Here is a 124,480-nt window from a genome sequence, read left to right as displayed (position 1 = left end):
CCCGGCCGTGGCTCGGCGCGGCGCGGCCGCAGAGAGGGTGCCGGGCGGCCCCGGCTCCGCCCTCGCTCCGCGGCGGCGGCCCCGCGCGGCGCCATGCGCTGCCCGCTCGCCGCCTGAGGGAACCGCCGCTGCCCTATGGCCTCCCCGGCGGCGGCGGGGCCCGGCGCCGCTCTGCCCCCGGGCCCGGCGCGCCGCGACTTCTACTGGCTGCGCTCCTTCATCGCCGGAGGTGGGTGCGGGCCCTCCGCAGCGCGGCGTCCCGGCCGCCTCTGCTCGGCGCTGGGCCCGTCCTGCGAGCCGGCTGGGGCAGGGCCGCTTCTGCGTCGGGGTTCCGTGACGCTCCTGCCGGAGCAGAGCGACCTCGGGAAGCGTGGGCTTTTTAAAATTTATTGTTATTTTCGCCCCTAATGCACTTGACTTCGTATAGGCGGGTGGCTTGCGTGCGTTTCGGTGTCGGTGAGAGGCCCAGCGTAGCTGCCGGCTGAGCGTGCCAAGGCCCCGTGCCGCCGTTGTGATTCCGGGGCAACCCGCTTATCGGTGCACCGAGAGCTGCCGGCCGTCGGGCTGCGGTGGTGCGAAGGAAGTCAAGCCAACGCCAAACCGCGCCGCCGGCTCCTTGCAGCAGAAGCACGTCGTGTTCTCCCTGCGGGGTGTTGTCACAGTTGTCTTGTAACGTGGCAAGGAGGCGTGAGGTTTATTTCAGGTTTTCTCGTGCTCTCGCTGCGGTTCTTGCTTTCAGCCTGGAGCCCCGGAGGAACGTGTGCGGACGCAGGCTGCCGCTCTGGGGAGCTGCTCTGCCCACACACGGCTCGGGCTGGTACAGAGGAAGCAGGCGTTGCTCTGCGGCAGCTTTCTCTGGAATTTATTGCCGGGACCTGAGTGGCCAGCCTCGGCTTTGTGGTTGAGCAGAAGCAGGTTGTGCTGATTTTCAGTCGAGCTTGAAGAGTTGTGTAGCATACTTTTAATAGGAGCCTTTTGCTCCTAATTGGGGCTTTCTCAACTTACTGAGTTTCTCATTACCTACTCCATTTGAAAATAGCTTATAAAAATCCATTATTTATCTGCTGAGTCAAAGGGCTTTGGCATCCCATTGGTTTTTCTCTCCCTTTGGAAAGGTGTTGCGGGATGCTGTGCCAAAACAACCACTGCACCACTTGATCGAGTGAAGATCTTGCTGCAGGCTCATAACCACCATTACAAACATCTAGGTAAGATGGATGCTGCCTGCGTCATCAGCATTTTTAAAGTGTGGTATGTATCATTTAGGTTTGCTGATTTATTACGTGATCCAACTGTGGTAAAGTGCTGATCAGACAGTAGGTTGTTTCTGGCTGGCTCGTCCCTTTGCCATATATTGTGTTAAAAAACACAACAGTGTTTGAAGAACACCCTTAAATAAGAGGCATTGAGCATGTACAAGTGGTACTGGTTGACAGGTTAGAGATGTTAGAATAATCCTTGATACTGCGTAAGAGCTGTAGCTTGATCCTCTTCTTACTGAAGTCAGCAGGAGATTGGTAATCAGAGGTTCAAGCTCGAGACTGTGTATCTAAAAGCTGCCACCAGTGGTAACTGCTATCCTTATAGGTGGTACTAGTGTGCAGGGCTTGTGGGAACAGGTGCTTTCCAGAGCCTGGAAGTCCTTGCAGAGGGGCTCGTGTTTACAGAGCCATGAGTGCTGAGACCTGCAAGACTCCTGCACTTACTGCTGCAGACAGAAGTGTGATCGATCCAAGTTGAAAAGAAAAGCGGACTTGTGCTTTGCATGGGCTGATGTGTTCAGCATCTGTGCTGCATCATGGTGAGAGAATAAACTCAGAACTGGCAGCATGTTCAGAACTAGTCTCTGTGGGGCTGTAACAGTGCCCTCTTGTGCGGAATATGGAGATATTTTATGTCATACGTTCTTCAAATGTGTTATAACTTACATTCAGAAAGTCAAGCGTGTATCAAGAAGAAATGTTTCTGATTTAGTTAATTTCTTACATGTCATGAAATTTAGAAGTTTTTAATTTAAAGATCATGTTTTAAAGGCTGGAGAAATAAATATTGAAATGAAATACAAGGGTGGTACGTTAATGGAAGGAAGACGAGGCATATGACAGCTCGGTAACACAGTCACTTAAGTATGCATTCAAATGTGCAGCCTGACAACTGAAGGCTGAAGTAATTGGTTTGACTAATATTTTAAATAATTATTTTCTGTTTAGTTTGTTTAGTGCCATAGCTGGCAAGCTAAGTCTCAGATTTGTTCCTACATACAGTGCTATGTGTGATTTTGATCATTAGAAATGCATTTGACTTGAATTAATGTTCCTGTTACGTGTAGGCAAAGAAGAAAATTATGTGGATGACATACCTGTTTAGTGCAGAGAGAGTAGGTTGGTTCATCATGGCCTCAATAAATCTGTTTCCTGCCCTTTCTCTGTGGAGTTCATGGCATTGTGGATCTCAGAGCATTTGCTGTAAGAAATAAAAACAGTATCTCATCAATTCTAGTCATGGCATAAGCATTTTTAGAGGCATGTAATAAGTGTAAAATATTGAAGATAGATTTAATACTGTATTCTTGGAACCCCTGAAACTAACATTTGCTTGATTTAATTTTTAAATGGAAGCTTATCATCAGCCTTCCTTGTCTTTTTTGCCTGAAAAGAAATGTGTAAGCTTTTTTCAGGTTCAGCTCTACTGTTATTAAGTAGCTGTGTATGAATGTGAAAACAGATCTACTATTATATTTTTTTCCTTTACTTGAGAGAAAAAAGGCAAAAAAAACCCCAGACATGTCAATTTGATAGCATTTGTGTATAATTAAAAATGGGTTCAACATAAAACTGTAGGTTTTGCCCTAACTTTGTGTGATCTTGCATTAACACCTGTTAAGAGGGAGTAGGATTGCTTCTTCTTACAATGTCTCTGGGACAGGAAGTGTAAAATGCCTAAGTTGTAAATAATGATAGTCTCAAACTTGTTTAATTAATTTCCTCAGTGATGGCATTTGCTTTCTAGTTTGGCATGTAACAACAGTTGAATGTTTGCCCATTATTTTAGATATTTATTTTTATTTTAAATTGATTTTTGATTTAACTGAAATGCAACTCAGCTTGCTTCCTTCTGTTGCTGATTGTAGCTTTCGTGTGTGAATATTATCATCTGCAGTGGGATTGCTGGTAGTCAAGTAAACATGGGACTTGAAATGCAGGAATTCAGAAAGCTCACTGAATCTGGGAGGTGGGAAAGTTGGTAATAACCTTAAACCTCTTCCTTCTGTCAATGGCTGGGCATGGAAAAGTGCTTTTTCCACTCTCCATCGTTACATGAGCAATGAGGTTGGGCTGTATTACTGTGCATACTTTCCTGTTGTCAGTAATACTCGCTTGACTTTTTCTTCCCCAATGTAATTGTTAAATACCTCTTTTTGCATTGCTAACAGGAGTGTTTTCTACGCTGTGTGCTGTCCCCAAAAAGGAAGGTTACCTTGGGCTGTATAAAGGAAATGGGGCCATGATGATTAGAATCTTTCCATATGGTGCAATTCAGTTTATGGCGTTTGATCAATACAAAAAGGTAGTGGAATTTATTTTGTTTTCTTTTTTTCCCCTGGTTACAGTGAATACTGATATTTTTTAAGTGATAAAAACTAACACTGAAACTTCTGTGTCTTCTTATTACTTTGTACATCTTCCACAAGGTTGCTTGATTTTATCTGAATCTAACCCTTAAAAATGTCAGGGCAGCAGTGAAACAGCTTGCAGTGTTTAAGGAAAGCAAAATTCCCAACAGTTTTTATAGCTTTGTATTGTATATTGTATGTGTGCCTATGCGTGTACAAGTATATATATATATTAAGTCTGCTGTTGTGTTACTAAAAAACAGTGCTTTGTAAATGAAATAGGAACAAAATAGAAAATGTAAGCTCTTTAATGTTTATTATACTGTGTTGGAGTTTCTGAGTACCTGATGGGTAGAATAACTTCAACTTGCAAATCTGTCTGGCTGAATGACTGTTATGTTTTACCTGAGAAATGACTGTCAGTGTAGATAAAAATGAGCTGGAAGAAAAGATATGCTTATTTCAATGGCCTGCAAAATGTGCATGTTCCTTTCTATTCTCATGCATTTACTCTTTCCTAATGCATTCATAATAAATTCATCAACATCATTTGTGAAATGTCAGACGTTAGATGACTGTTCTTAAGCTCCTACATGGTGAAACATGCAATGTTACATTAGTTGTGAGAAATTTCATATTGAAAGCACAAATTTAGTACCACTGAAGTAAATAGTAGAACCTTCACTAGAGAGTAAGTTTCAGATTGGGATTCCTTTTCCAAAAGAGCAAATTCCAGCAGGGTGATACAAAGAGCTAACTGCAGTGAGCTTGGTATGTTCTTTTATGTGGTAATTATAAATGCTCTTGATCAAAACACTATGCTTGTTTTATGCTGTGTTGAACAAAAGAGTATGTGGTATGTTTTATAAGGAGGTGGTTTAATAATCCACAAATTTCAAGAAAACATTTAATTTCATAGCACTTTCTCTTATCTATTAACAACAGACATTAAAGATGCTTTGCAGGAGAGTTTGAAAGGCAAAAACAAAACCAACAAAACAGTTCTTAAAGAGAGAACATGTGAAATAATCCTATGAATGATTCGTCATAAGATTAACCACTTCTTAATATTTCTGAGTTACTTGATGTAAGTCTGAAAGCTAGTTTCTTGCAAGACTTAATGTAGTTTAGGAAGTTCTTGTTCTCAATACTTGCTCAGTTTCCCTTTTTTTTTTTTAATGCAGTTGAATTCATAAAAGTTTCCTTATTAGAGTAAGTTTCACATGCTGTGCACGAGAAAACAGTTTTTCTTATTAAATGTGTAAGTCTTCAACTTTGCTCAGTGTTCTTTGCACCCTATAATGTGAAAGAGATAGTATTCAGTTTGCCTTGGTTGAACCAGGTTAATAACTCAAAAAGCAGTCAATAAGCTTCTGAAGTACAAATAATTTCAACTGATCATTCTGCCTAGCTAGAGGAATGTTGGTCCTTTGGTGTCCTTAGTAGGAAATTGGTACCAACCTAAATTTTCAAAAAAGTTTTTAGCAGTGATTAAGTGCTCTGGTTTGAGTTTGCAGAGTTGTAAACTTGTTATAGGAGCCACAGAGTTTGCATTCATGTGCTGGTAAAACGTTGTGATGCATTTCCCTGTATTTACTCCTATAAAACTGTCACAAATGTTCCATATTTTGTAGGTAATAAAGAAGCACCTTGGGATTTCAGGGCATGTGCATCGATTGATGGCTGGATCCATGGCAGGTATAGCTTTGGACTTACATTTCAGACATCCTTTTCACTGAAAAGTCAATGTTTATTCAGAGGGTGATTTAATAAGTTTTCAGGTCTAACTTTTGCAAATTTGTATTGAGTAAAAATACCTGTAAATGGTTAATGTAACAGGTACCTAATTGAAAAATGTATATTCTTTGAAATTGTTCAAACACTGAATTCCCTGCTGAAATGTAAAGCGTGATATTTGTGCTGTTCATTGTGGCTTCTGAAAAATGAACAATCCAAGTGCCATCAGGATGAAGAATAAAGATGGAGGTTTTAGCAGAATTGGCTCATCAGCCAGTCAGCCATTGCTGTTAAGTTGAACGTAAACCCAGAGAAGTTGAGAGATTCTTTTGGTTTCCCAGAAATGTTTATATTTTTGACGTGCGATGTAGGAATTTGTGCAGTAGCAATAGGAAAAAATGATTGTAAGCTGCCAGTATATAAAGTAATTGTATGTGTCTGTTCTTCTCCTGCTGGTCATTTCTCAGCCAAAGTAGCTCAGAGTAAACAGAGGAAGTTAAACAGTAGTGAGCAAATTTTTGGTCAGCATGGTTCTTTGTATGTGTTTTGACATTGTAAAGCAGTGTTTATACTGTCCATTGACAGTCCTTCATTAGCTGTGATGTGTGAAAATGTAGCTTCTTTTTGAGGGGGAGAAAAGGAAAAAACAAATGCAACTATTAGTTAAACTAGAAAGAAGCATGAAAGCATTTTGTTTTGCATGCCATCTGAGAAAAGGGTAAGAGAATGAAGAGAGGCAATTCAGAGATCTTAAAATCTAGGAAAACTTGGAAACCTGTCAGTTAACCCTGTCAGTGTTGACGTGCAGGAATTCATAGATAATTCATAGATAAATTTCTAGGATCTGATGTAGCTTTGAGTAATTTTCTAGTTAAGTCAGTTTTGTGTGGTTAGAGTGACAGAAGTAAAATCAATATACATTGCTGTCTGGTAACCTTGATCAGATGACATGAGTAATGTGGTACATTCTACCAGTAGTATGAGCTAGACATAGGTGTGCAGTGAAAACGAATAGAGCACACAGGTAGAGTAATATCATGACATTGCTGAGTATAAGTAAGGCATTTGCTTACCAGGTAGCATTGGCATTAGATAAGGAGGGTTTGTATGCCAGCAAAATACAGGGGAGGAAAATGTTACCAAGAAGAGCACAGCCCAGAATTTTAGATGTACGAGTTCTCTGGAACTGCAAGCGAGATGAGAAGACTTTTAAAAGCAGCTAGAGATATTTCTTGTTTTAACTCCCACGACTCAGGGCGCCTGTAAGGGGATGTTATTTTGCTTCATCCGTATTTAAATAACTAAAGGAGAGTGTGCTTCATGCACCTTAGTGTTGGTGGAGATAAGTCTTTACAGTTTCACAAGGGGTAAGGCTATGCAGCTGAAAATAGCTAGGTATTTCTTTTTGTCCCTGTTGTGCCCAGCTGCCTGCATTCACATGAGTGCATGATACAGTTACTTAAATCTTGCTTGTGTCAGTGTTTCCAACATTGCTAACAATCATCAGACCCGAATCAGCTTCAAAATGGTGGGAAACTTTTTAGTATCTTTTGTAACTGATAAACGGGATCAAAGGCTTATCCACAGGGAAAGGCAAGGCGGAGGTAGTGGAATGAGAGTCAAGAAGAAGCTATTGTAATGCATACGTTTAAGGAGGCCGAGCTAAAGTTACTGGGGAAACTTCAACTCTGAATTTCCTGAGTCTTGTGTGATTCAAATTTCAGCTGTAACACCTCATTAACAGATAAATTACTTATAACTGCTTTTAAGTAAAAGCAGAGCTGAGGAGAAGACAGAGAAATCATAGATGTTAGTAGGGTCTAGGAAACGAAGTAGTCAGCTAATGCCTGTATTACAGAAAGGCTTTGCAACTCTGAATCTTTCAATTTTCCTACAGAAAAAAAAGTGAAGTAAAATACAGAAATGCCTGTTTTTCTCCCCTGCACTTGATTAACCAGGGAGGAAAAAAAAAAAAGCCGAAAAACCAAACCACACAAACGAACTGACAAAGACCCTAATACAGGAAGCCTGGTGGTTGTTGTTTGATTTTGTTTTACTTAATAAATGCAATTGGAAAATGCTGTGGATTAGGAGAATAATGCGATGTCAATTTTAAATGGGATGTAAATAAGTCATTTAGTCGAGTCAACATTTTAAAACAAACTGAGTCTACTTTTTCAGGTGCAATTTAGCAAGAAATACAAGCAGGTGCTAAGTGTCTAGACATACCTGGACTTGTAAATCATGCAGTTCTTTGACCTGTCTGATGCATGTTCTTTGTCATCAGCTTTTTCTGTCTTCATATAGTTCATGAAGCTTTGCTTTTTACGAACATGCTTTCTTGATAAATTAATCTTTTATACTTGTGAAGGAATATGTCTCCTGCAGTTGAAGGCTTTGACTTCTGTTTGTAGTTTTTGAAACTGTACACCTTAGAATAACTTGGTAGTACTAATTTGGTCTATGCAGAGTGTGATGTAGAATTCAGAAAAACACGTGCATCAAATATATTTGCGATACCTGATCTTTGTAAGCCTGTTTCACTTGTTATTTCTTCACCCTGGGTGTTTTATTTTTTATTTCAAGGAAAGAAAATGAGGAATAGTAGGGAAAATGTGAGACAGCTATTTGCCTATACAGCTACTCTCATTGTCAACTTCCAAAGCATGGACCGTCTAATACCTGTTGTGCTTCATTTCAGTAGAAGTACTCAGTAGAAGTTTGTGTAACCCAGTATCTTGTCCCCAAGAGTGGTCAGAGGTGCTTGAAGAAGTGATTCAGTAAAATGTTCTCTCTGTGACAATTTTTTTACTTCAGCGGGGTAGGTACTTCTGAGTCAACATTTGCAATGAAAAAGTTGCTGTATTTGAAGAAAGTAGTACCTTAGAGGAGGAGGAATGGTATTTGTCCTATTAGGATTACTTCAAATAAGATTTCAGATAAGATATCTTCAGATAAGATAAAATGGGATTTGCTGTACCTGACTCTGAACTGGGCAGAGACTTCCAATTCTGTCCTGTTAAACCAACCATGGGAGAGATTTCTGGATAGACTTACATTAGTTGAAAAGCATTGCTTCCTCGGGAGAGAGAATCAGCCTTAAGGTGTTCTGGTCTGTCTTCTGTTAAGTCATAGTCTTTAGGGAGCAGAGATGAGATTAGTGTTTTTGCTTCTCCAAACCTGACTACTGTTCCTCACAAAGAGATGATGTCTCTCCTGAGCCTCAAAGGAAGTGTGGATCCTTCCTGGACATAACATTCAGCTCTTATGAACAGTAAGCAGTAACATGCCACTTTGAGTTGCTTCAGGAAAGCATATTTTGTAGCTTTTTCAAACTGCAAAGGTTAGAAATCCTTTTTTTTTTTTTTTTTTTTCCTCTCCAGAGTCCATCTCTACACAATTTTAAAATAAAGGGAAAAAATGAGTCCTATTTATAGGTCCTGTTTAGTGGATATGACTTCTTTCAGTCCAGTCTGATTTTTTTCTTCTGACTTGTGCTGTTTTTGGACTTAGCGTTGAGTATTAGTACTTCTTCTAACTCTTGGTTGGTCTGTTTGCTTGTCTTTGTACAGAGAATATTCCTGGATGCTTATCAGTGCATGACATGAAAAAAGAAGGGGGATAAGTTTGTGTTTTGTATTAGGATAACTTTCCTGTGAATTCTTGAAGCTCCATAAAAGCCTTTTCTTTTTTTCCACTCTTTTATTGAAATTGCTTGAATTGTCAATTTTACAGTATTTCTGGACATCTTGGAAAATTCCTTGTGAAAAGGGTGCAGGGATTGAATTTAATAATGTAGGTCAGTGGAAAGAGTCCTAAGATTGCTCTGGTGTTTTGCAGCTTCCAGCTTTTGAATCCTGTGGGTGAGACTGTATCAAAAATCAGCTGCAGTTGCCTGCTTTTTTTTGTGTGGAGGAACGGTCCAAAATATCTAAAAAGATGTTTTTTGTCTTCTAGAACAAATGTTACTGGTAGGAAACTCCAGAAAGACACAAACTCAGTTGATGGTTGACAAGTATCAGCTTTTTCCATAGCCTCTTCATAGTGTTCTTTTTTTTTTCCTAACCCCCATTTGATGCTGATGTTTTATGTCAAGATCCTCCTGCCACTACTCAGCGGTTGTTCTCTCTCTGGATATGAAAGTTAGCACACTTTGCTGAAACAGCTGTTTTTTTAAATCTTTCTTTCAATTTCATCTCTTTCCTGTTGTGGCTTTCTCTTGACCTTATGCAGGAGGTGGGAAATTGTGCACATACAAAAAGAGATATGATTAACAGACTATTAAAGCTTGAGAGGAAGTGCAATTACCTACCAGTGCTCAAAAGATGCTCATCTTCTGTAGGGTCAATTTTAAGGGTGTTCTTTAGATACAGAAGAGCAGCTGCTAGAAAGCAGAATGTAAATCACAAACTCTTTTGCTTTATTTCTCTCTTTTTTTCAGTTATTTTATTTTTATCAGTGCCAGTGTTAGAACACCAGAAAATAATCTGTTTTTAATAATCTGTTTTAACCATTCCCTCCGTATAATTTGACAGTAACTGAGTGGCTTAACTCAAAGACTAGCAGTAGCAAGGACTTGGTGTTCAGGTAACTGTTAGAGGAGTTATTCTTTGTACTAGAGGTCTGTTTACAAAATGATAAGTTGACTCCTAAGATTTGATTTTATTTGATTTTATTTTTTTTTTAGCATCTTGTTAAGTCTAGAAATAGCTGTTTTAGTTAAAGCTTGAAAAACAGGTAGTGTAATGTGAACTATAAAAATACAGCAATGCAGTGCAGTTCAGTACTCTTCATGACTAGGCTCCTGAATGGACTTAAATACTGTATTTTCAGGTGCAATAAATAAATACATCCAGTAATCACATATTTGAATTTTGACACAAGTTTTTGGAAATTAAACATATTAATGGTGCTTCGTTTATTTACTAGATAATGTAGGATTAGATTTTGTGATTGCAGTCCAGTAAAGGCTGATGCACTTGACTAGCCATATGTTTGTGAGCTATGAAGAAGACTCCTTATGTGAAACAGTTAAGTCTGTAATCAAGGCATAAATGTGCAGCTTCAGTGAACACCAAGTATAAACATAAATCCTTTGTGTGTTGCTGAGGTTCCTGTTTGATAAGTGGGTTTTCAAGTATTTTTTCAACAAAATAATCTTGTGTATGCTATTACATTCACTGCCACAAAAGGAAATTCTGATTTTCAAAATAATCCTAGAAACAGATAAGGTGTAGGTGAGTTTTGTTTGCTTGTTTTGTTTTTGTTTTTAATAAAGGTATTACAGCAGTGATTTGTACTTACCCTCTTGATATGGTTAGAGTTCGTCTGGCATTCCAAGTAAAAGGGGAACACAAGTACATGGGAATTATCCATGCATTCAAGATGATTTACACAAAGGTATTTTTTCTTTTAATCTTCAGTCCTATGAAAGCAAAATATACTCTTTAAATGATGTTGCGCTGCACTGAAATTAATTACCTTGTGGAAAATGAGTTCACTGCGTGCGCACATTGAACTTAATGTAAAAAATTATCTGGATGCTTCCTTCTACTTAGGCTGCTAAGATGGAGCTAAGACTTATATAAGTGGGAGATGAAAACAAAGAAAAGTTGTTTTTCAGTAGCACATAGAACTGTTACCAAAATATTTGGGGAGGAGGGATATGTGTAATGCCAAAATGTCTCGGAGGTTATGATGCTGGATGCAGATTTTTTTTCATTTTCCCTTCTGTACCTCCTGTGGAGCTAGGTAGTTGTCCCATCAATTCTTCAGACACAAGAAATGCAACTTGGTTTTAGCTCCTTGTTGCTACATGATGCTAGTCAGATTGCTGTTGTGAATCTGTACAAACAGATGTGTAGTTTAAGACATTTGTTGTATTTCTTGCCACAAATGTGAATGTATTTTTCTTTCAAAGGAAGGTGGTTTTAGTGGGTTCTACAGAGGACTGATGCCAACTGTGGTAGGAATGGCTCCATATGCGGGTAAGTTAAAAACAGAACACAGAAATCCCTCAGCATTTATGTGCACTACTAAATTTGCTTAATATATTTGCACATCAAATTAAGTAGCTTACATTAAAATGAAGGCTTTTGTATTTTACTGAAAGGAGAGCTAGAAGCATTTGTGGATGTTCAGTCTTTACCTAAATTGATCAGTGTGTGTTGAAGTCCCTTCAGTAGGCAAAATTTAGGTTTTCTTGAAATCAGGAGTGAAAGAGAGAAAGTAGTGGTTCTTTTGTCTGCTTCCCAGTTTTACCCCCCAAAAGGTGTGCAGGTTGTCTCTCCCACATAGATCCATAAGAGGGCAGAGCCCTGTAGATAGTCGAGTCTTAGAGGCTCTCTATTGGCTCCATCTCCTGGTGACTTCTGTATAAATACTTAGCCAAGCTAAAGCAGTGGATGACGTGGGATGGAGGAACATCAGAAATGACTGCTGAAACTGCACTCATCTTTAGATGATGAGACTTGTTTTTTGGTTAAACAGATCTTAGGGGCTACTTTTAACAGCAAACCAGTAATTTGAAAGCCACAGTTGAGTTATTTAAAGCACTCTTAATGCTAATTATAACCAGTAACTAATTTGAACAGAAATTATGGTAAAGCTCTAAGTATTATTTATCTGTTTCTCTTACTTAAGAAAAACTTCTAATAGGATTGGAAAATAACTTACTTTTGTAATTGCAGCTTTTTGTTTATGATGATGATAAGTACATCAACAAATATTTTGCTCTTTTATGAAAGTACATAAAATTAAATTTCCTTTTAGGTTTTTCTTTTTTTACCTTTGGTACCTTAAAGAGCATTGGACTTGCTCAAGCACCTAACTTGCTTGGACGGCCTTCCTTAGATAATCCCGATGTCTTAGTTTTGAAAACACATATAAATCTGCTGTGTGGTGGCATAGCTGGAGCAATAGCTCAGACGATATCGTAAGTTTGGGTATTGATTGTTATTTTTTTTTAATATAGATGTTTGTTCTAGAAAAAAGTGTTTTGTCTGAGAATATGATTTTTTAAAAATAAGTCTAGTGTCAATAAGGTTTTTTTTTCAGTCAGACTGTGATTCAGTTATTTCATATCGTTTCACTTAATAAATATCTAATCCTCAGCAGCTGTAAAGATAAATGCACTGAGTCAATTAAAACAAACAGACAAAACTAAAATCAGCTGGAATCTTGTTTGGGATGCTATGAAATTTGGACCATTAACGTCATTTGCGTAACTGTATTATTCCAGTTTATTTTAAGATGGTATAACCTGCAAAGTCTAAGAATTGAAAAAAGAAAGCCTAAGATATTGTGCTTGGCATTACTTTCTTATTACTTTGCCTGTTTCCTTCATTCTCATACTGTCCTTGCCATGTTTTCTTTTGGCCACAAATCAAATCGATCTGGTAGACTTCTATGGCATCAGTTTTTCACTGAATCACTCACTGCATTACATTACATATGTAACATGCATTTTCTGTTAATCTTTAAACTGTTTATTTTATTTTTGCTTCAGGCATCTTTTCCCTCCAGTGTTTTACAGACTGTTTTATACTCTCATCTGATCTTCATGTGTCTTCCTTACTCGTGCCAAATGGAATATATTAAGAGATCTGGTTTTGGTTGTATAGAGGGAGTCTCCCTTTTTGGAGAACTTTCAGCTGTGTTGAGAATCTAAGCCGAATTCGTGACTCATTGAAAAGGGAGCTTGCAGTTTGCAGATGGACTTTTTATATATATTTTTTTTTTAAATTAAAAACAAACAAACAACACAACAGTATTCGTATAGTCATCACACATCTAGTTGAACTGCTGTTCAAATATCTCCTGTGTAGATATCCCCTTGATGTAACTCGCAGGCGAATGCAGTTAGGAGCAGTTCTCCCGGACTCTGAAAAGTGCCTGTAAGTATTTTCTTTTCACCTTCAGTAACTGAATTCTTTGATATCTGAGTGATGTTGCATTCTTGGTTTAAAAGGTTTTTTTCTTTTTTTTTTTTTTAAAAAAAAAACCAACAAAAAACGTTCCTGTGCTGTTGATTTCTTCATGCTTTTAGTGAGATGTGTTACGTTTCCACACAATTGGACAAAAGCCGAGGTTCAAAAAGAAACACCAAAATTGAAGTACACTTTTGTGTTGCTACTAATACTGTATATGAAAAGATGTTATGTGCATTTTTACTCAACTAACTGATCCTTAGCATCACTAGGATTCCTGAGGGACAAACTACCTGCTTCTACTGAAACGATGTGTTGTTTCAAGGTATACTTTTAATGGTGCAGAATCTATTCTCAATATTATTTTATGTAATACTGCTTTATTTAACCTGCTTGATTAACCTCAATTACAGTAACATTGCACACATGGATTGTAGTTGGAGTTCCTACACGTTTTTAGTTACATGCGTGAGTTCAGTAGAGGATGAAGTATCATAATATTCTTAAAATCATAGTATTAAATTAGGCATCATGGTAGAAAACATTCTGAGCTTCAAACTGTTTTTCATTGCCAGAGTAAGGTTTTCCCCTTGACTGCTTTCTAGTCCAGGTGCTTCTAAACTAAGAATGTGCTAATTGTCCTTGGATTTTGCTTCCTGCATTTGTGAGAACTCACGCTTTTACAATTAGACTTTCCCACTTAACAATTCTGTTATGATTGTTTGGAGAGAGTAGGATAGTAGCCATTTATCTTTAGAGGATGGTAGATTAATAGAAGAAGGAAACCTTCAAGTTTTGAAGCATATTGAAGATGTTTTCAAGGAGTAATAATTTTAATAGCTTGGAAATGTTGAGCATCTTACAGATTTTTACTCAAAGGCTTTGCATTTTAATGACTACTTGTTCAGTTTCAGTACAGGTATGTGAGGAAAATCTTCCTGCTTGCATAACTACTGCAAATTGTATTTCAAATAAGGTCAAATATCATATTTAACACAAGTTGTTGCCTTTATCTCAAGAAGAAACAGTTTTTGCTTGGAGCAGGGAGGCTTACACATGCGAGTTATAGAATACAGGGCTAAACAGAAACTTTATCTGCAGAAATTTAATGTGTGATCCTGTGCTCAAACAAACAAACAAAAAGAATGGGATGTAAAACCTGAATACTGATGATTAATGTAAGAAGTGTGCACTGCAGTGGGCAAATTTGTTTTTGTTAGTCCATATTACAAAGGAGTAATATTAAACTATTGTCATCTTCTGTAAGACAAAAATGGTGCTTCTCAACTTCTTCCTGACGGATAGAGAATAATGTGTAGTCACCATTCTGGTATAAAATTTCTGATTATGTCTTTTAGAGCAGATTATTTTTAGGCTGAAGCTTCTTTAGATGGAATTGCACCATCCTCTTTCCAGTTTCCAGCCTTTGAGCCCAGATTTCTGGCAGAAACTCAGTCTGTTTTATGAGTCCTAAAAGGATTGTCGTGCTCTGCTATATGGAGTGTCATGTTTTTCCATATGTCGCTTTTAAGAACCAAGTAAAAGAACGCCTTATATTTAAGAAAGTGACTCTAACTATCGAATGTGTATATTCAATAATGATCCAAGTTCCTGTTTTTCCAGTACAATGGTGCAGACACTGAAATACGTGTATCAACAACATGGAATACGAAGAGGACTGTACCGTGGTCTGTCACTGAATTACATTCGTTGTATCCCTTCCCAGGCTGTGGCTTTTACCACGTATGAACTTATGAAACAATTCTTGCGCCTCAACTGAACTTTTTTAAGCTTTAATGTAAAAGTTACGCTGGTGAATAAACTACTTGAAGTTAAATATATATTGTGGCACTGCTGTTGTCGGACAACTTAATTTTAATTGCCAAGATTTAATTAAATTGGAGTCAAACTAGGAGACAGATCATAATAAGCATTAGTTAGCGAGAAACATTTTTTGCACTTAATCTTACAGGCTTCATTAGATAAACCTTAAGAACTGCACAGTTTTAAAATTACACCCACATTTTATACAGGTTTCAAGCTGTTAGTTGTTTAGCTTTATCACCATTCCAGGAGTTAAACACATGATTATATTGCTTTCTGAGCTACTCGTTAGACATCTGTTCTTCCTTAACATTTTAATTGATTAAATTTATTTGAATAAAATGGAACAGTTTTCTTATTCAACTACTTGCCAACTCTGTTGAAGCTGAACTCGGTAGACCACAACTTAACCATTTTTTCTTTTTGCCTTTTGTACAAGTTTTCTGTATGTTAAGAACAAAGCATGTATCTTCGTGTGGGTATATATGGGAGTTTTTTCAGCCTCTTCAATAACAAATGATGAGATGTATTTAAAATCATTGGTAATCCTGTGATTTAGAAACCAGTTTCGTTGCATGCATTCTGTTCTTAAAAAAAAAAAAAAAAAAAAAATCTACACAAATAACAATGGGAAACTTGTACAGTGGTAAGTGGTAGAAAAGATCTTAAGGCAGTTAGCATGTAATCTTACAAGGCATTTCTGTACCTTTTCTGTAGAGCTTAATGTTTTCAATTCAGTTTATTGAAGGCTTTGAGTACATGAAGGACTGGCTCTTGTAAACAGGTCTGCCCCTACCTTAAAACGTGGGACAAACAGGACTGCATGCTGCTGCACTTATGTATTTAGGCGTATGGACCATTTAGGCACATGGAGAAGAAAATGAAGATTATATTAGAGTCTGTATATGTGTGTATGTGTTATTTCTAAAGTATGGTATGCAATACATTATTATACTTCTTCTCCCTCAATTCCTTGTAGAGAAGTTATTGTTCGGACTCATTTATACAAAATTTGCATTGGTACTCCTGATTTTATTCACTTGAGTTGGGAAGCTGTAAAGCATTTACTTATGTGATATAAGTTATTTATTTATTGCAATATTTTTAGCAGTGTCCTTTAAGAGTTGGTAATGGTTGTATTAAATAAACTGGTGGATTATGTGATCAATTTACTTAATTTTGAAAAATTAGACTGGATTTTGAGTTATGTATCTCAAACCAACTGTTATTACTTTTTTTTTTTTCTGGTTTCTTAAAAGTATCTATTTCTTTTATATTTAACAATACAGTTATGGGCAGAGAACAAGATATATTTGAATTTATTTTATTAAAAATTTTGAATGAATATATTTGTGTGATTTGTGTGTGTGTAAAGCAGAGTCCAGCATACTCACGCTTGAGAAGAAAGCAGCAGTAGAATGTGTCAGCAAAACAACTGAGTAGGATACTGAATGTGAAAAACAGCCCTACAGTGCTGTATCTTCAGCATTACTTTTTCAAAACAGAGCTTACAAGTGTGTTAATAATTCTACTTGAAAGTACTAGAATACTTCAGAAAGGTGTATGAAGGGAAAAATGGAGCTGGAAGGGAGGAGACTTGTTTCTAATTTTTTTGGTAGATATTTCTAACCTTTTTTGAAAAGATTATTATTAAATATATTTCTTAATCAGCACACTATTTTGAGTATCTGACTAATGTGTTCCATATATCTGACTGGCTGTGTTCCCTGGTAGTCCATTTTTCTATGACTTTGAAGTGTCTATTTTCTGCTTTTAAAATACTAATGAATACACACATAATTTAAATATATTCTATATATGTAAGCTGTGAGAAGTTTTTCATTGCTATTGAAGAACATTTTCATTAGTCAATATGCTGGATTTGAGTTCATCTTCCATTTAAATTGTCTCTCCTTGAGAAGGTGAGCTTACTTCTTTTGAACCACTCTGTCACCACACTGAAGTTATCAGAATGTCAGCAATTAAATGTTAGGGAAGCTGGTGGTCATTAGTTCATGGTTTTATTTTCGATCTAGTTCTAGTTTTTTAGATTTCACAGCACAGCAATTGAACAGGTTTGTACACATCCTTTCTAGGAACTTTAGAAGTTATTATAAATTGATACAATTGCTTCAAAATCAATTTTAAAAGCTTTCTCTGTGTGGGGAAAAAAACCCACAAAACAACCATGTTAGAAAACATTTTTTGCAACTTCAAGATGTTTTTAGTGTAGTTTTTATTTGCAAGTGTAGATGATTATCCCAAATGTCAACTTTATTATACAGAGAGGCTTGAATGGAAGTGGATATAATTATTATTGCCATATTTCCTGAAAACCTGTTTCCTAGGAGTCTTGTAACTTTAGTTCTACCCAGTGAAACAGTTCCTTCTGTGAAGAATTGGTAATGCAGCCTTGGGTACTACTTTTTATTTTCTGTTCCAGCCATTCCAATATTATATATTCTGTTCTCAGCTATTTCCAATATCCTTAGATATAGAAGTGGAAAAGGTCTCTCCATTTCAGAACTCCTTCAGGTCAGAATCTCTTATCCATACTACCTCCTGAAAATCTCAGTTGATGGTTTGTTTCCAGTTATTAAACACTGTCTTTAAAATAGAGTTCAATTCCTTATCCTTACAATGGAAATTTCTGCTTGCTGTAATGGAGGCATTTGTTTATGCATTACGTATGTAGTTTGCAGTTACTTCACACAAAAACTTGTATTTGAATCTTCTTTTTAGACTGCTAAATTCCAGTGTCTGTATTGTTTTGTCTTATTCCCTCTGCATAGGAATGTAGAGATAACCTTGCATTCTGCAGCCTCTATCACATGTACAAAGCAAAAAGCTCCTGTACAATAATCTGTTTTAATACTGTACTAAATTGTGTGCCTGTGTGTTTAAAAAGAACAAATTATTCCATTATGAATATTAGCAGTTCTGCAAGGGAAAGCTTATAAACATAGGCTATGTGTACTTGAGGGTTACCCCTAAGAAAAGGGGCTCATTTAAGTGCCATCTTACCCTTCAAACGTCAAGCTGGATCCTCCTTCTGGGTACCTGACCCCTGCTCATGTTGTCTTCCCAGGGCTGGAGCACAGTCCTGTTTCTCAGTGTCTGGCTACATTAGGAATACAAGGCCAAACTCCAATTACTCCATTGTTATTTTTCCTAGCAGTTTAAGTGCAGAATACTGATATATCGAGAGTAAACTTAATACCTGCGTTCTTTAGTCCTAGCTCGACTTGACAGGAGCAAAAACGGTTTCCTCAAGTAGTGCTCTTGTGACCAAAAAGAAGCAAAGGGGGCAACCGTGCACGTCTGAGACTGCTGCATCGCCTCAGAGAGCTGCTGCTTGGTTGCATCGGCTCGTGTTTGTCATAAGGAAAGCTCAACTCCTGGGCTGAGGTTCACCCACAAGCATTTGAGAGAGAAAAGCGCCTTTAATTCTGCTTTTTCCCGCAGACCCGTTGTGAGGAGCGCTGACCGCAGCCTGTTAGGCTTCCTCACAGCACAGGCCGCCCGCACAGCTTCTGCTTTTCATCCCGCGCGCGGGAAGCTCGCGCCGCCCTCCGGCAAACTCCCATTGGTTGCTCTGCCTTCGTCCCCACCAATGATCGAGCTGGGGGTGGAGTCTCTGGGCAGGCGAGAGGGGCGGGCTGTGCTGCGCCTGCGCGGAGGTTGGCGCGGCGCGCGGGATTCGGTTGGGGTGCGCTGCGGGGCTGAGGTGAGGCTGGCTGCTGTGTAGCGGAGGGACTGCGGTGCTGGGCGGCGGGAGGGAGAAGGGAAAAGGCCTGCGTGCAATTTAAAAAGCACGCTGTAGTCCTCTATTTATCCGCGCTGACACGCGTTCTAGCAGTGGAGGTGGGTTTGTGCCGGTCTATTTCTTCATCAAGCACTGCGGTGGGTTTGGCAGCGTTAATTGTGCTTTCAGAAGACGATGACCGAGCCCTGTAATGCGGCGCTCAGGAGCGGGCTGAACAACAGGTACCGCGTGTTGGAGGTCCGCCTGGTGCGGCGGGACGGACGCGACCCTGAGAAGCACCTGGCAGTCAGCGCTTCCACATCGCCGGGAGATACGGAGCTGTGCGTCCTTCAGAACAGCTGGTGAGCGGTGCTTTGAGATTCTGCTGAGCTTCTGAAGCAGTTTATGCCCTTAAATATGAGGAGATATTATAAGCATCAAGTATAGCATGTCGGTGTAAAATATATCGGTTCTAAAATGGCTGAAAGGATAAATCTGTGATGACGAATCTGGAATGATTTGTAGTCATCAGGATTTCTCTTCATGTGGATTTGATCCGTGACCTAGTGCTCAGAATTAAAGTTTTGTCAGTAAAAAGCTCATAGTAACCTCAGGTTTTGAAGTATGTTGAATCTGTTAATTTCTTACATGTGGTATCCTGCGCTTGCAAATTGTTGTTGTTGAAATGTTTTGCTTTACAGGGAGTCTGTTCCAGTTGTTCCAGGAGACATTGTTCATTTAGAAGGGGACTGTAGCTCTGGTACCTGGATAATAAGTGAGCAGTCTGGATATCTCATTCTTTACCCAGATTTGCTGCTCTCTGGCACTACAATATCCAGTAGCATTCGATGTATGAGAAAAGCGGTGCTGAGTGAAAGGTTTAGGGTAAGTGTTAAAACACCTGATGTTGTAGCATTAATAAGTTAATGTTTCAGCTGAGAATGGTGGCTTAGCTCAATACTAAAACTGTTTGAAATGTGATATTGTAAAATGTCAGTAGCTAGTCATAATGTTTACAGAAAAAGAGCAATTCAGAGGGAAAACTTGCTTTTTGGACTACTTTTTTTTCCTTTTTTTGTTATGTTTGTTTTTCAGAATTTCAATTGAAATTATTCTGAGTTGTTAATACAGAAAATGGGGACAAAAATATGCTTCTCACTCTAGTTTTCTGGCAACTTCTTTTATACTCTACTTGTTCCTAGCCATGTTTTCTTGTGCGTAAGAAGTTTTTGCTAGATGTGCACCTCTTGTTGGCTATGTGAAAATGTAGTCTCATTTGGCTACTAAAAAGCTTCTGAAACATCAGCCATTTCAGCAAAGGCTTTTCTGGTACCCCATGAGAAGCATGTGTTAGCTCCAGATCTAGCTACTGTATGCCTGTACTGTAGTCAGGGTTGGTGTGGGCTAATTCTGGAATCTGTGCTGGAACTCAAAGAGAGAAAAGGTTTCTTGTGTTTGACCTTGCTGATACGTGAGCGGTAGAGTAGCAATGGCTGCCAGTTCCAGCTGAGGAAAACTAGACATGAGGAGCATGTAAATCCAGATGGGCAAGGGAAGTAGTAAACAGGCTGGCTGGGGAACTGTGACCAGAGCAAGAAATCGAAGTGCAGGATGTTCAGACTGAAAAGAGATGTCAACAGGAGGCCTTAATTAGAGAAATAACGGGAATAGGTTAATTGTTGGGAAGGGACACATATAGTCAGTGAATATAAAGATGTTATAATTATGAAATAAGCAAGAGAATTTGGCAGAGCAGATTATAATAACAAAAAGAAAATAGATAGAAAACTTACCCATGTCCTGGGCTTGCTGCAAAATGCCAGAGGAGGGATCTCCAGAAGAGATCTTTCCCCACTGGCAATCAGCTCTTAAACGGGTCTAGGAGAGATGGAGCCAGGATCCACCCTTCTGGCAGCACAGGAGAATTGCCTTCACCTATGCTCGCATGGCTGATTCACTGCTCACTTCAGGTGATCAATCAGAGGTTCAGGCTGTGATTCAGCAGTTCCCATACAGGACAACACAAAGGGTCCTGACTCTGATAACGCCACTCTTTGAGTTGTGTTCAGGTTCCACACCGCTGGTTCTGTGAAAGATACCATTAACTTCCAAACAAACTGATTATCTTTCCAGCTGTTTGGTAGGGGCTTATGCAAAAGTCATAATTTATCCATTCCTGGCAGTGAACTAGGTGGGTTTCTGAGCCACTCTGATGTTGGAATAATTTTATGTGAGTTCATAAAATGCAGGAAATTGCTTCAAATATGGATAATGTAAACATAGTATTTCTAGGATAGTAAAGATTGTTGCATTAGGAAATGCTGCTGTTAATGCTGTTCACAAGGAAAACCTTCTTGAAATACACTTTAAAATGTGAATTTGTTCCTTCTTTAATTGCTTAGGGATTGTATCCTAACAGTGGATTTGGAATAAAAATGGGAGGTAAAGCAATAGAAGAGACTCACTGCAGTTTGTCTGTATTTGCAGTCACATTTGAATCCATATTAATAAGTGAGATAAAAGATATAATAATTTTGCTATTAAAACAATTGAGATGTGTCACATGCAACAAATAAGCCCAGAAATTCTGTGGAAAATCTGCATGAAGTGAATATGAATCTTAAACCTTTTGTACTGTGCAATTGTATTGCAGGGCTCTGAGTGTGGTTCACGGCAAACACTCATTGGTACAATTCTTCATGAAATTTTCCAGCAATCCGTAACAAATAATTTGTCACCTGAAAAAGTGGAGGAACTAGCAAATAAAATTGTTTTTGGGCAGAAGTATCTCAGAGAAATGTAAGTACGTTGCAAGGATCTGGTTTTATATTTGGGAGATTAGATGCTTTAACAAATGGTTACTGTTATTAGGAGAGCATCTTACCAAACAATCTTAATGAAATTTTGGTATCTCTTATTTCCCTGCTCTATAATGTAATTTAATATGCCTGCCCTGCTGGAGTTAAATGGGAAATGTAGTTTATTTCTCTTAATGGGTGCTCAGCTGTAGTTTTATGAATTAATAGGGTGATGTGAATGTGTTGCTATCTGTGTTTTAAAGATGGTTCTTTAAACTTGGCAATTATTTCCATGAATGTGAAGTACTTTGGTACCAAAGGTGAAGCTAATTTTGCTATTGCCCTAATGTAAATGGCTTTGTTTTGTAGGTATCACTTAAAGCTGAAACAAACAGAGGTAATGCAGGAGATAGAAGAATATTTGCCTTCATTTTTTAAGTGGACAGAAGAGTTCATGCGCAATCCAGCTAACCAAAATCAAATGCAACTGAAACTGTAAGAATCCAAAATTAGAAATGATTCTAATTTGTGTATCTTATTTGGGACACTTTCAGTTTTTAGAAGAGAGCTTTTTATACTAATCTCTTAACTGACATGGAGCAATTAATTGCCTCGATACCTAAATAGCTAACACTGAGCTCCATATTTAGTTGCAATTATGAGTAGTGGGAAAGACATCAAGAATGATTATTACAAGGCTGAGGGAGGACTAACATAAAAATCACAGTGATGTTAAAATCATTGTGAGCAATGTGGTAGAGAGTAGATGCGTTAGTACTTAAACATCCTTGTTCTTTTAATCACCTGGCTAAGGTAGAAGTTGCTGTAAATATGACTAAAAACTGGAATATTAAACTACTATTCAGATGTAATAGTTTGTCAGCACACACATACTACAATGTGTTTTAATCTTGAAATATTAAGGAAAATCATTAACTTCCCCCTTCCTTTTGTTTCTTCCTAGGCCGAGTGAAGACAAAACAGCAGATTGCTCTTCTAAGGTAGAAATTGTAGATATCTTAGACGTTGAAGAGAACATTTGGTCTCCCAGGTTTGGATTGAAGGGAAAGATTGATGTTACAGCCAGGGTGAAAATCCATCGTCGGTGCGGCGTACAGTCCAGGATAATGCCATTAGAGCTCAAATCTGGCAAGGAATCAAACTCTATTGAGCACAGGAGTCAGGTACAAAAAGAAGTGTAATTTGACTACTGGTGGCTATAAGCAATCTGTCTTATTAGAATGACTGACTTTGTCTCAAGAATATGAAACATTTGGTTTGTATGTGATGTAATCTGGATTTATGGATGAGCAACCCTGGCATGCTCAAAGCTGATGATTTAAAAATTAGCTGAGGTGTTGGATATATGCTTATTTAAGTCTTTCAAACAGCTTTATGGCTTTTATCCTGAAAAACTGTTGATTAGTCTCTTCTTACTAAACATTTGAGTATTAGCTCGAGGCAAAGAGCTTGAAGAACTATAATTGTGCATCTTGACAGATAGCTGGTCTGAATGAGGGGCAGTCATGTACAGACTTTTGTTAAGGAAGATGCCTTTTAAGTCAAATGCTTGGTTAGGTGCTTATTAGTTATGCTTTCTAAATTATTTGTAATAGTAATGGCTACATAAATTATCTTATGAAGCTGTTTAAGTATTTACATGTACATGACACGCAGTATGTTTCATATAAAATGTTTGCAGGTTATCCTGTATACGTTGTTGAATTTAGAAAGGAGAATGGATCCTGAAGCTGGATTTCTTCTTTATCTTAAAACTGGTACTATGTATCCTGTTACTGGAACTCGCATGGATAGAAGAGGTGACGTTATCCTCCCGCCCTTGAAACCTACTTGATTTGTTTAATCATAATGAAGCATTTCAGTAATAGTTGAACTAGCAGGATTTTCTCTCATGGAGCAAGTTATACTTGGCTGTATCATTTGTTGTAATTTTATTTATTCTATGAAGTTGATGTTCAAAACTGAAATATGTTTTATTAATACTTCATTAGGACTTTGCTATATGAGTATCTACTTCTTAGCTGACTGAAGTGTGATGCCTGGTTTCTTTTGGACTAAGAATGATTAAAAGCTACACTTAAAGTATCAGCTTAGTTTGTTCTTTTCTTGACAGAATTAATAAAGCTAAGAAACCAGGTGGCCTTCTACTTAATGCACAGTATGTATAAATCTGCTGTGGGAAGACAGCAGTCACAGCTTGCTGCTTTGCCTCCTGTAATTGATGACAGTCAAACCTGTAAATACTGTTCCCAAATACACAATTGCTTTCTATATAGCAGGTAAGAAAAAAATCCCACCACCCTGGTTTGATACTTGTTTTTTAAATAAGAATAACTTCAGCCTTTGATACTATTATTTGACCTTTGTGATTTGATGGCTTATTATTTCTTCATGACAACTCTTGCACTCCCAAACAATGTTCCATAAACTCCAGCATAATAACTCTTACATTTTCTTTGATCTGACCATTTGTTTTTTCAGGTTGTAGGAATGAAATTTTGAGGGAATTGGCTTTGTGCATAAGTGTAATATGGTTTAGTAATTGCTTCATAAATCATTATAACATTCAGGTACTGCGGCATTATGTTATTCCTAAGTCACCAGCTGTTTGAACAACTTTTGAACTAACTTTTTTTTCACTTGGTTTGCATTTTTAAATGCACGATTATGTATAAATGCCTATTGATGCTTAATTCCAAGGTGAGTTGACTTGAAGTCTGCTTTTTTATTAACTGTTAAATCCCATTTGCTTAAGTAAGCACCACCATGGTATTCATATCTTACTAAAAAAGAAATAGAAGATGAAATGCTTAAATGTTTGCAGAATTATTCTTGGGAGGTTTTCAATTGGTCTTCTACTTATCTTTCCTAATTCAAAGTCATACAGATGATGTGAAGCTATTAAATGAGATTGTAGGAACAAAGGACATGTAATCAACTTTATTTCAGTGATGATAAGTGCTATATTTTTCAGTGTTTCAGTATAAACTTAAATTGGTCTCATGTACAAACTGACTTGCAGGAAATGTGGTGGAAGTTGATTCTTTCCTGTGCTTGGTTCTATTCCTAGAGCTGTAGAAGAAAGGATGGCTGGGGTGTCTTTTCCTCCTGCTATGATACCCATTATTGAAAAAGAGACACAGCACCTGAAACCTTCCCACTTAGAGTATTTCAGTCAGTGGTATCTGATGTTAACCTTGGAGATGCAAAGTGGAGACAGTAAAAAGGGGTATAAAAATATATGGATGATACCTTCTTTGGAAAGGTAAGATGAATTTCTAACCTGGTACAAATGAGTGCTTGGAAGCGAGGCATTGTTTTCCTCACAAGGGAACCTAGATGTTTTCTACTACATGTAGAAATAATCAGATGTACTTCTTGTAAAGTAGAGTTTGAGATGTGAGCTGATGAAATCATTAGCTTGCTACACTTACAGGTTATATATTTTTGATATATGTTTTTCTGTTGCTGTTAAGTCAGGCGTGGGAAGCAGTAAGTTAATTGCAGTCTCAGCCTTCAGAAGTAGAAATTGTATCATTTTGTTTCAGTTCCTGAAGGCTGACACAGGATGCTGGCTGTGAGTCCAGCTCACTGCACTGGTTTTCTGAGGGCTTTATTGACAAATAATGATGTATTTTGGGCTCTGCTCCTATGCTTGCCTGAGAATGTGGATAAACACTAAGGGTTTACACTCTTGCTGGCTGAAGTATTTTCTGTCTTATATCCCTGGACATAGTAGCTATGCAAAAATTAATGGGTGGTTTGTGGATCCATTTAAATGAGTTTGTTTATGTGGTGTTTTAGGTGAAACGAGCAATTTATTAAGCAAATATCAAACGTTTCAGTGAAGTGTATCCATATATTTTAGTGTTCAGTTTTTAACAAAGTTATCTGTAATTTTATTTTAGGTATCAGCTGAAGCAAGTATAAAGTGTTTGTATATCTTTACAATTCTTCTCTGGTCATAGAGGCTATTGAAAACTGACTAAATTTTTTTATTTCTTGCTTACATATATAAAATATTTGTCTTACTGTGGGGATCTTACACTGAAAAATTAATTTTTCTGTAATAACTTCACAGAGAGAAGGCTGGAGACTGTGTTGGAAACATGATCAGAATTGATCAAGTTCAGGAAGTTTCCGAAGGACAATATCTGCATTCTTTCCAACGTAAAAATGGTGTTGTACCTGGAGCAAACCTCTTGGTTGGTGATAGAATCGTTGTGAGTGGAGAAGAAAATGGTTTGCTTGGCTTGGCTACTGGCTACGTGAGAGAAATCAGTGCAACAACAATCTCCTGTTTGTTGGGCAGGTAATAGAATAAAAGGAAAAACATCTGCTTGGCAGCACTGTGATATGGGCTTCAAGAAAGGCACTCCCAGGCCTGAAAAAAGCTCTGAAATGGTCTGACTCTTCTTGCTTGGCTCATGGAGGCATATTCTAAAAATCACGACTGAAGGTGGCAGATCGGTGTCCCTATGCCTATGTTGACTGATTAAAAAACATACCTGCAAAGTGTATCTCCAACATAAGTTTCCATGGATACTCTGGTTGTTTTTGTCATTAGTAACTTTAATTATTCAGACTGTACTGCCTTGAAATGTGCCCTTATTAATGAGACTTTTATCATCAACTTACTGCTTGTAAGCAGAATTAATTTGTGCATCTTACTGTCATCCTTCAGGAATTTATCAAAGCTCCCTGAGAGTACCACTTTTAGGTTGGATCATGAAGAAGGAGACTGTGGTATAGGAGTTCCCTTTGAAAACCTCTCTAAACTGATGAAAGATTCCCCAGTCAGGTATGAAGAATCAAATTAATTTCACACTTTGAGTATTTTTAGGTATTTTCTCAATGAGAAACTCACGATTCTTGTATTTTTGCATCTGCAGTGAAAAGCTCCGCAACTTGATCATTGACTTCCACAAACCTCGTTTTATTCAGCATTTGAGCTCAGTCCTTCCTCCAGAAGCAAAGGAAGCTGTTGCAAGTATTTTAAAGGGTATTAAGGCTTTGTTTTTTTCCTCCTAAAGTCTTATGATTAATGGTATATTTCTATTGCCAAAGCATTTATCACAGTTGATACAAGCTCTCTTTTTCTACATCAGGGTCTAGTAGCAGTTTTTTGTTTAAAAATAAATTCTGGCATTACATGACTTTCTGTGACATTTCTTTCGTTACATTACATGTCTTTCTGTGATCAGTCGAACTACTTGGAAGATGTGACCAGATGTCTGCTTAGAATTTTGTTTTACTTTAATAGTTCCTGTAGCTTGCAGTTTTAGCATTCTCTAATTGTTACAAAATTGGAAACAAGGAAGACTTGGGATAGAGGAAGTGGACTTTGAGGCAGTGGAAGAAAGGAGATGGGCTTTGATGTAAACATTCACTTCTATAGGCTCTTCTATTGACTTGTTGACTACTCTGCAATATATGAAGCTTTGTGGCACTCCTGGTTTTGTTTTGTTTTGTTTTTGAACAGAGGATGTATATGATAGTGTCATAGTCAGTGAAAATAGCACTACTGCTGACTGAGATGTCTTTGAAAACATAACTCACTTGTCTTAAAACAAATAACTTCATATAAAAACTTTCTGAAAACTAGAAGATGCACCTTGTTGCTTGGAGGTCTGCTTCAAATAAGAATTTTGCCCAGCCTTCTAGCAAACCACTGAAAGGGGAAGGAAATGAGAGGAAGGTGTATGTGCTAGAACTGAAGAATGATGGATTAACAAATACTGGAAGACAGGGAGTAACAGTTCCTTCCCATACTTGCAAACAAAACCTGGCTTTCAGTAAGACACCAATAATTCTCCATGCTCCTTGATTGTTTGTTTGTTTGCTTTTGCTTGAGCTTTGCCTAATCCAAATAACCAGACTGTACTGCTCATCTGCATCAGACTGGGGAAACACAGCTCTGGTTTCTTCCTGTGGTGTTTTTTTTTTTTCTGAGCAAGATGATGCTGTCTGTGCAATTCAGTTTGCATGTTTGAATATGAAAATGGGTATGATGAAAAGAAAAATGGAAAATAGCAACAAGATATCAATCACATTTAGGCTATCAGAAAAAATAAACTGCAAAAGGTCACAAAACATCTTCAATGATGTGTTTCTGAGATAGCAGTACAGACCCTGTACTACTTGTCTGCATATTGCAAAGTTGAACATTATTGCTCTAGCAAGTATAATTATGAAGTGTAGACATTTTCTTGTTATTTTTTCTGCTTTAAAGGTCTGAATAAGCCTCAGAAACAGGCAATGAAACAAGTGTTGCTTTCAAAAGACTACACGCTTATTGTGGGTATGCCAGGAACAGGAAAAACAACTACAATATGCGCTCTGGTAAGATCCTGTGCTTTGATTTTGAAAAGATTTGTAAGATTTGGAGAGCATTAAACACGTTTTATGCTCTTCTCAAGTAATGGCCCTAACTTAGTGTACTGCTATTGGTGTAATTTCAAAGAAGGAAACTTTTTGTTTCAATTTAAGAACTTTTATTTGGTAGAACTGAAAATTTGCTCTGTGGAATAGGATTGTCTTTTGCTTCTATGGGAATATGTGAGAGGGAAAAAATTGAAGTAATACTTAATCACTTTGTGACATTTTAATGATACAGTTTTTGTCCCCAAATGCCAACAAGTCCTCAAGCCTTGAATTGCAGCTCAAAAAAAGGACTCTTTGGGGAAGTCTACAATTTGCCCAATGGGAGCTGTATAAACCCAAGGTGCTGAAGCTGTGTGGTCCAGTCACTGACCCTTCTGGCGAGTGGTTTTCTCTCCCCAGAAATGGGCTGCAGGAACTTACTGGGTTCAGGCCGTGGGCTGAGCTGTTCCTGAAAGAAGTGATATTTCACATCCAGTTGTTATCTTTCCTGAACGGGTGTTTTGTCTTCTGCCTCCTTTCATTTCCCTGCTGCATGAGAACTGGTGGGGCAAGAGGAAGATGAAGAGTGAGCAAGCTGCTGCTATTACTGGATCAGCTCATTCCACTGAATTTGATGTTAAACTCTCATGGGGAAAATTATTTCTAGAATTGGTCTGGAAGGCTTCTGCATACAGTATTGATATTCTTTGGCACACTGCCTTTTTAATGTAGTTTGCAAGCATGTGTAGATGTCCTTCTCTTACTCTTCTGTATCACGTGTAGTAAGCCTGCTGTCTAGGAGATGCGTCAGTTCTATTGCTCATATTCCCTTGATAATAGCACACTAGCTGATTTGGCTGGGAAGAATTATATTAATGAAGTCATACTTGCTGTTGGCTCCATCTGAAAACTTAGTGTTCCACCCCAGCCTTGGTCACGCTAAGTCTTTCTGTAAGCTAAATGCAATTTTTTTTTCCTCTTCTCCACTCACTAGGTGAGAATTCTCTCTGCTTGTGGCTTCAGTGTTCTTCTGACTAGTTTTACACACACTGCTGTGGACAATATCCTGCTGAAGCTAGCTAAATTCAAAGTAGGCTTCTTGCGTTTGGGAAGAGCTCAGAAGGTTCATCCAGATATACGGAAATTTACAGAAGAAGAAATTTGCAGGTCCAAATCAATTAAATCTGTAATGGATTTGGAAGAGCTCTACAACAGTCAGGTGAGAGAAGTGTTTCTGCAAGGCCTGCAGTGCATATTATGTTAGTATTCTGGTTGGTCAGATGCTGTAGAGTTAGGAACCCATCTCAAGAGTGTGTTACTGGCAGGAGAAATCTGTGCTGAAACAGATGCTCAATTCCTGCATCATTGCAATTTCATTACAGCCAAGAATGACTAATTCTAGTAGTCTAAAAGCTGAAAAGCATTTTTTATGTTTACACAAAATAACTGATAATTACATTTAATAATTCCCAAAGAGTTGGAGAAACAGGTGGTGGCAACTTCAAAGTAAATTAATTGAAAGAGTGAGATTTCAAGATTGCTAGACTTTAAGAATACAAGGTCAATATGTCTGCAGTGTGAATGGCATTGATTTAAAGGGCTAAAATTTATTGGTTTTATCTTTAGTTAATTTAAATGTTTTTGTTTTTTTTTTTTTTTTAACCAGAAAAATGTTCTGTGCAGGGATTGAAGCTTTCTCTTATTAGTGTGTCTTGATTTTTCAGCCAGTGGTAGCAACAGCCTGCATGGGCATAAATCACCCCATCTTTGTTCAGAAGCAGTTTGATTTCTGTATAGTTGATGAAGCTTCCCAGATAAGCCAGCCCATCTGTCTGGGGCCACTGTTCTGTTCCAAAAGGTTTGTGCTGGTGGGGGACCATCAGCAGCTGCCTCCACTTGTACAGAATTCAGAAGCAAGGTGAGATTTGCTGGACAAGTACCAGTAATATGAATTTTGGGAGGGCTTTTGCAGTATGTTGTCTGACATGCTTTTGTGAATTGTTTACTTTGTACTAGAGATCTTGGTATGAGTGAAAGTTTATTTAAAAGGCTGGAGCAAAACCAAAATGCTGTTGTCCAGTTGACTGTGCAATACAGAATGAACAGGTATGTTGGTATGTTAAACTTATTTGTTACAGTAGTTTTCCTTTGTTTTTTTTTTTAAACATGAGATTGAAATTACAAGATTTGATACCACTTCTTTCTTCTTCATCCTTAGTAAAATTATGTCACTGAGTAACAAGCTAGTGTATGAAGGCAAACTGGAATGTGGATCAGAGAAGGTGTCAAATGCCACTGCTAATTTGCCAAATCTAAAAATGCTGAAACTGGAGCTTGCAGATGCTTCAAAAATATGGTTGAAAGAAGTACTTGAGCCAGACAAACCTGTATGTTTTCTGAACACTGAAAAGGTCAAGTTCATTTATTTCTCTTCCATTTAAATTTTGTTATATGCTAGAAAATCCATCTCAAACGTAGAAGTCTGTCTTCAATATAAGATTCATGTATTACAGCAGTCAAGCAAAATGAAAAGAATCCTCACCACAAAAAGTCTATTTTTATTATATGTATTGTATAGATGTAAAATCAGATGATGGAGCCTTGACAGTTTCTTGAGGTGACTTGCTCTTACTAGAAATTTGGAGTTATGAAATGGCTGTTACTGGAAACAAATTCTGTCTAATTGTTTCAGCATGCTTTGTAAATGCTCTGAGGTTAATTTCTGATACAGGTACTCTGTAGAATTTAGCATTTACCCCTACCTTAAAATAAAAAGTAGCATAAACAGTGTATGATAGAGTGAGTTAAGGATGAGAATACAGTGCACCTTCAGAGATGCTCATTATTTCCCATTTATATTTTTAAAGGTCCCAGCACCAGAACACACAGAAAAAGGTGGTGTATGTAATGTGACAGAAGCCAAACTAGTGTTCTTCCTCACAACTTTATTCATTAAGGTATCTTTTACTTGAATGTTGCTTAAGAGGGAGTGTTCTGTAATTAATCTTACGTTGCTGTGGAAATTCTGACTATGTGTGTGTGGTTATTCTTGGTGGGATAACTGTGAGGGTAAATTCATGGTTGGCTTTGTGCTGCTACATAAGGGGTCTGAAGTCTGCATTCAATTCCCTGTCACATGCCTGGTTGGAGTTTGGGGTGAAATAAAAGCTGAGTGCTAAATTCTTTAAGAGATGAGGATGGGCTTTCTTGTGAGGGGGAGGGGAAGGGATTTGCCTTTCTCCCTTATTTCATAGAATCACAGAGTTGCACAGGTTGGAAAAGACCTAAAAAGATCACCAAGTCCAACTGCAACCTAACCACACTACCCTAACTCTAACCACCCACCGCTAAATTATGTCCCTGAGCACCACATCCAAACAGATTTTAATCACATTCAAGGATGGTGACTCAACCACCTCCCTGGGGAGCCTATTCCACTGCTTAACAACCCTTTCTGTAAAGAAGTTTTTCCTGATATCCAACCTAAACCTCCCCTAGAGCAACTTGAGGCCATAATCTAGTCAACTTGAGGAGTGCTGCAGACTAATGAATAGTTCTGCATATTGACTTCCCAGTCTGAAGAAGAAAGAAGAATGAGGATTTTGAGAATGCCTGTCTATGCTAGGTGAAGACAAAGCTTGGGATCTTGCAGTAATTAATATTTTCCTTGATTTATACCAATCTCATTTAGAGTTCCATTGATTTCTTACTTCAGAGATGATAGCTTGCAACACTATTTAAAAAAAAAATAATAATCCTACAGGCTTCTTCAGCTGGGGAAAAAAAAGAAAAACAAGTTAACTACAGTGACTGTTTTCTGTTTTTGCTTCACTTAGGCTGGCTGTAAGCCTTCAGACATTGGTATTATATCGCCATACAGACATCAGTTGAAAATAATCACTGATTTGATGGCAAGACTGAAGGAGAGCAGAGTGGAAGTCAACACTATAGACAAATACCAAGGAAGAGACAAAAGTATCATAATTGTGTCTTTTGTTAGGAACAGTAACGATGAAAATGTGAGTTGTTCATCCTAACCTGACTTTCATTCCACTTTAAAAACTATCCTGAACCTTAAACTTAGATACATTTTGAAAATTATCCACCTCTAATTCTGCAACTTACATGGGAAAAATAAAAGCAGATTGTTTATTTATCAGCTTGGTGCCCTCCTGAAGGATTGGAGACGACTCAATGTTGCTATCACAAGAGCCAAGCACAAACTCATCATGGTGGGCTGCGTTCCATCACTCCGCCGCTACCCTCCTTTGGAGAAGCTGCTCTGCCATCTGCAGTCTGAGGCAATGATATCCTTTTTCAATACTGTTTTGTGAAAGGGGGAAGGTAAGACTACTTTGGATAGGAGGTAAGAATGGGAAGACCTTTGATCGTTTAGATTATATTTGTAATGCTAATTGTCAGCATGGTATGCATGCATGCATGCATGGTCTGCGTGTGCCAGGAGCAGGCTTTGATGACAAGCTAATAGGCAGATCTAGGACTTCCATTCTGTCTTGAAAAGTAGAAATAAAACTCCATGGTGATTTGCAAATCAACTTTGATATAGCTTTTTATTTAAAATTTGATGAGTACATTTTTAATGCTTTTGCTTTCTGCATTTTCTTTTTCCTGATTGTCTTGGTTTCAGGGCATCTGATGACTATTTTTGGAAGAGCCATTTATTTAAATACCTATTGAGAGAATGCTTCAGGATTAAGGTTCCTAACTTAGAAAATTGTTTAACCTGTGACCTGTTCATCTTTTTCTTCATTCTCTCTGGCACTGTATCAAGTCTGTTCTTGTTTCAGCTCCTTACATCTCCTATTTAAATAGGAAAGTTAGCTGTTTTCTTTACAGATGACATCTGTACATACTCGTACACTTCCTGTTTGTTTTGTTTCTGAAAGCAGCACATCCCTAAGATGCTTACGAGCTACTTCCTTAACTTCCTACATCTTCAATCTTCCCGCAGGGGCTCATGAAGGTATCCACAAATGTAACATTTTATAATTGTGAAGACTGACTGTTTTAGAAGATATTTCTCATATATCTTGTTCTGGTGCTGCTGAATGTAAATTATTGCTTAGTGGAATGTGAGTGCTGACATGCACAGTTCAGTTTTGGCTTCATTCAGATTGAAATTATTTTCAATGATTTTAAATGTTTCTTTCAGTAAAAGTAACGATACACATTTCTTTAATAAACTGATTGTTGAGTTGGTCCTTTTAGAACCAGGGGACGTGTAACAAACCAGGAATGTAAAGTATTTTGTTCCTTCAGGTACTGTTTAGCTGTTTCTATGCTCATTTTTTATTTTGGTAAACACATTTCTGCTTATCCCCCCATCCATATAAGTTTGAGGAGGAGGCCTGGGCAGAGTTCAGTGCTGTACTGAGCCACTACTGAGTTCTCTGCGCTCAGTTTGATTTTACACATTAAAATGTAGGTCACATCCACTAATCCCATTTATTAACATTCCTAATTAAAATGCTGTGTTGTGTGGTTTGGGGAAAAAAGCCTCATGGTCTTTGATTTTTGTTTTTAAGTACAGAACATTTTAATTTTTATATATATAATGTAATGAATCTCTCAGCTGAAGCTCCCTTGCTTATTTCTGTAATCCCTTGGTTTTTCCATGCAAGTGGGACAAGGGTGATACGGATGTACTGAACTCCTTTTTCTGAGCAGGTCGAGGGAAAGAAAGGAACTGGACCAGCTCTCCCTAGCTGCAGCTCTGCCTAGGGCTCGTAGTTGTTTCAATCCACCAAACGAGGAACCAAGTGGTTCGTATTCCTTTGACCTGTGTCACTTCTGAAACTTTCTCGTACAGGCACAGTCCGTGATGCCAGGTTTTGAGCAATCCTCCGTGCTCTGCTCTTTCCTGGGCTAATTCTAAAAGTAAAAACGAGCGTGACCAGAAACAGCATGTTTCCGTCCTGAAATGCCCGCGCCTTCCTTCCCCCACAGCCAGGCTCGCTAACATCCCGCGCAGGGCTGGAGTATCGCGATAACTGCGAGCTGCAGTGGGGGGCGGTTTTCCCGCCGCAGGGGGCGCACTTGGGGCCGGGCTCCGGCAGCAGCGGGTGGGGTGGGGCGGGAGGAGGTGCAGGGAGCGGCCGGGGCGGTGGCGGCGGCTCCTCCTCCTCCTTTCCAGCCATGGGTGAGCGGCGCCGGGCCGGGGGCTGCGGGGCATTGGGGGCGCGAGCAGAAAATGTCCTCTGTCAGGCTTCGAGGGGCGGCATCGCGGCCAGGGCCGTGGCGGCGGGCGATTGTTGCGCGGGAGCCGAGGGCTTTCCGCCGTCTCAGAGGAGGGCGGAGCGGCGGTGGGAGGCGCGGGCGGGACCCCGCCGCATCCGTGGTGCGGAGACCGCTCGATATCCGCGGCGCGGCTCGTCCCGTATGCGGGGCGGGGGGCCCTCCGCGGTGTTTCTGGAGCGGCCGCCGGCGGCCCGTGCAGCCCGCGCGTTGCGTCTCAGCAGCCACGTGAAAGCAAAGAGCGCCGTGCGGGTGGGTCGGGCTGGCGCTGAGCCGGGGGCTGCGTGCTCTCGCAGGGCTGGGGCTGCTCAGCACCTTGCCGGCTGTTCGTGCTGCCAGCTGTGTGACTGTTTTCTATTGAAGTGCCTGTAAATTGAGGCTACGTGGAAGTAATCGTTAAGGTCGTCTTAGGTGCGTTACCTCAGCAATGCTGCTTTTCTAGAAGAAGTGAGGTAGGCTGGGTTGTGTGCTACTTTGGTGTTTGATGGGCAGTTAGGAATAGAGAACATTAAGAAGGTATTTTTCTAAGCTTCTGATGTCTAAAAGCCTAAAGTGGTGCTATTAAAGAAGTCAGACAAGTGATTTGATTGCTTTTGGAGTAACCCAGTGAGAAACTGGCTATTATAAAGAAAATGCACACACACATATATAATATTTAATTGCAAACAGCAGAAAGCAATAAATCATAAACTTCTTTTCCTTCTTTCCAATCCTTTTGATCCTGGTGAATGAACAGTGTGGCTTTGCCTCATGTTTCCATTTGGTAAAATAGATGGCAGCCTGAGTGTTTGAGATGCTTCATTATGAGTGAAAATGAAGTAGGAATCTCCCGAATACTGCTCTCATTAGCTGCAGCTCTAAAGAGAGGAACCTTGTCTGTTCTGTCTGATTAGAGTGACTTTGAAAAGCTGTGGGAATCTTACTGATAAGGTTTAATCCCTAAACATAAATTTTTTCGTGTACATTCTGGACAGTGTGTTTTTAATTAGAACTATTGGCAAAAGCTTTATTTCCTACACTTAGATTTTTTTTCTGCCTAGGAAATATTTTGTATCTATAACAAGGATCTTGGGTCTTCATTTTTACTTATTTTTGTTGTTGTAAAGAAAAAAACAAGTGTGCATACATTATGTTTTCATGAAACCACTCTAGATTTACTCACTAAGAGTAGCTCCAGCCTCAAACGGAAAACATATCCTTTAATCAGGTAAAGGATAGTAGAGCCACTATGGAGAATAATCCTATAGAGGAGAGAACTGTTGCGAGCCTATTATGCTACAATATACCAAGCAGGAATGCTTCCTAGATGCGGTGGTAAGGGCACTGATTGCTCCTAAGCAGCTGAGCGTTTTAGCACAGCATTGATGATCATGCTACCTTGTTTCTGACTGCTACCGAGAGGTGCAAGGACAACAAGGTAACTGAGAACTGATGTTTTTGGCCTCCATTTTTGATTCGCCTGTTACAACAGCATAGGATCTGTGAAGGTGTTTGTTCTGGACCATCCACCTCTCTATGACGTGGTGGCCTGTAGCACTTACTGAATTATTCCTTTGAATTTACCTAGTTTAAGGTAAGCTTTCTTTGAGCAAGGCAGCTATGAATCATTTCATCGTTTTGCATCCTTCTAAAACTTGAACCATGACATTTTTTTCTTTCTTGCCTTAGCTGTAAAAGATCCAACAGCTGTAGAAAGAGCAAATTTACTGAACATGGCCAAACTGAGTATCAAAGGACTCATTGAATCAGCTTTGAGCTTTGGCCGTACTCTGGATTCTGACTACCCTCCTCTGCAGCAGTTCTTTGTTGTCATGGAGCACTGTCTGAAGCATGGCCTTAAAGGTGTGGTGGTTATTCTAGATGCATGTTTCTCATCCCAAACATGCAGTCTTTCTTCCTTTCTCTGTTGAATAAGATCTCAGTGTGTGCCTATTTCTTTAAGAAGAGAGTAAAGTATGTAAATTCTCTCCTTCTGTAATCGATGCTGTCACTAGTACTTCACAACTTGCATTTCTGCATCTGCCAACTTTTTGCTTTGTAAACTGTTTATTGTGAGTGATCCAGGAATTCAACATCTGTATGTGTGTAGCATGTAACTAGACATTTTTTTTTTTTATTGTCTTGTTCTAGCAGCAGCAGTTTAATGTTCACAGCAAAGTAATTTGTAAGATGACTGGGCACTGGCGAACTGGTCAGCTATTTTTGAAGGAAACTGCTCCACCATTTCAATTAACTCAGTGATGTTTTTTGTTTTCTAGTAAGAAAATCCTTTTTAAGTTACAATAAAACTATCTGGGGTCCTTTGGAACTTGTGGAGAAATTATATCCAGAAGCTGAGGAAATAGCAGCGAGTGTCAGAGATTTGCCCGGCCTCAAGTAAGTTGTGTTGGTAAAATATACTGCAAGAAATACAGGATCTGAATGAGAATCTACAGTTGTCATTATTTAATTTGACTTTAATCAAGCCTTTGAACAGCTATCACCAGATACTGGGGGAGTGCACAGGGGGATCTTGTTGCTACTTATGTTCCACATGAAAGACCTACGAAAGTGGGAATTCTGTGTGCTTTTCTGATATTTCTGGGAGAAAACTTCTCTAAGCCGCGGACAAAACCAGTACAAAAAGAAATAGGTTCTGTATCACAGTCTACAGTCTAGAACTGTAGCAAATACGTACTCTGAACGAAAAGAAAAAGTACCATACTGAAGTGAAAAGAATGGGACGGCTCTTTGGATTCTCATAGAAATATCCTCCAGCACAGGATCCTTCTGGAATATGAATTTATGCTGTAGGCTACAGTCTCTTTCCATCCCTCTGCACTCTGCTTTTGCATCTAGCTGTATAGCTGACTGCATATTCAATTCTGAAAGGGCTCGTTTACATTGAGAGTGATTATGTGGTTAGCATTAAGATTGTAAGCTTTAGCTTTAGACCTCATCTAAAGTATATGGGTATACTAATTATTATTTACTCTTGTATCAAGCTTGATGATCAACCTTTGGTTATGTTTGTTGTACTTTCCATCTTGATATAGCATATCAATGTGGGTTTTGACTTTTTTTTTTTTTTCCCTTTTCCACTTCTGTGCACATCACTTTGTAAGTGCATACCTACAGGAAAACGTTCAGGTTTAATTTGTTAGATATTAATGTTTACTAGCTAAATTTGCCATCATTTTCTTTGAATTATCTTATTAAGGTACCACAATTTTTGAAGATACACAACTTGAAGTTAGAACATGGTGTGTGTTGTGTAGAGTTGTACTGTGTTGTTCAGTAGTTTAAAAACTATTTCTGAAACCAGAATAGTTTCAGAGATGTTAATTGCTCTATCGGTAGACTGATAAGATAATCAAGACAGTAAATTAATCAATATATTGTTGATTTTGGACTGTTTGTTTTCTCCATCCCCTTTTTCCAGAACACCACTGGGCCGTGCCCGGGCCTGGTTACGGTTGGCACTAATGCAGAAGAAAATGGCTGACTATCTTCGCTGTTTAATCATTCAGAGAGAGCTTCTCAGGTAAATAGATTTTGTTTAGAATTTATTTTTATACATGTAGTCTCCTGAAAAATAGTGTTTCCTATTTGCTGCTTTTTAATATATCCTTAAAAAAAAAAAAAAAACAAAAAACAAAAAAAACAAGACATGGCTTCTGGCATCTGGGCTGATTTCCTCCAGTCCTTGTGATCAAGAGACCAAACCCTGTTGTCTCATGAAGACTGAGGGCCAGCTGATGGATGAAGAGATGTCTCCCTCCATCATCTGCAGCGTGCCTCACTGCTCTTTCATTGATGAGGTGATGGGGAAGGGCTCCTGCTGTGTTCCTCAGCCATGCAGAATGTGGATTGGAAGCATGTGGAGAGAAGATTAATTTACCCTTACCATGTGCATGGTTTCCTCCTAATCAGCCATTGTGTGGAGGATTACTGACTTGAATTTGCCCTTCCTTTCACAGTTCTAAATCTGACGCTGCTTTCTTCTAGTATAATTTCTCCTTTGTGATGAGCTGAGTGAAGCACAAAGGAAAGAAGGACTTACCATCTTATTTTCAGTTCTGTCACTTGTGAATATTTTGAAGAATTGTTGTTTACCTCAGATAATGCTGATGCGTCAGGATGACATTGATGGTCAACAGTGGTGGACTTCTCCACTGAATGAGCAGTTTGTTTCATAGGGTCTAAAGTTTATTTAGAGAATGCAAGGAGGATATTGATATTCTGTGGCTTGGAGTGTTTTTCTTTTAAAAACCTTTACATAATTTCATTTCTTCCTGTTTTTCTTAAACCCTTTAATCTCTTACATTGCTTATTTAATTTCAAGTATGTCTTCATTGATGTCCAGACTGTTTTATCACAAGAGTTCTGTCAGAGTGGCTACTACAAGCATACAGGGAAGACCCTTATTTAAAAGCAAGAGAAGTCTTCCTGCCAAAACTTTCCAGTCCTCCACCAGCTTGTGGGTTACATTTCTGTATCCAAAGGGTCTGTCTGTATTTTTGGATAGCTTCTGAGGCAAACTGTGCTTCCTAGTTTTAAACGTTCATGGAAGCAAAATGTGCGCAGTGTTTAAGAGTGCTGGAGGAGGATGAGAATCAAAGAAAGTTCAGATTCAAGAGTCACTTATACATATTATATAATTATATATAATTATTATATATTATATAAAATATAATTATATTTTATTACACGTAGGTATACAGAGTGTACTAATTTAGATTGTGTTGTTATGTAACAGTGAATTTTATGAGTATCATGCACTGATGATGGAAGAAGAAGGAGCAGTTATTGTTGGACTGCTGGTTGGGCTAAATGTAATAGATGCTAACCTCTGTGTAAAGGGTGAAGACCTGGATTCACAAGTAAGTCATTACAGGTAAAGTAACGTGCGTGCAGTCAACGAGCATTTTGTGTGCAGAGAATTTAGAAATCTGACCAGACTGCTCAGGGCATGATCCTAGGTCAGATGGGATGTTGTGTTAGCCTCAGTATCAGTTGGATCAGACCTTTGGATGGTGGTAATCACCAGAGTGCAAAGGTTTCATTGTCAAATGGATGCAGTAGTAGCAATGGGAGAGTTGTTCCTGTTCTAGTTGTGCTCATCCTTTTCTTTGGGCATTGTTCCACGTTCAGTTTATCCTGTTTGATCCATTTATTGTTGGAACACAATGGGAATGTGAATAAAAGAAAAACTAGCATGCTTCACTTAGTGTAATAAAAGACCTTACAAGAGGGGGAGACTGCTGACAAAGCAGTATCAGTAGCGTATCAGTAGAGCTCTGTGTGCTTTGCAGGCTGTTTTGAATTCCAACTCCCATTTTTTTCTAAGTGAATCTTGATGGAATCTTTTTAAAGGCATACATGCAAGTATTTATAAACATGTGTTAGTTGTGTTCAGCCCTGATTGTTTTTTTGCCAGATAATTGGGAGAATTTCTGAGTAGTTTAAATGGTAATTGTTTATTTCAAGTGTTTGATTGAAAAAGCAATTTTTCTGTCAAAGAAAAGTTCTAGCTAATAGGTTTTGTGTACTTTGAATCATAGGGTTAACAGAGTTCGTGCTAGTAACTCTCTAAGGTTTTAAGTACTGATATTACCTACCAGAAGGCACAATACAGAAAAGCATGTGACTGTAGAAGCCTTATCAGTGTGCTTTCCTCAGTACTGAGAATTACTGTGTGTTATAAACTACAAAGTAGCTATTGCTAGCTGCATCTGTGCTATCTAGGTCACTCAGTTCCATGAGGGGAGAGAAAACTCATTTTGGGAAGGCAATAGTGGATGTCATGGTGAGGTTTTATAGGAATTTCCTTTGTGAAGAGTAGCATAAATAAGACATTTTCTTCAGAGAAACCAGAAGTGGTAAGCTGAATTAAGAAGAAAGAGACTTCTAAAGGATGGTTAGAATCACATCTGGGAGTATGTTTCTGGTGTATTGGAAGATTCCTGTTCAATGGAGAAATGTGTGTTCACATTGAGGATTAAAGGAAAACTTAGGTAATATTTTGCTAAATATGTTTAAATAAAAGTTTTTGGAGGAGAGACTATAGAAAAGATGTGGAAAGAACAGACAGAAGACTATGATAGGAAATGCATGGGAGAACGATGTACAATCCAAGGAAATGTAGTGAGTTATTTGTATGCAAAAGCTAAATGGAGCTGAAGAAAGAAGCAGTAGATCAGAGAAATGGAAATATGATTGTAATGATGGTGCTAGAGATAAGAAAGGAATACTTTTGGTAAAGCAAATGAGTTACATACAGAACTGTGAATAGATTTGGAAGCGGAGCTCAAGGTGATAATATTTATGATATATATGACTGAATTACAGTTGAATAGAAAGTAAAGATTAAGATTTAGCAAAGTTTAAAAGTAGAAATGGAAAGTTGTGTGTGCATACCTGGAAGTCAGCAAGTGCAGAGAGGTAGTGCTATTGGGCATGGAATTTTGAGAAGTTAAGCATGGGAGAAACATCATGGGTGGTGTGCTGTGAAAGATTGTTATGTGAAATACCGCAGACTAATTATCTCAAGCCTCCTCAGTCACCTATAAGGTTCAGCAGTACTGGAAATTTTCCTATAAGCTCTTGGCTAAGCTCATTCAGGTTTGAGAAGTCATCATTTCTTCATACTGAGAAGGATTTGGTTCATGGTTTGTTTTTGTTTCCAAGGAAACATTTTGAACAGATCAATGAGACTGGGCCTGTTGGTTCAAAATGTTGCTGTTCAGTTCTTCTGAACTTCACTTAAATAAACTGAAACCATTTGAAAAGCTGATGTAACCGAGGTTTTGGGAAATGGATACAAAACCCTGAATGTGGACAACAGTTACTTTCACCATATGAAACTGTATACATTTGTTCGCTCCTAGGTTGGTGTGATCGATTTCTCTATGTATTTAAAGAGTGACGATGACATTGGAGGAAAGGAAAGGTATGTCCTCCGTAAATCTCTCAGATTTGGGATATTAACAAATAATTTCTTGATTGATGTGCTGTCCTTTGTAGAACCAAAGTTTCCTAAAAGCAGAATGTTATAATCTCACAGTCTTGAGGAGAATGGCACACTACACTGTTCCCTATTACTGGTTTGTTATCAGAATGTGTGTGGTCTGGATCAAGCTAAGCAACTTCACCTACTGCACTGACCTTGATGGACAGTACTGAAGGATTGCAAGGTAGCTGAGTAAAGGAGCATATTTCAAAGAACCAGAGTTATGATTGAGTAAACAGAAGTTATTTGCAATTAAAGCAGTGGGGTTTTTTTTGTCTCTCACTGTTGTCACAACATGTAAGTTACTCACTTCAAGACTGTGAGATGAAATTGCTTTTTATTATTATTATTTTAAAGTACAAAATGTGAACATTTGCATTTGAAGTTTTCAGAACATAATTCACTATGTCGTTTTGTTAAAGCTCTATTTATGGTTTTCTTGCTTTAGAAATGAACAGATTGCTGCAATTTTGGACCAAAAGAATTACGTTGAAGAACTAAACAGACAACTGAAGTAAGTATTACTTTGAAGTATGCATGTCTGTTCAGGCTTACGGGTAAAATGCCTCTACCTCCTTTTCTACCACAGCTTTGTGAGAGAGAACTTCAGGGAAATGGGTGAATATTTTTCATGTTTAAACTGAGGATGTAGAGAGGCTGAAAGAAGTCTCTCTTTTGGAAGACTGAGGGAGGAAATTGTTTTCGTGCTTTATTTTTGATAGTCAGAACCTTCTGAGAGAGAAATAGCAGGGCAAAATTGATTGTGGTGTTCAGGATTTATAACTTCAAATGAAAGAAAAACTTGATCTGGGTGCATTGTCAGAAATACCATTTTAACTGCAGTCTGTTTAACAATTGTCAGTTTATTATTGTGTGTTGTGGATGAATCTTCGTTTTGCATCTTGCCTTGGCAAAAAAAAAAACCAAACTGCTCAGATCTCCCTCTGTAGAATCTGTAGTGTAGTTGATCTTGGTCCCTTTTTGACATGCAATTATATTTATTCATGTAATGCTGATGATCTCAAGTGTTGGTCACTATGTGGCTGCAGTTGGGGTGTGGATGTTTTGATTTGAAACAGTGTCAGTCTCTGAGCAGAACCGTCCTAAAGGACACAGAATCTTTGGGCATCCAATACAAGCAAAATTATACTGTATTGAGGAGAAAAGAACTGTCACAGTTAAGCATGGGGGTGGTTGCTTAGTAATAGCTGTCATCATTCAGGTGAGAGCTGCTGTATGTTACTGTACACTGGTTTATGCACAAAGTTACTTGCAAACCAATGCTTCAACAGCTCTCTTCGTTTTTAAGGTTGGTTATTTCTTTTCACACATCATGAAATGTGTCAATTTCCTCTACCTTGCCATTCTTCATACACTGATGGCTTTTGTAGACCCCACCACAGAAATAGGTGGGAAAGTCAGTGGTGTTTCAGGATAGGTGTTTTTTTCAGTGCAGAAAGGGCAGCATAAAATTATGCTTAGAGCAGAGATGGGCTGTCAGGTGATGGAGAAGTTCTGGTTAAAGGATGTCTTTTTTTTTTTTTTTTTTTTTTTTTTGACAAGTGTTGTGAATTAAGGCGAGAAGCAGCAAGAAGGAGGGACTCTGAGAATAGTATCAGAAACTGTGGAGAAACAGATGGTTTTATAAAAGACGAATGAATTTATAAAGGAAAATGAATTTTTGGAGAAAGAGAATCCAGAGCATGATTTTCATTATATATGGGCTGGGGGGCTGGGAAAACAAGATTGCAAAGCCATTTTTAAGCAAACTCCTTAAACATTTGGGTACAACATGATCCAAAAACTGGTTCAAGTGACCAGGATGACATTGAGCACTGGGCAGAAGTATATAAACATTTGTCAGAGGAGCGTGATTTCCTTCTGTTTAAGAAAATCTCAAATAATGGGAGAAGATCTTTTGGCTCTTATTAATGGTTAATGACTGTATGTCACAAGAAAGCTTTTGAGCTTGGTTAAGTGGGTTTTGATAGAATTCTGAGTAATGGTTTCTTTCTTTCTCTCTCTCAGTAGCACAGTTAGCAGCCTACATGCAAGAGTTGATTCGTTAGAGAAGTCAAACACTAAACTGATTGAAGAGGTATTATTTTTTAGTAACATACAATACATGTGCTTTGATATCACACTTCTTTAATAAAGATGTTTAAATTATTTTAGTCTAGAATATGTTCAGATGTTTTTAATTTATCTTGAAGAAAAGGTGCAGTAGCTGCAGGAGTTTGCAGTCAGCTTGCTTAGGTAGCATGCAGCATCAGTAAATGATTTCTACAGAGCATAACAACTTCCCACTTGGGTCAGCAACAGAAAGTAAGCATTTCTTCAGGCCAGCTGTCAGGCTGATTTTGTGCAGCCAATTAGTGCTTGATGGATGACACCAGTTGATACACAGACAGAAAGTGGTTCAGTAAGCAATTTCTCTTACGGTTCTCAGCATTAGCTGAATAACTGCTTGCTTATTTACCATATGCAGTCTTTACATTTGTCTGGATCTGGTATTGCATTTATTTCTTATATTTTCGGTTACCTTTGATACTTCACTAGATTCTAAATTCTTTAGCTTTATAAGAGTGAGAGCCTTTCTTTTTAACACAAGCTGACTGAGAAATAGTGAATGAGGTGGAAACTGTGAATGTCTGAATTCAGTTGTGGAAGGAATAGCTAGCTTACGGTGGGTGCTCATGCGTTCAGAGAGAGGAAAACTTTTTGTCCTGAGTGTTAATTCTCTGAGTTTTCAGTCTCCTTTACAAACCATCATCTTTAGCCATCCATCTGTTCTGATCAGCTGGCTTGTAGGCCCAATGTTAAGGGTATATAATAAAGGGTCCAGTTATAATGTTTTCTGTATATATGTTTTCTCTACGTCTGGGAGAGCCTTTCTTATTTAAATTGCTTCATATGATATATTAAGTTGTCCAGAAAGAACAAAATTGGATATATTTCAATTCAAACAGAAAGAGAAAAATATAGGATGAGAAAAGGGGATTGAGGCTCGTTGAATCATAATGAAACTATGAAAAGAAAGCATATTTTCTTTGTCAGACATAAAGTAATGAAGTATCTTGGATATGCATGCTGTTAAGAATTAAACCTTTCTTTGTTAGGCTGCAGGAACAGGGCAGAGCATTCTTGGTCTCACATTCATCAGAATGCTTTGATTTTTTTCCCCGCTTATAACAGTGCTCACTTTCTATTTGTTATTTTTCATCATTATTACAGTTAGCAATAGCCAAAAACAATATAATTAAACTTCAGGAAGAAAATCATCAATTAAGAAGTGAAAATACTCTGATCTTAATGAAGACACAGCATCATCTAGAGGTATGGCAGTTTTACTTTAATATAGTGTGGTTCGTTGTCATTTGACTTTCCTTCCTTTGCAGCTTGAAGAAACCGTTAGTTGGCCAAATTTAAAACAGCTCTTTTTTTTTTAATGGGAAGAACCTGTTAGATTTGGGAAGCTTTATAATAGTTTAAATAAGTTGAAGGTACAGGATTCTAGGTTGTTTTATAAATATATATGTATTTAAAAAAAAAAAATATATATATATATATGTATATTTAATTTAAGCTGCATCTTAAGGGCATCTAGGAGTATTATCTGAGAATCTTGTCAAAATAGAGTGTATTGGCTGGTGAACTGTGTTGTGACCTTTCTTATTAAAAGAATGATACATCATTTAGAATAAATGTGTGTACAATTGCTTTTTAAGCTGTAATTTGTATCTCCTTCTGTAAATCCCTGTACAGGATAAGAGGTGAACACCCTTTACAGGTAAAAGTACAGATTTGTTGTGTGTTTGGATTGCTGAATATTGAAACAGCAGCGTTTTGGATTGACTGAAGGATAAGGCATACTGTAGTACAGTTTATTTTGCTAGTTTACTCAGTTCTCATAAAACTGATGACCACTAAGCAGAAACAGAAGCTATTTTCCTGTTTGTACCATGATTGGAGTTTATGGCATTAGTGGCTAAACTTGTAATGAACAAAGATTCTGCATATCCTCCTAGGTAACTAAAGTGGATGTTGAAGCAGAACTTCAGACGTACAAACACTCCAGGCAGGGATTAGATGAGATGTACAATGAAGCACGGAGGCAGCTTCGAGAGGAGTCACAGCTCCGCCAGGTGAGTGCTCCTTCATTGAAGGACCCAGCATTTCTAGGAAGGATGATACTCGAGTCAGTGTATAATTATTTCTAGTTTTGGTTTGGCTCAGGTTAAGCTCTGCCTTTAATGCAGTGTTGTTTTCATAACAGCAGACAAGGAGAGGTTTTCTAAAAAAGCAGTCAGTGCCTTAGTATTTCTGTAACAATGTTGCTAAAACATAGTAAGGAAAATAGAATTTCTTTGAGAATGTTTTAGATAGGGAGCACTGCATGTTCTGTACGTATGTTAAGTTTTTCTTGCAAAAATAGAAATCCTGTAGCTCTATTTTTGAAATTAATACTTAGCTCTGCATCTACGAGAAATGATGTGGTATTGTGTACTGCGAGTTCTCTTATCCAAAAGTGTTTTATTTCTTTTCTTTTTTTTTCAAGCATAAGTCTCTAAGTACAGGAGCGTAATGCTCTTGTAGTAGATCATTGCTTTGCACAGTTACAGAGAGTTTTGTGTTGGAATGATGTTGCTGCAGCTCTGTTAGCTTTTGTCTTTCTAAAACGTAGATAAAACATTGCATAATTGGTGAAGGATTTTGTGTTGTGTTGTCTGTGTGTTTTGTAGGATATGGAGAATGAGCTGGTAGTTCAAGTTAGCATGAAGCATGAGATAGAGCTTGCTATGAAGTTACTGGAGAAGGACATCCACGAGAAGCAGGACACGCTCATAGGCCTTCGGCAGCAGCTTGATGAAGTTAAAGCAATTAACATGGAAATGTACCAAAAGCTGCAGGTAAGGTCTGCTGTTAATGTGATGAAACGACAGCAGTAAGAGAGATGCATTTCCATTATAGATACTGCCATTTGTCTAATTACTGCTTTCTTTCGGCTTCCTAGGTCAACGTGTTTGTTTGGAACATTACTGATGCTGGTGTGATTTAACACAAGGTGTTGTTAAAGGCAGTCACTTCATCACTTCATTTTCTTGAGATTATGGGAAAGCAAATCATAAAAATAAGAGCATGGCCTTTTAACTTCTTATGTGGAATAGAATAGTTGTACACCTAGTGGTGTTCACACTCCTTGACCTGTCCAGTAAGGAAAATGAGAAATACAAAAGGTGCAGTCATATAGTGATATTAAAGGGAAGATGTGAGCATTCAAAGCAATGCAAAGCATTTTGGAAACAAGATTTTGTGTGCTGTTAACAAATAAAGAAAATCTGTAGTGTGCAAAGCTAAAAAAAATGTTTTGGGAGAGTATGGATTTCAGAGACCCAATGTTGATTTAACAAAACACCAGGGAAATTGAGCATTAAATTCTTTATGCAGAAGGTTTGATTTAGGGAAGAAATAATCAAAAACAACAGAAGAAAACAGTCAAATTCTGGCAGAGTGAGTGGGGAAAAATAAGAATGCTGCAGAGAGATAAGCAAGGTAGTGGACAGAGGATGTTATTTTTCCACTGAAAGCAGTGAGGAAGCTGGATTTCAAGAGAGGAAATGCAAATAGAAAGAAAAGGAAGATTGGAATGTAATCAAGACTTGTAGATTTTTGTTTTTTGAAGCTGTGCTTCTAGGGAAGGTGATTTTATATAATAATGTTCATTCTCATTTTTGAGTCAACTAAACAGGTAAAACAGTTTAATCATGCCCAATTTCATGTTCAGGAATCCATTAATAGTGTTGATCTGTATTGTGAGGGTGAAGTTCACCCTTGTGTTTGGGTCTTCCAGCTGGGATTGTGACAGCTATGCAAGCAATCAAAATTGTACAGCATGGTAGGAAAATTCCTAAAATATTTGCAGGCACGTTAGGTGAAGTCTGGTAACAGAGAACCTTTGTCATTTCCAGGACTCAGTATCTTGGTTTGTTATTGGTAAGGGTCTAATGAACAACTTAAAAAGGTGATCAGTGAATTGAAGTTGACTTACAAAATGATTAAGAAAGCAAACAAAAAAGTTTCCTCCTTAGTAAACTACAGGTTTGCTAGGTGTGAAATTCAGTGTCAGTACCATTCTAACAGTTTTTCTTTTCAGGAGAAAAAAAGTCTCCTTGGAGTAACAGTGCAAAACTACTTTGTCTTTGACCTTCTTTGTAACCCAGGTTTCTGAAGATGCTATGAAAGAAAAGAATGAAATAATTGGTCGATTAGAGGATAAGACCAATCAAATTAATGCTGCTATGAAACAACTAGAACAAAGGTACAGATCCATCTTTGTTTTCCTTCATTCATTTCTCCATCCCTGTATATTTTACTGCATTCCCACACTGTTGCCACTGAAATGTAACTTTAAACTAGAAAATTTTAAAGGAAAATTTCTGAAACTGTAACTAGTGCTTTATGGATTGATTTTTGTTTTTCTTTTTAGCAAATGCACTTATTTTAAGTGAAAACTTAATCTTTCATTTTTCTTTGTCTGCTATCTTTCTTCTTTTCCCCAGTTTTTGTGCTAATAGCAAAAGCTGTTATTTCGGCTGTTAAAAATGTGGATTCGATGTTAGCTTTTGTTTTTTTCTCCATCTGAATGAAATGCAATAGTAACCAAAGCATTGATGTTGCTTATTCCATAAGCAAGATTATTTGATATAAGCATTTACTGCCTTAATGAATCACTGCTGAGTTTGCTGAAGCTATTGAAAATCATTCAGTTGCTTTAGCAACTTTTATTTTTATTATAGGGAATTTTTACACTGAAAGATTGAAAAGTGAAAGACTAAAAATCTGCCATATGCACTTCCGTTGTCGTTAGACTGCATGCATAACGTAGCATTGAAATGTGATTCATGTGTTTAATTTAGTGGCCTACGTGCAACACTGGTCTTCTTCAATAGACTGTATTGTAGAATATAATATCCATAAGCACTGTCATCTTGGTGTTTGACATGTCTTTTTTTCATTTAAATTTGATTATTAAAAACATGGTTATATATTAAAAAAAAATAATTAGTGACATGAATATTCTTTTATTGACATCCTTTTTCTTCTTTTTTCTTTTTCTTTTATCCTTTATCCTAATTTTTGTTTTTACAATTTTGCTGCCTTCATCTGTCTTTGATTTTTGTCCGCTGCATTCGTGAAGTGACAAAGATCTGTTAACTCAAACTAGGACTATTGCAATGTCATTTGTCAAATGTGCCAGCAATGAAGCTCAGCACCAGTATAAGCTTGTCAAAGATATATCATTCTGAAAGCTCCTCCAGCTCTCTTCTGTTTAAATATTACTGATAAAATGCAACTTCAGAATTGTAAAGTGACAATTTGACATAGAAAGTGGAACTAGAAATCCTGCACTGTAACTGATTGTAGCTGGGTTCTGTTTTGTGTTCTGTAAGATCATCATTTCTGATCTGGCTTTACTCCTCTTCTAAAAAGAAAGAGAGAGAACAGAAATTATTGCACTACTGTTAAGAAAATGTATGCTAGTTTTCTAATGTTATTTATTCACTTGTCTGTTGTCAAAAAGTTTATCAACTATCTTCATTTGGACTATACTTACTGCTGACATTTGTTTTTTATTTGGCAATTTTTCCTGTTCGTTATGGCACTAAAAGATTTTAAAAGTTGCCCTGAGTAGTACTTCTCTTCATCTCTGCTTGTTTCTTTCGCTTCCAGGGCTATATTTATCCCAAAAGCAAGCTCTCTGCTCGTTTTTTTTTCTTATTTCTTTTTTCCACTTGTGACTAGCACTGCTTTCTTGAACAGCATGAACAGGGCTTTTGGGGAAAGGGTTAAAGGGGCTTGAGTGCTGCATCACAGTAGTAGCTTTAAGGGAAGAGGTGTAAACATACATTCGGTACGTACGGTAGAAGAATTCCAGGGTTTGAGAATAAAGCAGTTACAGCACAATTCCATTCTCCTGATGTGATGGAGAGTAGCAAATTTTCATGGATCACACTGTGTTTGGAGCCTGGACTTAGGGCTCCAGAAAGGGCAGCAGGGCCTAGAGAATGATGTGGCTGTAGCTCTTACTTCTGCTGCTCCAGGACAGCTTGAGTGGCAGCAGTAGTAATAGATGGGATTTATATGTAGGGTACCTGTCTAACTTGTTTGTCAGTGGCTGTGTCAGTACTGTAATCCTAACCCGTGGTTTTGCCCAACCTTTTTTCCCTCTCCACCCATCGCTAGGCAGTCTTTACAAATCCTATTTCTGCATTGAATTGCTGCTTGCCTGTGCTGCTGAAATAAGGATTTTAGCTGCTGGCTGCCTTTGATGCACTTCCCCTTGTTTCCTCTGAAAAGCAAACGTGGAGTTGACTTGGAAAAGAATCTTTTGAGTCTTTCAGCAGGAAGGAATATTTGCAAAAGCGGAGGCAAAACACCATAATACAGGAAGGGTTTCTGCTGCATGATTATATATAATCTTATTCCTTGCTTTGGAAGAACCAGAAAGAGCCTTTAACACCATCTTTGTGTTAAAAAGAGAGAAAGGAATATCCCCCTGCCTCGAAAAAAACAGAACCAGTGAATAAAACAAGGATAGGCTGTAGCAGAAATGGGAACATTAACCATCTCACAGTCACTCTATGCAAACAAGTATCTATCTGTCAGTGTCATCTGAATCTAAAATCCTGCTGCAGACTTCAGTCCCACTCAGCCTTTGTCTGCACTGCAGCTGTGTTGTCATTCTTGGTGCTAGTTTAGAATACAATGCTGTAGCCTGGGTTGGCTGGCATGTTCCTTGGGCAGCAAACCCCCTTTCTACCTTGGTTATACAAACTGCTCTGTGGTTTAATTTGTAACTTAGAGACTTGTGCAGCTTGATGTAGTGTCTTTTGTCCAGTTAATTGGCCCTGCTTTGTCCTAGAATACTCCTTTCCAGACATCTGGTTTGGGCCTGTGTGCTCTATCACTGCAAATGTGTCTGGGAAGATGCTCACAACAGCAGGTATAGTAGAGTGGGACAGTGCACGCTTTGTGAAGTATTTAGTTCTAGGCTTGTATCACTTGTTTGCTAGCAGCTTTCGGAAATTTCCACCAGGGCAACGTTATCAGTTGAAGCACAAATGTAGACATGTGGCTGACTTGATAACTTCTTATCTGACACTGGGAGCTGTGAGTTGACTCTGCATTCAGCTAGCTGCTGGTAATTGGGAAATCAAGCACAGAATGAATCAGAGATTTCTGCCCCACTTCCCTGAGCGGGCACTTGAAGAATTTCTGTTAAACAAGATGCAGCAGGTGGGGACTATTTTACAAGTGTAATATTTTACAGGCACTTCTACTTCCTGCCTTTTCTTCAGGGCAAGTATAGCCACAATAGGACAAGTTCTGTCTTAGCACCTTTACTTCTGTAACAGTACCCCTACCTTTTTTTGGACTGAGGAAGTGGTAAAGCAGAGAGAGACCGGAATGGGCTAATGGATTCCAAGAGCATTGGTACCTGAAGCAGAAACAAACCCCTGGCATTCAGAAAGGAAAGATTACATTTAAAAAACAGCCCCTCACTTCTTGACTGATCAGTTTTATTTAAATTGTCTGTAGTATGGAGCTATTTTAATTAATGTAAGAATGCATTATTTTTAATACAGACTGTTTACATTTACAGATGTGATGTAATTGAAGTAGTTCTGCAAATGTAGTGGGACCTATTGGGGTATGTCTTGTTGTGTTAGGCTAGTTGAGTGTTTTGCTGTCTGATTGCAGTGCTCTGTATTCAGCCTTATGCCTGAATTGTTTTGAGCTGCTTTTGCACAATACACGTCCTGCCCTGGGTGATAAGTACAAGCAAAGGGATTCTGCTGGGGCTATTAAAAAAAAAAAAAGCTTCCAAAAATAACACATAAACATATGCTAAAGAGGAAGGAAAAAAAAAGCATTAAGATATATGCTGCAATTCTAAAATATGTATCGTCATGCTTTGGCATCTGTTATCGATTAGCATAAAATAAAAATCCTGATTACTTACAGTGATCGCTTTCTGACTGTATGAAAAACAGGAGCTAATCTGTAGGCATTGTATGGATTTCTCGTTTGAGTTTGTAAGTTTCCCCCAAACTTTGTTTTTATTTAGAAATGTTTCTATTTCCCCATTTTTCTTTTATTTGTCTTCTTCACCCTCTACACCCTAATTCTAGCTTCAGTTTTACCCAAAGTTGATTTGAATTACACCAGATTGCAGCAAGCAGAGAAGGCTCAATTGGAAGCTGAGAATGAGGATGAGAAACTTAAACAGGAATATGTGAATAAGTCTGAAAGTCTGCAGAAAGAATTCTCCCAGAAGGAGAAACAGCTGTAAGTATATCTCTTCTGTTTGAAAAAACATTCAGCAGTAATGTTTTGTGCATTCATACAAGTTGGCTGTTGATAACTGACTGTGAACAGAATGTAAATACTAAAGATATTAATGTTGCTTACTGGCAAGATGGAAGAAAGTACGCTGTTCCAAGAAGGTCAGGCTACCTTTGGGCACCTCTGAAGTGCTGTGCAGCTTGGAAGGAGGGGGAGGAGCTACAGTATATTTCGTCTAAAGGTGCTGGCTTACTTCATGAGGAAACTATTGTAAGCAAGAGAAAATATCTAGTATAGTAGCAGTAACCCACACTTTTAATAAAGCCCACAACAGTGTAATAGTGTGAACCTGAAGAGAAATGGTGTGAGAATAGTTTAATTGATCAAGATTATCAATAAGGTAAAATCCTTTAAAAATTGTTTAATTTGCCACTGCAGAAAAAAATAATCCATGGGAATTATAAATAATAAAATGTAACATAAAAGCCAACCCTCTCCCTTCCTCTTGGTGAGTTCTTCATTAGTGATCTAAATAGGTATCTACTGTAAAAAGCTCCCTGCAGAGGGGCAGATGTTTATCCTGTTGGCAGATAACAGCTACGTTATTGAAGATAGGGCAGATCTGTGACACAAAGATTGGAGCTTAAAAGATAGTGATTTCCAATCTGATTACTAGCCCATCCTGCCTCCCTTACAACTCTGAATGTCAGTAATCTGGTTTAACTGTCATGACAAATGTTCACTTTACTGCTGCAGTCATCTTTGCAGATTTTGGCAAAAGAACAGTTCAGACCCCAACCTTATTTTATTATTATTACTACTTCAGAATTTTGCAATTCTGAAACCTCAAAGTCATTTTCACTTCTGATCTTTTCCAACCAGGTGCTGAGGTAGTGTCCCAAATGTAAGTCTTTCCTTTAAAAATGGTTTTGATTTCAAAAAAACAACAAACAAACAGGAAAATCAACGTAGCTACAAGTTTTTCCATCAAAAGAACCTTGCATGACAACTCTCAGTTTTTTTCCTTTTCTGTTGATTTGTCAAGATTTAGATGTAGAAGGCTGAGCAGTGTGCTTCCGTCCTGTTTGCTCTGTAGCACTCTAAACACCAGCTCTTCCATGATAATGAAATTCCAGCTGGAGTGATTTTGCGTCAGAATAATCCTTGTGCCAATGGCTGGATTTCAGTTAAACTAATAGGGTTTGGATCCTTCTTCATGTTGAACCTCAGCAATGTAGGAAGCTCAGTTAAAATAGCACATTAAAGTCTTTCCTTCCTTATCTTTGATTCTGTTCAAATTTCCATAAGCCTTAGTCTAGACAAAAAGATTAACACCTGAAAGCATAATATTAAATAACTTTTATGAGCACCAGGGATGCGTGCAGTCCTTCTTTGTGTCATCAGTGACACTATGGTTGTTTTTTTTTTTTATTTTAGAAACAAACTATGTAGTGTTAAGAGGAAGGGCTTCCCTTCATTCACAAATTAAAAGCACCTGAGAATGTTGTGGTTGATCTTCTGTTGCTTACTAAGGTCAGCTTTTCAAAATGTTGCCACAGTCTTGATCCTTCTAAATGTGATTCTTTTCAAAAGCACTCTCTAAGTGGTAACATTTTAACTATTACCATGTCTGAAATGTTGCAACATTGCTGCATTTTTTTCCGTTTTAAAAAACAGGTCAGCTGATGGGCTGCTTATTGTGGCAACAATATGTTGCATCCAGAAATAAACTTCTTTTTGTTATGTTTTAAAGTGATACTGTTTTGCACAGTGATTGTGTTCTTTGTTTTGCATATTTTAGGCTCCAGCTTGAAACAGATTTGAAGATAGAAAAGGAATGGCGGCAAACTCTGGAGGATGACCTTCAAAAGGAAAAAGAAACTGTATCTCATCTGCGAATAGAGACTCAAGAAATAATTAACCTTAAAAAAGTAAGTTCTGCAATAAAACTTGAATAGTAACTTGGAAATTAACTGAAAAGTTAATTATGAACTTAGACATGGGACTTCTAAGAATTTCTGCAACCAGATAAGAAAGATTAGATTAATGTATTCTCACAAGTAGATAAGAAAAAAGATTGGAAACATTGTTTCTCTTTTTACTCCTTTCTTCTTCAAATCAAAACTCTGTCCTTTGGCTAAAGAAAACCAGAATCCTTATTTTTCTTTCTCAGTTTTGTTGAAGACTCTGTCCTCTTGTGTTAGGCCAGAAATTGCTGCAGGTTCTCTCTAACTTGGTGCGCGTGGCTACATGGTGCTGTTGATGTCTGCAGTGAATTGTGTTTGCTTTCTGAAGAAGCAAGTAGGTGTCATCTCTTACGGCCTAAGAGAGTGTGATCTCGAGTGTTGCTGCTTGAATTCAATTTGGAAATCTTTATAGTGAGGGTGATGAGTCATCCAGCCGCTTGGCTTTCTCAGTAAGATCAGCTTTGGTTAGGACCAGTTTTCTAGGCATTAGGTGTATGTGTATGTATGTGTGTATATATATATATATGGTTTTGGTTTTTTTTTTTTTTTTTCAGGAGTTCATTAAACTTCAGGAAAAGAACAGGCAACTGAAAAGGATATGTCAGGACCAAGAAGCTGCTCTCCAAGAACTGGCATCCAAGCTGAGCGAGTAATTTCATTGTTCCTGAATGATTATATTTGTCTCATAAACATGAGTTAAGAAAAAGAATAGGATGGCCATCATGCAAACTACTGTGTAGAAAGCAATATTACCAAGCCAGTTATCAGTAGGAAATATTTCTAGTTAGGTGAAATGTGTTGATTTTTCTCTTTGGTTTGTGCCTGTGACCTCATATGCAGTTAGTGTTCTGGAAAGAAAATCTTAGCTAGATCTTAAGGCCTGCAGGGCTTTAGGAGGTGTTTTTGCATTGAAAGTAGTTGACTAGTTTGCATGTCTTGGTTTTGCTAAAGAACAATCCAAGTAGAAGATAACAGCTTATACTTCAACAAGATAGTGCTTATCTTTTTATGAGGTTGCGTGCTCATGGGTTCCTTTCTTTAACGAGATGAGGATTCTCGTCTTAGTCTTAGACCACTGTTTATTGCTACATCTTCAGGCTATGTAAAAGATTACCTTATCAAAACCCACTCAGACTATGGTGAGCAATAAGCTGTGAGCACAGTAGTTGTTGTTCTCCATATCTCTCTACTTCACTTAAGGATGTGCTTTATAAATTGTTTTGCCATGACTGCTGTGGGCTTTTATGCCCTGTACAATGTTGCAGTTTAGACAGTTCTGAGTGGCACTGGGTGGCTGTGGGAAGACTGGTTTCCCCAGCAAGACAGTCCAGAAGTTTGAATTCCTAGTTTGCACCAATGCTGTGTGCTTGTCTGGTGCCCTTAACCACATAACCTCAAACATACCTGCATTCAGGGATTCTTAGCTCTTAGTGCAGAGTCTGTCTTTGTGTAGTACTTAGTATATCTCCTAGATGCTGCTGTGATGTAAAATACTAAGTTCAGAATACATCACTTAATTTTTAAATACTTAAACCTTGCAAGGTTTTTTAGACTGCAAGTGAAAATATAACAGTTTGAAATATTATCTTATTTTTTTAGATCCAAGCTGAAAATAGAAGATATAAAAGAAGCGAACAAAGCATTGCAGGTTGGTAGGATTTGGAGGAAAGAAACATTGGAGTTTACTGTTCCCATTGAAATGTTTTGCAAGCTTGAAAAAGCTTCTCTTCAACAGCAGCTATTCAGAAGAGACTCATTTTATTATATTCTGGTGGGAGGGAAGCACAGATTTCCTGTAGACTCAGCAAAAGAGAATACTCAGTTTAATATAAAGTTACACATTTTGCTACATTTTATTGCAAAGGTGCACCCTTTTATTTTACAAAATGTGTTTGGGACCGTGTATGTGGGCACCAATATGGCATTTGTTAACTATAAATAAATATTTGATCATCCAGAAGTCTATGCAAATAGGAACTATACTGCTGAAAGGCTGGGAACTTGAGCATTGTGCATCTTGAGAGCAGAGGTTGTGTCTGCATATGTTTGATCATAAGATGTGTGAGTTCACATATTCCTTCATTGAGCAGGGAAATAGGTTTCAGCTTTGAGACTTGGATAGCTTACTGTTTTTCCCAGCTCTGCCATAGGCTAGCTTTAGTGCCTCCAGCGTGTCTTCTTTGTACCTATTCCCGCTGTTAGCAGTGCTTTGGAGCAAGCTTGTCCTGCCTCAGAGTGTCTACGTGACACTGTAGTGGTCTCAGGACGTTCAGCAATTCAGGCAGTAAATATTACTCCTATTGATTTGTTTTGTCCTTTTGAACCCAAAGTTTACCTTTATCACATACATGTATTTATGGTCATTTATTTTTTCTGCAGGGACAGGTTTGGTTGAAGGACAAAGAGGCTACGCATTGCAAGTTATGTGAAAAGGAATTCTCACTTTCCAAAAGGAAGGTAAAACTCAAATGAAATTTCTTCCAGCTCATTTATATGTAGTATGAGAAATATGTCAGTTATCTTACAGATGAGATCAGCATGAAATGTCAACCTTCAGATGAATGTATAGATATTCTTTGAGATGTGCTACTCATATCAAAGAACAACCGGGCCCTACTTTCAAAAGAAATGTTCTTGTTTAGTGTAGTGCTGTGGAGGACCGTACTTAAAGTTACTCAACCAACCTTGTGGAATCATTGTCTCATGTACTTGGCTGCAGTTCCGCCATTAAAATTTGACACATGGAAGTCTTAGTACATTTTTTTTTTTTTTAAATATATATTAGACTTAAGAAATTATGAGCTTATTGGGGCTTTAAAGCAGTGTTAATTGTTAAGCTTTATTAACATATGCAGAAATTTTTATTTCACCTACTTCTTATGTTAAATTTTAAGAGCTGCTTGACAGACTCTCATCCATTGTCATTGTTTATATTCTTAATTGGCAAAGCACGTTAGTTTGTCTTATTCTAGGGATTCAAACCTTGTATGTTTGGTCTGTCTAGGATCGCACCATAAATTTGGGTTTAGATGAATTATCTCTTGAAAACTGGTTCCATGCCCAGACCAAACGATTGGAAAGAATTCAGATTGTTCTCTGTGTGATTTATTGATACCCAATTACCAAGTATATTTCTGCTGTATATTTTTGATTTTGTGATTTTTTTTTTCCTGTTCTTCTCCCTGTTATTTAGCACCATTGTAGAAACTGTGGTGAGATCTTCTGTAATGCTTGTTCCGACAACGAACTGCCTCTGCCTTCCTCACCAAAGCCTGTTCGTGTCTGTGATTCCTGCCATGCAATCCTTATACAGAGGTGCTCTTCTAATGTGCCATAAGATTATTTTACAAGTTATTACCCTGTGTATTTAGCTAATTCTGTAAAACAAAACAAACAAGAACCAGCTACAGAATGTACAGCACTACTTCTGTTGATACAAATAGAGAGGACGGGACCCAAAGCCACAAAATGCATGTCTTAAAAATGAACATGTTAAAATTACAGATTGCAGTATTAGTCTAACAAATGACTTGGAAGCTCTTCTGGAGGAAGGAAGGGCAGTTTATAGAGGAGATTCGGTGTTAATAGGTATCTTAGTCATTACAATCTTGAAAAGGGTGACTTATTTACCTGCTTTTACAGGCTAGTCCAACTGAACTGTGATGTAAAATTTGCCTGTAGTATGCTGCTGTGAAGCAAAATGGAAGTAATGGTTTTAAACTGTACTTTAAAATAAGGAAAGAAATTAATGGAGGTGGCCCAGTAAATTATTGCCAAATATCTTTGTCGTTTGCTTCCTCTCAGTTATCAAGATTTGATACCTCCAAGAATATTGCACTGACAATTCTATAGTCAGAGGAGTAGAGGGAGATGGTGTCAGATAGGTGAGAAACTGTGTCCTTAGGCACTGGGAGAAAGGGGGTGCATTTTGCCACATTATTTTGCAAAATTAGCTATTAATTTGACCTTATCAGTGTTGTCATGGAGAGATGTCCATCCTATTTTTTTATGCCTTATGTTGTCTGTAGCCTCAAGGAAGTGTCTTTGTATTATTTTCTGGAAAGTCATGCTTAGCTCTAGAGCAGCATCAGCCTGCTGCTGAGAGACACTAAAAGCTGTGGACCGTGTCCTTTGTGTGGTGCCTGTGTTGGACCAGAAAGTTTGTCTTTTTGTTGCCTTATTTCTCTAACGTCAGTTTGTTCCTAAACATTTTCTTTTTTTCCAGAGAGCTTTTGAGTTCTGCTAGGTCTGACACATCCCACCACTGTTCATGTTGATGTTCCATGGTAACTTCTGCTGGAATGTACATCTCAGTTCTTCTAGTAGCCAAATAAAAATACAGCCTTTGATGGGCTGTATGTAGCAGCAGCCCTTGCTGTCGTGTCACTGCTCTAGAATCAACCTGCCCTCTGCCCTTCAGCCCTTCGTGTGAATGGGTCCAGCCATGGAATTTCCACTCTGGTCAGTACTGGTGAGCAGTTAGCAGTAATCAGCTGTAGTTCATTTATGGGCCTGGAATTCCTACTGACAGGAGCACGGCAGCTTGGAAACAGGTCTTTCTTTTAGTCATTCTTGCACTTTGTTTAGCTTAGCTGTGTCTTTTGAGGATCGGTATTTAGCTAATATTCCAAGAGCTAACTAACTGTTCTTTTTGACACGTCAGTGTAGTTGCTTATGTAGCCTTTGTAAAAAAAAAAAAAAAAAAAAAAAAAGTTTTAAAAATTATCTAGTATAACTATTTTGTAAAATACAAATGTTTGTAAATGTGTAAATAGCTTTTAGAAAAAAATAAACTTAATTGATCTCCAATGTAATGTTGGGAGTAATGTCTCTTTATTTAAGCACTGCAGAATACTTTGAATGTTTTATTGACTTGCTCACGTTGCTTGAAAAGTCTCTGCCTTTGTTGGGCAATGGGGAAGCTGCCCTGCTAATTATGTAAGGAAATGCTGCTTGCTTGCTTCATTAAGGTACTCTGATCTAAGAGTGTTTTGAAGTGTTGTGTTGTTTTTTTGTCGGCCCAGTATGAAGGCAAACTGATGTAGGATATAGAGCATGCCTGTCAGTCCTGCTTCAGTATCTTTTCAAAAATTATGCAACTGAACAAATACAATTTAAAATGGGCAATTGTTTAAAATAAGAATATAGTGCAGTTACTGCCGGTGCTGAAATTTTTGTAATATACAGATGCAGTCAATTATCTACTGCCTAACTATGAACTCTTCCATTCCTCTGTACCACACTGTTTACGTGGAAAAATGTCACTGAATGGCATATAACCTACTTAGACTGCTTTTATTTGAGAGGAATTGCTGCCTTGAACAAAATGGTGAATGCTGTATACTGTTCCAGGTGGCATCCAGGTTTCCTTTGGCATCAAACTATGTATCTGGCCCACTTTCAGCAGGTTTTTGGACCACACTACCGTTACTCCATTAATAATGTAATGATTTTGTCTTTCTATAAAACTTTGTTCTGTGACAGATTATCTTGTGATTCTAAATAATATTCCTTGAGCCAAGCATATGAAGGTATGCGGTGTACCTACTGTGTACCTCAAAAGAAATTGTAATTGTTCCCACAGCATCAGAGCAACCTTTGGGTAATGTCCTTCTAACTTAACAATATAAGGGCATTAACAAATAGAAAGTATGCTTCTCCTTTCTCCCCCTTTCCCCCCCACTGATTATACTGGCTGTCTCACCTTCTTGCAAAGGTGGTGAACATACTTGGACCTCCTCCTGACAGCGAAGGAAAATCCATCTGATGGCCAGCATTCATCACACAAGAGATTGCAGGAACCAGTCAGTACTTCTCAGTGGATAACCAACCACTTTAAAAGAACTACACTTTGCAGCAAGTATTTCAGCTTTACATACAAGTATGAACTTCAAAAATCATTTTTTTTCTTCTCAAAACACTGCTGAAGTTCCTTGAAAGGGTCCATACTGTATGCTGCTCTCGTTACAGGATGATGTGTTAACAGGGATTGGACAAGCATAAGGCATTCACTCTCCAGAACAGAATTGTGTTATTCAAGAGTCATTCAGAATGACTTCTGCTAACTTACTTGGTGATGCCAAATAGCTTGAAGTGCAACTACTTTGTTCTCAGGTATGTCAGTCTTAAATCAATAGTAAGTGTTCTTTCTCAGAAAACAGAATGCAAAGTATACTTGAGGAATTATTAGAGCTGTGATACCTATTTAGGTAGCTGATAGAGAAATCTGTCAGATGTAAAGGTATTTTTTCCTGCACCATCACTGCTAGGCTGACTTCAAGTCATCTTTCCTCCCCTTCCTCTGCCCCATACTTGAGTATTTGGAATATTTCCTACTGCAGCTGAGCCCTGCTGCTATTACTTCCGATAACATTGACACAAGCACACTCTCTAGTGAAATAAACTCCATTCTACTATCTCCCAGAGCAAGACATTTATTACATATATAACACAGTACTAGCAAAACAGGTGACAGACTTTCAATACCCAAGATTACATTTGACATTTTAAGGGAGGCGCTGAGGACAAAGCAGTTAATTTGGGAGATCACACTGGCTCAGAAGAATAAATACCTTATTACACATCAGGTATGGTAAGTGTCTTCAAACATTTTTTCTTACACATCTTACATGTCACAAATGCACAAAAACTTTTTTTCAGTGTGGTTGGGGTTGTGTCACTTAACAAATATTGGGCTTACAGTTATTTTCAGAGATGCCTGGCTTCTACCAAATTCATTCATATAATGGTTGCCATGTTTTGAACAAATACAGACAAACCAGCTATGTGCAGGGAAAAAAAGAAAGCTCAATGGTGTTGAAACACAAGTGTTAGGAAAATTCTAGCTTGCTTCAAATAACTGTCTTCCCAAAGCAGTTTGTGAAGAAAAAAAGCAAAGGTACCTTTCAACTTGCTCGCATTTGACTGTTTTGCTAGTGTTTTAACTTGCAACGCTGTTGCTAATCAACGTGTGAAATGAGTATCTAAGAGTTCTACAGCAAAGCATGGAAGCAAACAGTTGTAGCCTGGGCGTGTGGATGACAGAACTTGGGAAGTATGCATTTGTGCAATCGCGCCATTTGCAGAGCATTGCTGATACTACAGGGAGGAAAGCCAGATCTATGACTCCTCCACAGCTTGAGCTTAATGCTATGTTGAGAAATTACTACATACAACTTATCAAAAAGATTTAGGAAGGATTGCTACCAAGTAAGCTTACCTACTATCTACCCTTTTCCCCTTAAACAAGAGAATGTATCAAACTCATTTACTACACCAAGAGTACATAGAACTCAGTGTTCATAGGAGTTACAGTACAACCACCTTTATTGAACCATAGTACAACATCTCAAACCAACTGTATTCTCGAATATGTAATACATCCTTAGGAGTAACTAGTATAAAAAGTATCAACATCAGTGGTTTGAATATAAAAATTTATTTAAAGTCAGAGTATGCAACAAATAAAACCTACAGAAAACAGATTTTCCCATCACAAGCTCTTGCTTACCAAATAATATTGTGAAAACACATTCCTTCAGTCATTATAAAGTTCTTAAAATACAAAAGAAATTAAAATTTTGTAAGAAAGTCTAGTAGACCAGAGACTGTTGTTTCTTCCAGGGTATTTTGTAGAAGCAAGGCTATCCTTCAATACATCCCACGCCATCCTCCTCCACCCATATTGCCTTGCCCATAGTATCCTCCACTATTTCCACTGCCACGACCTGCAAACAATTGACACAAGGTCACGTATACATACCTTAAAAAGAGAAAAAAACGTGATGGGTAATAAAAAACTGTTCAGCATCAGCTTAAGATATACTTCAGCACTATTTTTCTAAAAAAATATTTGTTGCAATAGCCAAATTATGAATAAGTGCCCCAGTGATTTACTATTTAAGCCACCCCCTTTCCTTTCTCCCAGCCCACAAAACCCACCCTTCCAAATCACATACGCACAGACACAGTAACACAATCACAAAGACAATCATAACACAATCATTAGGACAGAATATCTACTTACTGTAGCCCCCCAAGCCATCAGGAGTTCCATAACCGCCGCTGTAATTATTACCCATTCCCATTCTACCAACAGAGCCATAACCTTGATCTGAAAAGCAGAAGGTGCACTGTTATAATCTTGCAACTCCATCACGTTTTGCAAAACAAGCTGTATTTGGAAATGATACATACCCATTCCATCTCTGCCATAGCCTCCCATTCCAGAGCCACCTCCAGCAGTTGAATTCAGAAACAGCTCAATATATCGATGTTCTGTAGGAAATAAAATCTACTCTCAAAAAACACAGTAAAAAAAAAAGTTTACCCTGCATACAGTAGTTGGAGAAAAGAATTTGAGATGATCTACTTGTTCTGATCATCAACAAAAAGTCCATTATTAGTACCATATTTAAAGCACTGTAACTTCAGTTTGAATCCTCATACTGATTTACACCCTACTGAAATCAACTCAGTTAAACCCCCAATTGAACACGACACTCACGCATGTGATTTTTATCCTTGGACATAGCAGCTACCGCATCCTCATGTGTTACAAATTCCACATCTGCCTCGCCTGTGGCTCTTCCATCTGCCCCAATATCGATGTGAACTCTTATAGGATTCAATGGTGAGAAGAACTAAGAATAAAAACAAAGAAAAAAAAAATAATCAAATGAATTTAGAATTCAAGCCAGGTATGTCTTCTGGCGCCCCAGTAGTTTGCAAAGCACTGTATTAATTTTCTCTCATCCTGTCACACAAATGTAATTACTTGTCTCTACGGTATTACTTAGAGGTTTCTGTTATACAAATGGAAGAACTCCAGCTACAGAGCTTGACAAGCTCTCTTTAAAAAGAGATGCAAACAAAAATACTTGTCTACACACCTCTCTTTAAGAAACACGCTCTAATATGATGCCACCCTAGAAAGGGAAGATCATTACTTCGTTTTGAGGAAAAAAAAGCCAAACAAGGTTCTCAAAATAAGGACAATTATGGAACTAAGAAGAAAAAGCTGTCAATTTCTCTTCCTACAGCAGTTATTACAAAGATACAGTAGACCATCATTCCTGAAATTCTGTAGAAGTCCTTTAACTGAGCTCTTATGGGTAAATGTGAGCCTTCCACTCTGAACAAACACAGCACCCTACAGGTTTCCCACCTTGTCTCCCTAAAACAAGGCTCATGGCCACATACAAATGTGAAAACCATAATCACATCTACTATCAGTCTTCTACAAAATAACATTAATATCTTCAGTTAAGCTTAAACTTTTGAGTCTTGTGAAGATACAAATTTCAACATCTGTCTCTTATTTCTGGAAATAAAAAAGCATACAGGGGTTAAATGTAATTTGGGTGGCTTTTCAGTAAGCTTACCACAGGCATTACCTTTAAAAACCTCACTAAGTATGTATTAAGTATTGTAGAACCTGCGTAAGTAACTTAAGACTTCAGTTACTATGTATTAGAGCTATCACTCACTGGAGAGCCATAAGCAAGTTTGGAATAGAGATTCTTGGTATCAGAAAGCCTGATTTTGCTATTTTACTTACATTTGCAATATCATTCTCTGTTGCTCGAAAAGGCAGTCCTCTCATGTGAACAAAATGACCGCCACCATGGAAACCTGAACCTGCATCACCAGCTCCATAGCCATGTCCTCCCATGCCTAGGAAAGAAAGATAAGTGAAGAACGACACACACCCGCCTTTTTTTTTTTTTTTTTAAATAAATTAGAAAAAGAGAAGCACCCCCACCTCAACAAAACAAACACAATCATCTTCCTTTACAAAATAATATGAAGAAAATAAAAACAGAACTATGTATGCCTTGGGAATGTTATGTTTTACTGTTAAAAAAAAAATATATATTTTTTACCTCTCCCATCTCTCATTCGGTCATCATAGCCATCATTTCCATAGCCATAGTTATTATAACCACCATAATCATCAAAGCCACCATATCCTATACAGTGGACAGAAGGAAAAGAGCAATTATGTTACTACTGAGAAATCACAAAGTGATACACAAGAATCAATTTTTCAGTCTCTGGGCACCTGGAAGTGCCACTGCAAAGCATTAAACACTCATTTCTGAACTGACACATCCAACTGAGATATCCAGTTCTGCTGAAAAAACAATTTTCTAGTAACATTCATTACTCTTAAATACTAAGCTGCATTTTTTCTTCCCCAAAAAATTACAAGTAAAAAATTCCTTTTGAAGAGGCATGTCAAACCTAACAGGAAGCTACTGCCATTTCTTTATTTCTTGACAAAGACGTCAGAAACATGAAACTGACAACAGAACCTCTATCATTAGATAAACATACCACCGTCATATCCACCACCTCCTCGACGCATTCTGTCATACATACTTCCACGCCCAGCTCCATAATAACCCCCTCTTCCTCCTAATGGTCTATCATATGGTCCAGGCCGTTGTTGTCCCATCATTCTTCTCGGCATGTCAGAGAATCCTCTGATTTCACTCTTACTACTTTTGAAGATTTCAATGTATCTAAATAAGAGAGGATTTTCAAGGTAGAAATAAGAATACACGTATAAGCTGTCTGAACAGTAGAAAAATAACTAAACGTACAATGTGATAAAAATGACTACAGATACCATAGAACTTAAGTTCCTCCTCAAAACTGTTAAGAATCTTAATTGTATCAAAGTAAAACTTTACAACGGCAAAAAATTACAACATGAAAATTCTAGCTGTAGAAATTAAGTATAAAACATGTCTTTTCAGTATGAGAAACATACTGTTGAAAAACAATGTCTGGCTATGGCAGCACTTATCACAAATTACCCTACGTGAAAAACGACTGAAACATTCTAAGTTTAGCAATCTACACAGAGCAATACTGTCTCCCCCGCCCCCCAAATCTACCGTATTTCCCCAGTTAATTTAGGATGTTATAAAAATTCTTTAAAATACCCCATTCCATATAATAGTCCCCAGCCCCCCAAAAGCATTACTGTCCCACAACCCCCAAAAATAACCATTTAACACCATCCCAAACTCTCCATCCCCACCTGTGCCCTATTCTTTCCTTGTGTTTCCCCAGAGCATTTTCTGCTATCTCCTTTGAAGCAAACTGCACGAAGGCCTCCCCTGTGCTTCTCCCCTGGTAGTCCAGCGTCAATGTTATCCCATTTGGCACGATTTCCAACCCTTTAACCCAAGGACAAATAACCCCATCAAGGGGAACAGTGTTAAAGGCTGAAACATTCCCATCTGTAGAAAATACTTAAAGCATCTAAACAATAACAACGAAAAAAAGCTCTTAAGTTCCCCCATCACCCAACAATACAAGCCAACGATCTTTCATTAAACATTTATGGATTTAGCCATACTTGTTTTTTGTTTTAACTATGTGAACATACACCCACCTAGGTTACATGAAGAAAACAAAGCTACCAATCAAGCAATTTAACCGCTCCAAACTAACGTACAGGTTATAATCACAAGACATTCACCACCTTCACTAAATTAAGACACGTATTCAACTTTGCTATGTCTACAGTTACTTGAACAGGGCATACACCTTACTCAAGGCAATTTATGTCAAAGCAATCCCCCCTCCACCCCGCTAACGGCCATTACAAGTTACAGGCTTGCAAAGCATCGACTTATCTTTCACACAGTCTTTATGCTTTGACTATACTAGAGATACCTTGGAAAAACTGAACGATCTCTTCCTTGCTACAGCCGAAGGGCAGCCCTCGGAGCCGCACCACCGTGCCATCGTTGGTTGTATCGGTGGGCCCGTTGTGCTTTCCACTCCAGTCCATTTTTGTCTAAATCAAACGCTACCAAAAGGAAAAAACAAAACATTGAGACATAAAAACACAACAAATCGGGTAGGTTTTCATTAACAAAGCGGCGTTCGGCAGCATTATGGATATTTCGTTCAATTCCCTGGATATTTCAAGTTCACTCGCTCGTACATAAGCACGTGGACGCGGCGGTCCCCGGCAGTGCAGCAGCGCGGGCATCGGCGGCGCGCACCAGCCTCTCGGCGCGCTCCCGGCCCGTAACCTTTTGTCTCTCGCGGCGTGCCGGCAGCGGGGCCGCAACCGCGCAGCGCCGCCTCTCCTTTGTCTGCCATCACGGCCCGGCCAGCAGCGCTCCCGCTCCTTTTCCCCTTCCGGAACCACGGCCGCTAATCCCGAACCAAAGCGGGCGCGCAGCGCGGCCCGTCTCGGACTGGGGGCGGGGAGCTCTCTCCCTCCCTCCCCCCCACCCCGCGCCGCCGCCATTTACCGCGCCTCCCCGAGCCACCCCCCCCACCGCCTACCGCCACCGACGCCGTCCCCGCCAAGCACCCCACCGCCACCTCTCCACTTCGGAACGACTGCCGAGCTCCCTCCTGCCCAACCCCGGCTTCGGGGTGCGGCAAGCGGTACGCCGCCGAGGCTCGTCGGGTCGGCGGCCGCGTTCGGCTCCGGCGCTCAAAATGGCGGCCGGTCGGGAGCGAGGCTCCGAGAGCCGCGCCGCACCGCCCCTCCCCCACCCGCGGCGCCACGCCGCCCCCCCGCGGGCCGCGCCGCGCACACGGCCGGGCCCCGGGCCGCTTCCGCGCCCACCCTGCGAGCGGCCCGGAGGGGCTCGCCGCGGCCCGGTGCCGCCCTCTCTCCCTTTCTCACCCCGCGCTCACCGGGAGACCTTCGTACGCTCCTCGACGCGTCCCAGCGGGAGCTGCTGCCAGGAAGGAAGCCCCTCGCTTCCGAGCGGCCGGCTACCAGCAGCCTACGCAACCGCCACTGGCAGGATGGCGTCCCGACCGCGCGGCTATCGCGATAGCACCGCCGCACACCTCCGCCCGCCCGGACGACAGCGGAGCATGCGCGCTTTGCTAACAAGAGCCGGCGAACGGCGCCTCCTCCCTCTTCTCACGAGCGCGGCTGAGCGTCACCAGGCGCACGCGCGCTCCGTTCGCGCGCTGCGCTCTCTTGGCGCCAAGCCGTTCGCCCGGCGGCAGCGCGAGATGCAGCAAATACCCGCAGCAGTCAGATACCCGCAGCAAACATACTCGCAGCAGTCAGATACCTGCACCGGACAGATACCCGTAGCAAACACATACCCGTAGCAAACAGCCGCAGCGAGTGCCCCCCGGTCTCCTCACGCTGGCGGTGCCTCACGCGCAGATGCCTGTGGCCCGTCGGGCGCTGCTCGCTCCAGCTCCCGGAGTCGGCTCGGGAAAGGGGATGGGAAAGCCCGGCCGCTCTCTTCCCCTCAGTTTTACGGCCGCGGCAAAGCCGTGCGATGTTAAGATCGGCCTGGGGAACCTCACCAGCTCCCGCCTACGGAATCGCCTTGGGGCGAGGCGGCGGAAAGGCCCGTTGGGGCACTGAGGAGCGAGGGACGGAGTAGGGAGGTGCGCGCAGGGCCGGCGGCAGGCCGCGGGAGGAGGCTGGGAAGTGACGAGCGGCTCCTCCCGCCGTCGGGGCGCATAAACGGGGCCGCGCTGCGGGCAGGGCGCCGTGGGGAGCAGCGGGCAAAGGCCGGGAGCGCTGCGGCGATGCAGGTCCCCGTTTTCACGGTTGATGCCTTTACAAACCGGCCGTTTTGTGGAAACCCCGCGGCAGTTTGTCTGCTCGAAAATGTAAGTCTGAAAAAGAAACGGACGGATCTTCAATGAGGGGCTGCAGCGGTGGCTGCCGTTGTTGCGAGGTTGCCTGGGGCTGCTGCCTCTAGGCAAGGCGTGCTTGTGCCGCTGCCCCGGGCGGAGCGGCTTAGCCGTTATAACGGGTTCTCCTTTTTCCTTCCCAACGAGGTGTTTTTTTTTTTTTGTTTCCTGTGAAAGAGAGGAGAGACGCGTACAGCCCTGTGACTGAGTCGCCTTGTGTCCCTGTGACAGGCAGGTTTTGCTGCAGGCTGCACGGTGCCAGTCATTCTCGTGAAGGTGTGCTGAGCAGATGGTGCTGATTGGTTCACCGCTCCCCAGAACCAGCTGTTAGACCAGATTAGAAACGTACATGTCTTGTCTTATTTGTGTGGTATCACTTGATGGGAATGGGAAGGTAAATGTAGCAGTCTGTTAGTGGTTCGCATTGGCCCTCTGAATCCTGCTCAGCTCTTCCTGAACCCTCACAGATCTCATACGATGGAGCATGCTTACAAAGGCAGCCAAGCTGGCACACAACATCTCGCTTCAGAGCTGTTTTTGGCTATCTAAAATCTAAACACCCCCCTCTCTGAATGCACTGACCTTAAACTTGTAAACTTGTTATGTTAATACGTTCAGAAGGTGACTTACGTGTTGCCTATGGCATGTTGAGGTTTTAACGTTTCCTCTGCAGGCTAGAGGCTTCAGGGTCGTTAAAGCTGAAGTTCTAATTAATTTTGTTCTGAGCTCCAAGAACATATGGAGCAGCTAGGGCTGCTTCTGTTCTCTGTTCCTTCTCAAGCATCAGCAGCTGCTTTTTAAGAACTGGAGTACACGAGTGATGATACAAACCCTTCCCGAGAAGTGCCACATGATGGCAGTATTTCAATAAAATTCTATTATTTTCAGCAAAATGTTGGCTGGTCTTTGTTCTAATTTGGTATTTCTGTAGCAAGCGCTAATTTCCTGGGTTAAAGCAAAGACTGTGAAAGGTTGGGGTGTTGTCTCATCGTGTAGGTTTCACCATGGAAGGATCGATCTGCTATGCCTATCACTAACTGTTCTGCAGCAATAGCAGGGGATCGTTGGTTCAAAGGATTAAGGTTATTAAGGGAAAAAAGTCAAGTTAGCAGGGCAAAGTTCGATCTGACCAAGGTTGAACTTGACCAGGTCCGCTTAGTACATTTTCATTTGTATGTTAGTTCTTTACAGACCAGACCCTTGAACCTGGCTGGTCTGTGTGACCGGGGGGAAAGGAACAAGAGTGAAGTAACAACTTATACTGTTGCTATACCTCGTGTGCCCTTCTATCATGCAGTGAGCTCCAGCATGTTTCTTCCTTCAGTTTCTTGTTCCAACTTTTACTGACTTAGCACATTGTTCCTGTTGCTCAAGGAGTAATGTCGAGGGTACAGCAGTAAGTGCTGATAAAATGCCTTAGTTATTGTCCTGGCCATTGCGACATTCCCCCTGCTAACATGGGTTTCTCAGAGTTAAAAAGGAGAGCTGTAGCTATTTTTAGGTTGTTAGCAATGACTTCTTGTTGTGCCTTCAATCAAAATGAAAGATTCTGGAAGGTCCTTCTGGAAAGAAAGTCCTTTTGGAAGGACTGACTTTAGCATTTTGTAACTATCCTCCATGTCGTTCAAGGATCTGTGGGCTTACAGACGAGGTATGGGTAATGGCCACATACCACAATGATTGAACTAGTTAGCCTATTTTGTGCTGCAAGGGTTTTTTGTATTTTTGCCCTCACAATGTTTTGAACTAAAAATGAATCTGCTTCATTATCACAGGAAAATGAGATGACTGAATTGATTTGAAAGACAGTTTGATTCTGTATTTTTATGAGTTGTCATTAAATGGGTTTGTCATCTCATTGTTAGGACTTGGATGAAAATTTGCACCAAAGAATTGCGACAGAAATGAACCTTTCCGAAACTGCCTTCATCAGAAAACTGCACCCTACGGATGACTTTACCAAAAGTGAGTGGCTTTGTTTGCCCTGCAGTCTCTTAGAAAAAGCAGGAAGAAACAATGGGTGCATTTATAAAGAATGATGCTAATGTATAAGATGGCAAAAGCAAAATTGTGGAGTTGTAATGCATCTTCTAATAATATTATTAAGCCTTTTGCACATGGATTCATTTGTTGAGCTTTTCCAATTCATTTTACAGTACACAAACATTCATAAATCTGATCGTTTGTTTTAGTGCCTTTTGCAAAATAAGCAGGTTGTGTGCAGAAAGTCTCCTGAAAATGCTATGCAAAGGTCCTTCTGTTAATACTTCTATTCCTGCTAATTATCTCCTGAGATAATTCTCTTGTACAAGCAGGAGAAGAGAGACACAAAGCTTATTCTGTATGCGAAAGATTGCAAAGGGAATCTGGCTTGGCTGTTCAGGAAATCATCACTTACTGGAGATTGCCACAAAGTCTCTGTGATTCTGTAGAGGTGGTACTGGAACAAACAGGTTTCCAAAACCAAGGAACGTGAAATTGTACCTAGAGCCCATCCAGAATCACTTGGTGGATTAGTTTTCAGCCGAATCAGCTTGCTGAACCTGCTCACTTTGCAGCCATGGCTATAGCCTGGCTTTTCATTTTAGGTTAAGGTACTTTATTAGCATACTTGCTCTTAGATTTTATTTTTTAAACAACTGATAGCAATAGGATTTTTAGTAAAATGAAGGCTTACCATACTTTAGTCTTTTGTGAGTACCAACTGGTGGCTTAAGCAAAATAATTCATGACTGACTTAGCTGCGGCGCAGATTCCAGTACGCCAGCAAAACCCTTGGCACGCCTTGTTTCACTTAGGGGGATAAAGGTTTGTTTTTGCACTTCTAAGCAGAGCGATTTCTCTGCCGCGTTGACTCTTTGATCTTGCAACAAAGTAGCTTTGCTCTATTAGGAGTAGACCGCAGTTATAGAGGGGTCTCGAGAGCAGTAGGTATTCCAAAAATCATTCAAAGGCAGTTGTAGGAGCCTTTGAGCCCAAGACTGATTATAACATGCGTTTCGATTGACTGAAATGCCATTAATCCTTAGAAACTGTAGGAATAAATTGAAAAGAAAAGACAATTCCACTTAAAAACAAACTTTATTTTTAAGGTTCCCGCTTTGGACTCCGATGGTTCACCCCGGCCAATGAAGTTCCTCTCTGTGGTCATGCTACACTTGCCTCAGCTGCTGTTTTATTTCACATAAAAAGTAGGCTTACAAGCTATTTGTTATTATAGTAGATGCTATAAAAATTGTTTCTAATTAAGAAAATCTCTCTTTTTGTACAATTAAGTCTTCAGAACATTTAGAGAACAAGTGTGGAGATACCTTAGGTATTTTCTTTTACCAAGTGCTGTCAGGCTGCAGTCTGATGTCTACACTTGTTCTGATGCCCCACTATCTCTCTTCCTAAGGAACAATGCTGAACATGCAAATGTCATCTGGGAATTTTGCCTTGCAGTACAAGTTTACTGAACTTATTGGATTTTTAGCTGCATAACTTTTTTGAACATACTGGGCTACTTTATGAGCTATAATAATTTATTTCAAGCTCTTATGTTTGATACATACTGATATGTTTGATAATGTTCTCTCTCTCTCTAGAAAACCCAAACTCAGTTCTTACTTTTGTGACTCTGAGTGGGGAATTGAAAACAAGACAAGAGAAAGACCATATTGTGCTGGACTTACCACTTTACTCAACCTACCCACAGGTGAGGCAGGGTTTTGTTTGTAAAGGGTTTTCAAGGAAAGCATCTATTTGCTTGTATGTGTGTTTGGATACATATCTACCTATTTTTACTTGGGTAGATAGATACATGTAAGTACTCTATGATCTACAGTTTTCTTTTTTTCCTTCAGGAACTTCGGGAAGTAGAAGAATTAATAAAGGTAAATATAATGAGAGATGTTCTCTTAGAAATGCATTTAAATGAGCTATAACTGTATATTAGAATGGCTGGAAAGTGGTAAATTCACTTTGCTTGAGGCACTGTGCACGGAGGCTGACAAAACTGAAAACTCTGAATCCTGTAGTTCAGGAGATGGAATTCTTCAATATGCTGTAGCTAAACTTTGCTTTCTGCTGGCTAGAATGTCACATTTCATGGGCACTTTCGGCCTGCTGTATGCTTATGAGGACAATCTAGTGTCCTTGCCCTGTTCTTAGTCCCTGGATTTCATTCCAGGTTGACATACACAGAGCTCTTAGCACCTATCGTATCCATTCATGCACACAGTGCATTTGCTTTTCTTGCTTGTATGTACTGGAAAGTTGCATGAAGGATGTTGCATAAGCCCTATTCTAGCAGGGATTTTGTTATTGTAGGAAAATTGTAAGTAAATATTTTATTTTCTAGTGACACCGTTTCTTTTTGTTTCTTTTTTTTTGTACCAGGCTGCCACTGGTGACATGATTGTTCAAGATATCCGTTATTCTCCTGACACAAAGAAACTCCTGGTCCGTCTCAGTGATGCTTATGAAAGGTATCTGGTACTTTTTTGGAGCAAGTGTGCAGAAATTGATTCTTTTTGTTTAACCACACATGGCTCACTTATCTATTTTTGAAACAGGTGGAGATTGAAAACACAAATTTAAATTCCTATGTTAAATAATTCTTTAATCTTCCCTGTGAGCTTACGGAATCGGCAACGCTAAACAAGATTAGTCGGAAAACTGTCCTCAAGAAAGGGAGGCTTAGGAAACAGTTTTGGTGGTGGTGTCTTTTTGCCAATCTCCTGAGTCAAAAGTGGAACAGAAAATTAGGGGTCTTGGTTCTCAGCTGAAGAAGTATTCGTTGCATAGCTGTACAGGTGCACTTAGTGAGACAGGACGTGCAGACAGAATGCTGTGGTTCCTATGCCCCTATGGCTGACTAATCTGCTTACACATACTTTACAGCATCATAAGTAGCTTTACAGAGGAAATTCCAATTCAAGTCATTTCGCAGCGTTTGTTAATCTCGGAGACCTGAATTTCATTGTTATACTTAACAATTTGTATACATGTTGTCCAGACCTGAATTCTTTAATTAGATCAAATTGCAATTAAAGTTTGGCCTAACTACTGGCTATAGATTGAACTAGTGGGCAAATAAGAAATATTCTTAGCAGAGTACTCAGTATTTTTACTCTTCCAAAATTTCATTTTTTAGGGAAATATCTGCAACTTACAGAATTGTAGAGTGCTTTAGAATTCTCTGATCTAAGTAATATAAGCTGCTTGCTCATTCAGAAAGTAGGTGGAATGCTTATTTTTTGCGTTCTGTAGTGATGAAATATTTTTTTCAGTAATGAAAAGGTTGACATGAAAGTATACATTTTTGGAGGTTATATTCTTGGGCACTCTGTTTTCATAAGTAGATAAGAAATGCATGGTTTGATCTTTTTTCCTCTGCTTGCTAGGAGTGTAGGATGCGTTCTGGGCGGTCATATAAAATGATGTTGAGAGGACAATGCTAGGGATCTTTCTACTCCAGCACTTTACTGTGGCTGTTCGGAGAGTGCAGGGATGACAATCTTAAGGTTTTTTGATGCTTTTCAAAACTTAAACTCATGTTAAATGAAGAATATGGAATATTCAAATTCTGTAATTAAATTCAAGGTCTGTGCTGGAAGAACTACAAGTGGGCGCACAACGTTTTCTGTCAGCTGAAAAAACTGGGAAAGTGAAAGGACTCATACTCACTCTGAAGGGAAAGCCCAATGGAAAAGACAAAGGCCATGATTTTTACTCCAGATATTTTGCACCTTGGTACGGCGTGCTGGAAGACCCTGTTACAGGTGTGTGAGCACATGCATGGGAAATGGCTTAGTCTTGTTTCAGTTTAAAGGTGTTTATTGAATTTGATTCATGTGCCTTTATACTTCAAAGTATCTCTTCTAATGGAGTACTGTTTTCTGTGGACAGCAGGAAAACTTTCGTTATTGATTCCAAACTCGTTCAGAAAAATTCAGCTTCCTGCTGTCATCAGGCCAGATATTCCTGCCTCTTTTTTCATTACTTTTTCCCGACATATTACAATTAGATGTCAGTGGTTTACGGGCTGGTTCAGCCCAGTTCCGTGACGAGCGGGGCGGAGGGATCTGCAGATCTGCACCTCTGGAAAAAAAGGAAACGGGGCCCCAAAATAATTAAAAACAGCAGCACCGATCTGAGGAGAAACAAACTAATTTACTAAGTATATTATCGGAATGCAAGATAACACACTATAATACAATATAATCAGAATTGAAGCTAATAAATCAAATATAATGAGAGAGAGAATGTCCGAAAGGTGGATAGGCCTCACCACAACGCTGAGGTGAGATGCGCAGTCCAGTTGAGCAGCAGGGAGACGGGAGCAGCGCCCACCACGAAGGGCAGGCGAGAAAAAGCACATCAGGTGACCTTGCCAGGAGTTAAACCTCCTCTCCCTGACCGCAAAGTCCCCTGGGGAATGTAGTTCTTCTTCTCTTCAGGGCAGGTACCCAGGACTTGAGCATTGACAGTTAAAGTCCCAGTGCCCCACATGATGTTATGATGTGGAATACCGAAAGCCAAAAATCACAAAACCATGACAATTAGAGAAAAGCAAAAGACTATTGTGCAATTCAGCAAGTACTATAGAAGAAGTTCACATACACTTCTGTCATTGTTTTGTATTTGTGGTGCTTCAGCTGAGATCTCCTCTAGTTCAAGGACTCTTTATTGTGGATGTTCTGAGCCCTATGAGTAATACAAACTTAGCTAGTTATACTTTTAGAGGCAGAACTTCTAGTTTCTTTTATGTTCTGTGATGTTTGCTGCAGAATAAAGTAATGTTATTTGCTTAGGCATAAAGTGATCACAGATTAATAATTAGTCCGCTGAGAACTTGATCAGAAAGTTTCATTACATATTTTGCTGAATAGAAAACTTCTTTATTGGAGTGGTGGTGGTTATAGTACACTTCTAGCAGAAGGTTTTATAAGGAAATATAAACCACATGTTTCAGTTTTGTTTTTTTTTTTTAACTTCCAGTCCTACTTTTCTGTTACAGCCAGGAGGCAGAGTGGTAGATGTATCTGATCCCAGAGCTTGTTTATTATTGTTACATAGGAAAAGCTAGATGTTTGCTGAACCTCTGAGATTCTAGATTCCTTATAGCTCATAGTTGCTTGTCTTGCATCTGTAAGTTCTTTTATAGAAACAACCTCTTCACTGTATAGCTGATTTATACTTTTAACAGTGTTATGACTTTGTATTATCTTTCTTTTGCAATAATTCCTTAATCATTATATATCCTGGTGTCCCTGAGCCCTGATAATTACACTAGCTTCACATCTGGGTTTCCAGCAGAATCTTTGCTCATAGCAGCTGATTTGCACTGACACAACATGAATCTGAGAAGTCATTCTGGGGTTTTAAGGTATCTGCCCATTGGGATACAGTAACTTGGTTTTCCAGAGGCTGTAGCAAGATCTTAAAAGATCTTGAGCTACGTCCTGATACTTAACAGTGATTCAAGACTGGGGGAAAAAAGAACAGAGTTTTGTTTGTGAAAACTGTTAAGGGAGGGAGTTTTTTCTTTTTCCATAGTGACTTCTATCCACCTGTTCCTAGTCTTAAAAAATATCCAAAAATCATTTCAGTTTTTTTTCTTGTGGTTTTTGCTATTTGTTCCATCGAATAACATACTGCCTAGATAAATGATGTTATTGAATTTTAATGTTTTGAGATTCAGTTCTTAAGAAAGCTCACTTGTTTACCAGAAGTCAGTACTTTGGCTCAAGTGTTATACTACCTGTTATTCCTGAGGCTAATTACAAAGCCCTTAGGCAAAATTTCCATTGAAGTTGGAAGATGAGGAAGTAATACTGCTTGATTGTAAACAAATGAAATGCAGAAGCCTTAAGTTCTGTTTGTTTTGCAAAATCTAGGCATTTTTACTCTCAAGTACAGACATGGAACATTCAATCTGTGTATGGCATTTGCATTTTGAATGTAATCGCTCTATAAAATAGTGATTCTAATTCTGTGCTTTTCATTCCAATTTCTTTTAAGGATCTGCCCATGCTGTTCTAAGCAGCTACTGGTCAGAGCAGCTGGGAAAGAAAGAAATGCTTGGTAAGAGGAACTGTTTTCTTGCAAAGCTGTTCATCTATTTAAAAAAAAAAAAAAAAACAAAAAAAACTACAATCCAAAATATTGTAATAACTCCTTATCTGTTTCTCAACTTCAATAGTAAAATTTTTTCTGAGAGGTAATCCTTAAGAAACTGCTTTCTTTCCTACCTCCCAGTGTGACATATTAAGTCTGTAGGGAATCTGAAGTGTGTGGATCATAACTCTGTGGTTGGTTTTTGATCTCAATTTTTGTATTTTTACTGTCATGAACTTTCATCATGACTGAAGCTTGGTGAACTTTAGTTGATGTTCGCTGTGTGTTTTGACTGAATTGTACTTTGCTTCTTGCTCCTTAGGGCTTGCTTTTTCTTATTGGGAAGAGGTATCAGTCACTATTCTCATTCACAATCTGTATACGTCTCAGTACAATGTAGAAGCATGGAATCATAGAATTTCCTGTGTTGGATGGGACCCATAGGGATCACTGAGTTTTCCTTTCCGTTCATGTATGTGTTGAGATGAAAAAAATGCTTCTATCTGAATTAGGGATTTTTAAAGGGAAATTAGTTACTTGAGATTAATTCCTTCAATGAGTTCTTTAGGAAACTCATGATTTAAAGTGGCTCGTATTTTTATAGCTAGATAAGAGGAGACGTGCATTCAGATTGTACTTAAAGGACATGCTTTATGGTACAGTTTTTTCTTCTGTCCTAAGATTAGTTTTCTCATATGATGATGTTTTACATAGTAGCAGGAAAGGATAGAACAAAAAGCAATCAATTTAAATGTATCTAATATTAAATATTTAAATGGAGACAAGGTGCATAGGCACTGGCAACTTCATTTGCTTGTAATGAGTATGATTTGCAGTTCTACTCTTGAGATGACCGGATCTTAAGTGAAAGAGCAGATTTATTATTGATAACTGTTTTGTCTTTGGAAAAGTTAGGCTTAGTGGATCACGTGTTTACTGCTAAGCAAATAATGAAGACCGTGATGGGGGAAGAAAACCTGGGAGAAACAGTTACACTTGACAAGGCTAGATAGAGAGACATTGAGTGCTTCTTCACTTCTCATGTTTCTGTTGCTTTGCTAGAAAGTGGAAGAACAGAAGCAGTGTGAAATACCCTCCTAACCCTCTGCTTCCATTGCAGGGTGGTGATGTCGGTGTTGGAAATACTGTTCTTTTATGCGCTTGTTCTCAAAGACATGATTCTTGTCACTTAGTCTAAAACAAAGGTTGGATCCTTAATCTAATAGGATTCCTTGTTCCCTAAAGGAAACGTCTTTCAAAACAAACAGCTACCTTGAATATAAGCTTTCCTATATTTAGCCAAATGAATCTGAGACCAAACTTTCCTTGACACTGATAAGCTCTTTAAAGGATCTGCTAGACCTCCATAGCTTGATGTGGTAATCCACAGTGACTGAGACTTTTCCATCACGAGTTGAAGGAAAAGTTTTGCAATCTGTTCTGAAGATCTCTTGCTTGCATTTGTATCATACAGATCTGTTATGATTTCCATGAAGCTGGGGGGGGAGGGGGGGAGGGAAACACCATACTTTTTGAAAAGAAGAGGAGAAACTGTCTTTGTCCTTGTATCCAGATGGACTGGCTGTTTGTCTTGAGATTATAGAATCATAGAATGGCTTGGGTTGGAAGAGACTGTCTCGCTCCAATTTATAGGAGGGAGATGAGGTTCTTTAATATCTGTATACCCGGTGTGAGATTAAGAAACAACGGTTCATATGTTGTTGCATCCAGTTTATTACTAAGACCTAATCAGGGAGACGGGGAAGGGAAGGAGGGCGATAGAAAAGATGGAAAAGAAGCAGGAGTTGCATAAAGCGGGGATAGTCACCAGCAGGATCCAGCAGCGGTCCCGTTGCACGGTGTTCGAAGGTCCCAGGCAGAACGCAGCAGAAGACGGGGAGCAGCAGCGTGGCCGGCCTTGGGCAGCAGGCAGGTAGACGAGGAAGTCGAGGAGCCAATTCTTGAAGCAGCAACAGTGGTCAGGCAGCAGGCTCAGGAGAGTTCAACAGTATGCAGGAATCACCTCAATCTTCAGGAATCCCTCTATCTTCCGGAATTCCTCTCTCTCATGTTCTTCTTCATGAGGGATCTCTTGTCAGAAAACCCTCCCGTTCTTCATGAGGAATCTGTTGTCAGAAATCCTGCGTTCGTCATGAGGAATCTGTTGTCAGAAACCCTATCCTCATGGTTTTCAGTTCCTCTTTTATCCTCCTTGTTCTCCTGCCTACATGACAAGGATGGGCCTCGAGCAAGAGTCATTGAGTACCTCCTGAGATGGCCATCATCCTGAGATAAGTCCACACAAAGGAGCACTTCACAGCTATTTAGCTGCAGTTCATCTCGCTCTGGTAGCCCCTGGCCTTGTCCATCTGCATCCCCCAGACAAAGGATCTCACAACCTTTGCCCAGGACTTGCCTGAACTTGTTCATCTGTGTCCTTCAGACAAAGGATTTCACAATCCTTGGTCTGGACTTGAACAAGTCCATCTGTGTCCCCAGCAAGCTTTGAGACACAGAAGTTAACAGAATAGTCTCTTACAGAGATTCAAGGGCTGATCAGGTTCCAACCTCCTGCCATAGGCAGGGCCATCCACCTCCAGACTTGATACTAGAGCAGGTTGCCCAAGGCCCCATCCAACCAGGTCTTGAGCACCTCCAGATGGTAGTGTGGAGATCAGAAACTTTCATCCCACTTGTAGACAGTGTTTCTTTAAATAATTGGACAGAAATTCTGTCTGCATTTTAGGTGGCATTTTTTACTTTTATGTTTTCATGTATTTTACGTGTACCATGTTTTACCTCTTTTGAGAAACTGTCTTAAGCTGCAAAGGCAACTGATACAGCAACCATCTCCTCTAATATTTTTAGCAAAAAAGAAAAAAGTCCCATATTGCCACAAGGTAGGATTTTTTCATTTTTTGTGCAAATATACCTATCACAGTTTAAAGGGCTACGTGGCAAGTAGGTGGATGGAGATCACAACAGTGGGTTTGCAGAATTTTATTACATACAAGGACACATTAGTTTTATTTCCTATATTTTTCTACTTGAGTACAAATCACCTCCGAAGATTATACCTATGATTAGTAATGCAACTGTATATCAACCTACTATGATTTCTTAACAAGAAAGAAAGTGCATGCATTTTGTGTATATATATATATATATATATATATATATATATATATAAGATGCATTTTGTGTATATATATATATATATATATATAAGATGAATATAGCAGCAGCAAATAACGTAGCAGCAAATACATACTGAGGTATTGCAGGTTATTAAAAATATCTCACTAGTAAAATAACAATAATGCTTACAATTAATTGCCTACATGTGCACATATATTTAAAATGTTACTGGTAGTGAGTGCTATCAAACCATTCCCAGAAGGGGGTGTCAAATAGACCTCAGAAGGGTCTAATTAAGAAGAGTTTGCCCCCCACAAGTAGGATCACATAAATAATAGACAGTCTCACTTCGAAGGTGATCACCTTTGTGTCATGGGCTTTTGGGGTCATTCCCAGCAAAGATTTGGTTTGTTTAGGAAATTCTCTAGGAAAAGGAAAAGTTTGTGCAACACAGGATCTACTCAAAGAGGCTCTGTTTTGCTTAGAAAATAAGAGATTTTAATATGACAGACACATGAGCGTACAGTTTAGGGTGTACAGCGCTGCTTGTTTTTTTCCCCTGAGACAGCCAGTATAGCTTCCTATCCTCTCTGACATTTTGCTTTCTCCCCGCTTTTTTTTCTTTTGGCTAAAGTGGCCAATACCAGTTGCTGATTCCTACTGTCCCAGGTTGTTGTCCCGTTTCTCCTGACAATAATTTGCAATTACAGTTCCTTATTTTTCCATTATGGATGACTTTTCCAGCATGTCCACAGTTCTGAGGCATTCAGCCTCGGAAAAGCCAGCTGTGCCTTTCTAGGGGTGCTCCTGACTCACAAGCCTTGTTCTCAGGCTAGCTGTCATGGGCTATTTTTCCCGTAATAGACAAATATCTTTTATGACTGCTGCCATCAATGCCTTGTTTGTTTGTTTTTTTTTTAATATATGTGGTAGAAATGATACAAAACAGATTTAAAGGGAACAAATTCATATGGCCTCTTATCAACCTGTGGTTTTTTTGGTAAGTTCAGAAAAATCTTTTCCTTCCGTGTGCATGGAAGGTTATCAGGTATTACTGGAGTGAATTCCATTTGTGATGTGGCTATTTAGAGAAGGTGGCAGTCAATATATCATTGAAGGTTGATAAGTTAAGGCATCTCTTGACTACTTAGAAACTTCTGCAGTGTCTCTGCAGTATCTTTTATTGCAAGAATAAAGGTTTTCTTCCATTTAAAATTGAAAGTCTTTTAGTTCCAAAATGGATGAGATATGAAATTGTATACAAAAAGAAAGAGGAACATTATATTTGTTATCAGCTCTTTCTGGGTATTGTGACCTCTAGGAGGAGGTCAGCTACATCTCTGCTGAAGTATCAGACATAATATCCTGTGTCTGGGTTCTCTTCCTATCTTTATTAAACCAAACTGCCAAACAACAAACTCTCAATAAGTACAAAGAGAATTTTCCAGTCTTTTTACAAGGTGAGATACTTTACTCATTTTTCCTGGAGATATATATTTAAGATGTGTCAAATGGGAGTTTGCTATCAGTCTTTATCCTTCTCTTCATTTGAGGAATTCCTGAAATAGTATTAAATATGTTTTTAATAAAGATAATTTATAATGTCAGATATTTTAGACTTTCATAATTGCCAGTGAATGTAGTATTTACACTATTTAGCAGTTGTATCTGTATACAGTTTTTTGTGTATCTTTTATGTCATTTTGTGTATCTTTATGTCATTTATAAACATGCATAAGAAATTTAGTACACCCAAACGTATTGTGAAAGATTTTCCAAATTTATTTAAAGAGAAGAGTTTTAATTCAGGGCAATTTTTAATGCTTGGTAAAGCTGGGGGGATCTTTCTGGACCTCTTTAATCCAGTTAACTAAATTAATGTGTGAAAATAATTGCTTTTGTTGTTGCCTCTAATTTCTGTGATTGCTTCTGGGGTTTATGAGGAGTGGGAGGAAGCAGATCTTACTTGAACTGTAAGATCACCTTCTCAAAACATTTGCCAGAATTTCTTTCAACTTAAGGTCCTGTCTCTTAACGTTTTAGTCTCTTCTGTTTTTTTGAGAAGAAATTGCTTCATGAGATAGAATAAATCTACATTTGTTAGGTTTTTGCTCATTCAAAGATCCACGAAGTAGAGAGTTTTGCACAGTTATAATCACAGTTTTTAAATGATGAGATTAACTGGAAAGACAGACCAATAGAATTCACTGCTTTTTTTTTTTGGTATGTGTTCTTTTTCACTGGGCCGCGTCAGATTTATGCACAAGTGTAGCATTTCTGCCAAAGGAGAGGTGTTTCACTCCATCGATCAGAAGATTTGTTGACCTTATTTTTTGGAATATAAGTCTCAGAGGTCTTAATTTCATTAAGTCATATTGAGTAAAGCCTAAGTACAAGGACTTTTTCCTCAATCCTTTTGTAGGCATTAGAGATTTGGTCAAAACAATGATGATTTCTAAAACCAGGTATTTTTTCAAGAATAGCACTTGTTCCTGATTTGTCATTATCATGACATCACAAATAAAATCCAGTAGTTCTCAAATTCTGTAACCAATGCTCATGTAAATGGGCCTAGTCTAATAAGAGGCTCCTCAAAACAATGGGTTGATGTTGGTGTGAGGTCACTGGCCCCCTTCTGAATGCTACATTACACGTAAGTGTGCTGAAGTTTTTTGTACATACTATTGAACTTTCCTCTATCTGAGGGTAATCACAAAGGAATTTAGGGCACTGAATTGAATTACTGTAGATAATTTTTACAGATCATAACATACTGAAATAGCTGCATGATCCAAAACGCATCAGAGATGCTTGAATCTCTCTGAAGACATTGCTATTAAATGAAATCATCTGATTAATGAAATACTCCATGCAGGTCTGCTTTCTTTCAGTCACAGTGTGGAATATCAGTGTTTCTGTGTAAGAGAAGGAGATGATCAAATATTATTTACATACAGTTTTGAGCAAGATCTTTGTGACTTTTTTCCTCTTATATTTTGCAGGGTTTTTTTTAAATAAAACAAAATGGAGCAAAATCAAATTAGTAAGTCTGCCATGAAAGAGACAGCACTGATTCCACATTTAAAGAAGGAAAAACAAAATCTAACCAACCTCTAAGATTAGAAATAATTTAGCTCTTTTCTTTAGATCTGCTATCTCAAAGAAGTGGGAAAATTCAGCTGTGTATCTGTACTTGGCAATAGTAGTTCACCAAATTTAGTGTGGCATGGACCATTAACAGCCCAAAATATTATATTTGAAAGCATTTGTTCGTACATACATACTGCTCTTGTTAAAATCAATAACTGGTAATTCATTAAAGAGAAAAGACCAGGAAGCATCCATAGCAGTCATATAGCTCCTATTTGCACTGTTTTGGGACCCTTTGCTTAGTCTAAGAATCTGATATCCTTGCATAAATAAGAGCTTTCTTGTCAACCGTGGCTAAGAAATGACTTGACAGTGTACAGTATATGTACCATCTGTTAGAGATCTTGTACACTGCCAGGATCCAAATACAATCTCTACCCTGTTATAAATTAGGATATCATGAGGATATTATGTTCCCTTTAGCTTTGAACAACTCTTGCAGCTGGAATTTCATTAGGTAGAGAGACTAAACATCAGTGAATTGTCATCCATTTGCAGCCTTTTACAAAAGCAAAACATTATGAAACTCTAACCTTTGCTAGATGCCATCCTAACCAGGCCGCTCTCTGACCAAGTAGTTCTGCAACTAACATTGGACTTACTGAAACAAGACTGCAGAGTCAGCATGCCAAGCATTATCTTCTCAACTGAGTATGACTAAAAACAGTTTCATAAAAAAATTAGATTTATGATTATTTATCAGTGGAAAGCTTTTATCATTAAACTTTATCCAAGTGTATTAAATGATATATTCAGGATTATGTGAAGTTATAAATTTGTTCCTGTCTGTGTAAGACTTTTGTCTCAGTTTGTGACAGTTGAAGCAGCATCTATATTTCTTTGCAGACTTTTTCTGCTGGTTACTTCAGTTTTACTTACTCATTAACCAAATGTGTTCTTAGAAGCTAGTGTCTAGTTCTAGTTCACTACCTGTGAAGTGATTCTTTCTTCTTAAGCAGATAATAATATTATTCCTTCTTGTCTAGGGAAGTGGTCTATCTCATGAGTGGGTACATTAAGACATTTTTAGATGTGCAAAGAAGACTCAGTTCATTACAACAGAGTAAACCAGCATCCTTCATTACTTGCTATTATATACCACTTTGTTCAGACTCTTATGTCAAATTCTAGTCTGAGATACAGAGGCCGTGTTAGCCTGAATTTTCATGCATTTTATAAAAATTGATTTGTAATACTAAAGTTTTAACTCCGGATTCATGTTATTCTTGTTTCCATTCAGCTTTTCAATGTTCTCGACGTGGAGGAGAGTTGAAGATTTCACTTCATGATAATGGAAGAGTTGAAATTGCAGGGCAATTTGCTATTGTATTGAAAGGAAACTTGACTTTATGAAGAAACTGACACTAACAGTATCATGTATCACACCTTTATATTACTCATATTGTGTTGATTATATCGTAGTTTTAGGCAGAGCACTACCACTGTCCTCTAAAATCTTTGATTACTTATTGTCCATTTTTAAAAACTGCTTGAAAACGTTCACTTTTAATCTTGAAGATCCCTGGTATCGTTTCCTTCACTTTCATGTCAGGATTTCATCTGTAAACTGATCTCAGAAATTGTCCAAGGACGTCCCTCTTATTTTTCTGCTCTTAAATAATTCGTTTTTTCTTTTTTTCTTTTTTTCCCAGTTTCCACATTAAAAGTCACTTGACCTTCTGGATTGATTTATAAACTTCTTTATGTGACAAAACAATCAAACTGACTATAGTCAGCTTCCTTTCTCTGCCACATACTGAAATGATTCTTATGTTCATTAATTTACTTGAATTAAAACATGAAGAAAATACAAAAGGTTTGGAAATAGAGCTCTTTTTTATGAATAGTACTTTTCATGGGTAAATGTAATTGCTGTGACTTACAGTTCTGCTTATTCAACACTTCACATTTATAACAAATTTAAGAGATTGGCATAGTGATACCCTGAAGACTGTTAAAAAATGGAAAAAAAGAATATGTTATTGGTCACTGTAATGTCACTTACTTTTGAAGGACTGAGGATTTACTCATAAATTAAAAGTTTGTTCTCTAATATTCTTCAGTGAGCATGCTGCTTCAGATGTCACTTTTTCCTTTATTGTTCTTATCTTTTTCTGGGTTTATTAGGAATACCTGAAGTAACTGAGGTACTCCAGCTGAAGTTCTGTTTTCCCTTTCAGATCACCTTTTTCCTAAACTTTGAATTAATTCCTTAATAGAGTCCAATCCCCTGCTGAAGCAGGTTCCCTACAGTGAGTTGCACAGGAAAGCATCCATGTGGGTTTTGATTATCTCCACAGAAGGAGACTCCACTCTGGAGTACCTCTCTGGGCAGTCTGTTCCAGTGCTCTGTCATCCTCATAGTAACGAAGATCTTTGTTGTGTTCAGATGGAGCTTCCCACGTTCCAGTTTGTGCCCATTGCCCCTTGTCCTGTAGCTGGGCATTGCTGAAAATAATCACAGAATCACCACCGTTGGAAAAGACCTTCAAGATCATCCAGGCCAACCATCCACCTACCACCAGTAGTGCTCACTAAACCATGTCCCTCCACACAAAATCCAAACGTTCCTTGAACACCTCCAGGGGTGGTGACTCCACCACCTTCCTGGGCAGCCCATTCCAGTGCCTGAAAATAATGTGTTGTGAATTCAAAGGCATTGTCACAGTGTGGGAACAGCTGAATCTTATATACAGTCCTTTATAAATGCTGAAGAACTTAGTTGTGACAAATTATTGTAGTTCCAGATATTCTGAATTTCAACATTTTTAACTCACTGAAGCCCAAGTATCTGGGGGCAAATGACAGTGTGAAAATCCTAGGATTTATTTAAAATATAAGTTCCTTGTTATTGTGACTGCACAGAACTTATTGAGTATGTGATTTAAATGCCACAAAGCTTGAGAACTAGGTGGCAAGCAAATCAACACATTGAAATGCATGTTTTCCTGTATTCAGGCTTGCTGAAGTTCAGGGACCTGATATACAATTTATAAACGTGGAGTCATTGTAGGCAAGGCACTGCAATGGAGACAGCTCAACAGCAGTGTCGCAGTGGCATGTTTTGCAGTCACCTTGATCTTGTCTTCTCATAAAGCAAATCACCGCTTTCCATTTAGTGCCTTAGACCTCCTTGAGCCCTCCTGCAAGCTTGTTTTGCTGCATTTGCTCCTTTAGTCTGGTTTATAAAAGTGTGAGTCTAGTCCATTGTCTGAGATGCTTTCAAAAAAAACAACAACCCACCTCTTTAAGAATATAAATGATCTAAAACAGCAATTATTGTTCATCTGTTGACATTTAACAAATAGGACTTTTTTTCTTTCTTTCTTTTTTTTTTTTTTATTTTCCCAGGGGGTGCTAATAATGAACAAAGGCTGGAAAATTTTATATAGCTCTGCTATCTAAATTTCCTGACTAAATGAATAAACTTGCTGCTTGATGCATTTTTTTTAATGGTTTACTAGTACTTAGTCTCTTTCAGTTCTGGATAGAAAAATCACCAGAGCTCAGGTGGGGTACTATGCCGTAATGTGTTTTTAATCAACAGATTAGTTAATCAGCCATGATTAATTAATGATGAATTAATTATACCTTATTGTGCAGTTCTGCTGCCTAAATTGAGCTTTAAAGGAGTTATTTTATTAATCATCATTGTGCTAATTGCAGACACTTACAGAAGGATCGCTAATTAAACATGCAGCCATATGCAAAGCAAGCAAGGCTGCTGAGAGTGGCAAGAAAAAGAGCATTGATTTTCTAAGTAGCAACTTTATTGTAATGAAATATTGTACAGTTGACCTGGTGATCCTAATTACTCACTAAGGCTTATTTTAGCACATTGCACATTTTCAGCCAACGGTAAACAAAATTGTTGGAACAAATTTTGTCTGACTTTCCTAATGGAAAAAGTATATTGTGTGAACTTCAAACAAAATTAGTTAGAATTTGCGTGGTCTTGTTTCACATTTTTATTCAAAGTTTTTACCCAGTAGTTTTGCTAGTGATATACCATTAATGAAACTTAACTGACTTAACTTTGAACAAGATTCTGGATGCTACTGGATAGTTGCTAGCTTACCATGGTGCCAAGTGTAATGTTCATTGCACTTGAAATAAGTACTGAGACTCAAAGTTATGTGAGTTTTGCATCAGAAAGAGGAAATCTGAAATTTAAATTAATTTCTAGGAGCCAAATTTAGCATGGAAAAAGCAGAAAGGAGACATTACTTAAAGATGGGTTTCTGGGAAGAAAAGTCGTCCTCAGCTTAAGCAGTGCGATTTGTAGATTGTTGTAACTCTACAAGATTTGGCTGCAAGAATTTCATGGAGATGCCATCATTGCAGACTTCCTTCTTTTTTATGCAAGTTGTTAGGTCTTTCACGTTTATTAAACACAATTTAATTTAAGAAATATTTTTGTTGGACTGACTATATAGTATGATTTAAATGATCAGTGTAAAACTCAAGTGTTTACTGTGCAAATTTCTGAAATAGGATCATTACAAGGCTCTCCATGTTTTGGATAAAGATCTGGCTGGATCCAGGAGTCAAGACATGAAAATTTCAGCACACTTGCTCACTTTACTTCATTGTTGTGTGCTTCAGAAGCCCAGCTCATGTAGGAGATGGGAAAATGTAAATGACTTAGAGGAAGAGAGCAGAATAAGAAAATAATCAATCAAACAATAGAAACTGTTAATCTGCTGCTATAGAAATGAAAGTGCAGATAAAAGGGAAGAAAGAAAACCAGTTTTATATATAATAAGCCTTTTAACAGGTTTTCTTCAAGAATTAATGAAAATCCTTTGCATTTCTTCTGTGTTAACAGGGTGAAAAATGACTGCATATATTAAAATCTTTTTCTGAAATTGGAAAATTTTGCTTGAAGTTGAAATAGAACATTTCACAATTGTATGCGTAACAAGAGGCTGTAGACAGGAGCCATGTGTTCACAAGGAATAGGAAGGGAAATTAGCAACAGATGAGATGGTTATTTCTGGGAAATGAAAGATTTCTTTGTCTCAGTACTCATTAGAGTGATGAGGAAACATGCCAGGAACAGAGGGAACCTTCCCAGGAGAAGAAATGGAAAACAGAAGAAAATTGAGGGCGATGATGTATCAAATGAAAATTAAATTAGTTCAGTTATTAACTGAGAAATACCCAAATTAAGCAGTTTGATTCTGACTTCAGGAACTTTTTACTAATTTGTGTTTGCAGAGGGGTAGATCTGTCTTAAAATCATTACCAACCTTATACAATAGGACAGAACAAAGAATTTTATTTTCTGTCATTGCTGAGTCAGTGTCCTTTCTTTAATTTCCTTCTTTCCTTATTCCTTCTTCATTTTCCTTTATTTCCTTCATTTCCTAAAAGTTGCTGCAAACTCTACCTGTAAAGCTTCAAAAGAATGTGGACATAAAGTATCATCATCCTCAGTAGTAGGAATATGGGAGAAAACTTGACTGGAGGTCAGTTGTAGCCTTTGATATTTAGACTTAGCATCTAAAGCAGAGTACTATAACTCTGAATTCTAAGTGTTTCTAAATTCATTGGTTTCTGTAGAGAGAAATTAAATTTGATTGTTGTTTTTCCCTTACTCGTTGGCGAGATAGAACATCACCTGGTTACAGTGTTCTCAGTCGTATATAGATAAGTTTTATGCACTTTCCAAGTGTTACGTGATTTTTTTATACTCTCAAACCAAAGAACCACTTCCCCATACATTATTTTTCTCCTGTTAGAAACTATATAGCATAGATAAAATACATTAAGCAAACACAAGGCAGTTTCAAACATCTCAGTAACTGAGCAGAAGAAGGAACTTGTAGGGGATAAATTGACTTTGTGAGGTGGAAAAGAAAATATATCTCTGTATAGAGACTACCATGTGAGTGTAGTTAGAAGTCTTAGGCATATTCCCTGTGTCTGTCACTAGCTGAAGTTAATGATGCTCTGACTGTTTGGATGTTTGGGGAATATAGGCTGAGCAGAGCTGGATCGAACTCTGAGGTACAAGAAATCCAGAAACATGAATTTGAATCCAGGTGTTCTCTACTGACCTATTGCTTACGCGTTTTGGATCCAAGCCAAAGGTGTGTTACTTGAGTGCCTATCAGCCAAGCTCAATTCAGGTGGGAAATTCCACTTGGCGTTCTTGAATTTTTATTCTGTTTCAGAAAGATTCCTTTGTTCATAAATGTATTTATTATTTTATATATTCAGTTTACAGCCATAAACTGAAATAAATGACAATTATGATAATTTCTAAGTCACCTTTCTGAACAAAAATCATTGTTTTATAAACAGCTTTTTGGGCTTTAATAGATTCGTGTGTAGTAACTTTCTGAAAACACATTTGATTGATGCAGGCATTTAATATCACAGTCTCTGTTCTTACCTGCGCTTTTAAGTAGCACGCTAACTGCAACTTTCAGAAACCTTAGCAGTTAATTGCATCAATAGATGAAGTCTGCTATTAATAACCAACTGCAGGCATTTTCTCAGTAAAGTTACAATTTCAGCAGAAAAAAGAAAAAAAAAAAAGATTAAAAGGAAACACCTGCTCTTGTAAATTACTCTGCTGCAGGTACCAACCCAGGAGACTCTGCAGATGGTTCTGTGTTTGCAAACCTGACCTCAGCACCCCTTCATCAATCTCTGACTGATTGATTCTTTCCAAAGTAGCGCACACCATATCCCAGGGTACTAGAAGACACCTTTGCATTATTCCCAGTCAGAATACCGACTAATTGGTACTTCTTTCCAATTTTAGAAGTTCTTAACAAAGGATTTTTTAGGATAAGTTCCTAAGGATAAGTTAAGGATAAGTTGTCTCCTAAGCACCAACACTGACCGAAAGACAGTGAAATCAGACAGGTCTAGGAAGAATTCCTGGGAGTTGTACTTTAAAAGTTAAAATCTTCTCTGATAACTGGGAGTATGTGTTAATTTGCTCTGTGCCCCAGGATTATGAAATAGACAAAAACAAAACAAAACAAAAAAACATTGGTGAAACACTGATCACTAAAATAGTACAGTATGAATTCATACCCTGCCAGACAAGAAAAAGAGAGGTCCTAGATTCTGTCTTTTTCTTTCTTTTCAGGTATCTTACTTGCCTTATTGGAGCCTGAGACTGATTATGCCGATTTTTTCTTAACTGAGACAAACTTTCTCACATGTGTTACCCAGTGTGCACTTACCTAGAAGCCTTGTACAATTTATTGAGTCCAGTGTAATCTTTACATCCATTTATCTTTGTAGAATTCATTAAATCCTTCCTGGAAAACAAAAAGGACACATGCTTGTGTTCCCTGTGCAGTCTTCTATGTTCCTATCTTGTGCAAATCTCAGAGGAAGACAATGAATAACATAGTGGTGTGTTTTGGGTTTCAGTGATACCAGCAAAATTTGGCTTTGTTTCTTTTTCACTGAACACTTCAAATTTTACAGGTTTTTTAAATTTTCTCAATGACTTATTTGCACTTAATGGCTTAAAGAAGGAGTGTTCTTTCCCTAAAGAAGATAGAGATAGCAGGAGAACTTGAGCTGTGAGCAGTTCGCCTGAATTCTTCATAGTTTCAGATTTGTTGGATTGCTGTCTTGGATTTTTAGGTAATTTTGAGTCATTTCTGCATTTCATAGCTGCACAGATAGAAGACCACTATCTAAGTATCCTCGATACATTTCACAAAAGGTAACATTTCACAGAGAAATCTAGGTATTGAAGCCGGTATGTTGTGATTTATGTATATCAGAAAGACATCCAAATTTAGTATGAAAATGTAAGCTTATGAAGAATCTATTATATTGCTTGATAAACTGTATTGGAAATGTTTGCATTTCCTGGATAAGTTATATTTTGTGTTTTCTGTTCATAATTTTCCAACTTTGTCCTGAGCACGTTGGAACTTGTTGTTGGTTTGTCTGTTAGATTAAGCAGCCATTGCTCTAAAGCTTGCGTTCCTGACATTTTGATGTGTTAGAACTTGGCCTGGACAGTTTCCTGGTGTTGCATTATAAAAGAAAGACTAATTGTTTTAACTGACAGTACTTTTATTAAATGCAGATTTGTCAGCCAGTCTGGATTACAGAATTGTAGTTATTACCATCTTCAAACATTTCTTGAGCTATAAGGAAAACCAAAGTGATACATATCTTTTTGATTCTCGATGGCACATGAAGAAGACCAGCTTCTCCAGTAGAAATGTGGCTGCCTTACTGCATTTTTTATGTTAGGAATTAAAGTCCACAAGTGGGTGATGATACATGCAATTGAATGAACACAATTATTTGTACATTTCAAAGCACACATATTTAGCAGAAGTGGCTGCGTATATTGTAGAATTTTTTTTCTATTTGAAATTTCCACTGTGATATTAATTAAGGCTGAGGAAACTTCCTGAACTTGGAATTTGGATCATTCAAGAGAAAATGCTGGTAAAATTTGATATAATGCTGTCATTTGAGATTCTTGGTATCTCTAGAATAGTAAGGAATGAAAAAAATCAGCTAGCTCCACAGGAGAACAGTAAACAAATAACAAGCTTTTTGATACTAAATATTCAATCCTTTTTCTGTATCAGTTTGTACCTACTGGGAAACATTGTCCTTTGTGCATTCTAAGTCCATCTAGCCTCATGTCTGACCAGTTACCACATTGCTCCTCTATTCACAACTGTCTTTAGTACTGGCTTTTAAAGTATATCCGTCACATCTAATTCGTTAGAGTTTGGAAATGTGACACTTGGCAGATCTGAAAAGCTGAAACATCACACGTTACCATGAGCCTGACTACAACATCTTAATCTTTCAGGACTGCATTTCCTTTTGATGGAAAAACCTCTGTGGCGTCCTGCTGTCCATTTGGACAAAAGAGCAGATGTGTTGTATGTGTGAATGCGTGTGTGCTCATCTGCCTATGGCAGGATACAAAAAATAGAGCTACAAAAGTTCCTTGTTAAGTTGGAAAGCATTAATTACAACATCAAGCCTTACAGTTAACAGTGTAAACTTTTTTTTTTTAATTGAATGCGCATTACTTAATTTACATAATAGTTTAATTATAAAGTCAAAATGCAATGGTAAAGTACCACTAAAAATGAAACAGATATGCTTGTATATATATAAAAATACACATATATTCATGTACACCAATTTGTTTTCTGTCTTTCCTTTTCTTTTACCCGTGTTTGTGATTCTTGCCATCTTTCAGCAAATAAAGATAACTTTCTTCTTATCATTTAAAAAAAATTGTTTAAAGTAAGTAAAGATATTCTTATGGAAAACAGAAAGAGTTTAGCATCCCAGAAAAAGTGAATACTATTTGTTCATTAGATCAGTCCATGCCTGGTTCACTCTAACAGCACTATGAATTGATGATGACCAAAACTTACTGTTATTTTTAGTTTTGCTTATTTGTTTAGTCTCATTAACTGTAGTTGGATTATATAAACGCATGGCTAAGCATGTATATAAAATTAGCATGTGGGAATTCTGTTTAGAATTAACATCTTAACTACTAGGCTTTTGGAAAGACAGTACTTAACATTCTAAAATGTATTCATGGAATATTTAGATGATAATTGTTATTATTATGTATTAGTAAAAGAAGTTCAGTCTGCAGTAGTGTATTTTAAATTATATCCCTATATATTATTTAAGACTGTTAATTTACTAAATAATAAGTATCAAAAATATTTGAACCATTATTGAAATAGTTTAACTGATTTTTGAAATAATTCTGATTCGTTGAAAAAGTCACTTGGCTACTAATTAAAAACATACATGTTCTTAAACATGTTATTAAATAAGAAGAATTATTATATCTCATCTTTATGAAGCAGCATTTGACAGTTTAAGTCTGCAAACATTACTGTAAACACAATCACTTCCCCCTTGTATGTATGTCTTTGAGTGGTCATATTTTTTTTTGAATTCTTTTCAGTGCAAAACTGAAAGTTATGAATATTTCTAAAAGCCTGGACTGTGTAGCTGTTCCTCCAGAAATGCTGTTGTGAAATACTCAGAAAACCAACTGTAAGTACATTTTGCAAGTGTACAAAGTGAAGAATAATAGACAAAAGTCTCATTTATTTAACAGCTTTGACCCATTACAGGCTTTTAAATCATGCATCACTGACTTCAGGCTTGCTCTTGTCAAGCTACTTATAGATACATGTTAAATCAGGCATTTCATATTTTTGCCCTCATTTGCTTTTGTTTACCAGCAGGAGACAAAATATTTAATTAGTTTTGGGGCATTTATAATCTCCCCTGGGCAAGCTCCTGCGACAATGCTGGACGCCACTTCTGAGTTAATTCCTGTCATGCTGGCCCCTCCAGTACAACATATGGGTAACCTATAAGCCTTCAGCAAAAGTTGCAACTGAACTATTAGAGGGGTGGGACCTCCCTGCTGGGAAAATGCTGGGCAACAAAGCAAAAAGGGGCCAGTGTCACCGGTGGAGGTCAAGGCAACACTAAGACCAAACAGCATCTGGCAAACTGTGCCAAGTAGAAATCGATTAGAAGCAGGGCAATTGGTACAAATTTTATGCCTATTTGCACAAGAAAGTAGTTCCTCCTGAAGTGAAAAACAATAATAATAAAAACAGAAAAAGCTTACACTATCATGTGTCATCACCCTTTTTATAGTTACTTCATATATTTTTATTCCAGTCAGTAGAATGGCACAAACTATACACTATTTTGTTTTGGGCAAACAACAGTAATTGCAACTTTAATTATGTTTTGAAGACAGAGAATTTTGAGAGTCTTCTTCCTCATTGGTTAGGTACCAGATTTATAACTGCAGTTTTGTTTCCAAGGTGGATTACATTCTCTTCTTCAGATTACAAGTCAGAAAGGAAAAAATAAGAAAACCCCTGATGCTATAGACTCTAGATCCCAGCCACTGTAAATTCATGTTGCTCAGCCCACTTGAATCCTTACCTTACTTTTCATCTTTTTTACCTAATATTATCACTTTCTGTTCTTGCCTGTATCTTTCCCTCTATCTCCCTACCCTTATTTTTCTCCATTGTCTTTCTTTGCTTTTTCTTGTTTGCCAGGAAGATAATCCCCACGTGTTAAGAGAAAATAAAAATACAAGAAAATTGAAAAAAACAAGTTGTCTTTTCACATGTCAATAATTAATCTTCAGTAACTAGCTTAGGAGAGCTCTAATGCCCGACAACTGCTAAGAACCTGCCACCAGGTTGTCTGCTACATACAGGTAGCCTTGTTGTCCATGGACTTGTGAAGGCTGGAACTCAGTGCTTGCAACAAAATCCAAGTAATCCATTGTTACAATTATTAGCAAGTTGGCTGCTTACAGACATATTTGAATTGGAAATTACAGCACTTACCATTTTAGGTACTATTATGAGGAATATCATAAATAGAATATACTGAAAAAAGAAAAAAATATATAGATACCTCAAGGGAAATAATTTCATTTCAGAATGAAATTCCAAGCTGTTTCTCAGCATTGTTGCCTGTTCAGTTTTTAAATTTGGGATTTCTTATGGTTTTTGTTCTGAATTCCAAATCAAAGATCTGGTTTAGGGATTAGCCTGTTAATGATCTTGGCATTATTATTTTTAGTAGAAAAAAAAATAGTACAACTAAGACTTTAAAAAAATTAGCAGTGATTTTCTGCAATAACAGTGTGTCTCTTATTGTTCAGATAGAAAATAGCGTAGGAATTACAGGATCATATAGCAGTCAGTTGCATTATTCGTTCAAGAGATTCAGATGTGTATGTTTAGTAGCTTTACTAGAGCCATCAAGGGAAGATCTTTCCTATTCTTCTACCATTATCTGCCAGGTGGTCCCACCAACCCACCAAGACCTACTTAACTGACTGCATGGGCAGCTGATTCAACTTATTAATCTAGCAGAAAACCAACCCTTAAAAAAAATATTTCTACTGGTCTTGAGAGATTAATGTGTCTGTCCAGTCATATAAGCATCAGAATGTGCAGAAGGGGAGTATAGCCTTAAAAGAAAAAAAGGAGGAATGGGTAGAGAGGAAGGAATGATAAGACCTCCTATTTTCCACAGTCACAAGCTGTTAGATCTGTTCAGCTCTTCAGCCTGGCTGTATTCTGCTCTGTCTGGTTCACTGAGTTGGCTCTAATTTATTTAGTCCATCATCTAATTTATGTTAACTGTTAGTATCCACAGATACATAGCAGAGAAATTCACATATCTCCTACTAACTATGTGAAGACCTACCTTGTTTTTGCTTCGAACCTCATTCTAATTAACCTCTTTTGATGCACTTTGTTTCTTATTTCATTGTTTCTTATGTTTTGCCAGCATCTCTCAAATCCCCACTTTGCTGGCTCTTTTCCAGCCTGAAGAGTCCATTCTAACTTAGTTGTTCCTCCTGCAAAATCCATTCCATACCTCTGATTACCAGTAGTAAATACTTGATCATCCTTGCATGCTTTTTAAAAGATTCCTTTCTTCTACTCTTTATAATTTTGCTAAATCAGTCAGAAATTTTGTCTCTGGATATCTGCCTGAGGCTGAATTGTTTTGAAAAGGTTGACTAACAAATAGCAGCTTTCCCTGATAGTGTTTACTGACTTCTTTGATTTACATTAGAGGGACAAAAGGACACACATGATCAATCATAATGTCTCAGACTGTGATATACATTAAACCTAGTGTCATGTAGCTGTAGTAGGGCATATCCTGGTAATGCCTACACTTTCTGCTCCATCCCTACTTTCCTGTAGCCACATGGTGCTGCCACTTCCTACACACTGAAACAAATGGCCATGTGACTTACTGCCTAAATCAGTTCAGCAAATGGTCAATGTAGAGAACGCTACTACAGTGTAAGGGAGTAGTGTTTCGGTCAGACTGGGGAACTGACTTGCCTTATGACTGTGTGATGGTTTACACTGCCAGTGTTTGAGACAAAGTAAGCCCCTAGGAATAGGAAAGGAGTAGGACGACCTGTTTTAGTGAAAGCCTGAAGTTTTAGCATGTAAGATGTAATAGTACCAAATCACATCCTCTGCTAAGATCAGATGTCCTAAGATCAGTTGTCCTAAACTGCATTACATTTGTCTGACCGCATCTTTTGATTATAGAAAAACTCAGTAAGCTGATTTTCCTGTTGAATTTTTGTTCACCCATTCTTTGTAACAAGCTTAAGATGTTTTGTTTTGTAACACTGGTACTGCATCAGTGTCAGAGATCTCATTAGATTTACATTTATAAATTTCTGAAAATGGTCAAATAAATCCTAGTTCTCATATGCTGGTTCATAAATTGTTGGGCCTTAGTTCCCACCATGTCTACAGAATCTGTGAAATTTGGTTAAAGGTGTTTTTTTTTTTAAGTCCTTCTTTAGCAGTGCAAAAGGTAACAACATCATCCTCAGTGGTAACTTCTTCTTTTCTTGAGCTGTCTTTTTTTAAATATGTGTGTATATCTGTATGTATGTAATAGTAATCATCATCTATACATAATATAAGGGAGTAACATTTTTGATAGTTAAAGGTGCAAAACATGTTACTGTCATACCTTGGAAAAACAAGCCCTCTCTCTTTTTTGATGTTTGACTATTTGTAGTCTGTTTTAGTCCTCCTGTTGTAGAAGGATGCTTTAAAACAAAGCTACGTTGAAAGGCTGCTCTATAGGATCCCTGGGAACGCTGGGTTTTTTAAGTCTCACATCTCACCTGAAGGAAAGCTACTTAGAAAGTGTGGCATTGAAAAGGATGAATGGCAAAGAGAAACAGATAAATTGACAAGAAGCTATAGTGGAGGGGTAGTATGGCCAATGACCTTTAAATGTGGCTGGGAGATTTTCTTGTTGAACTGTTGAGGGAAGTGATCACCTCAGAGAGCAGTTAGAATAAAATGAACTGTTGTAAGAACATGCTGAGAAGTGTGCAGTATGGCACTGGGAAGCTCTAGGTAAAATTATTGCAAACTCATTTTACTGCTCTAGATTGCTATTAAACTTCCCAATAAGAATAAGCATCTAAATTTCTCTTGAGGACACCAGCATTCACTTGAGAGTTTTTTTTTTTTTTCTTTGCTGATAGACCTATAGGGAAGTATTTCTATTGGAGTGATAGGGGAAACTGTAAAAGAGTATCTCTGAGCAATAAGTAAAAATAAAGGGAGAAGAGGGTAGAATTACATGAGCTGTACTCAGGGCAAACTAGAAAAATGAGAAAATCGGGCCAGGTGAGGGAGACTTGGGAAAATGTCACTGATACCCTTCCTATTATCTGAGCAGTAAAGCAGTTTGTTTTCTAGCTTGAGATGGTGTATTTTCATATGGCTAATGGACTATAAAATAATAATAATTAAAATAATAAAACAAATAATTAAATTGTGTGGATAAGACACTGATACTCATTTTTCTGTGGAAAAATATAGCCTTTTTAGATGAGCAGAAATATTTTTTCTTATGCATATCATCAAACAAAAACAGTTGTATGCTCGAATAATATATATTTTCTCTATCTAAAGCAGAAACTAAAAAAAAAAAAAAAAAAAGACATGAAAAGCAACCATTTTGACCTTCCAAGGAACAATTTTTAACCTTACCTGTAAGCCCTAAGATTCATCAGCCAGATGGACTTGTGCCCTGATTCTGTGATTTTGCAGTAATTCGCACAAAGTGAAGTTAGTTGTTCTTGAAGAGAGATAAAACTCAGCTCCTCTCTTGAGATGATATCATTGTGTTACTCAGAGAATGGTAATCATGGAGAATCAATTAGAAAGGAGGAAAATTGATGGTACTGTCATTTGCTGTCTTGCTATTCATTAGTGGAGTAAAGTAGAAGGTTTTTCTGAATTGTGATTTTTATATTTGAAATCTTTGTAATTCATACTTGCAGAACATGAAGTTAGAAATGCTTTTCATACTTAAGACATTAAGTTAGCAGCACTATTTTCATAGTAAGAGTGATTAATAATTTGAACTGAGTAGTAAATGTCCATGAGAATGCACAATATTTATTAACTAACCGAATGCTTTAATTTTATTGTTTTCTTACACATTGAAAGTCCCTTGAGATTCATTTTAAGTGACAAAGGATTCAACTAAAATTATTTGAGCACATTAAGTTGCAGTGCTACAATATGCTGTGACAATGGCATAAAGATTAAAGGTGTGGGTTGTTTTTTCTTTTTATTGCTGCCCATGAAATGTCTTCAGAAAAAGAAGTATCTCACGAGGTCTAATTGCTGATCCTTCTGTGAAAGACATATGGTTATGTGGTTTTTGGAAATGTGCTGTTTTCATCTCTCTCACACTCACAAGTATTCAGAAATTGTCATTCAGAAGGGAACACATTAATGTGCAGTAGTGCTTTTTTTTTTATATTCGGGAGAACAGGTCAGCGCACACAAATAGGAATGTTGAATATTATAATGAAATGTGATGAAGTTGTACTTCTTTAAATATTGAAGATGCATCGTACATTTTGATAATGGAATAATGGAGACTCCCTACCCCAACCATCATCTCTGTTCAAGACCATTAGGATTCAGAATATTAAGAGCAGACCAACTGGGCGTAACAGCCTACGTTCAACATCTGTCGTGCTCGAGTCCATTAGTGTTCCATTGCATCCTATTGTTTTTGGATTATTCAACCTCATTTCATTGTCATTGCTTCTGCTAGAGATTAATCAGCTGTTTACAACTACTTCAAGTTTTAGAGTCATAATGAAAACGATAGAGTCATAGTTCTAAATAAATATACAGTATTCAGTCTCTAATGAAAAAACTTAGTAATTCATGAATGCTGGTAACAGTTTAATTAAGTCTGAAATCAATACAGATAATAAATCATTGTGTGGCAGTTTTTTTTAACCTTTTGTGTATAAGATAACATGTTCATATGATTTTTTCCTTGTAATGTATGTGGATAATGGTTTTAATAGTACAAGTACTGTAAAACCAAGATTATATTCTGTGTGCCTGAATGGTGACTTAACTGTCACTAGAGCTAGTAGCACAAACAAGCTCTTACAGCCAGAAAGCAGATTCATCTTTTCCACACTTTCTTTTATTCTCGTTACTTATTTGGGGATATTCCTAAGAGGGCACATTCTATGTTTACATTCACATAAATATGCATATATACGTTACGCAGAGCGTGTTAAAAAGAACAGTTTTCAGACTGTTTGTACTGGTGTGTCTGTATCTCAACCTCTCCAAATACTTTAAAAATTATTAGATAAATCCATAGCTACATTTTAACTGTTTAAACTTGTTCTGAATTATTTTCATAATGTTGCTGACATGCAAATATATAATCTCAGTTTTTCTCGAGATACTGTTCTCTTCTCACTGGTCTGTATTTGAGTCCTACAAGATTCCCGATAATTTGAGTTTTTTTGCTTTAGTCTTGTACAGTAAAGCACAGTACTATTCTCTGCCACACAACACCAAGCTAATTCTTCTCTGTTTTGTTGGAGCAATTTTTTTACTCCTAATACTATCTACCAGAATTTTCAGATATTTTGAAGTGCAAATGCTACAGTGCACAGTGAGAGTTTTTTTTCTTCCCTGAGTTGCAACAGATTATCAATTGAAAGGATCTTTTGCTTAACTGCCCAGAGTCTTGTGGGGCCAGCCAGACACGGCTCCAGATGGCAAGTTGTTAGGGCTGGACAGAATGGCTTTGGAAGACTTCTCAACAGATGAAGGCTGTAATGTTCGGGTTTTACTGTTTTTTTTTTTTTTTTTTTTTTTTTTTTTCCTTCCCCCTGTGGTTCCCAGGCTGGGAAGGTACTGGGATGGAAGCAGAGTGCCGCCCGCCCACCTGCTACCACCTGTTTAGCTTCAGCAATTTCTATAAAGCCTCTTCGAGTCTGTAAGACACGATCATTGCTTACCGGCGGCAGTCAAGAAGGGAGAGATTTCTGTTAGAAGTTACATCTTCAGATTGCAACAGTTCTTCTTATCAAAACATCCTCCTAAACTGCATCAGAACTCCTTCCAAGTGAAACGGCCATTGGAGTGGATGTCTTTTTAATCCATTAATATCCTTTCTGGCTTAAAAGGACCTTTTTCTTCACTAACTCGTGTTTTGAGGATGGAGATTTTGTTGTTTTTTTATCTATGTCATTGAGCTTACAGAAATGAGAAGAATGAAAGCATAAGGCATTGAGAACTCTTTATTCTTTCATTAAACAATAAGCAATTTTCAGACACTTCCAGAAGAGCCAGAAGAGTTTTTTATTTTTTTTATTTTTTATACTAAGATAAATATCTCATCGACAATATCTGGAAAAAGATTCAAGAGGTACACAGGCTACTTATAGGAGTACTTTCTCTACAACTGTTTAGACACTTCTGTTTTAAAGTGTAATTTTTTTTCTGTATGTGTGTGAAGCTGCAGCTGCAATAAATATGAAAACCTGTAAATCCAGTCATTTGGATTCAGGAGTAGAATCGGACATCCAATGCAGAAGTGGAGCAGGCTGCGTTGTGAAGTGCAGCACAGAAAGAATGGAGAGTGCTGCCAAGAGAAGATTGGCTGCCAATGCCAGGGAGAGAAGACGGATGCAAGGGCTGAACACAGCCTTTGATCGTTTGAGGAAGGTGGTCCCACAGTGGGGTCAGGATAAGAAGCTCTCCAAATACGAAACCCTTCAGATGGCTTTGAGTTACATCATGGCTCTAACACGAATACTTGCTGAAGCAGAGAGATACAGTACTGAAAGGGAATGGATTAACCTTCACTGTGAACACTTTCATCCAGAGAGCTACCACCATTATACGGGACAAAAAGTGGCAACAGACAGTGATCCTTATGCACAGCGAATATTCAGCTATCACCCTGAACACTTTCAAATAGCTAATTAGAACTTATTACAAGCTAAAAATATGCAGCAGGCCAGATGTGTAATTTAATAATTAGCAAGAGTTAATCTGCTTGAATAAGGTAATATTGGCATTACAATAGCTTATTCGTGTTTGTGTCTTACACTAATTTGACAAACTAAATTTGCTTTGAGAACTTAAACCAATATGCATTTAAGAAGTATGAATTTCTTTACTGTTGATAGAAAGTTGTTTGAAATCTTACAGACTATTGCTTGCTAGTTAATTTGGCTCCTTTAATTAAATAAGTCTTTTTATTTAATTATGATCCATGATAGTATTTCCTACCAGTCAGGGGCCAAATTGACCCTTGCTATAACTGAATGGAGTAAGACTACAAATGAGTTTCATTCTACATTTTTATTTTTATGTCAGCTTTAAAGTAGTTCTTTGTTTTGTTTTCCCTTGAATGACTCCCATGGAACAAGTTTTATACTGGAGTTCTAGTCCTTGGAGAACTAACTGTCTTAAACTTTGTAAGTTTGATATATGGGTTCCAAAATTATGTAGGTTTGCTTTAATCCAACTTAGGGTGTCTCTTGTATGCTCGAAAAAGAGCTAGCTTCAAGTCATGAAAATGTTTTTATTTTTAGTGGCTGTAAAAGCACATGTGGTTATATACTGTGAATGAGATGCTCATGTGAAAACAATCTAAACATCTGGATTTTGTAGTTTGCATCTTATTTCTTAATTTTACATTACCTAGAGACAGATTTTGTAAATCATAAATAAAGTGTTTTCTATGATATGTGCTCATATACTACCTTAAATTTCCAACTCTAGAAATTACTTTGTTTTCCTTAGTATTCCACTTCTTCCTCAGCCCTGACAGCTTAGTGTGCAGGAAAAACCGGCAAATGATGTTTGTCACTCAGTTACAGGAGGATGCGTATTTAGTGTACCCTCCAAAAAACAGCTTTTAAAGATAAGTCCTGTTGAAATGTATACTTTATTTCAGCCCTGCTGATGTCCTCAGTTGTCTTTTATTTATTTTCTGCTTGTGCTTGTGGAAGATAGAAGGGTTTGGATAGAAAAGGCAGAAGAGTTAGGAAAAGGAGACTGGGAAGGTGGAGAAAATAAATAAATAAAAATGAGTAGGAGCAGAACAGCAGATGTATCCACAAAGGCCTGACTGCAGATGTCTGTTATGATGGTGGCAGACTGTGAAGATGAGGATGCTTCTGCTGGTTCTACTGTTGGGAGTTTCCAGAAATGAGCCCTTTGCTAATGTTAGCCATCTGGGAGAAGGAGAAAAGGAGCTGCTGTCCCAAAACAATTGGTGGTGGATTTCCAGCGGGGAAGGCTGGCAGGTTCCCTGCTGCCATATCTTGTCATTTGAAAGGATCCTAAAATAAAAGTGGAAGTTTTGAGAAGAGCTATTTGCAACAACTAAGTAGCTTTCAATGGAAATAAAAATAAAAAAAATACAACCAGCAATAGGAACTAAGCGCTGTTTTGGGACTCTGCTACAGGAGCTGTTATATATGTAGAGAGAGAGACCTGACCTTAGTATTTGTCATCTCCCTGAACCTTCGTTGACGTTTTGCCTTTGATCAGTGTCTTGTGGAATAGTACACTTCCAAAGCCACAAGTTGGATTGAATTTGGAGTAAAAGTTGCTGGGACAGACTTTCAGGTCTGGGTTAAACAAATATAGAAAACAAATATATTCTGAGCAGATTTCTCCCTTAATCATTGGTATTCAGGAATGTTTTTTAATGTATATTTTGGCTTTTCTAAGTTCAGTAGTGATTTGGGTAATTATTAAAATGTGGGCTTTTTCTTTTGAATTACATTTGCTCTTTATGTAGTTTCAGCCTTCTGGGAATACGAAGTCATGTTATTTGCTGATTCTTGACAGAAGTTTATACAGAGAGAATAGAAGTAGTTGTTTGTTACGCACTTGAGTTAATACCGCTGGAAAATTTGTTATTGTTAAGTGACCAATTTCTCTGCATCACAGAATTGTAGAGGCTTGAAGGGACCTCTGGAGATTGCCAAGCTCTATCCCTTGCTGAAGCAGTTTCCCTTCAGTAGGTTGCATAAGTTGGCAATCCAGGCAGGTTTTGAATATTTCCAGAGGAGGAGACTTCGCAGCCTCTTTGGGCAGCCTGTTCCAGTGCTCTGTTACCCTCACGTTAAAGAAGTTTTTTGTTGTATTCATGTATAATCAATGCAGTCCTCAAATAAATGTTATGAATGATGTGCCATCCTAGACTAATTTATTAGTGTAAAATTTGGGCAGAAATTGTGTTAACTGCACTGCTTGCACAGCAATGGATTTTTCCATCCTGAAACAGGAACATAAAGCAAATAGTCTGTAGAATTCTGTGACACGGAGATCTTGGCTTAGTGAGAAATAGACTTCTAAGCCCTATGTGGGGAGTGTAAAAATTTATATGAAAGTAAAACACCAGGGCAGTGTACAAGAACTGTACCAATGTGTTTCTGCACTGCTGGTATATAATTTTATTTTTGGGATGTGATGTTGCAGTTTATATGTAGCATACGTAAAAGTATATAACCACAATGTTTCATCCGTTTTGTTTTTCCCATTCAGCATTGTAATACACTACTAACAGTAATAATAGTACTAATAGTAGATAATGTGATGACAGAAATAGTCACAAGAACAGTGAATGTTTTTGTGATGTGAATGTTTAAACGATGGTAAGCTCACACAAAGAGGAGCAAGCCAAATCTGTGGTTGTGTTGCCTGAACTGTTAACAATTGAAAGTGAAGCCTTAAAAAGCACTTCAGTGCAGAGGATAGCCTTTTGAATGCTTTATAGATCAGCCTGTGCCATTGAATAATACAATCCTCATTTTCTTAAATTTGATTTTGCTAGTGAGAACTGTCTAATTCTTTTTTAACAAATAATAATTCGTAACTATTTAATTAGTGACTGAAATAGGCTTTTACAGAATGGTGTGGTAATTCAGTAATTTTTTTTGGGGGGGGAGTGTGCAGTGTTGAGTTGGAAGTTGGGATTTCTAGTTTATTACAGCACTGATGGCAGTAGAGTAAGTTCTTCATAGCTGTTTATGTATTATCTGTCAGAGCTCTTCTGGAGGAGATAGTTTTAAACATGAAAAGTTCTTTTTGACTGCAATGTGAAGAGCAAGCTGCGGTTTAGATGTCTCAAACTCAGTAACCATCCAGGAAGTCATTGGCTTCTCTTGATTGCTTTTCTTCGCTAATATTTCAGCGACTCTGTGAAACCATCACTTGACCATTTAACATGAATTTCATCATTGCTCCAGAGTATTTATTTTCCACTGGCTGTTTGATGCTTGTCAGATAATAACTGTGACCCTTCCTCTGTACTAGTCCTTAAGACATGGCCCCACTTCCCCCCAATAAATTATTGCTTCCAGTCTGCCTCCAAATGACTTCAGATGTGCAGAGCTTGATGTGTTCTTATGTGTAGAATTTTTTCTGCTTACAGATTTCTGTCCCAGGGAGAAGTGCAAGCCTGAAATATTTCTTTTTGTAATATTAGTACATAATAGTTCTAGAGTTACATTATGAACACACAGAGGATCAGAAATTATTTCTTCATTACATACTTGTTGCTTGCTAAACACGTTTTCACTATTGAAATTCAGTGTGCAGTTCAAATGAACTATCTGTGGGAAATTAACCTCTATTCTTCTAGAAGGTTCAAACTGCATCCTGCTCTTTACTCTTTGAGCTAGCACAGGTGGTCTTATTCTTATGATTCTTTGAATCTTTTCGCTTTTTTTATTTTTTCTTTCAAGGTGGCCAGAGTTATTTTTCAATTTGAACTGGAGAGATGTTTTCAAATGCAGTGACTTTTCTTGGTCTGGAAATGGAACTAGGGTAGTGTGTTCCATAAAAGTATGTTAGCAACAAAAAGGCAGTGATTTCTTCCTGCCTAGCTATTGCGGCTACCAGTGGCTGTGTCTTATCGCTTCAATTAATTCCAGCTTTCTAGGTCTCTCTTTTCTGCTGCACCATTTTTAAGCACAGACCATTCAGTACCATTACACATATAAAGAACAAAGCTCAGTTCTTGACTGGAATGCCTAAATGGTGCTGCAGTACATGCATTATGAAAAATAAAGATGTTGCTAGCTCTAGTTATAGCCTTGTAAGGTCAGTGACATTGCAACTATTTTGCATGGGGAAGCATGGATATAGTTAGGTTTTGTTTGTTTGTTTCTTGCTTTTTTAAAAATTTTAGCTGTGTTTTCTTCACCCTGTTAAGTAGAACTTCTGTAGTGAAATCTTCAGTGAAGTTACTGCCGTGATCTGATTCGCTAGGCAGAAATTAAAAAGAACATGATTTCCTGCCATGTTCTTAATCTTTCAAAATAAGCTTCTGCCTTAAGATATGAGTATCATTGCATATATTGGCAATACAGATTTTGGCTGGCAATATAGATGCAATTCTCAGTTTTAATTTAGGAATGGCTTTATCTAGACTTTATAAACTCATTAAGAATTTTTAAAAGTTTCCTTTTGCTAAGCTGTTGCATCTCTTTAAAATACCCAGGAAATAAAGCAAATGCACTGAGAACAAAAACACATTTATTCATTGAAGAAACAGTCCAATGCTTCCTCTACATAGATATTAAAGACATTTGATTTCATTTAAAAAAGAAAGCTTAATGTTTTTAAATTTAATTAAGTGTCAAGAAAACATAGTTTTTAAAAAAAACCCAAAGCAAAACCCATATGTATAATATTCAAATATTTTCTAAATAATACATTTTAGTATTTTGTATACTATAGGTTTTTTCCAATTTGTTGTTCAGTTTTCATTTGTACAGAAATTAACATGCAAAGTAAATCTGAACTTACACAGAATTTGCTTAAGATGTCTGCATATGTAACTCCAAATAATAAAAAGAGAAGTCCGTGTTAGAATGGCTTCCTGCAGTCTGAAATCCACAGTCAGTTTTTCAAAATTTCAAAATGTCTTTGATATTCTCCATTTCTTTATTTAAAAAAGAAAAAAAGTAGTCACATATTGTTAGAAGATGGTATAATCTTAGTGAATGGTCTGTTTCTGAACATAATTTCACATTGAAATAAATGGAGACCTCCACTCAAATCTGTAGCATGTATGGCCCAAGGATTATTTGTACGATGTTAGTTCTTCGTATCTATAACGGAGTTGAAGTATGAAGGCATTATTATAAGCAGCTTTTACTGCTCAGAAGAAGTGATATTACATGTGGGAGCTGCTTTAGCTCATGGGGCTGTAACAGGGCTAAAATGTTCTTATGAACATTGCCTCTGATCTAGCAGTTACAGATGTACACAAGAATCAGTCCGTGCAGGAATGGTGGAAACATGGTTAAATGGGACAGTAAAATCAAGATCAGCAAATGTAATAGAATGAACCTTTTTTTTTTTTTCCTGTTGTCAAGACTATAAAATCCATCTTCTTTGTAGTATTAGTTTTGCTTCTGCAGCTTCATTCAATTTTTCTCTTATTGAAGAACTGGATACAGAGCTAAAGGCTGAAATAATAAGTCTTCTGTAACACTCTCCAGTGCCCTACTTACACACAGAGGAGCTTTGGTCCTAGATCCAATAACTGGGCATTTCTGTGGGTGTTGTGTGGGTGCTGGCTGAACGTGAAGCAACATGGTACAAGAATTTATGAGACACAATGGAGTTCATCTCTGCCAGTCTGTAAAATAGAAGGATATGCCCAAATATGGGTGTTGGGGATGAATTGTGCAAGATGCTGATAATCTGACAACCCTACAGATGTTTTGAACATTCAGATTGTCCTGAAGACTCCTTAGCTTCTGCTCTGGTTCCACTGAGAAAACTTGCTCTTTTAAAATTTGATTGAGAATTTATTGGATGAAGAAAGTGTAACTTAAAACAAGAGCAAACTGTTTAGAAAAAAGAGCAACTGTACGTCACACCTATGTGCTAGCATCATATCTACCATATCCCTGACTTGACAGTACTTTATGATTTTCTTCCAAATAATGTAAGCCTAAATGCATTAATTTCATTACCTGTCACAGCTAAGTTCTGTAGAAACCTCTGGTTTTGCTCCACACTTGCAATTGCTTGAACACATCAAGGACACACTCTTGTATGCAACTCTGAAGCATTTATTTAAGGTGAAATGAAAAGAGATACATTCCTGAACATTTGGGCATTTGTTTCTTCCTTTTGTATGCACTTAATGTACTTTAAAACTGATGTTAGCACTATTTTTCCATAGAGAATGACTTTGGATCAAAAAATAAAAAATATCAACTTTAATCAAGAAAAAAATATAAAATAGAATTTTGAGGCTCAAAGTAAACATAGTCGCCATACTATTTCTAATACAAATAACAGTGAATCACTCATTCAATATTTAACAATTAAAAATTAATTAGGTCTTACTAATAATTTTGTATGGAGACACTGTCTTGAAATGAATGTTTTTTTTAACCTTGTAGCAGTAAGAGCACAGTTCTTTTAGTAACTCTGATTTCAGATTTGTTTCTTCGCAATATCTGTTACTGTAAACAGTTGCAATTGGCAACTGCTTAGACATTATGAAAGAGGCTGCAGGCTCGATTTTTATAATTTAGATTGTGTGCTCTCCTCTTCACACTAGTGTACGGGAATCATTCAGTAGGTATGTTCCATTGTCTGCATGCAAACAAATTATCTCAGTCTAGCTGTTTTAAGGCGAGAAGTCTATTGGTATTAATGCAAACTGTTACATGAAGCTGTTGAGGACTGTGTCTGCACCAAGGTGGGCCAAAAATTTAAAGCAAAGATAATCCTTCTGCTTTTTAGAATCACAGAAAAGAAGTTATTTCTGCCATTCTTTGAAATGTATTGTGCATCTGGTCACATACAAAAACAGGACTGGAAGGGAATAAGAAATTAAGTAAACCTACAAGCATCTGAATCAGAAAAATGATCTGCTACTGAGAATTTACAAAAATGAATATTTCTGTATCTCATTGATACAATGTTATGTTTCACAGTGTTGTGATTTAATGGACTTTTGGAAGATAATAGCTAACACTGATTCCAGTAAATGCTCTAACATTGATTTTTATTGTTGCAGGAGCCTGCCCTAAATAAGAGAATGAAATATCATGTTAGTGTGAAATCAAATCAGCTATTCAATTGAACAAAAACAATGACAAGTCAAGCTGTTCAGGAAGAGAGCACAACTGCATAGCGTGTAGTGCCTCTTGACACAGTATGATACCCTCATGGCACATGAACTCTAACAACATCAAGTTTTGTGACAACTCAGTGTTGTCTCTACTGCTTACACAAGCAATTTTTCCCATTGGCTTTTCCATCAGTCAACAATATAAGCATCATTTTTGCATCTTCTTAATGATGAGCACATTAGTACTGCTAATTAACAGCATTTACATCCATTCACTAAGCTTTGTTTACACACTCATTGTCTAGGCTCAGAATATGCAAAGGACAAATGTTCTGTAGCAATTAAAAAGCAAAAGTTAATGACTACAGACTATTTACTTGAGATCAGATTCTGATTTTATTTATGTCAGATGCACTGAAAGTAATTTCTCTGACTTACACATTATGTAGGGAAGTGTGATGGATAAAAATTCGATCCTTCTGCAAATAAATACTGCCAAAGAGAGAATATTTATAGTTCAGGTGACAGATTTTGGTGATGCACTCTGTAGCCTACTTTGCTGTGAATCTGCAGGGTCCTCTTATTTAATGACTTAGAATTAATCTTTCTTATACAGATTTCTGGGAAAAGCAGTAGCTTTTGTCTGCCTCAACAACAAGAACAAAAAGTACGTTTAGAAAAAATGTAGCACTTATCCTTCAGCTTGTCTGCTCAAATTATAATTATGTAAGTCATGAGAGATGTTATCTGTGCTCTCTGTCTTTTGGTTTGTGCCAACTTTTTGGACATGATGTCTGAAATGTGAGAATCACTACTAATGTCAGTAATATTCAGAGGTATGATTCTAGAACTGGTAACCAAGTATTTGCAAATAATAGGTACTATTTTTTTAAACTATGTAAAAAATATCAGATAGCATGCTTACCCTTCTTGCTAGAATTGCGTAGTGGGATATACCACAGCCCAAAGGAGAAGCTTGTGCCTGCTTGATTTCTTAGTTTCTACTCAGTCAATAGGAAACTTTATCCATACAGGACATTCAGACAGGCAGAGGAAAGTAAAATAATGTAGGACATTATAGGATGACTCAGGTTGGAAGGAACCTCAGGAAATCATCCAACCCCTTAAAGCTAGGTAAGGGGCCCACTGTTGTATTCTAAAGAGGAAAAGAGCTTGACTAACAAAGTCTGAGGAATGATAGCCAATTTTGAATACTTTGGGTCAAAATCCAGTTTTCAGTTCTGACATGAAGTAGTGAAAAGACTGGAATTAGATCTTTCATGTCTTTCTTTCTTAATTTCCTCTCATCCTTCCCAACAGCACTGAATTAAATAAAATCCAATAACTTTCTTTGGATTATTTTCTCAAGAGTATTTACAAACATGGGAATTTTTTAATTATTATTTTACTATTTTTTTTTAAACCAACTTTGACTTACTGAGCCATCCTGAAAACAAGTGAAGATTAGAGGAATAAGGGTTTCTCTATTCCAGAGGCCCACAGTTTGTCTTACACTGAGCACCTCGTAACTGAAATCCACTTGAGTTAACATACTGCTTTTCATACCAATTAGTCGTATCTTACTTGCTGGAAAGGAGATACAACATCAGCAACAACTGGCATTTCTCCTTTCTCACTGAAGTAACTGTTTCTGGTATTGTCTATCAGGATAAGAATATGTTTTAGCTTCCTGATCTGCTCAGTCTGGGGTGAATCATAACTGAGATTTCTAACAAAAGCAGGGAAGTTATAATGGTGAGTTTATATTATGGTGGTTTTGTGATGTGCGTTGTGGTACTCACACAGGAAATGGAATAGTACAGTATATTCACTTCCCATGAATCTTCAGGGAACCAAGAGTCAGTGATATCATTAAGTTGCTTTTGTAGGAAATCAGGAATGAAAGGCTTTCTCTTTCTCAAGTCTCTGTCCATATCCAGTATCCTTCTGCTCTTAAGATAATTCCTCATTGTTTTCTTTGCATTTGTAAGTTAAGTTACACTTTTAACTTTGCAAGAAGTCCAAATAGGATCTAACCCAATAGTATCTGTTAATTTTTCTTTTCATTTTTCATCTTTTAATTTTACTTGTCCAAAGAAGAGGGATAACAGTAACTTAAAGAGGCAAGAAATAATCTTAGATACTCACAGATTCTAAATGCTGTACAACTGTGCAGATGCTAAATGTATTTAAATCAATTAAGTGTTCTTAACACCTTCTGTTGCATCTTCATTAGATTCTTATATACTCCTATTATTTATAATAGAATTTAAGTCCATAGATTTTTGTCTATTAATGAAATTTTCTGTCTTAATAGTAGAAGCCATACTTGTCATTGTTTCCTAAATATTGATGAAATTGCTGATTTCCAGCAGATCATAATTCCTTTTCAGTTAGAGGAAAAAATGAGGTATGTGGTAGATACTTTTCTTTCAGTCACATTAAAAATGGGAAGAAAGAGACTGATATTTGAAAACTCTGAAGTTACAAGCTTGGTATGAGTTTATGTTCAAAAGCAGAGAATTGCTACCAGTGTAAGGAAAAAAAAAAATAAAATACAAAGCACATCTGGAAAATAGTTTCAGCTATGAGTTCTACAGAACATGCTTCAGACTACAGGAAGATTAGTGTCCTATGTTAGAGCCCTGGGCACATGTCCTATACCTTACTTTATGGTCATTATACCATGAGTACACAGTTCATGGAGTATACACACGCACACAAATATAAATATATAAGGTATACAGCTGTACCTACATGGAATTCTATACTTATCTAGACTTGAGTTCAGCAATTATAAGATTATCTGGCTTAATCATATATAAAAATGAGTTACATCTTTTTCCTTGTACTTGTGCTTTGTGATTATCTGGCTTTTTTTTTTTTTTTTAATTTTTAGAATTACATTCAAAGTCATGTTGTTTACCCTCATTCAGGATTATTGTTATTGTAATATCAGTGTTTTCACTGGGCAGTATTCCAGCAAAACATCATCAATCCTTAATGTAGCTTGCTACAGGAGGGTAGCTTTAATTCTAGCAGTAGAAGTGGTATTGGCTTTTAAGTGCTGAAAACTATGTTTACTATGTAATTCTTAGCAAACTACACAGTACTGAATTTATTGCACAACACTCCATACCACAATTATCCTGCAGAAAAATACTATGCAGAAGTCTTGTATATGTTACTTGCAAAATCTGCAGCAGCAGTACACTTAATTACAAAGAGGTTGCTTGTAAACCTTGAGCATCTTGACTTGTACCTCTTTATTTTTTTCAGTTCTAGTATTTCTGCAAGTGTAACTGGAACCATTGTTCATCTGCCCGTTTCAAAGTTCATCGCTTTCCACCATCTTTTGAGTTGGGGATGAAAACAACACAGGGCTTTCAGTAGCTGGGAAGCCAGAATACATGTCGAGTCCTTGGCCAGTAAGGTTTGCATACCGGCTACTCCCAGGTCGAAGCTTTATTTGTTGTGGAATTTGATGATGCCACTGAGCTGAAGCAACAAAAACAGAACAGGCTGCATAAACCTCTGAATAAATTAGCAATGAAACAACAGAAGTCAATGTGCACAACTGCTAAGTCTAAGTTCCTTCCAACATCCTCGAAGGGAACACAGCAGTTTGTTCCCTGTCTTAGAGTCTGTTCCTTCAAATATTGCCATCTGTATAGTTTACATTGAGTACTTTTATTAAAATATTAATAGACAAATTTCCACCCCTTTTCAATTCAATAGGAACGTTTACATGAAATTCAGTAAGTCCACAAATGAACCATTTAATCTGTAAGCTTTCCCCAAGCTCTTGCAAGCAAAAGAAAAGACACATTACAGCATGAGCAGAGATAAACAAACGGGAAGTAACTATCATTCTGTACTATTCCATCCCTTGGAGGACTTTTCTTTCTGGCTTTTCTTCTGGTGGTATTTATTTTTGAAATCAATACTCTCACTATTGTACTTCATTCTTTACAAACAGAACTGTAAATACTAGAGCACACCTTCACTTGAAATAGCATGAAGAAAAGTACTTTCTGTCATTCTGGCATACAAGACATGTAGACTCTTAAGAAAATACAGCTGGAATCAGGACACATTTCTGACTCCTCCCCCCCCCTTTTTTCTTTTTTTTGGCTTTTAGTGTTCATCCTTCATATAAAACCTTAGCTTCTGTCTCCCCACAATTAGACACCTGGGGAATTACTTTTCATTCTGTATGTTTGTTTTTGAATCAATCTCTGCTCAGCTCTCTTGATTATTGAATTACTGTTGTTTGTGTCACCACAAGATGGCAGAAAACGTACAGAGATGCGCTGATGACCTACGGTTATCCCTGATAAGTTTTATTATTCCACTTTTTTTTTTTTTTTTTTTTAATAAAAAAGCAAGATTGAAAACTATTTTTGAGGGCATGGATATAACCCTGTCTTCTTTTTATTTTTACTGCTTAAGTAATCAAAGTTTTTTTTTGTTGATGTATACAAATTACCTTAGCTAGTATATGCATCTTGCATAGATACAGAGAAGTTAAATATTGTGCCATAGTTCTTGAACTAGGCTTAAGCGTTCTGAGTCTTCAATCAGCACATTATCATCTTAGCTAGCTTGCATTACTTAGGCTCCCTGAAAGAAGGGGCTTTTAAATGTGCAATTTGTTATTCTTTCTCAGCTCAGTGCAGAAGCACTACTATTTGCCTCTAAAGGAACAGAGGTAAGGTTTAATCTGAATACACATTTATTGTACTTCTATGTGTCTATGGAAGGTGGAAAGCAGAAGTAAAAAATATTGTACAACGTTTCTCCTGTCCCACATCAGTTGAATGGCAAGTAATCTCATAATTTAACTGCATTGCTCTATCTCCTCCTGGTGGCCATGTTAAAATGGAGCCATGCAGTGATAGCGTAATGTCTAATCCATGGCAAAACTGGGAACATAAGAGCAAAGAATTAGTTGAGAGCTAGGACTGTCACTGAAAATAAATTCTGATTTATTTACTAGCCAGTACTTACCATATATGTCAAGTCTAGCAGTACAAGAGACAATACCAGCTTCGTTTTTTGCAGACAAGGTATACCAGCCAGCATCTGCTTTCCTGGCAGGCTGAATCAGAAGGCAGACATACCCTGTTGTATCTTGGTGCATGCTGGGAAAACAAGTTTTTTAGGCTTAGAATTTGTCAGGAGCATGTCATCTCTGAGATTTTGCAATGTGTATATCCGCTATGAAATAAAAAAATCACAACTTCTGTTCCTAAAGAACAGACTGTGACCTTTACACTCAATAGACTTCCAGGATAGCCCCAGACAATAATCTGAGCAGCTGAAATCTATTCTTGCTCCTTTCAGCTGTGAAAAGCCATGGTGTTTTTATTCTGTATGTGCTAATATTGGAATTGCTTATTGAATTCCAGTGAAATAAGCCCCAGCAAAGCTGCTGGTGAGTCATACTGTATCTTTTTTTCAAGCACAGAATCTAGAAGAATAACATTTGTACAAAGTTGTGGTATTTTCACAACAGTAATCAGAGCTAGTCAAATTTCCTCATGGCACCCTTTTCCATTCCAAGAGAAATGCCTGAAAGGCAAAATCTTGAAGATTAATTTGGACAACATTCAGAGTGAAATTTGTTTCATTATTGCCTCTTTTTCATTTGCTCTTAAGCAGACTGTGACTTTTTGGCCACAGTTCTCAGGAAAAAATAACATTTGATAATATATCAGAGAACTGAGGTTCCTCTGTTCTCCAGGCTGTGGTTGGTTGTTTTATCAGTTCAAATGTTTCCCTTGATATAAGGGAAGAAGTGGGAGATAAGCACATCAGCATGTTTGAAATTGGAGGATGTTTTGAAATTTGATATTATGCTTTCATGTAAACTGGAATGAAATGCCAAAATACAAAATTTCAGGTAAAGAGGACAATTTGTGCATTAGGCAGCTCCTAATAACAGGAACATTCAGCCTCTGCTATCAGCACTACATAATTTGCTTTATGCTAAGACAGAGTAGTACAGAAACTCATGAGTGTCTATATCTTAATACAAAAGAAGGTCTTTTGGATCCATAGAATCATTAAGGTTGGAAAAGTCCTCTAAGATCATCTAGTCTAACTGTCAACCCATCACCACCATTCCCACTAACCCATGTCCCTGTATGGGAACTGCTGAGTCACGGCCTGAACCTCTGATTGATCACCTGAGGTGAGCCTTGAGTCAGCCAGAGGAGCACAGGTGAAGGCAATTCACCTGTGCTACCGGAAGGGGTGGAGCCAGGCTCCACCCCTCCTGGACCTATTTAAGAGCTGGCTACCAGAGGGGAAGGATCTCTTCTGGAGATCCTCCTCTTTGATATCTTCTAGTGAGCTCAACCCAAGGGTAAGCTCTTCTACTTATTCTCTTTTGTGATCCTTGTTTGCTTTTGCCTTACTCTTTTGATTATATTGCAATTATAACATCTTGGTTATACAGTCCCTAAGCATGACATCTACGTGCTTCTTGAACCTCCAGGGATAGTGACTAGCACTTCCCTGAGCAGCCTATTCCAATATTTGACCACTCTCGTGGAAAGAATTTTTTCCTAATATCCAACCTGAACCTTCCCTGGCATAACTTGAGGCCATTACCTCTCATCCCGTTGCTGTTACCTGAGAGAAGAAACCAACTCCCTTGTCACAACCTCCTTTCAGGGCGTTGTAGAGAGCAATAAGGTCTGATCTGAACCTCTTTCCTCTCCAGACTAAACAATCCCAGTTCCTTCAGCCGCTCCCCATAAGGCATATGCTCCACACCCTTCATACCTTCGTTGCCCTTCTCTGGATACACTCCAGCACCTCAACGTCTTTCTTGTAGTGAGGAGCCCAAAACTCACTGGAAGATTGGATCAAGTAAACTTTCCTGTCACAACAAATGCTGCTGCTGAGTCAGCTTTCTTTGCAGAGAGACTGCAAGCTACATATGTGAAAATGTAGTGCTTTTTGTAGTTGATAGCAAACGGTCAATGTCTGCATAAGATCAGTAGTTGGAGCCAACTAAAATCATATTTGTGCTGAAGTATCAACCATTTTAAGCAAACAAACAATTTTTTTAATCACAGCTGCAAACACTAATAAGTTTTTTGAAAAATAAAAAATATCAATGTATTTGAATGGAAGAGCTGAACCTGATCACTGTTGCATCTTTTAAGAGAGGATCAAAGCCTTTGCCTGTGTTTGTGACCAAGCTTTGTTATCGACTTCCATATCTGATGTGCTAAGCTCTCAGTTATTCCATGCTGTGTAGCATTCATACCATAATCTAATTGTTGAGTTTGAATTCATTTATATTTAGAGCTTAACTGGGGAAAAAATAGTTTAGAGAGCAAAGAAGCTGCTAAAGCCCATGAAAAAATACTGTAATAAATTCAATAACAAGATATTTATCACGCCTGTGGCCCAAAAGGCTTATTGCTACCCTCTGAGGCATTGGCACATTATGCTCCATGCCTTTTTCTGTACCAAGGACATAGCTCTTCATGTCACACAGTGAAGCCAGCATTTTAAAACGTTATGTGGGAGAAATAGTTTTAAGAAGAGCAACACCTGTTTCAGTAAAAAGCTGTGTGATAAAAACAGTTGGTCTGGCTACAAGAAACTTCAATTATGGATATGCTGTTACAGTACCTCATTCTCTCTCTGTTTGATGGGATGGTTTCATTATCCTTCTTCCAGTAAAACACAGGAGGTGGCATTCCCACAACCCTGCACTCTAATCTGACTGGGTACCCTTCAGGAACACCACAGTTCTGAAGCTTCTCCAAAAACATGGGCGCTTTTTTTACTTCCTTCGCTGGAAAAAGAAACAGAACTAGTGAACAATAGATACTGTATTCTGATTCTGATTGTCATTGAACAATGTAGAAGAACGAAATAAAAAACTGTGGTAGTGAAATAGGCTGCAATTTTTTTAATGCGATAGTGGAAGGAAAGTGAAAAGCCATGACTGTAGGCTCTGTAAGAGAACATATAACAAGTAACATGCAGAGCTGTTGTTCATTAAAGAATGTATGCATGTATGTAGGCATTGGGTCTAAACCTACTACCATAGCAGGAAATTAATGCCCAATCTATTGATTTCAATAGCTTACACCTTGCAAGGCTTTATTATAGAAAAACACTCAAATTTGAATTTCTATTATTCAAATATACTGTTAAAATCAATGAAACTGGAAAAGGCATCTAGAAGACTATACATATTTTATGAATTCAGATTCCTGGCATTTTCTGTGATGAAAATTAAGAATGTTATTTTTCCAAGGGAAAAGAAGTAAAGTAATGAAGATTCAGAATTCTTACAGGCCTCTGCTAGTAATAGGAATGTATCTACCAGGTCCATTTGCCTCCTGCAGCTGTAACACTGCTGTTTAACAGCTCCACTATAAGTGAATTAACTATTTTTTTATACTTTTAGGTAGATAGATTAGGCAGGGGATTTCTGAAAATAACAGCAGTACTGCGAGTAGTTTTCCAATGATTCTTACCTACAACAGTCAGCTCCAGACTAAATGAATTTTGTCCTGTTTTATTAGTGGCAAGGCAAGTATAAGTTCCAGCATCATTTTGTGAGAGAGGATCAATAAGCAAAGAGTGAACTCCAGTCTCTCTGACCAGCATCTTGTGGGTACCGTCTGGTAGCACAGGTTTGCCATTCAGAAGCCACGTCAGGTCTGGCGTTGGTAATCCACTCACCTAACAGGCAATGAAATAAATAGAGGCAAATGTCAAACTGGCATATTTTATTAAGTTAATGGGTGAGCTTGAATTCAGATGCAATCTGAATAATGCGTCAGCTTCTGTTTTTTGCTGATTAGTTCCAAAAAGGATAAAAGCGAAAAACAAATCTCAGGAGAAACATACATTAAAATGCCCATATTTTTCTTAGTCAGAAAGGACAAAACTTGATTATATAATCAGATTCCATCCTAAGCATATGCTACTTTTTTGGTTGTAGTTGATGATTGTAAATCAAACCCACTCATTTTAACAGACATTAAAAAGTATTTTATACAAATGTCTTTGTATTTCATAATTTTTGGTGAAAAATATAGGTTATTTGTAGCTGTTAAGCTGCATGCTTTGTAACAAAATGAAGCATTTTAGAAAGTAGACTGTATTATACTTTTCAAGATCTTTCTAACAGATAAAAGTACTTGCTCATGTCCAAAATATTTATTTGCATACAATACTCTACAAACTAAGAAAAGAAGGAAGTGGAATTTGCCTGAACGAGAACTGCTTTCTTCCAGGTCTGTGCAATACCAGACATGCTTTAAGGCTTCACAAGCTCTGCCTGGATAGCAGAGCTAAGAATAGCTAAATTCTTTGGCACGTTCCCTGGCAAACTTCACATTATAAATTAAGTAGTAATTGACCTTATTCATCTTCAGGGAAGTATTAACATCTGTTCTATAGCTTCTACTCTCTTCAGAGTAGGAGACATTTTGGAGCTTCAAAGAGGTCAGGGTCAGCACTACCAGCACCTTCTTGTTTGTGCTACTGGGATATAGAGGACCTACCAATCTGTGTTGGAGCAGACAAATTTCTTTATACTGCTTAATAAGTGGATGCTCATTATGCACACTGTAACCTGTGACAACTCTGTTATGTGGGGATTTGAATATGTAAATTGGGATGTTTCAAGCTAGGGAAGCATAAAATGAACTGGGCTTTGTTCCCTCTTTTTCAGGAGTATTAATCTTCAGTCTAATGCAATGGGAACACTATTTTGAACAGAACACAATCTGCTGAACACTCTTTTCTTGTGAATTTACGTTATTATGGATTAAGTTCAAGAATCTGGAAATAAAGACAAAGGACATAGTGAACAAATCTAGCAGTCTGAACAACCCCCTAACTGAACCTTTGTTTTTTGGGGATTGTATTCTTTGCGTTCTTCATACCATATAGCATGTACTGAAAAGAAATCCCCTGAATCAGTTCAGAGAGAATGGCAATAAGACATAATTTTAAACTTGGAAGTATTAAAACTTTAACATAAAGTGATCATGCTAGCAATAAAAATACTTAACAATACACATATAGAAGCAGGGATAAAAAAAATAAAAAAGAACAGAGAGTAGAGTTAATACCTTACAATCCAGCCTGCAAAGTCGCCCTTCATGTGCTACCATGTCACCTGGAGCCTGTAGAAAGTAGGGTCTGAAAAAGCGTTCTTGAACTGCTTCTTTGTCTCCTCCTTCTGGCACCCGGGAACGTGCTCTACAACACAAAAACTGTGTGTATACATTTGGAAGCCAAATCCTTTTTTAATGTTGAATAAAGAAGAAAATTGTAGAAGAGTATGAAGATAGCTTGAGCTAAATTAAAGGGCAGACAGAAATGCATAGATTGCATTAGAGAGATTATCAAATGAACTATATCATATAGTATCATTGGGTTTCCAAGCTGCTCTTTCTTTCTTTTTGCCTTTTTTGGCTGAATTTCATCTTTCTAATCCAACCCTTTCCTCTAACTCCAGTGCAACAAGTGAAATAATAGCTTACCCCACTGTTTGAAGATGACCTTCAAAAACGTTACTTTCTAGAACTGAGATACTGGGAGGGAAATGCTGCCATTATTTTCACACTTGGGTTGAGAAATGAAATAGAACGTGTTGAGATATAGCTGCCACTTATTTTGAATGCCTTTACCTGTGAGGCTGAAGTGTTGATAGTCGGCCCCGAACAGGGATACTCTGAACCATCAAGTGGCCTGAACAACTTACTCTTCCCTGCAAATCACATTGGAAAAAGAATTAATAGTTGGTTAATAGTTCATTCAATTGTAAAGCACAAATATTTAATATTTACAATGCATTAGAATTTATTTTTGTTATGTGCAAAGTAAGTATAATTGCTTTTTAGAAGCAAGTTCTATCAACGTGCGTTGGACTGCAGATAAGGCAGGGGTCCCTTTGTCTGCTTAGAGTGATGTGTTCCTCCAACTCTTCAAGGCTGCAACAATACATTTAGCAACAACTCTATGTAAATCAGCTGTAGTGGAAATGCTAAGTCACGGCTTGAGCCAGTGATTGAGCACCTGGTGGGAAGGCAGGGCCAACCCAGGGGAGCTGAGGTGCATGCAGTCCACCTGAGTAACCTGAGAACAGATGGAGCCAGGATCCACTGCTTCCCAGACTTCATTTAAGGGTTTGCAGTGGAGGTGGGGGGGGGTACCTTGATAGAGATCCCTGTGTACCTGAGGCTTTCTAGTGGTAAGGAGCTTGTTTCCTTTATTTCTGTGCCCGAAGCTGCTGCATTTGAGCATATCCTTACTGCAGCCTAGAACTTTGCTACAGTGCTATCATTGCTGTGCTTTCTATCACAGCATTACACCAGCTTCAGTAGCATCTGTCCCTACTCGTTTGTTCCTGCTGCTGTATTTCCACAGGTACTGTCTGATACTGACTTTGTACTAGTGTAATTTTTTTTGTCTGTGCAGCCATGTGGAAACTGAGGAATAGTTGGGTGGAAGTATAATTCAGAATTCAGGGGAAAACTTCAACTGGAAGAAGCTGCCTGATGTAGTTGTCTGTACTACTAAATAGCAAGCTGAACTAGCACAGAGTGAAGGGGAGTAGTTTGGAGCAGAAGACTATTTGCAGTTCCATATTTTTGCAGCCTAGATAAAGAATAGTTGTTTAGTAAGGATTTCAGACTTGATTTTATTTGTTTTTCCTTGCTCTACCCTTTCTGCCTGAAACATTATGACTGCCTTGTCACCATATCTCAAAAGATATCTGAATGCAATGGCAGGGTGAGGATGTCAGAAGTAGGACAGGAGTTACTATGTGAAGAAATGCCGTTAGTGATTGAAGAATCTGAAAAATCTGAATTTTGATATGGTCGCCACTCAGACTAGATGGCCTGATTTATGCTCCTAACATATACACAAAGCAAGTGTTTTTAAAGGAGGAAAATAAAATGCCTTACTTGTGGGTTTGCAGCCATAATAGTATAGTTGCCATCGTCATCATTAGTAGAAGCTTCAATATGTAAAGAACATGTTCCATCTTCTTCTCTGCTCATTTTGAAATGCGTGTTTTTCTTTGAAATCTGCTTGCCATCCTTGAACCAGTATATCTGATGAGGGGAAAAAACAGTGGCTTATGCTTGCTCTGAAGTGAAATAGTGACCGTAGCAACAGATTAAAAACATGACAGGATCTTGCCAGTTGCTTGTACAAATTTTAGAATCTTTAAAAAAACTTACAGATGGGTCACAATGTGAAATAAAATGATTCCAGGCTGAACTGAGAAAGTTGTATGGCTCCTTCATACAGCTGGGATTGTCAGGCTCTTTTGGTTACCTCAGATCAGCTCTCATCTTTTCAAGAAGTTTTTTTTTGTTTTTATGACATTGTCTTGAAGTAATGTGGTTGTGATGCAGTCCATACAGTGCATCCAGGCTCAGGAGCAGGTATTGCTACTTTAGCAGTTTGGGGGAAATAACTTGCGTTAGAGCTCTCTTCACAGAAATATGTTCTTCCCAGTGCAACTTTCCAGAGATGTGCAGGAAATATCAGGTGGTTGTTTTTTTTTTTTTTTTTTTATGTATTCCTTTACTGCTAATGTTGAGAATGACTTACCTTGGGAACAGGTATCCCAACAATTTTGCAAGTGAATGTGATAGGAGATCCTTCCGTGACCCGGAAATGCTTGAGTCTCTTGTCAAAGATGGGCGCTATGTATTTGCCTGTAGGGATTTCCTCATGCTGAATTTCATCATCTGATTCATCCACAGGGGTACGTTCAAGGCGAAATTCTATTTCATTCATCAGCCTCTGCTCAAAACTTGAAATCCTGTATTCCTGCAGAGTGAGAGGCATAGCATCTGAACAAGATGAGTCATGTTATGTGGTATTTTCAGTCATTTGCACTTTTGGATTAACGATAAATGGGTGAAAATAAAAAAGCCTACAAAACTAAGACTTCTGAAAAAGTCTGAATTTATTCTGCAGACGTGGATTCTCACTGCACTTGGAGTCTGCGAAATTTAACTAATGAAACTAAGTATATTCTAAGGCAGTAAAAAAAAAAAAAAAATCATTTCTCAAAATTCCCAAGAAAAGTCTAAATAGTTTTACACCATTGATCAAAAAAAGAACTTTGAAACAGAATTTTTAAGGAACTCAAAAATTAGTCACCTGCTAGTTATTTAAATGAATACTGCTACGTATTTCAATTGAGAGCTAAATAAGGCATAGCATACCTACTAAAAGAGAAAGCTGGCAAAAATGTCAAATGTTTTTGGAGTACTTTACCTTCAGGATAAAACCTGACAAGTTCCTAACTGCTGTAGCAGAGAAAGCAAAACGTAAGCCCGTAAACCCTTAGAGCACTGAATAGATAGGACACTAGTATATCTCTATATAAATGACTTCTTACAGATAGTTTTTTGTTATTATGAGCATCTTCCATAATCCCTTGATGTCATCTAGACACTCTCATTCTTAGCAGCACTGTTCTGCACTAGAAGGTCTCATGTCAAGACCAAGAAATATTTGATTAAATGTGTTGCTATGACATTAATCTTCACATTAACTACCAGGTTCAGTTTGTAATACCATACCTGTGTTTATCCTGGGCATTGTGAAGCACTACAGATAGACCTGAATGGACTTGTGTGGGAGCAGATGTTTCTTAGTTACACTAACACAGACAGCTGCGAGAATATCTTACTTAAGTCATTAAAAAAAATAAAAAATAAAATCTGTGTGAATGTGTAAGACATTCACGACAGAGTGGAAGTCAGCCAGTAGGTGGTACCATCCACTTTCTTGGTAGGCTTTGTTTGCTTTGTGGGCAGATCAGCTGCTGCTGGTCAGCAAATGATTTGAAACAATTAAGTTTCAAATGTTGATCTTTTTTTGTTTGTTTCACACAGCGTGGCTCAAAAAATCACTTTAATAGATCAAATTTTGATATCAGTCAAGACAGTAAAAATCTGATTTCTGTTCAACCAATACGATCATTTTTCCCTTTAGATAGCAAGAGCCAGTTATAGTGTTCTAAGGGGAAAGTTAAGCAATCAGTCTTTTAGCCTTGATACTAAGAAAAGCTCTGCATGTTTTCAGGAATCAAGTAAGAATCTGGGAGTGACTCCTATGTTTTAAGAAGCATCTTGGTCACCAGAAGGTACTGCAGCCATATTTTGATTCTAGTCTCCCATAAACTAAGTAATTCAGATGTAAATTTTGTGGCAGCCAATGTACTGGAAAACATATTTGGAGGCTTTTTCCCTTCCACTCCCTTGAGAACTTTTAAATATATTCCTTGACATTGCTCATGCACTCCTTAGCAGCAGAGAGCAAAGTCTGTGGAAAAAAAATTTCTTCTGAGAGAGGATATTTTTTTTCCCTGGGTCAGCCAATAGGACCTATTGACTCTATATATAATAGAATCTAAGAACAAAATTATTTTCAGTGCTTTCACATGCTGTGTGGCCTTTGGAAATGTGTATGCTAATTAAGGACTAATTAAGCTAGATGTAATCTCTTTCTTTCCCTTCAACCAATGATCAGTCACATGATAAAATATAGCAGGTGTGGTAGCCTACCTGTTTAAATGTGTTAGTTCTTTTTATGTAAAGAACCTTTAACAATTGTGTAACTATTTCTGGATATTGCTGATATGATAGCATAATTATATCAGAAATGCTGTCTGGCTTTATGTTTCTAACTTGTTATGTCTAGAACTTTGGTACTGCTAAGTACTTTTCAAGGGCAACAGGGCTGATGAACAGGAGGTGAGGTAACCCACAAATCTGTCACCTCAGAAACTAGACACGGTAAATCCATGGTGACTTTACACTCTTATAAGGCCTCTGAGCTCAGATTAGAACAAAATGAATGAAGATTTAAAAGTATTAAAAATAAGGAAGAAATTATTGATGATAAGGCACTGAAACAGGTTGTCTCCATCAACACTGGGCTCTTCTCACTGGCTTCTGCATCTTTGTCTATGGAAGCCACAAGAGTGATTATCTTTTCATGCAGATGAAAAGACAGTTTCTGGCCTGGGAATTATATGGGCTGACTGCATGTGTTTGGACTGCCTGTTTTAAGGACTTATAATCAAGGGCATATATAACATTTTTTATTGTAAAATATTAGGATTCTTGCAGTGTATTATATTTATACTTCGCTCTTAGTCTTTTAAATGTGTTGATAGTGTGCATACATATGTTTGTATGTTTTCACATAAACCAACAAGGCTAAATTAACACTGCTGTTTAAAATTTTAACACCAGCATACATAGATCAAAACAGTTACATTAAACTTCCTTTAAAGAACAGAAATCCCTGAAATAAGGAGAAATGCATACGGAACATAATCTTCATAATTTTTTTCATAGGTGATAGATTTCCTTCTAGGATTATCAAGGACAGAATATGCCTGTTAATACGGCTTTCTGAAGAACTGTTTTCATCACATAAGCCATAAAACTATTTCTGAATATGTTTACATAAGCGTAGTAGGGCAAAGTGTGCTGATGTGATTTACACAAGTGTTTTGTCAAGTGAACAAGAACAGAACAAATCAATTTGGTCAGTGGGTACGTTGTTAATACTGGGCTAGAGTTCAGCATACTGAAGAGACTAAGGGAATGAGTACAAAGGTTCCAGCTCTGCTTCTGGGTCAAAAACATAGAGAGCCAGCTACATTTTGGCAACTTCTGTGAAATGTAAAGATGTTGCGGTCAAGTAATCGTGGAAATTACTACTGATGTAAAGGTTAGAGAAGTTTTATTGAATGATGATTCAGATACACTATATAAAGGTTTTATTCTGATTACCACTCATTGCCAATTCCATACAAGTTCCCCAGTTCAATCTCAGTGTTGTAACTTATATTAGATTGGCTTTTTGGCAGAATTATTCTAAATCCAGTTAACAATTTGTCTAAGAAGCTGGCATATATTGCATCTTAGTGTCTGTTTCCAAGCTGTAACAACTTGGCTTTAAAGTCTTTTGACTGAAGTCTCCTTTTTAGTTTGGGTTCCCTCTATGTCTTCCCCCATACCACTGCCCTGGAAGTCAGGATAAAAAACAGCTAATCACTGATCATTATCACTCAAGCAATTTATTACTTGGAAATGATTTATTTTGGTCTTCTTACATGGCACAGAGCACAAATGTCATAGTATCCACATGTGAATATGAATACTTGAAGAGTCTAGCTATTCATCTGTGGTACACAGACAATTGTCAAAATACAGATCAGCTCAAAGTGATTGAACAAGATGAAAACAGAAGAAAAGGCAAATTAAGTTTATTTCTCCAACTGCCACAAGCTTATCAGCTTGAGAGCATGAGCAGCTCAAGATTCCTCCCCTAGGTGATGAGTTCTTCAAGCCAGGATCCTTACCAGAAATGAAAGTATCTGTACTTTGTTGATTAGATCAAGGTCTCAAGAAGCCATCTGCAAGTGATTGTTTAAGTACTCACTGCTATGATTATTGGGAGTTTAAGCCTATTAATACCAGGGTCTCATAATTTCTTTGGGTTCTTAAATCCCTTTTCATTTCTAGTTTAGAGCAAACAAGCTTCAATAAGGATTCCATGGGACTTAATTCCCACCTATAGTCCAAAATTACCTGCATTTGCTGTCTTCAGTATATGATGGGTATATTTTTGAGCAGGATTTTTGGAATGCTTGAATTAAGTATAATTATTATGCTCCAAGGAACAGACTTCTTTGTGATTCTTGAGACCTTTCTGATGCTGACTTAGTATGGGAACTACAAGGAAATGATTCTGTGTTGTAGTGTTAGTGGTGATGTGGTCTGTGTGATCAACTAGGTTCTGCATACAGTTTTAGAGGCCATGCTATTTAATGATCTAAAAATTTTTGGACAAACCCTGTATACATTCAACTCTCAAATTAATTGTGAAGTATTCATTAGCAGAAGTAAAGAATATACATATGGTGGCTGGGAATAATGGCATTATTTTCTAAACAGCTATAGCTTTACTCTTTGCCCTAGAAGTAAGGCAGTCTGGGTCTTACATAACACACCAAAGAGCAGTGCCACGTGATGTTCTTCACAGGAAATGACATAGATATGTGGGCACAACTTAATATTCTTTTTCTGGGGAAAAAATGGTTTAAAAGAGGCATAATACTTTAGTCTTTATTTTTGCACAACTAATTCCTTTAATTTTATCATTGTACAGAATGCTGAGGTTTATTTTACCTCCATTTTCTATTGTATATTACTTGTGTAGCAAATTTTAAAGGAGATGATGTCATTCATTTCTAGGATTTGTCCACAAAGCATAATTTCCTCTTTTTGTCCCACTTGTGTGAAGACTAAATGTCTTTAACCAGCCATTTAGAATGATCACTTTTCATTACAGATCTATATATTTTTTTCAATTTGCCAAAATGTCCTAAAATTGTCTGCCCCTTTCTTCCCATGCTTAGTCTTGTTTTTACGTGGTATATTCCGATTGAATGTTGTGAAGATACCTTATTTGCAAGGAAGGTGAAAGGCTCAATGGACTAGAGTGAAAATTTGGGGAAGTGCACATTATAGTGGCTGTGCTCCTTGCTCATCAAATAGCACAGTGGCCTGGATGCTCACTGATCTTATGAGTCTTGGATGTTTTGTTTCAAACTTGGTTCCCAAGAGGAACCTCTAAGCTCTGTTCTATTAAGGCATTATGGAGGTAGAGATGAATGGACGGGGAAGTTATTGCTCTCTTTGTGCATAAATACTGAAATAACCACTGGAGCAAGGAGAAGAATCCAGGTATTTGTCCTAGTTCCTTAGGCAGGAGAGTCTTCTTTCTCTCCATGTCCCTCTTTGTATCTGTATTTTTTTTCTCC

At 38.0% G+C, this 124,480-nt stretch overlaps 7 protein-coding genes across 20 annotated transcripts in view; 5 read left to right on the top strand and 2 right to left on the bottom strand.

Annotated features, from left to right (window-relative positions):
* The first annotated feature begins 135 nt into the window (after positions 1 to 135).
* On the top strand, positions 136 to 15,115 carry SLC25A16 (solute carrier family 25 member 16). The gene is made up of 9 exons (XM_042863068.1): positions 136 to 229; positions 1,116 to 1,208; positions 3,434 to 3,567; positions 5,248 to 5,311; positions 10,629 to 10,750; positions 11,271 to 11,337; positions 12,122 to 12,284; positions 13,177 to 13,245; positions 14,902 to 15,115. The coding sequence occupies exons 1-9, from the start codon at positions 136 to 138 to the stop codon at positions 15,056 to 15,058; spliced, it is 963 nt and encodes a 320-aa protein (XP_042719002.1). The 3' UTR covers positions 15,059 to 15,115.
* Positions 15,116 to 18,783: 3,668 nt separating this feature from the next.
* Positions 18,784 to 33,532, top strand: DNA2 (DNA replication helicase/nuclease 2). 2 transcript variants are annotated; one of them, XM_042863132.1, is made up of 21 exons: positions 18,784 to 18,829; positions 19,037 to 19,209; positions 19,549 to 19,732; positions 21,501 to 21,646; positions 22,015 to 22,140; positions 22,610 to 22,829; positions 23,348 to 23,465; positions 23,780 to 23,945; positions 24,737 to 24,931; positions 25,748 to 25,978; positions 26,351 to 26,467; positions 26,559 to 26,668; positions 27,899 to 28,008; positions 29,024 to 29,248; positions 29,754 to 29,947; positions 30,046 to 30,135; positions 30,248 to 30,440; positions 30,897 to 30,986; positions 31,866 to 32,048; positions 32,190 to 32,336; positions 32,983 to 33,532. In XM_042863132.1, the coding sequence occupies exons 2-21, from the start codon at positions 19,043 to 19,045 to the stop codon at positions 33,037 to 33,039; spliced, it is 3,069 nt and encodes a 1,022-aa protein (XP_042719066.1). In that variant the 5' UTR covers positions 18,784 to 18,829; positions 19,037 to 19,042; the 3' UTR covers positions 33,040 to 33,532. The 2 variants fall into 2 exon arrangements, with proteins under 2 accessions (XP_042719066.1, XP_042719067.1); XM_042863133.1 differs by lacking the exon at positions 18,784 to 18,829 and having other exon boundaries at positions 18,953 to 19,209.
* Positions 33,533 to 34,164: 632 nt separating this feature from the next.
* On the top strand, positions 34,165 to 58,281 carry RUFY2 (RUN and FYVE domain containing 2). Of its 3 annotated transcripts, XM_042863249.1 has the most exons (19): positions 34,165 to 34,189; positions 35,953 to 36,126; positions 36,543 to 36,660; positions 37,706 to 37,807; positions 39,023 to 39,146; positions 41,154 to 41,215; positions 41,724 to 41,789; positions 43,304 to 43,373; positions 44,510 to 44,611; positions 45,304 to 45,420; positions 46,018 to 46,185; positions 47,497 to 47,594; positions 51,506 to 51,625; positions 53,424 to 53,553; positions 54,144 to 54,238; positions 55,189 to 55,237; positions 55,969 to 56,046; positions 56,783 to 56,904; positions 57,815 to 58,281. In XM_042863249.1, the coding sequence occupies exons 1-19, from the start codon at positions 34,186 to 34,188 to the stop codon at positions 57,864 to 57,866; spliced, it is 1,851 nt and encodes a 616-aa protein (XP_042719183.1). In that variant the 5' UTR covers positions 34,165 to 34,185; the 3' UTR covers positions 57,867 to 58,281. The 3 variants fall into 3 exon arrangements, with proteins under 3 accessions (XP_042719183.1, XP_042719184.1, XP_042719185.1); XM_042863250.1 differs by having other exon boundaries at positions 56,783 to 58,281; XM_042863251.1 differs by lacking the exons at positions 51,506 to 51,625; positions 53,424 to 53,553; positions 54,144 to 54,238; ... (2 more) ...; positions 56,783 to 56,904; positions 57,815 to 58,281 and adding an exon at positions 48,474 to 48,772.
* Positions 58,282 to 60,007: 1,726 nt separating this feature from the next.
* On the bottom strand, positions 60,008 to 66,958 carry HNRNPH3 (heterogeneous nuclear ribonucleoprotein H3). 8 transcript variants are annotated; one of them, XM_042863004.1, is made up of 10 exons: positions 66,691 to 66,958; positions 65,281 to 65,416; positions 64,640 to 64,778; positions 63,928 to 64,115; positions 63,474 to 63,560; positions 63,149 to 63,264; positions 62,096 to 62,231; positions 61,786 to 61,866; positions 61,616 to 61,702; positions 60,008 to 61,316 (listed from the first exon to the last, which is right to left on the bottom strand). In XM_042863004.1, the coding sequence occupies exons 2-10, from the start codon at positions 65,396 to 65,398 to the stop codon at positions 61,240 to 61,242; spliced, it is 1,029 nt and encodes a 342-aa protein (XP_042718938.1). In that variant the 5' UTR covers positions 65,399 to 65,416; positions 66,691 to 66,958; the 3' UTR covers positions 60,008 to 61,239. The 8 variants fall into 8 exon arrangements, with proteins under 8 accessions (XP_042718938.1, XP_042718936.1, XP_042718935.1 ...); XM_042863002.1 differs by lacking the exon at positions 66,691 to 66,958 and adding an exon at positions 66,254 to 66,441; XM_042863001.1 differs by lacking the exon at positions 66,691 to 66,958 and adding an exon at positions 66,265 to 66,441.
* Positions 66,959 to 67,066: 108 nt separating this feature from the next.
* On the top strand, positions 67,067 to 83,307 carry PBLD (phenazine biosynthesis like protein domain containing). Of its 2 annotated transcripts, XM_042863010.1 has the most exons (9): positions 67,067 to 67,212; positions 69,102 to 69,201; positions 70,329 to 70,427; positions 70,824 to 70,933; positions 71,082 to 71,111; positions 71,617 to 71,705; positions 72,823 to 73,001; positions 75,244 to 75,306; positions 82,868 to 83,307. In XM_042863010.1, exons 1-9 carry the CDS (start codon positions 67,129 to 67,131, stop codon positions 82,978 to 82,980), a joined length of 867 nt encoding a protein of 288 aa, XP_042718944.1. In that variant the 5' UTR covers positions 67,067 to 67,128; the 3' UTR covers positions 82,981 to 83,307. The 2 variants fall into 2 exon arrangements, with proteins under 2 accessions (XP_042718944.1, XP_042718945.1); XM_042863011.1 differs by lacking the exon at positions 75,244 to 75,306.
* Positions 83,308 to 98,997: 15,690 nt separating this feature from the next.
* ATOH7 (atonal bHLH transcription factor 7) lies at positions 98,998 to 99,514 on the top strand. The gene has a single exon (XM_042862874.1). It carries the CDS (start codon positions 99,030 to 99,032, stop codon positions 99,483 to 99,485), a length of 456 nt encoding a protein of 151 aa, XP_042718808.1. The 5' UTR covers positions 98,998 to 99,029; the 3' UTR covers positions 99,486 to 99,514.
* Positions 99,515 to 105,586: 6,072 nt separating this feature from the next.
* MYPN (myopalladin) overlaps positions 105,587 to 124,480 on the bottom strand; it is a 69,609-nt gene continuing 50,715 nt past the window's right edge. For all 3 annotated transcript variants that reach the window (XM_042862867.1, XM_042862866.1, XM_042862868.1), the window contains 8 exons: positions 119,236 to 119,457; positions 118,581 to 118,730; positions 117,300 to 117,379; positions 116,739 to 116,868; positions 115,131 to 115,338; positions 114,274 to 114,439; positions 111,631 to 111,764; positions 105,587 to 110,118 (listed from right to left, as the gene is read on the bottom strand). In XM_042862867.1, the coding sequence (XP_042718801.1) occupies positions 109,949 to 110,118; positions 111,631 to 111,764; positions 114,274 to 114,439; positions 115,131 to 115,338; positions 116,739 to 116,868; positions 117,300 to 117,379; positions 118,581 to 118,730; positions 119,236 to 119,457 (1,260 nt within the window). In that variant the 3' untranslated portion in view covers positions 105,587 to 109,948. The remainder of the gene's footprint in view (positions 110,119 to 111,630; positions 111,765 to 114,273; positions 114,440 to 115,130; positions 115,339 to 116,738; positions 116,869 to 117,299; positions 117,380 to 118,580; positions 118,731 to 119,235; positions 119,458 to 124,480) is intronic.

Source organism: Lagopus leucura, unplaced genomic scaffold (genome assembly GCF_019238085.1).
Source record: "Lagopus leucura isolate 7727_CA_CO unplaced genomic scaffold, USGS_WTPT01 Super-Scaffold_739, whole genome shotgun sequence".
Classification (NCBI taxonomy): domain Eukaryota; kingdom Metazoa; phylum Chordata; class Aves; order Galliformes; family Phasianidae; genus Lagopus; species Lagopus leucura.
The sequence above is the reverse complement of the archived record's forward strand: the minus strand, read 5'-3'. Positions and strand labels throughout refer to the sequence as shown.

Bases quoted from the DNA above. Each gene is read 5' to 3' on its own strand.
- SLC25A16 (XM_042863068.1), top strand. From the start codon at position 136: ATGGCCTCCCCGGCGGCGGCGGGGCCCGGCGCCGCTCTGCCCCCGGGC. The intron at 3,568-5,247 runs GTAGTGGAATTT...CATATTTTGTAG, and splicing joins CGTTTGATCAATACAAAAAG to GTAATAAAGAAGCACCTTGG. The intron at 12,285-13,176 runs GTAAGTTTGGGT...TCTCCTGTGTAG, and splicing joins GCAATAGCTCAGACGATATC to ATATCCCCTTGATGTAACTC.
- DNA2 (XM_042863132.1), top strand. From the start codon at position 19,043: ATGACCGAGCCCTGTAATGCGGCGCTCAGGAGCGGGCTGAACAACAGG. The intron at 22,141-22,609 runs GTAAGAATCCAA...GTTTCTTCCTAG, and splicing joins AATCAAATGCAACTGAAACT to GCCGAGTGAAGACAAAACAG. The intron at 23,466-23,779 runs GTGACGTTATCC...TTTTCTTGACAG, and splicing joins AACTCGCATGGATAGAAGAG to AATTAATAAAGCTAAGAAAC.
- RUFY2 (XM_042863249.1), top strand. The intron at 41,790-43,303 runs GTAAGTATTACT...TCTCTCTCTCAG, and splicing joins GAACTAAACAGACAACTGAA to TAGCACAGTTAGCAGCCTAC. The intron at 45,421-46,017 runs GTGAGTGCTCCT...TGTGTTTTGTAG, and splicing joins AGGAGTCACAGCTCCGCCAG to GATATGGAGAATGAGCTGGT.
- HNRNPH3 (XM_042863004.1), bottom strand. From the start codon at position 65,398: ATGGACTGGAGTGGAAAGCACAACGGGCCCACCGATACAACCAACGAT. The intron at 64,116-64,639 runs GTGGGGATGGAG...TCTCTTATTTAG, and splicing joins AAGGAAAGAATAGGGCACAG to ATACATTGAAATCTTCAAAA. The intron at 61,867-62,095 runs GTGAGTGTCGTG...TATTTCCTACAG, and splicing joins CAAGGATAAAAATCACATGC to AACATCGATATATTGAGCTG.
- PBLD (XM_042863010.1), top strand. From the start codon at position 67,129: ATGCAGGTCCCCGTTTTCACGGTTGATGCCTTTACAAACCGGCCGTTT. The intron at 69,202-70,328 runs GTGAGTGGCTTT...TTTATTTTTAAG, and splicing joins TACGGATGACTTTACCAAAA to GTTCCCGCTTTGGACTCCGA. The intron at 71,706-72,822 runs GTATCTGGTACT...ATTAAATTCAAG, and splicing joins CTCAGTGATGCTTATGAAAG to GTCTGTGCTGGAAGAACTAC.
- ATOH7 (XM_042862874.1), top strand. From the start codon at position 99,030: ATGAAAACCTGTAAATCCAGTCATTTGGATTCAGGAGTAGAATCGGAC.